Source organism: Rattus rattus, chromosome X (genome assembly GCF_011064425.1).
Source record: "Rattus rattus isolate New Zealand chromosome X, Rrattus_CSIRO_v1, whole genome shotgun sequence".
Classification (NCBI taxonomy): Eukaryota; Metazoa; Chordata; class Mammalia; order Rodentia; family Muridae; genus Rattus; species Rattus rattus.
In genome coordinates, this window is record NC_046172.1 from 52,966,236 (window position 1) to 53,110,414 (window position 144,179).

Genomic DNA, 144,179 nt, shown 5'->3' on the forward strand with positions numbered 1-144,179 from the left:
ATATTCAGTGCACTTTCTTTTAACTTTAACATGTATTGCATACACTCTGAGTCTTTTCTAACATCTTAAATATAATTTTTAATTAATCATACTCTGAAAATTGATAGACCTAATTAATCTCCTGCTACGCGTCAGCACTGCATGGGACAGAAGGAACAACAAGAGAAATCTATGTCATTAAAGAACCACTTCAAGCTGTGCTAAACATTTTTGCTCTTGTTTTCAATTCTGGAATTCTTTGTATGCTTATTTTTGGCAAATACAATTACAAATGTTTGTAATGTCTACTGCTTCCTTTATCAAATTTATCAAAAGTTTCTTACCTATTAGTAAGATTATGTGTCAGTTACAGGACATATCATGGAACTTATCTCATAGCTTTTACTTTCCTCTTAAGAATCAAGATAATTAGGTGAAACTGAACAAAGAAGGAGGGGGATAAAGAATGTAAGAGACTGAGAGATTTATTTTATGGTTAGACAGTGTCCAGTATTTGCCTGAATAAAGTTATAGACCTTCATTACAGATGACTTGGGGACTGTAGAGGGTATTAAAGTTTAAAGTGTATATACTTGTACTCATGACAACTTAGGTAAGGTAGCAAGTTATTCCCTTTTCAGTTTACTGAATGGGATTTGCTCTAATTGCAATCATTAGCTCACAGACAAAAAGAATTTTCCAACAAGCCTTAAAATATTTGTTCTATGACTGTAACTTAGAAATGGCCCAAACTGAAAAGTAGTGTCCTAAATTAGTACTTCTCCCCTGGAACTTCTTTTTGATGAAAATGAATTACTTAGTAACTTTCAGCTATAAAATAAATTTTTGTGTTTAGAATAATGAAGAAACAAATATATCACTAAATAGAAGGCAAAGATCTATTTACCTATCTATCTATTTAAGACATTATAGGTTCTTGTTGGTCACAGTTTTTTTTTTCTTTTTTTTCCCTTTATTTGATAAAACACTTTCAAACACAGGATGACTTCTTCCTTCCTTGTCATTGTGGTTAAATTTCACTAGAGAGCATAGTTTCATTTACTTAGATTTAACAGTTTGTTGAAACCAACGAAGTTAAAGCAATGTATTGAAATGCAATTGAACGCCAAAAGAAATAGTTCTTTACAGTGCAATGCCTACCAATGGCTATTATGATTCAGAGTGTGTTTTGGTTTTTTTTGTTAGTTTAGGGATTTGTATGATGTAGACAAAGAATAAAATTATCCTGCAATAATATTTTGTTATTATTGTTATTACAGTAATGAAATATTCTTTTACTAAAACCTTTTTTTTGTTGATTTTGGTGGAAGCCTACAAACTAGCAGAAAGTAGTTACTGTTTAAAAAAATCAACATTATGAATAATGATAGTAGAAAAATATCAGTAATAATTTCTTTTGTTCTTATTTTAGATATAACCACTAAGTTGCCTTCATATACTATCTCAATATTGCTATCTATATCATCTTCAAGTTAAATAATGGATAATTTTAGTTTAAAAAATTTGTAATACATATAATATAACATAATATATGGGATAATCTTATTATTATTTGTTAATATATTATTTTTATAATACATGTCAATTTATAAAATTATAAATTGTCATTATATCAATATATTAACAACATATGATAAATTATTTAGTATATATTTTATATATTTATCCATATTATATTTATGATTTACATATTTTATATAATATAAAAGACACAAAAGAGTATTTACATTATGAATTACAAAACAAATGGTATCTCAAAAACTACAAAGCTTCTGTAAGGCAAAGGACACTGTTGTTAGGACAAAATGGCAACCAACAGATTGGGAAAAGAAAGATCTTTACGAATCCTACAACTGATAGAGGGATTATATCCAAAATATATAAAGAACTCACCGAGTTAGACTCCAGGGAGACAAATAACCCTATTGAAAAATTGGGATCAGAGCTAAACAAAGAATTCACAGCTGAGGAATGTCAAATGGATGAGAAGCACCTAAAGAAATGTTCAACATCTTTAGTTATAAGGGAAATGCAAATCAAAACAACCCTGAGATTCCACCTCACACCAGTCAGAATGGCCAAGATCAAAAACTCAGGTGGCAGCAGATGATGGCCAGGATATGGAGAAAGAGGAACACTCCTCCTTTGTTGGTGGGATTGCAGACTGGTACAACCATTCTGGAAATCAGTCTGGAGGTTCCTCAGAAAATTGGACATTGAACTGCCTGAGGATCCAGCTCTACCTCTCTTGGGCATATACCCAAAAGATGCCCCAACATATAAAAAAGACACATGCTCCACTATGTTCATAGCAGCCTTATTTATAATAGCCAGAAGCTGGAAAGAACCCAGATGTCCTTCAACAGAGTAATGGATACAGAAATTGTGGTACATCTGCACAATGGAATACTACTCAGCTATCAAAAACAATGTCTTTATGAAAATCATAGGCAAATGGATGGAACTGGAAAATATCATCCTGAGTGAGGTAACCCAATCACAGAAAAACACGCATGATAGGCACTCATTGATCAGTGGATATTAGTCAAAATGCTCAAATTACCCTAGATGTAAAGAACATTTGAAACTCAAGAAGGATGACCAAAATGCGGATGCTTCACTCCTTCTTTAAAAGGGGAACAAGAATACCCTTGGGAGGGGATAGGGTGGCAAAGTTTAGAACAGAGACTGAAGGAACGCCCATTCAGAGCCTGCCCCACAGGTGGCCCATACATATACAGCCACCAAACTAGATAAGATGGATGAAGCAAAGAAGTGCAGGCTGATGGGAACCAGATGTAGATCTCTCCTGAGAGACACAGCCAGAATACATTAAAATACATAGGCGAATGAACTGAACTGAGAACGGGACCCCTTTTGAAGGAATCAGAGAAAGGACTGAACGAGCTGAAGGGGCTTGAGACCCCATATGAATAACAACGCCAACCAACCAGAGCTTCCAGGGACTAAGCCACTACCCAAAGACTATACATGGACTGACCCTGGGCTCCAACCACATAGGCAGCAATGAATAGCCTAGTAAGAGCACCAGTGGAAGTAGAAGCCCTTGGTCCTGCCAAGGCTGGACCCCCAGTGAACCGGAATCTCGAGGGGAGAGCGATAAAGGGAGGAGGATATGGAGGGGCATACCCATGTAGAAGGGGAGGGCGAAGGGCTAGGGGGATGTTGGCTTGGAAACCAGGACAGGCAATAACATTTGAAATGTAAATAAGAAATACCCAATTTAATAAAAATGGAAAAAAAGAGGAAAAAAAGGAAAGAAAAAATTTGTAATACATATAATATAATATAATATAAGGAATATCTTAATATTTGTTAGTATAATATTTTTATAATACATGTCAATTTATAACTTTATAAATGGTCATTATATTAATGTATTAAAACATGATAAATTATTTGGTATATATTTTATATATTTATATTTATGATTTACATATTTTATATAATATCAAACCATTCAATGAAAAGATGCAAAAGAATATTTACATTATGAATTACGGTATAAAATTCATATTTGTAACACATGAACTCTTCTTTTTAAATTAATTATAATTAGGAGGCTCCAGAGATGTCTCAGAGGCGAAGAGCACTGACTGCTCTTCCAGAGGTCCTGAGTTCAATTTCCAACAACCATTTGGTGGCTCACAACCATCTGTCATGGGATCTGATGCCCTCTTCTGGTGTGTCTGAAGACAACTATAGTGTACTCGTATACATAAAATAATTCTAAAAAATAAAAAGAATTGTTTAAAAAGAAAGTTATAATTTAAAAACGTAATTGAATCCTAGTCTCTGCACATTAACTATGCATTTTCACTGCCTCTCAGTTTGAGAGGAACTTATAAGGTATTTTTTTATTTTCTTTTTTTATTGCATAATTTTATATTTACATTTCAAATGTTATCCCCTTTCCTGGTTTCCCGTTCATAAACATCCTATTACATCACCCTCCCCTCCTTCTATGAGGGTGTTCCCTCTACCCTTCCCACCTCCCCACCCTGGCATTCACCTACACTAGGAGATCCAGCCTTGGGAAGACCAAAGGCTTCTCCTCCTATTGGTGCCAAACAAGGCCATCCTCTGCTACAAATTCAGCGGGAACCATGGGTATGTCCATGTGTACACTTTGGATGGTGGTTTAATCCCTGGGAGCTCTGGTTGGTTGACATTGTTGTTCTTATGGGGTTGTAAGCCCCTTCAGCTCCCTCAATCCTTTCCCTACCTCCTCCATTGGGGACCTCATTCTCAGTTCAATGGTTTGTTGCTAGCATTCGCCTCCGTATTTGTCATTGTCTGGCAGAGCCTCTCAGGAAACCACTATATAAAGCTCCTGTCAGCATGCACTTTTTGGCATCAGCAATATTGTCTGGGCTTGATGAAGATATATATGTGTGTGTGTGTGTGTGTGTGTGTGTGTGTGTGTGTGTGTGTGTGTGTGTGTGTGTGTGTGTGTGTGTGTTGGATTCCAGGGTGGGGCAGGTTTGAATGGTGGAGCAGTCTCTGCTCCAAACTTTGTCTTCATATCTCCTACTATGAATATTTCTGTTCCCCTTTTAAGAAGGACTGAAGCATCCTCACATTGTCCTTCTTCTTGAGCTTCATGTGTTCTGTGAATTGTATCTTGGGTAATTTGAGCCTTTGGACAAATATCTGCATTTTTGTGATTTGGTTACCTCATTCAAGATGATATTTTCAAGTCCCATCCGTTTGCCTATAAATTTCATGAAGTCATTGCTTTTAATAGCTGAGTACTAGTCCATTGTGTAAGTAGACAAGATTTTTAGTATTTATTCCTCTATTGAATGTCATCTGAGTTTTTGGAGCTCCTGGCTATTGTAAATAAGGCTGCTAGAACATAGATTCCTTGTTATATGTAGGAACACCTTTTGGGTATATGCTCAGGATTAGTATAAATGGGTCTTCAGGTAGTACTGTATCCGATTTTCTGAGGAACCTTCAGACTAATTTCCAGAGAGGTTGTACCAGTTTGTTATCCCACCAAAAATGAAGGAGTGTTCCTCTTTTTCCACATCCTTCTCCAGCATCTGTTGTCACCTGAGTTTTTGATTTTAGCCGTTCTGACTGGTGTGAGCTGGAATCTTAGGGATGTTTTGATTTGCATTTCCTTGATGATTAAAGATGTTGAGCATTTCTTTAGGTACTTCTCAGCCATTTGTTATTCCTCAGCTGAGAACTCTTTCTTTAGCTCTGTACCCCATTTTAATAGAGTTATTTGATTCTCTGGACTCTCTTCTTGAGTTCTTTGTGTATATTTTATATTAGCCCTCTATCAGATGTAGCATTGGTAAAGATCTTTTCCCCATATGCTGGTTACTGTTTTGTCCTAATAAGAGTGTCTTTTGCCTTACAGAAGCTTTGCAATGTTATGAGGTCCCATTTGGTCTTAGAGCATAAGTCAATGGTAATTTGTTCAGGAAAATTTCCCCAGTGCCCATGTGATCGAGACTCTTCCCCATTTTTTCTTCTATTAGTTTGAGTGTATCTGGTTTTATGTGGAGGTCCTTGATTCACTTGTACTTGGGCCTTGTGCAGGGCTGTAAGAATGGTTCGATTTGCATTCTTCTACATGCTGACTCCAGGTGAATCAGCACTATTTGTTGAAAATGCTATCTTTTTTTTTTTCACTTGATGGTTTTAGCTCCTTTGTCAAAGATTAAGTGACCATAGATTTGTGAGTTTGTTCCTGGGTCTTCAATTCTATTCCAGTGATCTACCTGTCTGTCTCTGTACCAATACCATACAGTTTTCATCACTATTGCTCTCTAATACAGCTGATGTCAGGAATGGTGACTTTCCCAGAAGTTATTTTATTGTTGAGGATCGTTTTGATATCCTGTTTTATTTTTTGTTTTTTTTTTTTGTTATTCCAAATGAATTTGCAATTTGCTCTTTCTAATTTTATGAAGAAATGAGTTGGAATTTTGATGGTAATTACATTGAATATGTAGATAGTTTTTGGAAAAATGGATTTCTTCTATATTAATCCTGCCAATCCATGAGCATGGGAGGTCTTTCCATCTTCTGAGCTCTTCTTCAATTTCTTTCTGCAGAGACTTCAAGTTCTTATCATGCAGATCTTTCACTTGCTTGGTTAGAATCCCACCAAGGTATTTTTTGTTATTTATTACTATTTTGAAGAGTGTCATTCCCCTAATTACTTTCTCAGCCTGTTTATCCTTTGAGAAGAGGAAGGCTACAGATTTGTTTGAGTTAATTTTATACCCAGCCACTTTGCTGAGGTTGTTTATTAGGTTAAGTAGTTCTCTGGTGGAACTATTGGGGTCACTTAAGTATACTACCATATCATCTGCCAATAGTGATATTTTGACTTTTTCCTTTCCAATGTATATCTCTTTGAACTCCTTTTGTTGTCCGATTGCTCTGGCTAGAACTTCAAGAACTATATTGAATAAGTAGGGAGAGAGTGGGCAGCCTTGTCTAGTCCCTGATTTTAGTGGGATTGCTTCAAGTTTCTCTCCATTTAGTTTAATGTTAGCTACCTGTTTGCTGTATATTGCTTTCATTATGTTTAAGTGTGGACCTTGAATTCCTGATCTTTCCAGGACTTTTACCATGAAGGTGTCTTGAATTTTTTTCCAATGTTTTCCCAGCATCTGATGAGATAGTCATTTGCTACGTTTTTTTTTTCTTTGAGTTTGTTTAAATAGTGAATTGTGTTTATGGATTTCCATATATTAAACCATCCCTGCATCTCTGGGATAAAGTCTACGTGATCATGATGGATGATTGTTTTGATGTGTTCTTGGATTCGGTTTGTAAGAATTTTATTGAGTGTTTTTGTGTTGATATTCATATGGGAAATTGGAGTGAAGTTCTCTGTCTTTGTTGGGTCTTTGTGTGGTTTAACTTCAAGAGTAATTTTGGCTTCATAGAAGTAATTTGTGTAGTGCTCTATCTGTTTCTATTTTGTGAAATAGTTTGGACAGTATTGGTATTAGGACAGTATTAGGTCCTCTATGAAAGACTGATAGAATTCTCCACTAATCCCATCTGTTCCTGGGCTTTATTTTTGTTTGGGAGACTTTAATAACTGCTTCTATTTCTTTAGGAGTTATGGGCCTGTTTAAATGGTTTTTCTGATTCTGATTTAACTTTGGTACCTAGTATCTGTCTAGAAAATTGTTCATTTTATCCAGATTTTCCAGTTTTGTTGAATGTAAGCTTTTGTAGTAGCATATGATGATCTTTTTAATTTCCTCAGTTTCTGTTGTTATGTCTCACTTTTCATTTCTGATTTTATTAATTTGGATATTCCCTCTTTGCCCTCTGTTAGTCTGGCTAAGTGGTGTTTACCTATATTGTTGATTTTTCTTAAAGAGCCAGCTCCTGGTTTTGTTGATTCTTTGTATAGTTCTTTTTGTTTCTACTTGGTTGATTTCATCCCTGAGATTCATTATATCCTTCCATCTCCTCCTCTTGGGTGTATTTGCTCCTTAATAGTACAGCATTATACAAAAAGACTTGCCTTTGTGATTATTTGCAATAGAAAACTTCATTGATAGGTAAAATACATCTAAACTCTGTGAAGACAGAATTAGGGACAGGTATACAGTCTATGTAAAATTCCTTTCCTTAATAATTTCCTCTGATTATATCAAATGTTACTGAACCAAATTTAGAACCTGGTTATCAATAAAATATTGCAATGAAACCTATTTTGTAACCTAACCTTTGTTTTCATTTTTCCACGTTAAGTGAGACTTTGCCCAATTTTATTCTTTTGTATATTTTTTTCTGAATTTCTATCCCTGAGGTTATTCTATGATGTTGAGTTTTATATTCAATTAAAAGTATTTGGTATAGAGTCATAAAATCATTGATGTTGATTTAAATTAAATGATGGGAACTAATATCAGTTAAGATTATTTCATGTGTCAATGTCTTACTTTAGTTGACCACTCTATAAATTGCCTAGGAAACCATGATACAATTGTACTCTAGTTTTATCTGATATTTGAAAATAATGTACAGTGTCATGAAGATCATATACAGAATTCTATAATAAATCCACCAGATAGGATAACCCACAACATCCACAATAATTATCCTGTTACCAAAGGAATACATGTTCTGTTTACCTCTCCATGTAGCATCATCCACTCCAAATGTGACTCCAGCAACTGCCACCTATGGACTATCATTTGAACCTTTACAACATTACATAGATTTCCGAGTTACGCAACAAGAACCTGCTAACTCTAAAGAATGCTTATTCTGTACAGAGTAACTGCATCCAAGCATAGTTAAGCTATGGGCCATTTCTTATACTCTATTTGCATATCATCAGCAAATCATTCATGAACTCCAAATACCATTCAGTCATTTCAAAACCTGAGGACAAGAACAAACAGAGATCTGAATAGCTCTGAAGGATGGCAGGGGAAAAAAGCAGATATCCATACAAAAGACACTATAATCTGAGTTGTCTGTGTTCCATCAGAAAGGCACAAACAGTATAAACAATCAATACAATCCCCAAATCAATTCCCATGCTAATGTTCCCTGAGAAAAACAGCTTGAATGATTCACAAAGCAATGATGTCAAAATAGCAATTATAAATACATTAAAGTAATGCAACTAAGATAATAAATACCATAATTAAGACCATGAAAACAAGTTGGATTAAATAAGGAAGCAATTCAAGAAATGAAAAGAAAACAAAGAAAAGTAATTTCTTGAATTTTCCATTATTTATTTTTACTACATTTATGTGCTATTTGACACTATTATATATGTATAAAATGCATTCTGATTATTTCTAATTTTGGAAAATTTTTTCTATCACTCCTATTCCTAATTGTTTTTTACCACATTCATGTTTTTGTTTTATTTTGTGCTCCATTTCCTGCCTGGAGTTTCTGATCTCACTTCTTTGATGACAGATTGTAATCTGTCAGGTGAAACAAACCTTATTGTCCCCAAGTTTTTTTTTTTTTTTTTTTTGGTCAGTGTTTTAATCACAGTAGAAATCCTAAGAACACATCCACTGGCCTGTGGCCAATTCCAGAAGCCATACCCTCAAAGAAAACTTGATTTTCACTGCCGGAGAAGGTTCAGCCTTCCATCCCTTCTCTGTTACTCTTGGGGGCTTATGAACCACTTCTCATTCAAATGACTTGAACTTGTACAGTTGTATGCAGGTCAAATACAGCTTTTGTGAGTCCATGAGTGCAGTTGTCACATTATGTCCAAAAGATACCTTTTCCTGTTCTGTCCTGGATCTTACAATGTTTCTGAACCAACTCTATTAGGATTCCTGAACCTTAGGAAGGTGCTATGATATAGTTGTCCCATTTTTTTGTTCAAGGACTCCACTAATACTTATTCTCTACATTGTGACAAGTTGTGGGATTCTGCACTAAACACATCCACAACAGAAAAAAGTTTCTCTGATGAAGTCTGATTAATTTATTTATTTATGGGTATAGAGAAATAATTTAGAAATAAGTTTTATCCTATGTTTATTTAACAAGGTACGAATAGTTGGTTCTCCTCTGGTTCTTATGAGCTTGAAACCACAGGCTCTGGCCCAGATTTGCATTACATGATATATGTTTCCTCATGTGGAACAAGTGTTCAGTTTAATCAGGAAACAGGTGACTACCCCTTTCACATCTGTGTCACTATTGCAGCCATGCTCCTTAATGCCACACTAGTCTTGATTGTAATTTAAAGGTTTCACAGTTGAGTATGACTGTTGATGACTTTTCCCTCAGTAGCTGTATAGTACCTTTCCATCGTATGAGAGCTAGTAATCAGGGAAAAGTTTTCTAATAAGAACTAAGTTGATTTCTTGTTGTGTGATCAACAGTGTGCTATGTTTTAATCAATTGTATCTTGGGATCAAGTACTGATGGGTTAAAAACTTAAATAACACCAGCTTATTTGTTTTGGAGGTTTTTTAGGACACTGGACCAGAAATTTGCAGAGAAATATCCCAAACTTGGCATTGGACTTTTTATTTGGTGACTTTATATTATTTGGTAATTTACATGGATTACCATAATTTCTCTACTAAGGTAATTCCAATTAAATGATCTTGTATGAATATACATGCATATATACATATATATGTGTGTCCTTTCATCTTATATAATAGTACAATTATATATAGCTTTTCCCTTGTACACTATTAGAGTGCAAATTGATGAAGCGCCTATATAAATCAATGTAGCAGTTACTTAGAACATTTTACAAAGTATATTTTATTCCTGGATATACATTTAATGGAATTTCCTTTTTCTTTTTTCTATCTATCTATCTATCTATCTATCTATCTATCTATCTATCTATCTATCTATCTATCTATCTATCTATTATCTATGCATCTATTTATCTATCTTTTAATTTACTTAATGCCTCAATAACAGCCCCCTGCCACTTCTCTTCCCAGTCCCACCATGATAAATCCTTCTATCCATTGCCACCTCTACTTCTACTCAAAGGAGCACCTGACCTTGAGTACAACCCTACCCTGGGGCATCTAGTCCCAGAAGGTTTAAGCACATCCTCTCCCACTGAGGCCCTAACAGACAGTCTAAGTAGAGGAAAGGGTATCCAATGGAAGGGAACAGAGACAGAGACAGTCCTTATTCTACCTGTTAAGGGAAAAACATGAATACCAAGTGTCACATATGCTACAGATGTGTAGGAGGTCTAGGTCCAGCTCCTGAATATTCCCTGGTTGGTGACCCAGACTCTGTGAGTCCCCATGGTCCCAGGGTAGTTGACTCCTGTGATGTTCTTGACCCCTCAGGCTTACTCATTTATATCTCCAACTCTTCCTCAAGATCCCCAGGCTCTGGCTCTGCCTGCCTGATGTTTGACTGTAGATCTCTGCATCTGCTTCCATTTGCTGCTGAATAAAGCCTTTCAGCAGACAGTTATAGTAGATTTCTGTCTGCAAGCATAGCAGAGTATTATTAATAGTGTTGGGTTGGCTCGCTCACATGGGGTGGGTCTCAAGTTTGACTAGTCACTGGTTAGTTGTTCCCTCAGTCTTGGCTCCAACTTTATCCCTGCAAAATCTTGTAGGTAAGACAAATTTTGGGTTGATGGTTTTTGTAGGTGGGCTGAGGAACCCCACCCTCCTCCCTTCTCCAGGACTCCATATCCCCCTCTTGTAGGAATCTCAGCTTGGGTCAACCCCAAACACTCAACATATCCTCTCTTATATCAGGCCTCAACCCCCCACCCCTGATTTCCATTCTCACTCCCATGCCTCTCCCCCCTTCTCCCCATACCTGGCTCCATCTCTATTCCTTCTTCCTTCCTTACTACCCAGTTCCTTCTTTTCATCTACCCCATATGATTGATAAGTTTTTCCCTCTGAGTAAGATTCTCACATCTTCCCTTGAGACCTCGTTATTACCCAGTTTCTTTGGGTCTGCTGATTGTAGCATGGCTCTCCTGCATTTGGACATTATTTTCTACTATGGGCATACATGTTAATCCATGTTCAGCGGCTCTATTTTAAATAACTAGGCCTGAAACCAGACTAATTATTGATCAATTAATGTTCACCAATGGATAGTGTCAATTTAGTATTTATATAAAACAGAATTTTATACAGCTTTAAAGAAAAATAGAACATGTTGGTAAATGGATCAAGTGGGAAAATTTTATAGTGAGTTGGGTAAGCCAGAACCAAAAAAACTTTCATGTTCTCATCAATGTGTGGATTTTTAAAAATTGATTATCTTATTTATTTACATTTTAAATGTTGCCCCCCTTCCTGGTCGACCTTCCACAAACACCCTATCCCATCCCCCTCCTCTTTGCCTCTAAGAGGTTACTCCCCCGTCTACCCATTCCCATCTCTCCCCTCTAGCATCCTTCTTTGCTAGTGTAGCAATCCTCCACAGGACCAAGCTCCTGCCCTCCCATTGATACCAGATAATGCCATCCTCTGATACATATGTAGCTGGAGCCATGGACCCACCCATGCTCACTCTTTGGTTGGTAGTTTAGTCCCTGGGAGCTCTGAAGAGTCCAGTTAGTTGATATTGTTGTTCTTCCTATAGGGCTGCAATTCCCTTCAGCACCTTCTAACTCTTCCATTGGGGTTCCCAGGCTCATTCTCATGGTTGGCTATGAGTATCTGCATTTGTCTTAGTTAGGTGCTGGCAGATGCCCTCAGAGGACAGCCCTGACTGAGCTTCTGTCTGACTCTTTAGAGGTATATAGCTAATTAGGGGTACATGTAGAATCTAAGAACCTAGAAATTACCATTGTTTTTGCAGAATGAGGTGAAAGATCTTAAGGGCAGGATATGGAAGAGGGCAGATGATATGAAAGGAAAAGAATAATGGAGAAAGGGATGGGAAGGTAGGACAGAGGAAGGTATTAGGGGAGGGAAAATTAACACAAGCATATTTCTTTTGACATAATAACTTCAATTTGATTCATTTATTCACAAATTAAAGGACATTAGTATGAATAAGAACTATTATATCATAGTTTCCACAATTATTTATCACTTGGTATACTAAAACTGTTTCTGTTTCTGTGAATTAACTCATGAACGTGGTTCAGTTTATAAAAATATATGTGATAGTGGGGAAATAACTACTGACAAGTTTCCCAAGAAGATGAACTAATCACTCCTGATATTTCATAATGGACTAAAATAATGATATCTGATATTAGCAAAACTTATTTGGGAAGAAATTTCAGCATTTGAAAATTTAACTTTAGCTTACTCCAATACAAGAACATATTTAGTATAAAAACATGAGTTTCAGAATTATGCAAACCTGGGAAGCTGCAGCTCTCTTTCCTTATTAATATGAGTTTAGAAAAAATAATCACTAATTTTACATTAGGTTGAACTCTAGACCTCAGTTTTTCACTAAATTTTCAGCATAATGATAAAATTTGCCAAAAACATATTGCCAGAGGGCATTGTTAAGATCGTGTTAAAAATGCTTATGAAATACTTAGTATATAGTGTCTTCTGGCACGGAGTTAAAATTAATTAAATGTTGTTGAGGTCTTGATTCATGATATTCTCTCAGATTGATTCTAGCAAGGATTACTAATAACGATCTTTTAATTACTTCAGTATACATTTGATGGACAGTTACTTAACATTACTGAAATAATTCATGTCCCTGAATTTTGTAGTTAAGAAGATGAGTAGTGGTGAGTTTAAGATCACCCTCTTAAGGGTGCTTGTTAAATATCTGCATATTTTCAAAATACTTGAATATATTTCAATTTATTTTTGAATTATATAGTAGAATTTCATTTTTAACTTGATATTTCATCTTCAAGCTTAGTTGATACAAATAAGGTTATTAAGATAACTAAATTCTCAATTAAATGGCACATTAATTTCTATGTTCAAAATTTTAAACGATGTTTAATATGTTTGGCCCAAGTGAAAATATTTGGAAAGCTCATAAATCTCTGTGAAAAGCAGCTTAAGCTTATTTTGGAAAACATTGTAGACATTTTCATTTAATAAAATTAAGCAGAAACATTAGCATACAGGGGCAACTTCTCCAAATTGACGAATAGCATGAATAGATGAGAATGCTGAGAATGAATAGAAAGCATGACATTTTATATGGTCTCTGAGCCTATCTGTAGACAGTCTCCAATAGGTGAGAAATTCTCACTAGGGAACTATTGCAAATAATAAGTGATAGATCAGTTAAGGTAATGATGAATTACATAGATTTTGAAAGGCTTTACCAATGTGTCCTTCTTTCTTTATTTAAAGGTTTATTTATTTTATGCATACACTGTAGCTGTCTTCATGCACACCAAAAGAGGGTGTCAGATCCTATTACAGATGCTTTTGAGCCACGATGTGGTTGCTGGGAATTGAACTCAGGACCTCTGGAAAAGCAGTCAGTGACCAAAAAAAAGAAAAAAAAGAAAAAAAAAAGAAAGGGCCCTGTTTATTATTTTTAACTACACATATATTTTCCTATAAATCATATCAGAGAAAGTGCTTGCATTGAAAGTTTCATGTGGGTTACATAGTTTTCTTCTTAAATGTTTTGTATGTTAAGATTTGGTAAGATGTATAGCAAGAAAAGGGAAAAGCATTATTGCATCATCCAACACAGTGTGTCAATCGAATATTAGGAAGTTTCAGCAGTATTTCTGCAGAAGTAAACTTAGTTTATCTGACTACTAAGTTTTCTTAGCTTATTTATTTTGTAATTTATTTGTTTTAATTGAAATAATATTATTTTTAATGCTTTGCACATTTTATGTGTCCTAGCTAATTTTCTTTGTAATTTATTTAAGTTGAAAAAGTATTATATTTAATGCTCTGGATTTTTGTTTATCAGTTACTTAATTAGCTTTTGAGACATAATCTATCACTAGAAACTGGGGTCTTTCAATTTAATGAGGTTTGAAGCAAATCTAAGGAATGAACCTGTTTCCAATTTCCCAGCCCTGGGATTACAGTTGTGTACTACCACATTTGGATTCTTTTTAGGGCATCCAGCACAGGTCCTCATACTTCAGACAAGCACTCTGGAATCATCTGTAATTAATTGAAAACTATAATCTCTTTTACAACACATCAGGTAAAACAAACAATAAAATATCCTCAGTCTCATAAGTAAAATGCTTTTGTGTCTTTAGTATAGTCTCATTTTATACAAGTAGAATAGCTTATTTATGAGATATGGAACACAAAACACATCTGATTACTTACATGAACAGGAATATTATATCTACTTAAAATTGATAACTTAAAACAGAGATGAAATCTCTATATTATGTTTCCTCAAACACACTGTATTACTGATACACATATTTATATTTTTATATTGTGCATCCTTAAAGAGCCTTGGTGGTTATTGTTATTTTTAACACTCTCATTTGAACTTTTATATTAAGGTTAAGATTGAATTAATTACCACCATTACAATTCATTAATGCATGTACTTTAGCAGTATGATTTGTATTCTCATGTGCTTTTGTGCTTCTGTTTGAAGTTTATTCAGCTGCACTTCAAGGTCAAGCAGGCTGTTTGCTATGCTCTCTAGTAGGGTGTGGCTGTTATTTAGCCTTTTGATTAACCTTCACTATTGGCTAGGCTCCCTGCTTGGGTGTGGTCTCTCCAGTGGATTTCAGCATCCTTGGCAGGAGACTAATTGCTTCCATAGTCAGCAAGTAAAGTTAAAGAAACTCCACATTTGAGTGAAGTTATTGATGGGAATTCTGCTAACAGAACTAGTACTATGCGTACAAAGTCACCATGAAGTTCTGTGCACCAATCTGTGTGATGCACCCTTTGATTTCCTTGCTTTCCCCAGTAGTATAGCTGTATCATAACCAGCCCATCCTGTTTCCAAAATGGAACATAATAAAAGTGAGCCCAGCACCTCCTGTTCCAAAATGGAATGTAATTAAATACTGGGTCTCTTGCTTCATACCTTGAATTATTGCCAATGAATACTCAACTTTGTGTTTTTTGCTCAGAAAGCAACTGTGTTCAATGACACATTTTTCCACCTGATGCTTTACTGGTGCAGGTAAGAGTCAGGAGAAACGAGTGCCATTTCTACTCGTAATATTTATCATTCTGTTTCTATGTTCTCCCATAGTTCTCTGGGCTGACCTTCTGTTCTGGAATTCAAATAACGGCCTTCATCTTTATAAATAATAGTTGCATTTGTATTTTAGTCAAAGAACCATAACAGGGCCTCCTATTCAAGTCTTGCTTCAAGATTTTTTTCTGCATTTCCTAATCCATTCCACAAACTTTGTAATTAAGCATCTTTTCTCTGAATCTTTAAATATGCAACAATTTATCTCTTATGTCCTTTCTTCATTCCTTAATATTAATATGACCTATCCATATAATTTACTTCTAAAAACTCCCTCTAACTCCTCTATATTATTTTAATAGTTTCTTAATACAATCCCCCAAAGAAACATTACTCCTTATTTCAATATTAATTTCAAATAATTCATATTCTTTACCCTTATAGTTCAATTGGGTTTCCTAAGTCATTTGGTGATTATGATATCTGATTTGAGAAGGGAAGTCATCTAATTCTGTTGGGATATGTGAAATGTGTCTGTGAAATTCCCTAAGAGAATATTAAATAGAAATGTTTTGAATGATGTAGATTTCAGAAAATATTCATGAAATTAATTATCTCTTAACAATAAGGGAGAGTAATAAAAATAGAGCTCTCTATAGAGATCTATTATTAAATGGAATGATGATTGCATTATTGAATCAATTCTAATGAGGTGACCTAGAATGATTAAAGGCCAAATTTTGCATCATTTTTAGGTTATCTCGCAACCATTAAAATGTGATAGAATTTTTTCAAAATGTCTTTATTAGCATATGTTAAGTTTAACAATTGAAATGATAGCTTTCACTTATGACATTTTTGCACAAGTATGTAATACACTCTGAGAGCACATAATGTTTTTCTAGGTTCAACTTACTCCATCTAAATTTATCGTCTCAGTTTTCATTCACTTTCCTGAAAATTATGTAATTTCACTATCCCTGTATGCACTGATGTTTTATTCTACCAATAATTGTAAAGCCTGCTAAATGACAATTGCTTACAGTAATGAACCATGTTTGTGTACATTTTTGGCATGCTTTAAGCATAGGGAAAGCATGATTGTTTGATATAAATAAGTTTAAAGATCAATCAATTCCAGCTTCCTTAGCTACTATGTGTATCAGCCTTTACTTTCTCTTGGGAAGGTAAAAGGCATATAGACAAGTAATTCCTAAACTAAGTGAAATAGTAAAAATTATGTATTTAGACAGCATGACTATGCTGAATGGAACCTTTACGTTTTTGAATATTTTACATTTTATCAAAGGACATCTTTAAAAAGGTCATAAAAAGCTCTGGATTTCTCCTAATGATAATGAAGATAATATTCTTACAGGATCCAAAAACTTACTGAAACCCACATATGTGTGTTACAGTGATAAAGAAAGCCTAATGTCAGAAGAGAGATTAGTAAATATGGTGCAAATGAACATGAGACAAGTCCTGAAAGACAAAGCTTGAGTTGTTTAGAGTAGAAACGGTATGTTTTAAAATAAGAGAAAGCAGCATATGTACATATGAAATAAATGGTGTATAGTTCACTAATATTCTTGGAATTGAGAATCCTAAATAGGAAATTTCAGTTGATATAAGTGAATAACTATACCACATTTTAGGCTTCCCAATGCACAAAGAAGTGAAAGAAGCAAAATAATCTTAATTGTCGTTAATTTAGTGCCTGCTTACACACTTGGATCATCAATTTTACTTGTAGTCTCTCCTCTTTCACTGGTCACTTTAAAAATTCAGCAAGTTTAATAAACCTAAGAGACTCATGAAGATCAATCTTAATCCAATGTTGTTTCCATTTGTTTTTATGGAACCTGTTTCTTGTTCCATGTTTTCAACTTAATTTGAGACCAGCCTTTTAAGTGGAGAAACTGAAACACAATATGCCATAACATACTTTGCGGCCACATATGAACAATAATAGAGCCAGCTTTTACAGGAATGGCTTATTATGAAACACAGCAAATTGTCCACAGCTTTTACTCATGTCAACATTCATCTCTTAATTTACTGTTTTGAGTTGATCGTCAATAGTCACAGTTTAGTGTGTGTGCAAATGGACTATTACCTATCTGGAAAATGACAACTTTTACATATGAAAATTCACTATAATATTTGTAATAAGTTATAATAACATCTATTACATTTCATCAAATAATTATGGTGTAGCAGGGTGTTAATTTCTCTTTTAATGGAGGAGAGAGGTAAGGGAAAACATAGAGCCTCAGTCTTAAAAAGCCTTAAGGTAGCATCAACATTGTGTCACACTACTTCTTTGTCTACTATAAACCATATAATTTCAACGGGCTACTGGATGCCAATAGTTTATCAGGAAGACAACCCCAAAGTCCACATATTTCTTAGCCAAACACTCTCTTCCACCAGTGGTAAGATACAATGCATAGTGAAACACATTAATGTAGAGCAGAATTGTCCTAATTTGAATAATTAATCCCTTATTCCTTGTACACATTAAAAGTTGTATTGATACTACATTAGAAATAAACCATACTTGTTTTCTTTCCTTTCGTATTTCTAACTCTACTCATTCGTGTATACCTGAGCCATCTATTGTCACAATTGTTATAACATCTTTTATTCTGCCATCTTTAACATGTAAACATGTTTTCAATATTTAAGGCCCAATTCAAACTAATTTGTTTATATTTTGCATTCTTAATTTGGTAACACTACAAATTTGTTTGAGTTTTTTTTTCTTATACAGATAAAAAGAAATTCAGTAGGCTTCTGGTCTATTTCATGACTAGACGTATCATGACTGATTAGGTAGTACCGAAGGTCCATATGAGCCATGCTGCCATAAAAATCATTTTGCTTGTGCAGCTCATTCTGGATCAAGTCATTATGGACATTATGTTTCCTACACTGCCCATTAAAAAAAACTTCAATAACCTTGCCATTAAAAAAACTTCAATTACCTTGCCATTGGTGATTCATTGCTTCACCTGACTCCTGCTACTTCAGGGTTGAAATAAACTCATAATATTTCATTCAACCAACTGAGCAGCATCTATCTTGATTTACAAGACATTGTGAGTCATCTGAAGTGGCTGGTGGGAACCCAACTTTGGTCCTGTGCCAGAGCAGTACTTGCTAGTAACTGCTGAGCCATCTCTCCATCCCCATCTTTGAAAAAAAGTCTCGTTTCTTCTGTAGTGCTTGTGACTAAATTCAGTGTTTTCTGTATCCTAGGCAATTGTTCTATCAGATTCACATTTGTGACCCTTCTGTTTTTACATCACATTGAGTTTTCTTCTGATTTTCTGTCTTGAAATTTTTTCTACTTCTCTTATTTCTTTTTGTTCATAGTCCATTCTGTTTTCTTAATTACATTTTAGTTTTTCTGCATTCACTTTTTTCCATTTAAGCCCACATACACATGGAAGCTGAACAATGCTCTACTTAGTGATAACTTGGTCAAGGAAGAAATAAAGAAACTAAAGACTTTAGAATTTAATAAAAATGAAGGTAATACATACCAGAACTTATGGGACACAATGAAAGCAGTGCTAAAAAAAGAACTCATAGCTGTCAGTGCCTCCAAATAGAAACTGGAGAGAACATACACTGGCAGTTTCACAGCTCACCTAAAAGCTCTAGAACAAAAAGAAGCAAACACACCCAAGATGAGTAGACCTCAGGAATAAAACAAATTCAGGGCAGCAATCAACCAAGTAGAAATAGAAAAAGAACAATACAAAGAATCCATTTGTTCCTTTTGTAGCTTGTTAGTAATTATTTACATAGTTATTTCATTAATTAATTATCACATTCCAGATTTTCTTCCCATTCCAACCACCCTCAAACTTTTCCATGATCCATAACTTCTCCCTGCCCCCTGTCTCCATGAGAATGTCCCCACCCCACCCACCCCAACAGACCTCTAAATTCTTGGGGCCTCCAGTCTCCTGAGGATTAGATGTATTTTCTGTGACTGACCCCAGACCCCAATAGTACTCTGTTGTATTAGTATTGAGGACCTCAGCCCAGCTGCTGTATGTCGTCTGGTTGGTGATCCAGTGTCTAAGAAATCTTCAGGGTCCAGGTTATTTGATACTGGGTTACTTGCCAGGTTACTTGCCCTCCTCCTCAGCTTCCTCCCACGTTTCCCTAATTCAGCCAAATGGGCCAGGACCTTCTGTTCATTGGTTGGGTTCAAATATCTGCATCTGATTCTTTCAGCTGCTTGTTGGGTCTTTCGGAGGGCAGTCATGATAGGTCCCTTTTTGTGAGTGCTCCATAGCCTCAGTAATGGTTTCAGGCCTTGGGGATCCCACTTTGGACCTGTCACTGGACCTTCTTTTTCTCAGGCTCGTCTTCATTTCCATCCCTGCAGTTCTTTCAGACAGAAACAATTATGAGTTTTGACTGTGGGACAGCAACACCATCCCTCACTTGATGCCCTTCCTTTTTGCTGGAGGGAGGCTCTACAAGTTTTCTCTCCCCAATGTAGGGCATTTCATCTAGGGTACCCCTCTTTTGAGTCCTGAGAGTCTCTCACTTCTCAGGTCTCTAGTACATTCGTGAGGGTCCTCCCAACCCATTACCTCCCGCAGTCACCTGTTTCTATTCTTTCTGCTTGTCTTCAGGGCTTCAGTCCTATTCCATCACCCAATACCAGATCATGTTCCTCTCCCCACCCCAGTCCCCTTTTCCTTCCAGGATCCTCCCTCTCTTCCCCCTTTGTGGTTGCTTTCTTCTCCCTCCCAAGTGGGACTGAGGCATCCTAACTTGGGTTCTTCAGTTTGTTGACCTTTTTGCGTTCTGTGGACTGCATCTTGGGTATTCTGTACTTTTATTGGTTAATATCTACTTACTAGTGAGTACATACCATGCATTTCCTTTTGGCTTTGAGTTACCTCATCCAGGATGCTATTTTCTCGTGCCATCGATTTGCCTGCAAATCTCAGGATGTCCTCGACTTAATAGCTGAGTAGTATTCCACGTACATGAACCACATTTTTATATCCATTCTGTCATTGGGTCATCTGGGTTGTTTCAGGTTTTATCACAAATAAGGCCACTATGAATCTAGGGGAACACATGCCCTTGTATAGTAGGGCATCTTTTGGCATATTCCCAAAGTGGTATATCTGGCCTTTTAGGTTCTATTTCCAATTTTGAGGAACTCCAAATTGATTTCAGAGGGCAACCAGTTTCCAATCCAACCAGCAATGGAGGAGTGTTCCTCTTTTTCCGCATCCTTGCCAACATGTGTTGTCACCTAAGGTTTTAATCTTTGCTATTCTGATTGGTATAAGGAGAAATCTCAGGTTTGTTTTGATTTGTACTTCTCTGATAACTAAGGACTTTGAACATTTCTTTAGGTGCTTTTAAGCCGCTAGAGATTGCTCCGTTGTGAATTCTTGTTTAAGTTCTATGTCACAATTTTTGATTGTTGTTTATTTTTTTTTTTTTTTTGGTTAGCTTCTTGAGTTCTTTTTATATATTTTTGATATTAGTCCTCTCAGATGGGCTTATGAAGATTTTTCTCCAATCTGTAGGCTAATTTGGCTTTATAGAATTCCATCCAGTTTCATGAGGTCCAATTTATCAATTCTTTCTTTTTATTGATATTTTTATTTACATTTCAAACATTAACCCTGCTCCCAGTTTCTCATATTCATAAACTTATCCTATCTTATTCCCCGCTTCTTTCTAAGTGAGAGTGTTTCCCCACCTAACCACCCACCCCTTTTCCCTGCCTTACAATTAACATTCCATATACTGGGAGTCAGCTTGGCAGGACCAAGGCCTCCTCCCAGCTGTTTAATACTAATCTCTACAGATATGCAGCTGATGTCATGGGTCTGTCCGCTGTGTAGTCTTTGCATAGTGGTTTAGTCCCTGTTAGCTGTAATAGGTTGGTATTGTTGTTCTTATGGGACTGCAAGCCTCTTCAGCTCCTTCAACCCTTTCTCTAACTCCTCCAACTGGGATCCCATTCTCAGTTCAATGGTTTGCTGCTAACATTTGCCTCTGTATTTGTCATGCTTTGGCAGAGACTCTCAGGAGACAGCTATATCAGGCTCCTGCCAGCATGCACTTCTTGGCATCAGCAATATTGTCTGGGTTTGGTGGGGTCCATTTCCAGGTGGGGCAGGCTCTGAATGGCAATTCCTTCAGTCTCTGCTCCAAGTTTGGACCATTTATCAGTTCTTGATCTTAGAGCAGGAGCCATTTGATTTCTGTTTAGGAAATTTCCCCCTGTGCCAATGTGTTCAAGTCTCTTTCCCAATTTCTCTTCTATTAGATTGAGTGTATCTGTTTGTTTGTTGAGGTCCTTGATCCACTTAGACTTGAGCTTTGTGCAAGGTGACAAATATGGATCTACTTTCCTTTGTCTACACACAGACCTGCACTGTTTATTGAAGATGCTTTCTTTTTTCCACTGTATATTTTTGGTTTCTTTGTCAAAGTTTTATTTCTGGGTATTCACTTCTATTTCATTGATCAACCTGTCTCTGTACCAATACGATGCAGTTTTTAATCACTATTTCTCTGCAGTAAAGCTTGAGGCCAGGGATGGTGATTCTCCCAGCACTTCTGTTATTGTTAAGAATGTTTTCGCAATTCTGGGTTTTTTGCCTTTCTAGATGAATTTGAGAATTTCTTTTTCCATGTCTTTGAAGAATTGTGTTAAGATACTGATGGGAATAAATTATCATTTCAAATTCGTCATAAAATATTTTAATAGAACTGATTATGAATCCTATACCTCCCAAATGTTTAGAATAAAGATGTTCATATAGTATTGATTCTATCATCTCAGGCAATAGGAAAAAGCTCTGCAAATATTGGTTTATTACTAGAAATGGGGTAGCTTACAGATTGATTTACATGGTGCAATTGACTATCAAAGCATGTGAAAAAACACTCTGAAAATTTATATCAGAATCACAGACCAGTGCCTCACATTGTTAGACATTGGCTTACTCAACTAATTAGATGATAAAATTTTTGTTTCAAAAATTAGAATCCAGAGAGTTAAAGTGCTGTAAATGAATCTTTTATACCTGAATATGAACCATTCTAAATACTGCCCATTTCTGCTGGTGATTATTCTACCTTGTCTTTGAGTATAAGTAGTATTCTAATTTTGATGGTGATTATCTATCAAAAGAGTCATACAAGTTCTAAAGTGATTCATTTTACTAGAAATTTAGTAGAGTTCTCAGACGATTTCGTCCCATTCTACTTAATACAAACTAGTAAATTTGTGCAGCAATTTACTGAATTCAGTGTAACTGGCAGATGTATTGTAAAAGAGATACAAGCTCTTCCAGTCCTTTCTCTGATTCCTTCAACGGGGGTCCTGTTCTCAGTTCAGTGGTTTGCTGCTGGCATTTGCCTATGTATTTGCTGTATTCTGACTGTGTCTCTCAGGAGATATCTACATCTGGTTCCTGTCGGCCTGCACTTCTTTGCTTCATCCATCTTATCTAGTTTGGTGGCTGTATATGTATGGGCCACATGTGGGGCAGCCTCTGAATGGGTGTTCCTTCTGCCTCTGTTCTAAACTTTGCCTCCCTATTCCCTTCCAAGGGTATTCTTGTTCCAGTTAATGAAGATAAAGAGAGAGAGAGAAAGAGAGAGAGAGAGAGAGAGAGAGAGAGAGAGAGAGAGAGAGAGAGAGAGAGAGAGAGAGAGGCCTTAAATTGGTTGGTTATATTTTGTGTTTTTCTCAGATTAAAAGAAAAAAGAATGTTGCTTCAGTAGCAAGGCTGTGGGTTTCCCTTTATTTTATAGATTCTCACATAGTTATAATAAATAAAATGTGACTTTTCATTGTGACTCAAATTCCAATTTTGATATCTCGCAAAACTCTAGTAGGTATGATATCTAATCCAGGATATAGACAGGACATAGAAGAGTTTTGGTAGCATGAAGCAATACTGTGATATCTTTATATAAGACAATCTACACTCATTTTTTGCTATATAATTTGTAAGTAAGCAAATGTTCTCCTTTTTATAACTTTATGCTTTAAATAATAGAAGTACAATCACAATGAATATAATAGGAACAGAATAATTTTGGATATAGCCTTTTTGTAGTAGGCACAATTTATTTGAGATTCAAACAGATTGTTGTATGCATAGAAAGTTCATTATTTTTAAAGATACTACATAATACAGCACTATAAAAATATACCATAGATTCTTTAACCGTTCAGTTTTTGAAATATATATGGATAGTTTTCATCTTTTGCTATCAAGGTAATAAATCTGCCACAAGTATTGTATATATTATTGCATGAAAATAAATTTTTATTACTTGAGAATCAATGCACCCAACAGTAAAAATTGTCTGATAGTATAGCAACCATTCATTTAATTTTATAAATTACTATCAAAGTGTGTTTCAGAAAGGTTAGACTATTATACAGGATTTCTTTCCAACATATATTTAAGGCATTCTCACCAAAACTTGATATTGTAACAATTTCATTTTTGCCATAAAATACAAATTGTCGTAGTTCATTTTCTTTTCCCAAAACGAAATGTATCAACAAAATGTATAAATTTAAGAAGAATGAAAGTTTATTTTGGTATACAATTCTAAAGGCAGAGACATGAAAGAAAGTATAAAATAGTACACTATGGCAGTGTGGGAGAAATTGAGGAAAAGTTCACACTTTGCTTGACAACTAACTCTTTGAAGAAATAATCATCCTTAAAACTAATCCAGATTTTTAAATAATCCATTTTATTTAAAAATTATTTTATTTTATCTACATTCCAATCATTGCCCCCATACCCCCAGCCATAGTTCTTCATCCTATTCTTCCTCCTCCTTGTTTCTGAGAGTGTGCTTCCCCCCAGACCTCCCTCATTTCTGAGGCGTCAAACCTCTCAAGGATTAAGCATATCATCATCTCCCACTGAGACCAGACCAGGCAGATCTCTGCTATATATGTCTCAGAGGCTTCAGACAAGCCAGTGTATGTTCCTGGGAGGCTCTGGGAGTTTCCTGGCATCTGGTGATGTTGAAACTGCTGATCTTTTTATAGTATGAGTGTATCTTTTTATCATACTCACTTTCAGCTTCTTTAATCCTTCCCTTAATTCAACTATAGGGGTCACAGATTTCAGTCCAATGGATGGGTATAAGTATCTGCTTCTGTCTCAGTCAGTTGCTAGTAGGGCTTCTGAGGGAACAGTCACTCCAGTCTCCCGTCTGTTAGCACTTCATTGCACAGTAGTGTCAGGCCTTGGTGTCCGACCATGAGATAAATCTCATCAGGTAAGTCATTTGACCGCTTCCTTCCTTTTAGTGTCTTCCGCATGTCCCTGCAATTTCTTTTAGACAGGAACGATCCTAGGTCAGAAATTTCCTGACTGTGAGTTAGTAACCCCTGTCCCTCCTCCCGAGGCCCTATCTATCTACTGGAGGTGGACTCCTCAAGTTCTCTTTCCCCAATGTTGGAAATTTTGGCTAAGGTCACCCCCAATGAGTCCTGAGAGTGTCTTACCTCCCAGGTCTCTGGTACTTTCTAGAGAATCTCCCCACTTCCTACTCACTGAGGCTGCTTATTTCCATTCATTCCCTTGGCCCTTTGGGATTCACTCCTGTCCCTTCCCCCAACTATGTAACCCTGTCCCCCTCTTTCTCCTCCCCCTCTCTTCCAATGCATCCTGTGATTGTTCCACCCCAACCCCCACCCCAGTCTAAGTGGGATTAAAGCCTCCTCACTTAGGCATTTCTGCTTGTTGCACTTTTTATGGTCTGTAGGTTTTATCCTGGGTATTTTGTACTTTTTTGGCTAATATCCACTTAAGAGTGAGAACATACCATGTCTTTTGGGGTCTGAGTTACCTCAGGATGAATATTTTCTAGTTACATCCATTTGCCTGCAAAATTTATTATGTCTTTATTTTTAATAGCTTGATATTATTTTATTTTGTAAATGAACCACAATTTCTGTTGAAGGATATCTAGGATTTTTCCAGCTTCTGGCTATTACAAATAAGGCTGCTATGAGCATAGTGGAGCATGTGTCTTTGTTATATGTTGGGGCATCTTTTGTGTATATGACCAAGAAAGGTATAGCTGGGTCCTCAGGTAGTTCAATGTCCAATTTTCTGAGGAACCTCCAGACTGAATTCCAGAATGGCTGTACCAGTCTGCAATCCCACCAACAATGGAGGAGTGTTCCTCTTTCTCCACATTCTCACCAACATATGCTGTCACCTGAGTTTTTAAATCTTAGCCATTCTGACTGGTGTGAGGTGGAATATCAGGGTCATTTTGATTTGCATTTCCCTAATCAGTAAGGACTTTCAACATTTCTGCAAGTGTTTTGCAGGCATTCAAGATTCTTCTGTTGTGAATTCTTTGTTTAGTTGTATACCCCATTTTTAATTGAGTTATTTGGGTTTTTGGAGGTTAACTTCTTGAATTCTTTATATATTTTAGATATTAGACCTCTGTCTGATGTAGGATTCATGATGATTTTTTCCAGTATGCATATTTCTGATTTGTCCTGCTGAGGCTTTCTTTTGTCATGCAGAAAATTTTCCATTTCTTGAGGCCTCATTTATCAATTTTTGATCTTAGATCCTGAGTTATTGGTATTCTGTTCAGGAAATTTTTCCCTTTGCTAATGTATTCAAGGCCATTTCTCACTTTCTCTTTTATTAGATTCAATTTATCTGGTTTTATGCTGAGATTCTTGATCTACTTGGGTGTGAGCTTTATGCAAGGTGATAAATATTGATCAATTAGCATTCTTCTACTTTCAGACCATCAGTTAGACCAGTACTACTTGTTGAAGATGTTTTCTCTCTTTCTGCTCTATGGTTTTGACTTCTTTATGAAAGATCAAGTATCCATAGGTGTATGGGTTTACTTCTGGTCTTCAGTTTTAGTCCACTGATTGACCCATCTATCTTTGTACCAATATCATGCAGTTTTTATCACTATAGCTCTCTAGTACATCTTGAGGTCCAGGATCGTGATCCCCTCAGAATTTCTTTTATTGTTGAGAAGTGTTTTGGCTATTTGTTTTTTTGTTTTTCCATGTAAAGTTGAGAATCTTGGTTAGTGGGCGTACTATCTCATCCTTTTTCTCATCCCACTACATTCTTATTCAATCCGTTAATCTCACAGTATTCCTAACCTTGTTTCTTTTCAACTATTCTATATTTTTACTTCCTTATATTGTTTTTGCATACTATAGTGTTATAGCTTTATTTATGTATTTTGGTTATATTCTATTTAGTAATATTCATAGAATTATTGCTAGGATATATATCATTCCTATAAATGCATGTTTTACATATATGTATGAAGAATTAACTACATATATTCTAAATGTAATCTGTTTATGTCTTAAAATATATACCCCCAAATATATACATATGTATTTTATCTATTTTTCACAAAAGTAAATATGTATTTATATTAGATTGTCCTGCTTAATACATGCAATAAGACATATTTTGCCTACTATATCATTATATTTCTCTTTCAGATTCCTATCCTCCCTTCCCTACCATAGTCACTGGTAAACAATTCCTTCCACAGTATTTTTTTTTGGCTATCCTATAAATCTTCCCAAATCCACCCACTCAAATATCTGTTCTTTTTTTTTCCTTTTTAAAAACCAAGACCAACTTATCATATCTACATATTTTTGGATATGTGAACTTCTACTTGAGCATGGTCATACTGCTAGCAGAATTAACTTAAAAAAGACAAACATTCCCTCTCCGACAAGCTGTCAATTGCCAATAGTTTCGTGTCAAGGTGTAGGACTTTTAATTTCTACCTCCTATCTTCATGCTGTGAGTTCATATGTGTAAGTTTCTTGCTGTGCCCTGAAAACACTATTTCCTTATGTTCATCAGATGTTTCCCACTTCCTATGCCAATCTTTATGCTTCATCCTCTGTAATGATTGCTGAACCTTGTAAAATGAGGTGTGATATAGATTTCCAATATACTCTGAAGTCTCTTTTTTCTGCACATTGATGAGTTTTGTGTCACATTATTAATCTCCAGATTCTTCAAGAAAAGGCTTCTCTTTTGAGGGATGGGTAATGCATTAATCTATGAGTGTAGTGATAAGTCAATAGGACTTTGCTTATTAGCAGATAAACAGTTGCATATTTGCACTTGGGGCCTAATAACTTGCCCACCCACAGGTACATGTTTCAGCAGTGGTACTAGTTATGGCTAGAGTGGAATTTACATTCAATCAGAAAGTGAGTAGTTACTTCTGTGAGACTCCTTCCACTATTACACAAGCGGGCAGGTCTTTCCAGACCAGTTGTTGTTGTTGTCTATAGGGCTTAAAGCTGGATAAGACTACAGGATTTTTTTTCCTACTGGCAGACTGCACAGTCCATTTCTGCACTATGAGAACCAGTCAGTAAAGATTAAGCTTGCATATCTGTTCCAACTGATTTCTCCATGCTCTAAACTAAAATAAGTGGTTTCTTCAACAATAGGGAGGGTCTTATCAATTTTTAAAGGATAACCAATACTTAATCTTACTTGTCAACTTGGCTATATCTGGAATCAACTAAAAGCCAAACATTTGAGAACATCTGTGAAGGCTTTTCTTGACTGGATCACTTGAGGTGAAAAGATTTTACCTTAAATCTCAGCCATAGCTTTGGATAGCAGTCTGTATAAAAAGACAAGTAAAAAGGAAGCTGTTTAACCTTTGTTTGCTTTTCCTCACTCTTGCTGGGAAGGTCAACTATCCTGTTGCTGAGGCGTGGCTTCACTGGCATTAGAACTTACTTCAAGATTCCAGCATAGACAGAAGACCAGTGACCTTTCCATCAGAAGGCAACAATTATTGATTAACAAGACAAAAGCCTATAATTAATTTTTCAAACTTTATTTTTATGATGGTTTTTAAATGCTTTAACCTTCTTTTAGACTACCACCCACCAGACGTAGTGGGAAAGAAAGGATACTGGGAATGGGGGAAGAGGATTGGACTTGTTTAGAAAGGTTCTTTGGACTAATCCCCTCCTGTGTTAGGAAATCAGCAGTTCAGTTTGCAGGTCAGCAGCAGCAGCTCAATCCACTTGCAAACATTTTGTGGATAAACCAGCAGTCCAGTTTGGGATAGCAACCACAAATCAGCAGTGATGACACTACATAGAAGAGAGAGCCAGACCTCAACCTTCTTGTAAGTTGGCAAGAGGGATCAGGAAGAAAACCAGGAAAAGTTCTTGGTTATACTTCTCTCAGGGAAGTGAAGATCAGAGAAGTGAAACCCACAAGTGTTGCACATCTAGCTCTATAGGCACGCCAAGCTCAGCCCTGTCACTGTCTGTGGAGTCCTATTTATACACTCCAGATACCACATGTCCTCCACGGGTCTTGCGTCATCGCGTGCATCTGTCACAGCTGACAGCACTCTGTCAGTCAGTCAGAGTCCACAGAAGGTGCAAGAAACTGCAGCATGCCTCGAGAAGTTTTTTGGTGCATTTCTCTCTATGGAGTCCTGAAAAATGTAACTCAACTATACACTGTAAAGCAAACCAATAAATGCATGCTGTTAGCAAAGAATCCTTCATCGCATGTCTTTTCGTGTGAGTGCTTTAGCAGAACATCCTCACTCCTGTGTCTGCTTCAATGAAATATTCCTTCAGGAGTCTGCCTTAGCCTACACATCTATGCCCACTTTAGTGAAATGTTCCTTTGGGTGCTTGCCCCAGCAAAACACCATCCAACTGACTTTCCAAAGAACCCTTAAGCCTCTAAACCATGCTATTTTGACAGATTGGGGGTTTTATTTGGTAATTTCTTTCTGTTACATTGTAAGTTCATTGAAATGCTTTTAATAAGTGTATTTATGCATTTTAGGAAGCTTGTACAGGAATAGGTTTCCATCTGACTTTTTCCCAGTCTTCACTGTTATATAGTCCTTCAAGTTTTCCTTCCGTTCTGCTCTCCTCTCCTCCTCCACCCCATTTAACCCATCCTGTTCTATTATTTCAAATTTAGTTTTAAATCTTTAAAATGAACACTTTCAAATTGAACTTCTGTACATTTATCTTCACCTCACAGATACATATGAAAATGCATCATGTTCATTTATTTGTGGGTGAAACCCCTACCTGACCACTGAGTATTATGCAACATTGATATTATGAAGGCACACCAAAAGTATATTACTATACTGTAACTAAGAATAATTTCCTGTTGTACTACTTTATTTTTAATCAATAATTTATTTTATGATGCTATGAAATAATACTTAATGCTTTTTACATTTTTGTTGTTAATATTAGTGATAGTTTTTCATTTTAAGTCTTCAGGTTTTCCATGCTGATGACTAACTTCTATGTACATGCTTCTCTTTAAATTGAATCTTTTCAGAGGTAACTCTACAGACAATGATAACTAATCAAAATGCAGTGTTTTGGAGCTCAGTCCCATTGGATACATCTATAAAGCAATATTATATCTAAGGCTCAGGAAACACTGTGAAAGAGATGACAGAAAGAGTAAGAGAATCAGAAACGTTGCTGTGAGATTGTGTCTCCTAAGAATATCAGAAGCTCTACCCATAAATCCTTACCAACATGACAGCTCAAACATGAACTAAACAAAGATGGCACCAAGGGACGTTCCACAGTTTAGAGACTAGACTGGTTATATTTAGAAATATATATGTATATACATATATGCGTACAATAACAATTAATGAAAAAAGAGGCTATGACTTGGAAGGAGCATAGTGAGGGGTATACGAGAGGATTTGGAGGGAGAAAAGAAAAGGGAGAAATGTTATGATTATATTATAGTCTCAAAAAACTACATATACAAATTGAATATTATATATATTTTAATTTAATTATAAATAGTGCAGATTCCTGATATACATATAATGCATACATATCATACATGTGATTAATATATTAATGTATACATATTGTATATATATTATATACTTATATTTGCACACAGATACACACCACATACACACATAAAAATGAGAGAAAAACAGGCAAAGAGAGATATAGTCAGAATTAGAGAGAAAACTTTTGTTAGAGTAATGTAATTACATTAATCAAACTTACTTAAATGCTTGGGAAAAATATATTTTTAATGTAAAACTTAAAACATTGATAAATATTTTGTAAAACAGGGAGATCAAGGCATTGACTCATATTTCTGATGTTAACAGTACTTTTTTCTATGACAGCATTAAAGGCAGCACACTTTTAAATACTTTCTTGTTATATTGTTTTGATCATGCTAAACTAGCAGCTATGCACATGTACTCCCAAGAGATAAATGGCAATATTAAGTTATTCCTTTGAAGGGTGTTTTATTTACCTTTCAAAAAAAAGACCTGCAGTTTCTAACCATGATTCTAATAATAGCAGTGTGTCTACCTATTCCATTACATATTAATTTATTTAGGACTGAGAAGTAAGGACTTTAATATATTTTGTCACGGCAGTTATTAGACAGAAAGATGCATCCAGATACATTATAGTAGCTATAAAATGGCATTTTTACCTGCTTATATCTAGATATCAACACTTTACAGTTTAATCACCCTTCTTCAAAACACTTTATACATTAGAAAAACTCTACATTCTTTGCTTTCATTTATTAAAAATATTTGCATAAGATAATTTTTAATCATTTTTCTTAAATATAAAATTGATAAGGAAACTAAGAATATTATCACTTCAATTATTTCCCTTTAGGTAACTGTGGTTATTTCATTGCATGTCATTATTCCAGAAATATTGCTATGTGCAACTGTAGTAAAAAAAACTTAGGATGTTATTTTCAAATGTAATTTTACTCAAAATATCCCAAATATACAGTTAGTCTTCAATGGAGCGCATCATTTCTGCAGGACCAAGTGTGCCCTAATCATATTTCAAAGAAATAAAACTGTGAATTTAGCTCTTGGGTTATTATTAGCATCAATATAAGTATGTTCACTCAGCCTTGATATTCATTGGCATTTCCAATTACCTGGAATGCTTACAGTAAAAACTGACATTTGTGTACATATTCATGTATTGTCACAATTCATATCTCCTGCTGAAAATGATAGTTATATAATACTCATGTGAATTTCTTTGAATTTGATAGGTAATTAGTATTAAGGGTGACTCATGAAAATATGCCTACCTGTTACACTTTACATAAAACAATATGATTTATAAGCAAATATAACATAGAAATTTTGTAACCATAAGCTCAGTGCTCTTTTCCATATAGTTTAAAATAATGTCAGAATCATGGAATTTGAACTATATCATACATAATCTATACTTTTCTACATTTTATTTTCATTCAATCCCAATTATTGAGTATCCCTGCTTTTCACTGAATGGGAGGGTATGAAGTTAGATGGGTTGAAAATGAGTAAATTGGGTGGTAAGACTGTGAGTATGCTGGGAGGAGTTGATGGAGAGCAAACATAATCAAGATATGTTGTATGAAAATTTTAACTTAAAAACAGCATTTTTTAACCTCTGAGTTTCAATAACTAATTTTCCCTTCTTCCCCATTCTGACAGCCATTTCTCTATAAGTTGGTACATAATTTATTTTTTCTTTTAATTATATATGTATATATATATATAAAGTTTTAAAAGGTGATTTGTATTTATTTATTTATTTATGTATTTATATAGTTTATATCCTAATATTAGCTCCCCCTCTACTCTCTGTTTACCCCCACACAGCTCCTTCCACCATTCCACACTCCTCTTCTCCTTTGAGAAGGAGGCAGCCACCTTTGGGCACCATGTAGCATCAAGTTACTGTAGGATACAGGCAGGTAACAGAGTCAGAGACAACACCTGCTCTAGTGTTGGAGGGCCCACGTGAAGACCAAGCTGCACATCTGCAACATAAGCCTATATATGTAAATGGGGGAGAACAAATCAAGCCCATGCTTGCTCTTTGGTTGGTGGTTCAGTCTCTAGGAGCTCCCAAAGTTCTAGGTGAGTTGACTTTGTTGGTCTTCCTGTGGAATATCTATCCTCTTTGGGTCCCTCTATTCTTCCCCCAACTCTTTCACAAGACTAGGCCTACATTATAAAATGAACAAATCAGACTAATAGCACAATTTGACTTCAGATATTTATAATTTCTTTATAATAAGAACTTTAAAATTATTCCTCAAATATTTTGCAATATTCAATCAGTCATTATTAATTATGTAATTATAGTCATCATATTGTGCACTTCTAATATCTGACTGAAACTTTGTACTCTTGATTAGTGTTTCCCTTTTCTCAGTTGAACCTCTTTGCTGGCCTTGATAATCCACCTATATTCTCCTTATGTGAGTTCAATTCCCTTTTGATTCCATGAGCTAATACTGTTTTATTCTGTGCTTTGCTTATTCCCTTAACATTATGTTCTCTAGATTCAGTCATGTTGTCATAAATGGCTTAATTTCTTTCTTCAAAGTTCAAGAAGCATTCTATTGGTTAGTTACGTGAAATTTTTAGCGCAGATGAACAGTTAAAACATTTCCATGTTTTTACTACTGTGAATAATGTTTCAATAAACATAGTAGTACATGTCTTTTCAATATACCAATATTAATTCTAAATTGCATATACTCAATAGTAAGAGTGTTTGTTTACATGATATATTTTTTTTACTTTTTTTTAGAAGCTACCATTCTGTTGTCTAAACTGATTGAGCTGACTTATCACTCTACCAAATATATAAAGTTTCCTTACCTGACCATTCTCCTTGATACTTGTTTTATTTATTTAATATACGTTAAGTTAAAATATAATCTCATTAATATACTTTAAGTTAAAATATAATCTTATTTTTCACCCTTACCCTTATTCCTTAACCCATGCCCCCCTATGTCTTTTCCCTGCCCACATCCACACCTCCCTCTCAAATTGCTAACATTTTTTTCTGTGATTATTACTATTTTGTTCTATATAAATATTAAGGGGTCATATCTGTGGGATAGACTAATTTCTCATTCTCAGCAGTCATTAGTGGCCTATAGTTCTTTGTCTAGAGCGTGGGACTCCATGAGATTTTTTTGAACTGCATTAGTATGTTTATTGATATTGACATTATTTGGATATTGATTAAGCAGCACTTTCTAGAGGACAGTCTCATAGCTGACTTTCTGGTCTTTGGGCACTTAAAATCTTTATGCCCCATTCTTCTATAATGCTCCCTGAGTCTTAGGTGCAGAGCCTTTTTAACAGTGCATAGATATAATGTATATAATTAGATTTTTAAAATAAATTCCTACAGTAATTAATTTTCTGCAGTTGTATACTTTATCTGCTATAGAATATCTCAGGAATGTATACTTCTGTGATATATACCTGGATTTTCTGTGATATCATCTTGAAATTAAATTTTACTAAATTATTGTGAATTTTTATTTAGAGTAGCAAGCTATAGCACCTTTGGCAACTTACTTCTAGGTAGAAAGAATATTATGCTTAATACCAGCATAGTAGCAGGAACACATGCAAGAAAGGAGAAAAAAAATCGCATAATGAGGCAGGACATCAGAGAGTCAGTTCTGACCTTTGTGTTTTTCTGCCCGGTAAACTGTTGAATACTATGAAAACTATGTTAATTATTTCTAATAATAGGTTTTCTAAGGAATTGACTGCCATAGTTCCCATAGCTTCAATGTCCTACCATCACTCCCCATGGCTACATAACAGAAGAACCTTCCAGTACATGAACCTGGGGGGAGAACCTATATTCAAACCTTAGTATTCCTATGGAGCTAAACTGAGTGGATTTAATATCTGTTATTCTTAATCATATGTCATATGCACATCCCTTAAAGCTCTTAATTTATTCTATTTGGTGTAAACAATTTGCTTTGTCTTGGTTATATATATATATATATATGTCATGTGAAAAAACTATATATATATATATATATATATCCTGAATCTTAGATTTTTTTTGGAATCTTATGTATTTAAATAATAAGAAATAATTACAAATTTAGTTGTTTGGGTACATTGACCTTATAAAAAGAATTATTTTGATGTTTTATTTAGTTATTTAAAGTTCGCGTGATGGCTACTGGCCACAAAACTGTCAGACAGGTGATTATATGTGTGAACATTGGGAAAAATAATCTATAAGAAAATAGATTAGAAATTTGAAGGTGAGAAAAATTGCCCATAGCTCCAAACTGAGCTCTATGTCTTATCAGTGTGTATTTAATAACTTTTGAATATAGTGCACACCTTCTGAATTGGTCAGGGCTCTCTAGAGAATATAACTAATAAGGCGCATAGTGGGAGAGAAGAGAGAGTGATTATTACAAAAGCAAGGTAAAAAAGGGAAAGATGCAATTCGTTTTATACATAACTGGAGATAAACCCCAAACTTAGAAGAGTTAATTCCCTTCTTTAAATTCTTTTTAAAGCCATTTTACATTGGTGTTTGTCGGTACTTAGATATCTAGTTTCTTCTTTATATTACATGTGAAGAAATTGAGATGCAAAGAAGTGACTTCTTCAGAGTCACACAGTTCATTAACTACAAAACAGAAACAAAAGCTTATGAATTCAACATTGATTTTAAGGCTGTGCTAAACTAAGTTTTCCTTTATTAATAAGAGTGTAAGACACAAGATCTAGGCATATTTCAAAAATAAAGTGCATAATAATTTTGTCATTGTACTATTGATATATGCTGGTTTGAGTTAGAAATATTTGCCTTGGCATGCAATTGTCATTCTGAGCCAGATGTCAAAGTATTTTGGATACTACTAGCCCACTAGTGATGTGGTGATTTTGTGTTATTTTAAAACATGTCCTGTTCTATCCTTTTATAAAGACTTCTAAACAAAGAAATAAGCCTGTGAAAGTACAGGGGTGTATATACTGGCAGAGGTGAGGTGTATATACTGGCAAGAGGCCAGAATGATCGAAGGATGTGCTCATTTTCAAGCCATCCTCAATGACAGAAAACATTTCTTTCAATATTACTTAGAAAAGAACTGTTTTAAGTTAGTTACTATCTGGACAGTACTTAGTGGGATGTGTGTGTGAGTAGTGACGGCTAATCAGCATGATTTTATGATTTTTATAACTTCCATTTTCAAGTGGAATGTTTATATAGAGGCGTTCACATTTTCAGAAGAGCTTTGCATATAATAACTTCAGCTCTCCATAAGGGAACTGAGGATATGATGCTTTTCCTTAATGAGTTACATTCAAATTTTCCATAAGAAGAATCTCAAAATAGATCATAATGAATTCACCATGACAAATTCTCCAGGGATAAATTGGCACAGTTTTAGAAGTGGGCTATAGAGGAGTCAGTATGACAGTGGGCGGAGTGGGGGAGAAGGGTGTGTAGAAGTGACTTTATACAGTTTGCTTTTACTCACATGCCTGAGTTTAAGTGACAGCTATGCATTTTGGCACCAAAGAAGCAGGGTTAGATGTTTACTAGTTCAGGAGTGAGGGTTGTGAGTTTGCATATCTAGCAGCTGGAGTGTGTTTGTGGTAGCTGCTTTCCTGTGCTAAGCTGATTTACTTGTTTAAGGTCTGACCTCATCATCCTGTCAGTATGGGTTCCCACCTACGCTGTTAGCGGCAGCTTTCTGGCTTCAGCTAAGCTGGAAGTATTCACAGGCAGAGGGGGAGGGGAGAGAAAGCAAGAAAAACTGCTCGCTCTCTCAGCACTTGTGCTTTTGTTAGTTCTACACAAGAGGCAGAGAGAAACAAGAGATAACAAAGGCTCCATTTCCTTTCTGTTAGAGAAGGCTTTTGTCTTTTCTCGGGCAACAATGTCAGTGTCCGGCAAGAAAGAGTTTGATGTGAAACAGATCCTGAGGCTGCGCTGGAGATGGTTTAGTCATCCTTCTCAAGGATCCCCTAACACTGGAAGCTGCCTTCAGCAGGAAGGATATGAGCATAGAGGGACCCCGGTGCAGGGCAGGTTGAAGAACCACTCACGGGACAGAAACGGACTGAAGAAAAGCAATAGTCCTGTCCACCACGATATACTGACGCCAGTGCCAGGACCAGCCCCTACCCATCAAAGAGTCCTTCAGAATTGGCACCAACAAAACGTGATAGTACATCTTCAAGCAAATGAAGACACTCCTAAAGCCGTTCCAGAAGGAAATTTGCTCAAAGAAGCTTGTGAGAAGCGCGCACGAGATTTGGAGATGATGGGTGATGACAATATAGAAGATTCTAGAGCACGGTAGGAGTTTTTGGTTATGTAAGTGAAAGCTTTAACCTAGATTAACTTAGTCTATAAAACTCTCATTTCATGCTAAATAGGAAGTATCACAATAATGTGAATTTGTGTGCAGCCAATCAGGGTCTTGAAGAAACATTCGCTTCTAAGTCTATGAAAGAACATTGTAATCACACATATGTTTTGCTAATTAAAAGGGAACTATTTTTCCTAATAGGGTTACTTTTTATTATGTTCCCTATCCATTCAGGATTCTTTTGATTTTAAGAAACAGGTTTTTTTTTAATAACTAGTCTCTGTAGATATCTTCAACAGTTTAGATATTCCAACAGAGATGTTTGTTTTGACAAGTGCATTAAATCAGAACTCTTTTTTTTATTTTGTTAACAAGATTAACTTTGACAAAAATAAATACAAGTTCTGACGTTGAACATATCCTTGGCTTACTGCTTAGGACATAGTAATAGTTTTGAAATTCTTTGGGTTTCGGTTTTTGTTTTTCGTGAGAATATATAAAATTCCTTGTCATTTGAGAGCCATTTCACAGCTAGTTTGCAAACAAAAGTGTTTATTGGGCAAGTAATAAGAGTTTGCTCACATCAGTGGATTAGTAAAATAAAAATGCCAAGTATTTTAAGGAAATAAAATTGAGCTAAGAAAGCAAAATGTGTATTTGGGACAGAATTTTTAAGACGTGATTTTATTCTAAACTGCATTTGTCAGTAATCTTTGAGTGGAAGAATTGTTTATTCTGTTCTTTAGTATTGTTAAATACAAGAAAACCTAGTACAGTCATCATTTTTTGTATTGCCAGTAGAAATTTTATATCAGTAATTTGTTTAAGTCAGAATGAATATTTGAACTGAAATTAAAGCTTAAAAGTGCTGTATAAAAAGATCTATTTTGATGTATTGAAAATCATAATAATCTATCATGAAATTATACTAACTTTGGAAAACTAGATGCTTGACAATGTGTTCCTATTAAGGGCTGGGGTATTTTCTTCATCATGTAAAATTGTTTAGTATACATAGAAAATGCTATTTGTTTCCATGAGTCCAAAACAGAATATTCAAAGAAAATGTAGTATATTATTAACAGTATGATAGAGACAACCACATATGCAAAACAACAGCTTTAGAGGATCTTGGTCTTTTTGAAATGTAAATATATCAAAAAATTGTGAAATGACTTTAAGAAGAATATTAGATCAGCTACAATATAGCTCTTATAAGATTTCAAGTGTTTCTTTGTGAACGTGTGTGTTTTTTCTTTACCTAGAGAAATTATACAACTATTAAGTTTGAAAACTCAATTTAGTATAACTAAAAGATATTCAGAATATAAGGGAGTCAGATTTCTCAATTTGAAGAATTTTCCTGTATACTTTCCTCATTCTACTTTTTAATGGGCAATTTGAAGGCTAATGCAAATATTTAACTATAAAAACCTACTCTCATTTCCTAAGAAAATCCTTTTAGTATCTGGGACTAAAACTAAATAGAATAGAAAAGAGTAAAGTAAGTTTGGTGCTAGAAGAAAATGATGGCAAATGTCCAGTCTAAGGTATCACCCGATGACTTTACTTATGATTTTGACATTCCTTATATTACAAAGAATTTTTTTGATAATTAAGATTTCATTGAAAAGTTAATACTTTCTTAAAATAAACACAGGAAATATTTATAAGTGTGCCAAAACTATGAATGCAGAAGGGGAGGACTAAATTGGGGGAACTTACTAATTAAAATATTGTCTTATTATCCTCTTATTACCTATTATAAATTTCCATGTTTTGTTCGAAGAGAGTTCAAGGAGTAGGTTTGGAATTTCTGGCTACTTTAATTCTCTCTTCTGCAGCAAGATTGTAGAACTGAAGGAAAAGATTGTGCTAAATTGGCACCAGAGCACCACATCCTTGATACAATTCCTTTGACTAAAATGAAATAAAAGAAAAGAAAATCAGCAATCTGTATGGAGAAACCATGATAGCACTATGGGTGACCTCTGAAAACTCAGCAGAGAAAGCTAAGACATTCCACTTTCTGTATATATAATTCAGCAAAGAAGGCCAAGATATTCCACTTTCTGTATATATTAAAAAAGTTGAATCCATAATAGACTAATTTATAAGTATTCAATATAAAAATAAGCCAAATTTATTCCTCAAAGATATTAAAGTCAGTGTGGTAAAATTTTATTAACATTTTATATAATTTAAAATTCCAAATATATACTTCTAAGCTTCGATCATAAGTATGTAGTATACTTAAGAACAGAAGTCACATATCTGAGCACTACGAAGCTGCATATATCAATACTATCATCAGAGTTCTGAATTCTTCTGTCATTCATTTTCTATGATAGTCATCTGACAACTCTGCATCTTTGCTTTTGTGTAGCTACCATGTTTAAGATTTTTCTTCTTTGTTTCAAGCATATACTTCCAGTGATAAATATTTCAATATTATATTATGAAAATGGTAATATTTAGCTACATGATAAATATGATAAATAATGCATGCTATTTACCTATAACCATAGCTGATTGCTCCTATATAAACAATTGTATTAGTGTTTAGATGAAAATCGTGGTATTAAAAAGAGTCTTCACTATAACAAACATTAGTTCTTACATGAAATGAACGTGACATGTTTCCAATGCCAGCATATACCTTAAGCTGCCAGTTAAAGAGCTATTTAGTTTAAAGACATGAAAAAGGAATGAGGATCATGCTGCTGTTCTGTCTATTGGACAGGTGTGGAATAACTGACAGCTACACATACATTAATCTGCATAACTTCCTAGTTTGAGTGTTTGAAATGCTATTCAAAATTCTGCTTCACTGATCACTTTTTATTGGTCAAATAAAATTTGCTTTGAAAACTGTGGCTGTCATCATACATATCAATATAGAACAGGAAAGGAGAACTGTATTAATGACAGAATTTGTCAATAAGTATATCCACAGATATTGAGTATTCAGGAACTAGACTAAGTGTTAGGAATAGAATGAAATCTAAAGGAATAATATATTTTGATATTTATGCATATTATGAACCCATATATAAAATTTAAGTAACTATAAGTGGTATTAAAGAAAATTAAAGGGGATAGAGTGGAAAAAGGGTTAGCGATACATTCAAATAGGGATAGGGTTTCCGAAGCAATTGCAACTGAACAGATATTCAAGTGCAATGAAAGAATCCAAGCTTCTGAGTCACAAATGTGAGGCAAGTGCCAGGTCACTGCCCCTGTTTCACAGAAGAGTCCTGAACAGCCATATATCATTTTTCTGTGCAGATCAGTGCTACATGTTGGGTGCTACGTGTTTCCACATAACCAAATGAATGAAATACAAAAATCCTCAGATTAAATGAATACTAAAAATTGCCCATTGTCCTGTCTTTTTTTTGGTGATTTTATGATCACATCTATGTCTCCAGGACACAGAGGTAACCTTCCATTCATCCTGTAACCATGGTGGTATTGTGCTCTCTAGGCAACTCGATACTCAGCTCCTACAGTATGTGCAGTTGTTCTTTTCTGGCAAAAAAAAAATCATATAAAGACAAATTCTAAGTGGTCTTTCATTCTCTTTCCAAACCACTGTGTAATATGGAATACACTTGGAAAATACTTAAGCATAAGAAAAAGCATAAATTGAAAATGATGAAGTTTATTCTAATATGCTTTCTGATACAATAATGAACCACCTGTGTAGTATATGTAGGCAGGCTCCAAGGAAGCAAAATTACAATTTCAATGACCCTGTGACTGAAGTGTACTAAGTACCTTAAAATACAAGTGCATCTCCTAGTACAGTGCTCAACATAAGCAGTGAGAGAAGAGAGGTTTGAAATAGAATACAATAATATATAATAAAATAATAGTATTGTAAAAATAGACTTAAAACGTCATTGCTATCTTTATTTCTTGGCATAAAACATGTTTTAAGAAACTAGTTTTAGATGTACAAGTGATTGTTACATCAAAAGGTGTAAATACATGACTTTTAATATCTCATGAGTCTAAAACTCCTTTAAAATAAATGTAAACTGGGTATGATGATGTGTGTATAAAACATCACCAATTCAGCACTGATGGTGACAGTTAAGGCACACAAAATACCGTTTAATTATATGTGGAAAAAATAAATTTACTTTCCATTTGTTACAAATCTATTTTAACTTATAAATTACACAAACATCTCACATGCATTAAAAAGCAAATGTCAATTTAAAAACTTGAGGATTATTTGGGCACAAATGAATAAACTAGTAATGTCCTTAAAAGTGAATAATTAAAAATTGATTACCATTCCTCATTTTACAGTGCATATTTTCACTGTTTATTTCACATGTCTGGCTCAGCACATAAAAACATAGGACGAATAATTGATCAGTCTCATTTTCTCCAACAAAAGGATTTCTAACTTCCATAATAAAAATGTTGTACACTTGCATATGTATCTTTATACAAACAGAATACAAAAATGTTCATTGTTTCTTGTGTAATATGCATGGAACATGCTTTAAAAACACACAAAATGCATAGATATTTTGATTTAAAAATCCAAATGCTAAAATCTATTTTGCACAGCCACAAATGCCTCACTATTTGGTTCCCATCCTTTCATTACACAAACTTACTCTGAGGAGTTCTAAGGATTAATAATAAATAGTATATGGATAATTTAGGGTTAAAAACCTCATGGATTTAGACAATGTTTCAGTTAGGAATGAAAATTCTTAAAGGGATCACGACCCTAAAAATTTAGAGTTATTTTGCTGCAAATGAAAAAAAAAAGTATTACCAATACTCTCAAGTTATCAGATAGTCCATAGTGAAGTACAGTTGTTTATAGCAAAGGGAAAGTTTAGCCACTGGTATTGAACTGGCATACCCGAAAGACACCGTATTTCAACATTCACTATATTCTAGTCATACACACACATACACACACACACACACACACACACACACACACAAACACACACACAGGCATATGAACACACACAGGCATATGAACACACACAGGCATATGAACACACACACAGGTATATGAACACACACACACACACACATACACACACACACACACAGAGAAAAAGAGAGGGGGGCAGAGCTTTACATTTTTCTCTGGTTCTCATGCTTTCAAACGAAAGATTTCATTGTACAGTTCTTCTTCACATGGACAGCTAATATTTCTGCATGAAATATTTGACCAGGTGTGTGTTGTTACCTATCTTTTTGCAATGCAAAAGATAGTATGGTTTATTAAGGAGCAAGGTATGTATTATTAACTTAACACTGCATTATTCAATAGAAACTGATTTCAAATGGAAGAATTAGGAATAAACTACAATATTTTATTTGCAGAAGAATTGAGATTAAATTTTGACTGTAACTTCAAGCAAATTATATAATAGCATATGAATTCTTAAAGTGTTTCAGTGAATACAGATCATTTTAACACATAATTTAAATGTAATGTAGTAATTCAAAACATTTTAGAAATGTAATCCTTTGCTCAAATTTTAAATTCTTTGTACCCATAGTCTCTTTTTGTACCAAAAACTACTGTGGACCTAATGGTAAATAGTTATTTGAAATTAACATTATTAGATCACACAATTATTAAAAGTGAGTATTTGCTGTTGCTTAATTTGTATTATTCCACAACAATTAAGATGACAATGTTCATGCCAACCAACCAGAGCTTCCAGGGACTAAGCCACTACCCAAAGATTATACATGGACTGACCCTGGGCTCCAACCTCATAGGTAGCAATGAATATCCTAGTAAGAGCACCAGTGGAAGGGGAAGCCCTTGGTCCTGCCAAAACTGAATCCCCAGTGAACGTGATTGTTGGGGAGAGGAACACCCATAGAGAAGGGGAGGGGGAGGGTTAGGGGGATGTTGTCCAGGAAACAGGGAAAGGGAATAACAATTGAAATAAAAATAAGAAATATCCAAGTTAATAAAGATGGAGGGGAAAAAAGATGACAATGTTCTCAATTCAATTCACCTTCTTTAATAAATATGTCCTATTTATGCCAATAAGATAATATTCTAAACACAATCAGGGTAAAATTAACTGAAGTTCTAATAACAACATGGATTAGTCTTTTCCAGATGAAATTACTCCTGATTACATTTAATGTGTACTGATTGCAGGGGTATATAACTTATAATATCGCAGTTTCCCATCAGAGAAAATCACATTTTAATCACTGAGTATATCATGGACAGTAGTGATTTAGTGAATAATATCAATATTTTCAAGTATAAATATTGCCTATCATTTTAAAATTCATTTGCATTGCTGTCTACTACTTTGATTTTTTGGAAGAAAATATTGATACATATAAAACAATAATCAATTTATAAAATCTTTTGATTCTGATGATAAATGGATATTATAACCATTGATTATAATTTATTTATGGTTATTTTATTCACTTTAGATAATTTCGCTAAAGAGCATGTCAAATATTTAGGCATAGTGGAAGGGAGAAAATTTTCAAATTCTATTTTTAAAAACTACATAAAAAAGTAAACTGGAAGTGAGAAAAATCTAAATCAATTTATTTTTAGTCATTTATCATTAACACTGAAAAAGGAATTGTTGACATTTTAAACAAAAAGCATTATATAAGTGTATGTTTTGAAAACAGTATAAACTAAGTGTTTTCAAAATCAATAAATAGGTACAATACTTTATATAGCATTGTAATTTACATTAGAAGAGAGAAATGCCAATGGCCATGTTTGTGCAACATCCAGAAATGAATCTTTGACAGTCTAGTAACACTCATTTTATTAGCCTGCTCTTGTTGCTTATAGTTACTTACCCATTGTTTATTTTCAAATGTTATTATAAGAAATGTGCCTCTGACCCTTTTCTGTACCTATTTCTATTGGCTCCTAGTAAGTCTAATTTAGCCTTCTATATAACATCCTAAAAGGAATAATCATTAAAAAGTAATTTAAAATACCATCTCCAAAATAAACCAACTTTTCATTTATCATTTTTAAAATTTGAAAAATTCTAATACCTATAAGAATATAGATTAATTGTCCAGAATATCAAAGAGTAACATTCCAGGATTTGAAAACACTGAGAAACTTGGTTTATTTTTTCCCCTATTGCTGTATGCTATGATTTTAAATTATATTCTTCTTAATGAATAAGATTACTTTGTTCTTGTTAATAAAATGTTAAAAGAAACTTTTTAAAAAAAGTCTTCTAGCTCACTTAAGGAAACTATCCATATACTTGTAATCCATCTGTGGCTGATGTTGAAGCAATAGTATAAAAAATGAGAAATACCATAAGACAATAGATGGGTCTATTTCCTATTATAAAGTCTAGCTATATTGTAAAATTGCAAATCTCTAGGGTAATAATTAGCTATCTTACCTCCAAAGCACTTCCTGTTTCAAGTTTATTAGACCATTAGTATATAACCAGCGAAGTTTTAACGAGAATAAGCAAATAATGCTCAAAGTAGCAGGCCTGCCTGGTATGTTAGAAGTCACCTCCTTGAAAGTAAGATATGCCTTAGATGTTAAAGCGTTAGTAGTTAAAGCATTTTTATTTTTATATCTTAGTTGTATTACCAAAAATAAACATAGTCCAAAACTTAGGAGTGCTGAAATTTGAATAAATATAAAGTTAGTTTAATAGAAGTAACATTTATTTTATCTGGCAAAACATGTAAGACTTCAAATTTGACTCTGGGGTAAAAGTAGCACAAAAAGCACCAAGAATGCAAAGCTAAAATTAAAAGCTCAACATGCATATAAAGAATAATGCACCCTTAATAAATCTCTAAGGCTATAAAGACTGCCACAAAGCAGCCTGAGAAACAGAAGATGCTACAACCAGCCTCTCCCTGGAGAGATTCTCAGACTTATAGTAACAATTTCTCATCATGTTTCCACAGGAAAGTGTTTGATAGTCTACAGCATTATTTACGCCTTGTGTTATTTCAATATTTAATGGAATTTATTAAGTTTTTACTATGGAATAGCAAATATTTTAAAGATCATGCCCTTAACAAGTTTACAGTGCAGTCACAGAAATGGTAAGAAGACAAGGGGGGGAAAAATACTTCTCATAAAAGTTCTTAAAAAATTACAACAGTGGTGGGGACTTGTGTTAATGCTAGTATTTAGTTAGGACAACAAGATGGAAATTAGTCCTAAAATTCAAAATACAAAACAGAGGAAATATTTTCAAGAATAGAAACAAATTCTACAAAGTGAATTTTTTTTTATTTTTTTATTTGGTTTCCATTTCCAGGATCAAAAAATTACCAATAATGTACTATTATCAGTAGGATTCCACTCAACTCTCTGATGAGCAGATTGGGCAATTTCTAATATAATTCTGTATATCTGCAAATTTATTCTGCCACTCATGTTCTGTCACAGCACTAAAAAAATTTCCTTTTTCCCCAGGTCCCACAACAAATTTTCATAGATGTTATATATCTGAGGATAAGCAATAGTAGTGCACCAGATTTTGATCATTTTACTTCCATTGAGTTTTCCATAATAATCACACTTTAAATGATTGTGATGTTTCTGAGTTCGAAAGGCTTCTAAAAAGCTATACAGATATACAAAGGGAAACCCAAGTAGAACACTGCCACAGCTAATGCATAGAAAAATAGAACTGTAAGTAAAATTTCCTAATTGCAGTATGATCACCATATCTCTTTCTCAGTTTTGTGTCTGATTCCTTCATTTTGAAAGGATTATGAGTCTACAGTTAACATTATAGTTATAATTAGAAAGTACCAAGTTTAAGCTGCACAGAGAATTTTGTCGAGTTAAGTATTTGAAGTAACTGTGCCATTTTAAACTGTAACACTATCGCTTTCAAAGATTCTTTGGTACTTCACAAACTTTTTTTTTAAAATAGATATATAGTTAAATAACAACACCTTTATTACTTGTCTAAAATATATAATAAAGGGAGTCAATTTGCTAACTAGGTATTTGTCTCTATAGTTTTGTCTATGACAAAGAGGTTTCAAGACTCATGAGGATTTAAAACAGAAAAGAAAGGAGCTAAATTGTTCTTGGCTACTGCCTGTTAGTAATATGAATTAGGGAAAATAAATGAGGTACTATTTCGTGTTTTCTGATATTTTGTTTGTTTGGGTGGTAGCCAGCAGGATTTGATTTGAGACAGGCTTTTTTTCATACAATGTTTACTGATCATGTTTCCCCTCCCCTTGCTCCTCCCAGTTCCTCTCTGTCTCCCCTCCCATCTAGTCCACCTTTCTGTCTCCATTAGATATGACATATCTGAGGAATAATAATAAGTGCGACAAAATAAAGCAAGTGAAATTACAAAACTAAGCAAGAACAATTGTGAAAGAATTGGAAAATGAAGTGCATACAGATGTAACACACACACTTATGCACACATACAGGAATTCCTTTTAAAAAGAAAGCCATAATATATACATAAAACATAATATATAGTATATAATATATCACGTTTTACACACACACACACACACATATATATATATATATATATATATATATATATATATATATATACACACACACACATACACACACATATGCACATATGCACAAAGGACCAGCAATGTAAAATAAAATTTTAAAATTCCTCAACAATATGAGACAAGGAACCTCCAAAAATTGGGTTGACTTCATTTTTCTTGGCCATCTACTGATAGGCATGTTGCCTATCCTTAAAAGTGGTTTGCTTTACCATTGAGACTCCTTTGTTTTATTTTACTGCATTTTATTATTATTCCTTAGACACATGTTGGTTATCTTATGGGAGACAAAAAAGGCATGGATCTGGATGGGAGAAGAGATGTCGAGGAACTAGGAGGAGTAAGGGGGGGGCCATAATCGGAATATATTTTATAAAAACTATTTGCAAGTTGCTATCAGTTGTAAATAGCTTCTGGATTAGGAGTGGGTCCACATGTCCACTTCTTTCAGCCCTGTGACCCTGTTGATGTAGACGCATGCAGGTACTGGGCATGAGTCATAGACTCTGAGTTCATGGTCATATCAGCTCTATTTGTTTCTAGAGGTCTAGATTCTTGACATCCTGTATCCCCTCTAAGCTCTTTTTTCTCTTCATTTTCTTTCATAGGTTCTTGGGTCAGACGGTGATTGAAACTTGATGGAGAACTCCTTTTAGAACTAGTATTCCAAAATCTCCTCTCTATGCATGTTTTTATTTTGCTGTAGATATCTCTGTTTGTCTCCTCTACTACTGGAGGAAACTTCTCTGATGATGGCTGAACCGGGAACAAATTTATAAATATAGAACAATGCCATACAGAGTCATTTTATTGTTATATTCCTTTAGGAGACCAGTAGCATTTGGATTTTTCCTGGGTTCTTGGCATTTCTAGTCTCATATTGATGCTTACCCAAAAAGTACTGGGTAGGGGTTCTATCTAGCCCATGGTTGAGCCTTAACTCAAATCATATATTAGTTGTTAATCCTACATGCCCAAGTGTATATTTCAGATAAAGGGTATAGCTGACTGGAGAGATGGCTCAGCTATTAGTGTATAGACTCACATCTTGAATTTATTTTAATGTTGTTTTTAAAGAAAACTTTTATTCTGTGACAATTTGAAAGCTGTAGTGGATTGTAAAATGTCCTCATTTCCCACTACCATATATTATATGACATGATGAGTTTCACCATCACCCAATCTATATTCTATTTTCTTCCTCTAGTTTAGCCTCAAGGTTTTACTCCAAGAAAACAAGGTAAGGAGATAGTATAGACCCCATATTTCATCAATATTGTTTTCAAATTTCTTTTATTTCTGGACAATGCTACAAAACACTTTAATTTTTCCTTATAGTCAAGAAAATAAGCCATTTACATACACAATAAAGGAAACCACATGAGATGTTTAATATAATTTTCATTTTAAGGAATAGTTATGGTTTTTAATATGTTAATCAAAGTGCTCTTTTACATAATATATTTTTAGTCATTTTCTGCCCTTTCTCAAATTCTTTCTGATTCCCTCCTACTCTTCCTATATCTCCATTTCATTCTTTCTTTTCTTAATTACAAGTAACTATAAAAACAAACACTCAGTGATACAAAAATATGAATCAAACAGAATACTCATAAGCCAAAAATTGAGTCTATTTTTTGCTTGTTAGCCAACTTATTCCTGGTATGTGGCCTACCTTAGATGTGATTGGTACAAGTGACACCTCCTTGTTAAACAAACAAACAAACAAACAAACAAACACATTTTCCCCTTTCCAGCAGGTATCAATTGCAAGTAGCTTTTTGATCAGTGCTGGGAATTTGTGGCTATGTCTTTTCATTGCTAAGCTTTTGTGTGACTTGAATATGTGTAGGCCTTCCACTTGATTCCACAATCTCTAGTTCACATGCACACTAGTCCTGTTGTTTTTGGAAGACACTATTTCCTTATTCCATTTAGGACTGACTGTTCCAACTAACTGTTTCATTCACAATATCCAGTTGTGGATCTATCTATTAACTACCATCTATTACAAAAAGAAGCTTCTCTGAAGTGATTTGTGAAGCACCCACTCTGCAGTATGATGGACCATAAGGGTTTTTACTATTAAATATAATAATGTTGTAGGATTTCACCTAAATCATGATCCTATCTAGTCTATGGATTCTTATTCTCATTAACGATCTTTTATTTTGTTTTTTTTTTTTTTTTTTTTTTTTTTTTTTTTTTTTTTTTTTTTTTTTTTTTTTTTTTTTTTTTTTTTTTTTTTTTTTTTTTTTTTTTTTTTTTTTTTTTTTTTTTTTTTTTTTTTTTTTTTTTTTTTTTTTTTTTTTTTTTTTTTTTTTTTTTTTTTTTTTTTTTTTTTTTTTTTTTTTTTTTTTTTTTTTTTTTTTTTTTTTTTTTTTCCATAAAATGAATGTCTTTTAAATCTAATCTATCGGTGGTTGTTATTCCCATTTGCATTTTGGGTCGTGTGCAACAATGATTCTGTGGTTGTTTAGGTAATTTGCCAGGGGATTGTGGATGAGTTATTGATGATTACCTCTATCTGGTAATTGTATTGAAATTGTCCTCTAACACCATAAACTCAAATCGATAGGAGTAAGCTTCTAGTTGGGCACAGCTAAATATTTCCATGTTGGATGACACTGTCTTCAGTAACAAGGACATAACACTCCACGCTATAGAGGGTAATCAGTAGTATTGACAATAGTCTATAATGTTTGAGTAGTGTATGGAACCTCTAGTAAACAACTCAACATCATATAACCCATTGCTGGCATGGAGTGTTCTACTTGGTAGCATGAGATGACTAATAAATGAAGCATTGTATCTCCTATTATATGGTGCCTCCATTTAAGTGCGTTCATATAATAATATATTTTAGGAAATCTTTCTAAAGTAGTTGCTTTTAAATGACTTTCAAAGGGCCACAAATTGCCTTTCCCTGTATTTTCTCTTATCCTACTCTCCTAGCCTACTCTTCATTTAATTGCCTCATTCTACTTTTCCCATAACCTCTTTGTAGTGGGTGTATTCTATTTCCCCTTTCTTGACAGTGCTCCTCCTGCTGCTGGACTATTAATAATTCATAACTTCTGTAGTTATTATAGTTGAACTATATACTAAAGCTTTTAAAAAACCCTAAGACATTTTCTCTTGGGTATATATTACCTCCATCAAGGATGGTTGTATTTTAGTCCATCCATTTACCTAGAATTTTACTCTTCATCTTTTCTTAACATATGAATAATAATCCAGCGTATAAATAATAATCCAGTATGTATAAGTATACCCTATTCTCACTATCTGTTTACTAGTTGATGGACACCTAGGTAGTTTACAGTTTTCTATTTAACTGGGCTATAAACAAACATGAATGATCACATTTTACAATATGATGTGAATCCTTTGGTATAGGCAAGATTATAATGACATTAGGGTGATAGTTATATTAATTTGAAAGAATATACCTCAAAATAGAAATGTAACTTTACTTTGCAATTTTCATAGGTAATAATAAATGTTAAAGCAATCAAGAATATTAATTATATTCTGTTACTTGTGTTCTGTAGAAGTGATAAAAAGGAATTCTCATATGTGGTAATGGTAAAGAATACTAAAATCATTTGTCTTTGAATTATTTACGTACTTTATATCAGCTTTTCAAAAATTCTCAGCATTATTTATTTCCTACTACATTCCACAAGAAAAATAAAAAAGAAGCGTAATGCTTATAAATTGAAATACGTTTCACTCTTTTCTTGGGGAGTTTGTTTATGTCTTCCTGTGCTACTCTGTTTATGGCCTTTGGAACTTACATGTGATGAGCCTGGCCTGGGAACCCCTGAGAATCTGCCACCTCTGCATTTGTACTGAGATTAAAGGCATGTGCCATATGCCCAACTCGTTTCTTTTTGAATAATTGAATAATATAAATATACATATATATAAATTATATGCAATTTTAACAAAGAAAGTCTTGTTTTAATGCCTCTAATATATACAGAAAATAAATTTATATCTTCTGCTAAAACATCGCCATTTACTAATTTCTTCATAATTTTTGTGTTCTATAAACCTTAAGTACAAATTCACATTTTATGGATTCCAGCATAATATAAAATGACTATTATCTTTTACATCATACCCTATTTCTATGATTCTATTATTGTATATACAAATTCGTTCATATAAAAATTGTTCTTTGTGGCATTATGTTAATCAGATGCTGATACTTGACAGAACCTTCATGTCTGCCATTATAGATGAAATAAACTTTCTTACTAAGAAATTTATTATTCAGTCCTCTCTTGGCCTATTTCCATCAATCAATTGACATTTCATTGCTATTTATTACTTTTCTTCCTGTGATGTAGTTAGAAGGCATGGGACAAAAAACTGCAAGTTAAATTTTGTAGATATGTGGAGAGAAAAAATTGGTATATATTCAATGTTTAATTTTCTACTTTTGCCAGACAATATTAAAATAATTCTTAAAATCTGACTGTGAGTATACTCTAACATATGATCATGTAATTTTTATTTACTGCTTTACGTTGAGTGCCTAACAGATGTTAGGCATAGAGAACTGCACAAGTTCGTATTATACCATGGTCAGGTCTGAGAAGTAGAGACTCTAGATTGAACATGGTTTGATTTTCCTCTAAATACATACGATCAATGTACCATTTTTGCATTTTTAATTATATCATCATCACATATATCCAAAGCACCGAGTATATCTCAATTATGGCGTCACTTTGCCAGTATCTCTAGTCATTGTAGCAGTGAAATATTCTTCTGCACCAAAAATTTACTTGCTTATCCTTAAATAGACACACATCCATTGATACCCTTTCCACCCCCATGGCATTTGTTCTTCCAGTGCTATAAACTTTTATATAAATTACTATTGTACTCATGCAAAATCATATAAAGGTCTACTGTAATAATAAACGGATATCAAATAACAGCTGGCATCATATAAATTTTGGATAGGGAGGGGGATCATATTGTAATTCTCTTGAGATTCTGAGATAATTGTCGTTATTCATTTCATAGCAGAACTTTTTACTTACCCAAGTCGGTCTTTATAACTACCTGCTTGATCATGGAGGCGAGTTTGGCTCACAGAGGACACAGAATAGAAATTATGTAAATAAAATCAGAATGAGAGGATGAACATCACTTCTATTAATTTTCAGTGAATAAAGGAGAATGTTTTCATTGAATAAAGGTTAACCTTTTAAAGTATAGATACACTGTAATATAGATACTTCTAGTGAATTAACAGACTTTTCTTATAACTGAAAATTGTCTGACTTAAAACCAGTAAGCTGAGATTCCATATGTGCAGCTTACCTAATAACAAGGGATGAACATAAATTTCCATAGTGATCTGTAACTGAAAAACTAGGAATGTTAAGGTCAGTTTCTTAAATCAACATCTCTAAATTTCAAGGAAACATCACCAAAATCAGTACTGTGTTGATTTATAAATATGTTACCTTGCTGCTGTGCAAATGCAAGCCACGTTTCCTCCCATCTTTAGATTTTTCACTTTGCTGCTGTCTCAAAGTGAAGAGATTAACTGGTAATTGTTATGGATAACAAAGTGTGACATTGTAGTTCATTGTTTCTTTTCTCTGACATCATCTTTGTTTTCCTGGGCTATGTCAGTTTGTAGTCAATTTCTTTTACAAGATTAACAGAATGAAAAAAAAACACTTTGATCAGATTTCTAATATGCTAAATGAAAATAAGTGGTTGACATATGAAATGGAATTTATTTTTAATTAAGAAAACTCACATCCCAAAATATTTAGTACATGTAACATAAAAGCTATTGGCCTCCAAATAAAATTTGTTTCTTGCACAATCTGTACAGGAAAGCATGATTGAGTGCTGTTGCAAAGTATCTAATTCCAAGTGCCATTTCTAATATTTAATGATTTTATGAACTCCAGTGAACTGTTTAATCTCTGTGAACCTCAATTTCTCTCATCTATGAAATGAAGAGTAGCTCCAAATATTCCATATGACTGTGTGGGATATTTGCCAAGAAAATAATTGAGAAATTTTTGAAACATTTCCTTACCCATAAATGTTCAGTAAATGTAAGCATTATTAAGCTACATTTCTGAATAACTTTAGCATGTCTCATTTATATTTTGTGAAAATAAAAATAATTAAGCAAACATAGATAGCATTGCTTTGAGGTGAGAAAAATGCCTTCCTAAATAGTCATTTCTGATTCACTCAGTTGTTTTATAGAGTGATAATCCATTGCTATTTTTATAATCCCTTCATTTCTTATTTAGAAATATTTCCATATTACAGTCTATTATAAATTAATTTCTGAAATAATTATGTTTAAAAGTTAACATGTTCTAGTAATCCGTACAGTGAATATAAGAGATTCAACAGTTGATTGTGTTACTTACACTAACTTTTACCTTGTTGGAGATGATAAGTGGGATCCAGTGTCTACTTCTGTCACCCTGGCTTTCTAACCTCTAGCTACCATGTATAAATCTTATCTCTGCTGGCAGGTTGCTGTCCATATCACCATGCCTGCTAATTAGCTCTAATTACCTGCAACAATTGTCAGCTGTTATTATATGTAAATGCAGACAACTGGTAGGAGAAATGACTCCTGTCATGCTTTTCTTTGTTGAACCAGACACTGGAAGGCATGTCCAGGGCATTTTGATTGTAGGCCTAGAACTCCTGATTCTTGATACATTTACTGGTGCCCCTACCCATAGCTCCTCTACCCTTAGCAGCTCATCACAGGCAAGAAAAATGCTTTGACTAACTGTGCCAGTGGCTACTACACTATTGGAAAGAGAATATTGACTTTGTCTTGAACCAAATTCTCAAGCTGGGTAGCATATGCACAGGTCTTCAGGGATTCTTTGTTTTCCACAAAACTGACCATAGGATCAGACCCCTGCTAATGGAGTGGTTCTGTATTTATTACAGAGAACTGAGCTTCTCTATTTACCTAGCCCCTAGGGTTCTACCGCCATTGTTGAGCCCTACAATTTCCATACTCACCAACCCACCCCACCCTATAAGTCTGATTATATCTTCATGCCTAGAAACAAATGAGGACATCCTATATGACACCTGTTTAGGAACATCAATAGTAGGTCTCAACCTACACTTGCCCTTTCACTAATCTTAGCATATTTTCCCAGGCCGGGTGTGTTTCTCATCTACTTTCCTCAGATTTGATGGGGCCCTGAAAATTTATCTGACAGAATTTCAGATGAACCTGACACCCTACCCTCGAATATACTTCCTTCTGGCTACATATGCCCCTACCATCTAAGCTGAGAAAGCCTATCATAAGCAGGTTTTTGTAGCTGGGATCATCAGTGGTGGTTATAAGCTGGCCAACCAGGTGGAGGAATGTGACTCTCCCCATAGTAAGTATATGATTTATTCCCTATTGTGCCATGGTGATATAGTTCTCAAAGATATCGATGTTGCCACTGCCACCATGAAGACCTAGCACAGAATTCAGTTTTGTAGACTGGTATCCCTCTGGCCTCGAAGTTAGTATTAATCCCCCAATGTGGTACATTGTAGAGACCTGGACAGTGTACATAGATTTGTGTGCATGCTGAGCAATACCACAGTAATGACTGAGCCGGGCTTACCTAGAACCACCAAGTTTGACCTGATGTTATGCTAAATGTGCCACACTGGCATATATGCAAGGCAGAGGGAAAAAGAGGTTCTCTGAGGCATAGAACATGGATGCTAAAAAGAAGGTTATGCAGAGGTTAACGCGTTCTCTTGAAAGGAGAATACAAAGAAGGTCAGACGAAAGAACTACCATCAACATGAGCTGACAAGCTTTAATGCTTCATTGGGTTATTGTCATTTCTGTGTTGGTAATAATAACCATAAAATAACCTCTTTGAGTTTTTTTTTGCATCATATTCAAAGTGAAAGCTTTAAAAAAAAATATTAGAGCTATTACTCACTTATCATTATTTTGCTTACATTATATTAAATCAAATTATCAATTGATTATCATTAATTATCAATATCATTAATAATAAATGATATTTTAGGCTTTTCTAGGTGTTCTAAATGAAAATTCTGAAATTGAATTTAGTGAATGTATTAGAATATAGGTAAATATACCTTTTCTATAGAAACACAGGCAATAAATATTAAAATAAAATATTGGTGATGTTGGCTAGGAAACCAGGAAATGGAATAACAATCGAAATCTAAATAAGAAATACCCAAGTTAATAAAGATAGGAAAAAAACAAAAACAAAAAAATAAAAAAAATAAAATGAAAAAAATTAATTACCTGCTCTATTACCTTATATACCAATGGGTTTCAATAAAACCATATGAATGGATATTGAATTTTGAATTTTCACAGTCCAATATAAAATTCTAAAGTAGAATCTTAGTTCTTAGTCATGAAAATTTATAGCTGGTTTTATTTAACCCACAAGCTGTAATTTGTCCACCACTATTCTATAAGCATGCTGGGAGACATACAATTCATATTGCATAGAAGAAAAAAAAAACAAGAAAGTGCTTTCAGGCTGTAAGATTTATTTGAGTTCCTTAGAGCTTTGGACTTTCTCACTATTCTCAGTAGATGATTCTAGCTTACTCTTTTAGAAGTGTTTTGATTTCACACTGTGTTTAGATTCATTATTTTATATCAGGATGCTCTCAACACTGTTAAGGAAACTGAAATAAAGCTTACTGCATGTTGTTTGACACTGATACAAAACAACACAAAAGCATATAGAAAGTATTTCCACACATAATCTTTAGCTTCAATGATATTTAAAGAATGTATAATGAATGTATGGTATCTTAAAAACATGCTATTTGCTTACATACTAGGGAAGAATGAAAATTATATGCCAACAACTATAATGATATAGGAAGATCTAAATAACAGTGTATCCCATAAGTCACAAATAACATGTGTTTAACTAAATTAGAAAAACATAGTTGTAGGAACTAAACTTTTAATTCCAGTTTGTTATCTACTGATGCAAGTGTGTGAACACATGTGCATGTGTATGTGTAAATACATACTTCTGATTTGAAATATATACTTTAGGTGCCTACAATTTCATGAATGACTAGATCTTCTATGTATATAAAAATGTGTTTATACTGAAATAAAATTACAATACTTTGGAACATTGCCAATCAGCATTTGTTTTTTGAGTTCTATCACAGTATTGTTTCATTCTGCCTTTAAGACTTCTCATAGCATTAACTTAGGTATTCAGAGTATAGCCTAAGGAGTACTAGAACAAACATTTAACAGGTCAAATACTTCGCTCTCATACACCCAGCTGATTTTCTGAATTTATTTTTGGAGATTACTTCCTCTCTCTCAAGGCCATCATTGTCTTTTGTTTAGCTGTAAATAGCCATGGCCTTTCTGTTACTACTTTCAGTTGGAAAACATTCATGTTTAGATGACCAATGCACTTTTCCATATGTTATTGGTTCATTGTTTTACTGTGGCAAGAAAACTTTGTTTGGTCTAATCTCTTTAAGATATTTGAATGTACAATACAGTATTAACTATAGAATGTTACTGTGTAGCATATCTCTTGAATTTATTCACCATTCATAACTGAAACATTACACCATCCTATAGCAATTCCACTTTGCCATAAACCATAGCTTCTTAGCAATTTCTATTCCACTCCACCTTTCTATGAGTTTGACTCTTGAGGACATACCATATAAGTCAAGAATGTGATATTTTTTCCTGCAATGCTACATAATTCCATCTATTAAAAATTCTTCAAATTTATTCATATTTCACATCACAGGATTCCTTTTATCCCTAGTACTGAATAATAAATTAATTGTAACAGTATACCATGATTTATCCTTTAAATCATCTATGATAATTTAGATGTTTCCTTATTTGTGAATAATGTGGCAATTATTAGGTGGTTAAAAATTGGGGTCAAAATCACAGGGTCCAGAACCTTCCAGGAGACCAACCTCTGGGCATGCCAATGTAGAGTTATTTAGATATTTAATTGTCTAGCCTTCCCACGTAGTCCAACTATTGATGACCATATGCCAGAGTGTGGGGCCATCAGTGCAGCACATAAAACCTACCAGCAACTGCATCCTCAAAATAAACTGACTCAAGATCTCTGAGAAGTCATCAACTGTCAAAAGCTTCTCATCTAGGGGGAGGACAGCTGAGCACCTCCCTCAGTCCATACTGGCATATTGGATGATGTGATCACATACCAGCTACAGCTACTATGAGTTCATGTGTGTATCAGCTATGTCATGTCCTTCCAGCCAAATTAAAACCTAGCATGCAGATTTAACACCAAGCCTGAAGGAGGGTTACACTCTTCAGTGGACTTGTGTCTTAGGCCAAACAAAAATAAGAAAGTGAGCTTAGCATTGACATTACTCATTCTCTTTGTTCCTGGCATTATAAATTAAATGTATGAGCTCTGCCACCCAGCATTCTCCTCCTCCTGACACAGTGACATTTACCCCCAGGATAGACCGTAACAGAAAGTATAATCTGAAATAAACTGTTTCTTTGGTTGATTTTTTGTTGAGTATTTTGGCATCACAACAAAAAGGTAAAAAAAACAAAACAAAACAAACCAAGCTTCTAAACTCTTTTCATTTTTTCAATCCCTAATACACACACACACACACACACACACACACACACACACACACACACACACACAATAATAATATATATATATATATATATATATATATATATATATATATATAAAACAAATTCATATTTCAAAAAGGTTCAGTAATTGTTCATAGTAGTTTGGATTAGCTGGATGTTTTAAACATTTTTGCATCTTCATTGAAGAAATATTTATTCAAGTCACCCAAACACTGTAGTATTTCAGCCAGATGAAATATTCTGCCTTAATTTCATTGTTTTCACAAGTTTAAATCTCTTTATTCATTAATCCATTTCTTTGTATTCTGCCTTAACTAAAGAGAGTTGAGTTTAGTTGAAATTTGCAAGCTGGACTACAGACTATATAGGTAAATTCAATTATTGCTCAATGTAGATATTTAGCAAAGGTCATGCAAGATTTATTTTTTAAATATTTGATTTAAATTTATGCGTGGATATAGTTTTGGATTAATTTTTTTTTTGGTTCTTTTTTCGGAGCTGGGGATCGAACCCAGGGCCTTGCGCTTCCTAGGCAAGCGCTCTAACCACTGAGCTAAATCCCCAACCCCAAATTTTCTTACTCTAATCTGCACTCCATTTCTTATCCTATCAACTCCCTCTCCACTTCATATTTACTCCTTTGCTTAGTACCCAAAAGATCTAATGATTTCATTCATTGATTCCTATATGGACATGAATTTGTAACCAGCCATTATAGACCCTCATGGCTCAATCTCTATAGAAAGCTGATTTTTTTTCTCCACAAACAGTCAGCAATTGCAAAATGATCTCAGATAAGGGTGGGACCTTGATTCCCTTCCTCCATTTATACTGTGATTTTGACAACAAAATGAAACTTCTCTGATGAGTGTTGAAAGTACCCCAAATCTGTGAGCATAAAGTTAACATCATCAGAGACAGTTTATTTTATGTCCATTATATAGAATAATAGTTCTAGACTCTCCACCAAGGACTATGACTCAGACAGCAATGGAGACTTGGACTAGTTAATATCACCAGACCTATTCCAGCTCATGAAGCTGGATTTAAATCCAACCAGAAAGTGGTTGGTTGAATAATCATATTGTTTTTGTGATAGTGTTGCACCAGTGGGCGTATTTCACTAGGTCAGCTCTTAGCATAGATTGCACAATTTACAGTTTGTTAAGACTACAGATTACTCTTCTCCCCTTGGGAGCATGCACATAACCTTCTAGTTCTGTGAAAGCTTTTGAGTAGAAATGGTGCTTACAGATCAGTATTAACTTGATTTCCTCATGCCCTATGATTCAGACATGTGGTGTGTTCTGCAATATGGCCTTATCATCAAATTATGGACAGAATTCAGGAGCAATGGAATAGTCTGTTGTATCTGGGGTTATGTCTATAGAAAATCATTGATCAACAACTTGAAAAGATTTAAACTATATCCATTAAAGGTTTTTGTTTTGTTTATAACTTGTGGTGTCTTAGAGAGGGATTGCCCAACATAATAGCATAGCTCCTTTTATTTTTTGATATGAAAGTTTTATTAACTTTTTGAGATTTCATAAATATGAACAGCATATTTTTCTCATATCACAACCTATTTTAGGTTTTACAATGTATACCAAATTTTGACCACTTTTTCTTATTATTTCCAGTAAAGTGAGCAATAATTTATAGCTCACAGTCTTATTACTATACAGAGATTATTTTTACTTTTTTTCTTTTTTTTGAAAAATTTTGCTGGATATTTTTAGATATTTAAATTTTATGCTATCCCTTCCAGGTTTCCCTCTGGAAATGCTATCCCATGCCTCTGTGAGGGTTCTCCCACACCCTCCACCCACACACCTGCCTCCTCCCCCCTGGCATTCCCCACATTGAGGCATCGAACTTCCACAGGATCAAGACCTCTTCTCCCATTGATGCAGAACAAGGCAGTCCTCTGCTACTAGATATATGGCTGGTCATGGGTCCCTCCATGTGTGAGCTATGGTTGACGGTTTAATCCCTGAGAGCCCTGGGGGGGGGTCTGGTAGGTTGATATTGTTGTTCTTCCTATAGGGTTGCAATTCTCTTCAGCTTCTTCAGTCTGTTTTCTAGCTCAGTACAATGGTTGGCTGTGAGCATCCCTCTGTATTTTTCTGAGCTCTGCAGAGCCTCTAAGCGGACAGTTATATCAGGGTCCTGACACCAAGCACTTCTTGGCATGTACAATAGTGTCTGGGTTTAGTGTTATATGTGGGAGGGATTGCAAGGTGGGGTAGTCTCTGGATGCCTTTCCTTCAGTCTCTGTTCCACATTATGTATTTAGAGCAATTCTGGGTTAAACATTTGGAGATAAATACATGGCCATGTCCTCAAACTAGGGCCCTTGCCTAACCTCTGTATATGGTCTCTACAGGTCCTCCCTACCCTTTATCAGGCATTTAAGATAATCTCACTCCTCTTTGGGTCCTGGGAGCTTCTTTCTTTCCAGTCTTCTGTGAATAGCTGGTAGCTACCTCCAGTTTCCCATTCACTATTACTAAACAACTTTGTTCAAATTCTTGACTCTCTATATATCATCCCCATCTCCTCCCATACCTGAACCTGACCGCTTTCCCCCCTTCTTCTTTCTTCCTTCCAGTCCCTCTGACGCCTCATCTGAATATTTTGTTCCTCTTTTTTTTTTTTTTTTTCTTTTTTTCGGAGTTGGGGACCGAACTCAGGCCTTCTGCTTGCTGGGCAAGCGCTCCACTGACAAATCCCCAACCCTTTGTTCCTCTTCTAAGGAAAATGAAGCATCTATAATTTGGTCTTCCTTCTTTCTGAGCTTCATGTGGTATCTGTATTATATCTTGGGTATTCCGAGATTTGGGGGCTAATATCCACTTATCAGTGAGTGCATACCATGTATGTTCTTTTGTGAATGGGTTATATCACCCAAGATGGTATTTTTTAGTTCCATCCATTTGCCTAAGAATTGTATGTAGTCATTGTTTTTAATAGCTGATTAGTACTTCATTGTGTAGAAATGTACCATATTTCTGGTATCAATTCACTCTGTTGAAGTACATCTAGTTCCTTACCAGCTCCGGCTATTATAAATAAGGCTGCTATGAACATAGTGTAACATATGTCCTTGTTATATGTTGGACAATCATTTGGGTATATGCCCAAGAGTAATATAGCTGGGTTCTCAGATAGTACTATGTCCAATGTTCTGAGGAACCTCCAGACTGATTTCCATAGTGGTTGTACCAGTTTGCAATCCCACCAAAAATGAATGGAGGAGTGTTCCTCTTTCTCCACATCCTTGCCAGCATCTCCTGTTACCTGAGTTTTTGATCTTAGCAATTCTGACTGGTGTGAGGTGGAATCTCAGGGTTGTTTTGATTTGCATTTCCCTGATGAGTAAGGATGTTGAACATTTCTATAGGTGCTTCTCAGCCATATGATATTCCTCAGCTGTGAATTCTTTGTTTAGTTCTGTACCCCATTTTAATAGGGTTATTTGGCTTTCTAGAGTCTAACTTCATGAGTTCTTTGTATATTTTGGATATTAGCCCTCTATCAGTTGTAGGATTGGTAAAGATCTTTTCCCAATCTGTTGGTTGCTGCTTTGTCCTAATGACAGTGTCCTTTGCCTTACAGAAGCTTTGCAGCTTTATGAGATCCCATTTGTCCATTCTTGATCTTAGAGCATAAGCCATTGGTGTTCTGTTCAGGAAGTGTTCCCCAGTGCCCATGTGTTCGAGGCTCTTCCCCACTTTTCTTCTATTAGTTTGAGGGTACCTGGTTTGATGTGGAGGTCCTTGATCCACTTGGAGTTAGGCTTTTGACAGAGCGATAAGAATCAATTTGATAGCCTTGGTTTCTTTGGCTTAGGTTCTTGAGCTTATATTCATGTGTTTGCTTCTTGTCATCTGGTTATCTTTGTTTTTAGTTGGTCTTGCTGCCTCTTATTAGAGCCTGTCCCCCCTGTGATCCTGTCAGCCTGTGTTTTTAGTGAGTTAGCACTTAGATACTTGTTCTCTCTGGGCAGGGTTTGGGTATGAAAAGTTGTGGCTCAGCCTTAGCTCCAGGGCACAGATGGAGAATGGAAGGATCATGTTCCTGACTGCTCTGAGCTTCCTCTGCCCTGTGGTCTCCTGGTAGGTCTCTCTTTGTCAAGTGATTGGAGCAAAAGTGGTGGTTTCACCTGTGAACTTAGGTGTGTCAGCACTCCTGAGAGACCAGCTCTCTCTGGGTGGGATTTGGGCAGGTAGCTTCTTTTAATCTCCATAATTAGTCATATTTTAGGAACCTTCTATAATAGTTCCTCTAATTTAATACACATTGGAAAATATCCACTAGAATTGATAAAGCTGTTTTTTCATTTAATCTGGATAATTGTTAAGAATTACATTTTACTTTCACGAAAGTATAAATGTCACACTCATTAGCTTTAGATTTCATGGTTTATAATTATGTGCCAATTATATCTCTTCAGGATACATGGATATCTGCAATAGTTAAATTGTTTTAGAGTAAAATAATATTCTGAGATCATTTTAATTTTGGATATTTTATGATGACATTTATATTTAAAGATATATTATTTAAAAACTTTCCCTTTTATATATTGATATTTGATTTACCATATATTTTATTCACAAGTATATTTACTATTAAAGCAGGACATTTACTATTTCTATCATTCCTTTATACAACTTTTAATTATGAAAGTACATTAAATTTAAACTACTTTGTTAATTATTTCTTGTCACAAACTTAGGGTTTCAATAGCTGTGAAGAAACATGAAAATGTCAACTATTGGAAGGGAAACATTTAATTAAGTTCAGAGGTTAAGTCTATTATCATCATGGCAGAAAGCATGGATGCACAGAGTTAGACATGGTGCTAGGTAGTTAGCCAAAAGTTCTAGATTTGGACTGGCAGGCAGCAGGAAGTGATATAGTGGGCCCGACTTGAACTTCTGAAACCTCAAACCCCCAGTATAACTCACTTCCCTCCAGCAAGGCTACACCTATTGCAAGAAGGCTACAGTCTTAATTTTTTTAAACGCTGTTACTCTCTTTGAGCAGATGGGAACCATTTCCATTCAAACCACTAATGTCAAAAAGAACATTTCATATCAACTTTTACTTTTAATTTTTCATCCAGCTAACTTGCATTTTCTGGAAAGTTTAAGCATGCATGTAATGGATTCTGGTTATAATAACTCTTACCCTTCCTCACCCTCTTTTCTTGCTCTCACCCCTAGTATCTTCCTGTCCTCAGAACAAGCCCCTTTCCTTTATTCATCCATTGGGTTGGTTCTATCCATTGAAGCCTGATGAGAACAACTAAATACTAGGGCTAGATAAGCTTACTATTTGGTACACAACTGAGAATATTGATTATTCTTTCCCCATAAGTTCATTAATTGCCAAATTTGCAGAGAAGGAGAGTGCTTCCCGAGCCCCCCATTGATGCAGGATTGCTGGTGAACAGACCCAGTCTCAAAGCAGGCTCAGTTCAGACAAAGAACCTTCTGTGTGATCACATTTGTAATGGTGATGTCATGCTCTGATGGCATCTTACATCTCTTCTACCTACCTTCCAGCTCTTACATTCTTCCTATTCTCTTCTGAAATGCTCTGTGAGCATCAAATGAGGTGGTATAAATGTCCTCTTTAGGGCTGAGCACTAAGCCTTCAGTATTGCACTTGCTGTTAATTCTGTACTGTTTTAATAGTCAATAATTAAATGGCTTCATCTAACTGCACACATCATTTGGTCCCTTGTCAGATTGATATGCAGTGTCCAAAATATTGAATGAACACCAGGATTGTATGATACATTGCATTTACAATTTTTTGGTATTTTTTCAGTATTATCACTTTAATATTTAATTAATTTTACACTCCAGATTTTATTCCTCTCCAGGTCCACCTCCTCCCCTGACAATTCCATGGATGTCCCCACCCCATCCACTGCATCAGACGTCTGGTTTCCTGGGGCTTCTATTCTCTTGAGGGTTAGGTGTATCTTCTCTGACTGAACCCAGACCTGGGAGTCCTCTGCTGTATATATGTTAGAGGCCTCATCTCAGCTGGTGTGTTTCCTGGTTGGTGATCCAATGTGTGAGAGGTCCAGGTTAATTGAGACTGCTGGTCTACCTACAGGGTCACCTTCTCCTCAGCTTCCTTCAGCTTTTCCCTAATCCAACCAGAGGGGTCAGCAGCTTCTGTCCATTGGTTGGGTGTATACATCTGCATCCCAGCTCTTTCAGCTTTGCTTGTTGGTCTTTTGGAGGGGTGGTCATGAGGTCCCTTTTATTTTGGTGCCCATAGCCTCAGTCATGGTTTCCTGATTCTTGAATCCACTTTGAGCCTTCTTTTTCCTCAGGCTTTTTTTCATTTCCATCCCTGCATTTCTTTCAGGCAGGAATAATTATGGGTGAGAGCTTTGACTGTGGGATAGCAACCCCAATCCCTCACTTGATGCCCTGTCTTCCTACTGAAGGTGGGTTCAATAAGTTCTCTCTCCCCACTTTAGGGCATTTCATCTAAGGACTGCCCCCACTTTGAATCCTGAGAGTCTTTCACTTCCCAGGTCTCTGGTACATTTTAGAGGGTCCTGCCAACCTCCTTCCTCCCGAGGTCCCCTGTTTCCATTTTTTCTGCTGGTGCTCAGGGCTTCAATTCTTTTCCCACACCCAATACCAGAATGTTCCCCTCTCCTCCCACCCCATTTCCTTTCCCTCCCCTGTCCCTCTGTCCTCTCCCCCATTTGTGGTTGCTTTCTTCTCCCTCCCAAGGAGGACAGAGGTATCCTCACTTGGGCCCTTCAGCTTGCTGACCTTTTGAGATTCTGGATTGCAATCAGATTCTGCATTTTTCATAATGATTCACTGGTTTAGTGGATGTCTTGGGTCCTGATTCCAGATGTCCATATGCAAACCTGAGGATGTCCGTAAAGATATTTCAGTTTCAGTAAAATAGATATTCTTCATCTGAGAACTGGATGTGTCACTACATCATTTTCAACCCTTTCTCCCCCAAACTTAAACTGAGTCTTTACCGGTTGACTTTTTGTTTTATACAACCTAAACGATATTCATCATCGAACACTGAACTTTACCATCATAAATCCATCTCAAGAACCATCTAGTTCATTGAAATTTTCAACACTTACCTATGAAGGAATCCAAAAGATTATCATCATTCATCTTCCCAATTTCAACTTGGTCTATTATTTCATCCATGATTTTTAATTGATTATACTGTTTTAAAATAAAACGGAAGCATCAGATTAATAAGGATAAAACAAAAATCTAGTCATAAATATATGGAACCAAGAAGAAGAAGAATGAGAATCCATTCCACAATACCCAGGAGTCCTTATTAGAAATGAAAACCAATGATATGAACTCAAGAATCATGTAATCCTCATGCACGTGCTTTTAGGAGTCTATGTTTCATTTCCATTGATTATAGATTGTCTTCTTTGGTATCATCTATTGTCTTTCACATCTCAAAAGATTTGAAATATAATTATCAGAGAATCAACTGTTGCTTTCTTAAAGAAAGTACTTTTTGAAATGATCCAAATTATTTAAGAATGAATGTCGAAACCACTTGAAAAAGTCATACCAAAACACACTTGGTTTTTAAAGTGACTTTAATTATAAAATAAACCATTTAGAACTTGGTTTGTAAGGATCTACAAATTAGCTTGATTAATGGACTTTCTCCAGTGGAGAAGATCAATTTTTGTCAATCTGAACTGATTTGTATTTTGAATTTGTTTTCAATATTTAGATCATCAGCAATTAATGGTAAATGAAAATTATTTGATGAATTTATAATTACTATTATTTTCATGATTTCATTGACACACCATGGAAACCCTTTGAAAACCACACTGAACCATTTAAACTTAAAATGAATCTTCTCGGATAAACTGAAATTAAACCTGAAGAATTTGATAGGAAAACCATCCCTGAATCCCAGGCTTTGTCATGACGTTTCTCCTGTATTCATAAGTCCCCAAAATATTTATATCAAGATATTTGACCTCTATTTAATCATGTCTGATCCTGAGCGGAATTGGTTCTTTCATATCCAAACATTGAAAATCTTTATTATTTCAAGAATATGAGATATAACTAAAATCCATTATATCTTATTTCATTAAAGTACACATAATACAAAATGATTTATCCAAAAATAGAACGCATCTTTTTCCTATGAGAAATCAGACTTATATTTGCAACCATCCTATTTCGTAATTATTCTTTTGAAACCCCTAGTATTATTGATTTTATCAGATCATGAAGAATCGTCAAGATCCTGTCCCATATTTAACTTCTAATGGTTTTAAACATATCCACTGAGAAATTTAAAGAAGTCTCAAAAATACCCAATAAGATCAAAACAGGATTGAATTAATGGATTCAAGAAGAATACAAATGTTATTTCTACTAGTTCTATGAAATAGGTATTCATTCTCAGCTTATGACTAACTCTATCCTAGATCCCAAACACCTCATTTATTGAAATATTGTCTCTATCTTGACTTCTCAGTCTTTAAATGTTCAAAGATGAAATCATCAACATCATCATGTATAGAAACCAGAAAACAGAATCCTAATTTTAATATTAGAGATATCAAGAAAATATATAAAATCTATTGATAATAAAAATATTTGGTTCTTATAATTGAAATATATATCATAAAGAATAACATAATACTATGAACTTTCATTATAAATCAAAGAACTGTTTTTTCAGCATTTATCATAACAGTCTGAAGGAAGATTGTTGGTCATAATCCTATTTGTGTTTATCTTCAAATTTGAATGAATGAACTCACAGAATTTTCAGCATTATATTCAAACTTTCGGTTATTCAATGATTTAAGTAATTGTAGCCCCAATGAATAAAATACCCTGACTCGGTCTTGGCCTTTAAATGAATTGAGTCTTTGTGGTTCTCAAACTTGTGTTTTTATCAAGTAGGAAAGATGAATTCATGATGCCTAAATGTCTGAGAGTATTTTACAGGAGACTGTCTTTGCAGCCTTACGGATTTTGTTTAATTTTTATTGCTAATTCTTTTCACAGATGGTATCCAAATCACTTTACCATATTTCTCTCATACTCCACTCTTTCCAGATGATGTTCCTCCTTCTTCTCTTCAGAAAGAAATGAAAGATAAAAGTTCTCCTATTCAGCCAAAAATCCAATAGTAAGAGATAACCAATTCTACTGTGGAAAAGTCCCTACAAACACACTGTTTAATAAATATTTAAGGAGGAGCCAAGAATCAAAATACCTTAGTTTTCCATTCCCTTCACCGTCTGTGAACCACACATATGAGCCCTACTTATTTGATTCAGTAGACCATTTTCTGCTGATGCCACCTATCCTCTCTGATGTCCACACTCTTCCCTCCTCTTCCATGGGTTTCTATAATCTCCAAGGAGTAGAACCCACTAGAGATCTCTGAATTAGACAATCTCCCTTCATAATGTCTGGCTGTGAATCAATGAACACACTCCCATCTGCTGTAGGAGGAAGCCTCACTGAAGATGTGTATACAAGGCACCAATCAATGAGTATAGCAGAATATTGTTAGGAATCATTTCTTGATTTTTTTCTGGGGTGGGGAGGTCCTGTTTGATTCTTCTCTGGTTCTCTGAACTATCCAGTCTCTGGTTCCTGGCCATCAAGCAAGTGTGGCATGGCATGTGGTCCCTCTAGTTGCATACAGGTCTCAAGTTAAACCAAATATTGTTGAGAGAAATCATTTTTAGCATAGCTGAGGTCCCCTAATTGATTATCCAATAAAAAGTATTAGGTCCTGAAATCATACAATACAACTAACAATGAATGGACTGAGTAGGTTGTATTGATATATTTAGGGTATCAAATGTATATATGACCAATATATCAAATGTATATATATATGTATATAAGAATTAATGAAGAAGAGCCCATGATTTCAAGAGCAGTTTAATAGTGGGTTTTATTAAAGGTTTTAGCAAAGAAAGGAAGGGGGAGAAATATTTTAAATAAAATTTTAATAGAACTGCCAGTAATTTTTCGTGTTTAAGAAAATTTGATTGCAAGAAACACTACATATTATAGGGAATAAAATGTGATATTTTAATAAATATAATGATTATGTAAAAATAAATTGGGACTGCTTAATATACAATTTCAGTACAATTGATGGGCAATATATTTCATATTATAAAGTATAAATGCATAAGTACTTGATTTTATTCATAAACTATAGTTTAACCATTGACTATCTCAGAACGGAAAATAGCAAAATAAAAATAAAAAAAAAATTAAATTCTAAAAAAAAGGGCTTCTGTCGTGAGTGGCAAACACAGGGCAACTCGATTGCTCTGCGCGCGGAATCGACATCAAGAGATTTCGGAAGCATAATTTTTGGTATTTGGGCAGCTGGTGATCATTGGTCCCGGCGCCTGCGCACTTGTGAAAATAAGGGTTTTTTTCTAATAGTTAAAAAAAAATAAATTCTTAGATAATAAAACATATACACTTAAGGTGGCTCCAACAGGATGTACTATTTACTTTATCTAGAATACTTCTTGTTTGAAGAGTGGGTGAAAATCTTTGGCTATTTCATGTTGTATAATGACATCTGAAGATTTGGAAACATACTGCAAGAAACACAAAACATGTTCCCTTTGTTCTTCTGAGAGTAGATTAAAACACTCAGTATAGTCTATTTTTCATGTTCAAACCTTTGCCTGCAAGTTCCATGATTTCATTTTTTATAGTTGAATAAGATCCCATAGTGTACATATGTACACTTTTATTATTCATTCCTCAGCTGAAGAACCTGTAGGCTATTAATATTTCCTAGGTATTGTGAGTAGAGCTGCCATGAAGAGTGCTGAGCAAGTATCTGGTAGGTATGCTATCAATTTCTTGGGAATGTTCCGTGGAGTTGTATAGCTGGGGAATGTGGTACATTTAGTGCATTTAAGTGCCAGGATTTTGTTCTGTTCTGTTTTGTTTTGTTTGGGTTGGACCTTTGTTCTTGTCCCCCCTTACTTCCATCCCTTCTTTTCTTCCTTTTTTCACAATTTTTTTACTAATTTCCAGAAGAGCTACAACATTGACTTTCTCATTAACAGTGAATGAGCGTTTCTTTTGGTTTCTTGACATTTCATCAGCATTCTTTTCAGTTGTTTGGTAAACTGTGCCATTCTGATGAGGTGAGAAGAAATCTCCAAAGTTCTTTCATTTGAGCTTCCCTAAGAGCTGAGGATGATGAGTACATTAGAAATTTCACAGCCCCCGTTATGTCTTTTAATGAGAACTCGGTGTTTACATTTCTATGGATCACTATATTTATTGTCTTACGTGTACTGAATCAAACATGCATTGCAAGGTTAAAACCAACTTGACCATGGTACATGATATTCTTGATATATGCTTGTATTCAGTTTTCTAATATTCTACTGAGGATTTTGTTTGTAAGTCCATCAGACATACTGATTTGTGTTTATGTGTTTGTGTGTGTGTGTGTGTGTGTGTGTGTGTGTGGTGTGTTTGTGCTCCTATATGTATGTTTCTAACATAGCTTTGATATTAGAAAAACACTGGTTTATTATAAGGAGTTTGGGAGATATTCTCTCTCTGTGTCTCTGTCTCTGTCTCTGTCTCTGTGTCTCTGTGTCTCTGTGTCTGTCTGTCTGTCTGTCTGTCTCTCTCTCTCTTTCTCTCTCTCTCTCTCTGTGTGTGTGTGTGTGTGTGTGTGTGTGTTTGTGTGTGTGTTTTCATGTGTTGCTCCCCTTCCTGCTCTCTTTTCTTTTTTTTTTTTATTTTTTTTATTTTTTATTTTTATTAACTTGAGTATTTCTTACGTACATTTCCTGAGTGTTATTCCCTTTCCGGTTTCCGGGCAAACATCCCTTCCCTCCCCCCTTCCTTATGGGTGTTCCTCCACCCTCCCCCATTGCAGCCTCCCCCGACAGTCTAGTTCACTGGGGTTCAGTCTAGCAGGACCCAGGGCTTCCCTTCCACTGGTGCTCTTACTAGGATATTCATTTTACCTCACGCAGGTCAGAGTCCAGGGTCAGTCCATGTATAGTCTTTAGGTAGTGGCTTAGTCCCTGGAAGCTCTGGTTGCTTGGCATTGTACTGTTCATAAGGGGTCTCGAGCTCCTTCAAGCTCTATCAGTTCTTTCTCTGATTCCTTCAACGGGGGTCCCGTTCTCAGTTCAGTGGTTTGCTGCTGGCATTCGCCTCTGTATTTGCTGTATTCTGGCTGTGTCTCTCAGGATCGATCTACATCCGGCTCCTGTCGGTCTGCCCTTCTTTGCTTCATCCATCTTGTCTAATTGGGTGGCTCTATATGTATGGGCCACATGTGGGGCAGGCTCTGAATGGGTGTTCCTTCAGTCTCTGTTTTAATCTTTGCCTCTCTCTTCCCTGCCAAGGGTATTCTTGTTCCCCTTTTAAAGAAGGAGTGAAGCCTTCACATTTTGATCATCCGTCTTGAGTTTCATTTGTTCTAGGCAACTAGGGTAATTCAAGCATTTGGGCTAATAGCCACTTATCAGTGAGTGCATACCATGTATGTCTTTCTGTGATTGGGTTAGCTCACTCAGGATGATATTTTCCAGGTCCAACCATTTGCCTACGAATTTCATAAAGTCATTGTTTTTGATAGCTGAGTAATATTCCATTGTGTAGATGTACCACATTTTCTGTATCCATTCCTCTGTTGAAGGGCATCTGGGTTCTTTCCAGCTTCTGGCTATTATAAATAAGGCTGCGATGAACATATTGGAGCACGTGTCTTTTTTTATATGTTGGGGCATCTTTTGGGTATATGCCCAAGAGAGGTATAGCTGATCCTCAGGCAGTTCAATGTCCAATTTCTGAGAAACTCCAGACTGATTTCCAGAATGGTTGTACCAGTCTGCAACCCCACCAACAATGGAGGAGTGTTCCTCTTTCTCCGCATCCTCGCCAGCATTTGCTGTCACCTGAGTTTTTGATCTTAGCCATTCTCACTGGTGTGAGGTGAAATCTCAGGGTTGTTTTGATTTGCATTTCCCTGATGACTAAAGATGTTGAACATTTCTTTAGGTGTTTCTCAGCCATTCGGCATTCCTCAGCTGTGAATTCTTTGTTTAGCTCTGAACCCCATTTTTTAATAGGGTTATTTGTCTCCCTGCGGTCTAACTTTTTGAGTTCTTTGTATATTTTGGATATAAGGCCTCTATCTGTTGTAGGATTGGTAAAGATCTTTTCCCAATCTGTTGGTTGCTGTTTTGTCCTGACCACAGTGTCCTTTGCCTTACAGAAGCTTTGTAGTTTTATGAGATCCCATTTGTCGATTCTTGATCTTAGAGCATAAGCCATTGGTGTTTTGTTCAGGAAATTTTTTCCAGTGCCCATGTGTTCCAGATGCTTCCCTAGTTTTTCTTCTATTAGTTTGCTGCTCTCTTTTCTTTTTTTTCCTCTTTTTAAAAAAAATTTAATTCACAGGACCAAGGACATCACATCCCACTGATGCCCAACAAGGCCCTCCTTCCTCTAATATATATCCAGTTGGAAACATGGGTCTCTCCATGTGTACTCTTTGGTTGGTGGCTTAGTCCCTGGGAGCTCTAGGACATCCGGTTGGTTGATATTGTTGTTCTTCCTATGGAGTTGCAAACCCCCTCAGTTACCTCAGTCCTTTCTCTAACTCCTCCTTTGGGAACCCTGTTCTCAGTCCAGTGGTTGGATGTGAGCAAAGGACTCTGTACTGGTCAGTCTCTGGTAAAGCCTCTCAGAAGACAACTATATTAGGATTCTGTCAGCATACACCTCTTGACATCCCCAATAGTGACTGGGTTTGGAGACTGCACGTGGAATGGATCCCCATGTGTGACAGTCTCTGGATGGCCTTTCCTTCAGTCTCTGCTCCACACTTTGACTCTTTTGTCTCCTCCTTATTCCCTCCTGTAAGTATTTTGTTCTCTTTTCTAAAATGTACTGAAGCATCCATAGTTTGTCATGCTTTTTCTTGAGCTTCATATGGTCTTTAAATTGTATTTTTGGTATTCCGAGCTTTGGAGGTACTTATCAGTGAGTACCTGTCATGTATGTTCTTTTGTAATTGGGTTACCTCAATCAGGATGATATTTTCTATTTTCATTCATTTTCCTAAGAATTACATGAAGGCATTATTTAAATAACTGAGTAGTACTCCAATGTATAAATGTACCTCATTTTCTGTATCCATTACTCTGTTAAAGGACATATGGGTTCTTTCCAGCTTCTGGCTATTATAAATAAGACTGCTATGACCATAGTAGAGCATGTTTCCTTGTTAGAGGTTGTGGCATCTTTCAGGTGTATGCCCAGGAGTGGTACAGCTGGGTCCTCTGTTAATGCCATGTCCAATTTTCTGAGGAACAGCCAGACTGATTTCAAGAATGTTGTACCACCTTGCAATCCCACCAAAAATTGAAGAGTGTTCCTCTTTCTCTCCATCTTTCCTAACATCTTTTGTAACCTGAGATTTTGATCTTAGCCATTCTGTCAGGTATGAGGTGGAATCTCAGGTTTGTTTTGATTAACATTTTCCAGATGACTAAAGACATTGAACATTTCTTTTTTTATTGGATATTTTCTTTATTTACATTTCAAATGTTACCTCCTTTCCAGATTCCCCCTCTGGATAACCCCCATCCCATTCTCCCACCACTTGCTTCCTGACAGAGCTCCCCCAGTAGGTGCTTCTTGGCCATGCGATATTTCTCAGTTGAGAATTCTTTCTTTAGGTCTATACCACATTTGTATAGGGTCATTTAATTCTCTGGAGTCTAACTTTTTAAGTCCTTTGTATAGTTTGCATTTTAGCCCTTTATAGGATTTAAGATTGGTAAAGATGTTTTCCCAATCTGTTTGATGCTCATTTGTACTATTGAAAGTGTCCATTAACTTACAGAAGCTTTGCAATCTTACAAGGTCCCATTTGGCGTTTCTTGATTTTAGAGAATAAGCCCGTGGTGTTCTGATCAGGAAATTTTCCCCAGAGCCCATGTGCAGGGTTCTCCCCAATTTCTCTTCTCTTAGTTTCAATGTATCTGGTTTTATGTGGAGGTCCTTGATCCACTTGGCCTTGAAATTTGTACAATGCAATAAGAATGGTTCAATTTGCATTCTTTTTTTTTTTATTAACTTGAGTATTTCTTATATACATTTCGAGTGTTATTTCCTTTCCCGGTTTCCGGGCAAACATCCCCTCCCCCCTCCCCTTCCTTATGGGTGTTCCCCTCCCCACCCTCCCCCCATTGCCGCCCTCCCCCAACAGTCTAGTTCACTGGGGGTTCAGTCTTAGCAGGACCCAGGGCTTCCTTCCACTGGTGCTCTTACTAGGATATTCATTGTTACCCTACGAGGTCAGAGTCCAGGGTCAGTCCATGTATAGTCTTTTTAGGTAGTGGCTTAGTCCCTGGAAGCTCTGGTTGCTTGGCATTGTTGTACATATGGGGTCTCAAGCCCTTCAAGCTCTTCCAGTTCATTCTCTGATTCCTTCAACGGGGGTCCGTTCTCAGTTCAGTGGTTTGCTGCTGGCATTCGCCCTGTATTTGCTGTATTCTGGCTGTGTCTCTCAGAGCGATCTACATCCGGCTCCTGTCGGTCTGCACTTCTTTGCTTCATCCATCTTGTCTAATTGGGTGGCTCTATATGTATGGGCCACATGTGGGGCAGGCTCTGAATGGGTGTTCCTTCAGTCTCTGTTTTAATCTTTGCCTCTCTCTTCCCTGCCAAGGTATTCTTGTTCCCTTTTAAAGAAGGAGTGAAGCATTCACATTTTGATCATCCGTCTTGAGTTTCATTTGTTCTAGGCAACTAGGGTAATTCAAGCATTTGGGCTAATAGCCACTTATCAGTGAGTGCATACCATGTATGTCTTTCTGTGATTGGGTTAGCTCACTCAGGATGATATTTTCCAGGTCCAACCATTTGCCTACGAATTTCATAAAGTCGTTGTTTTTGATAGCTGAGTAATATTCCATTGTGTAGATGTACACATTTTCTGTATCCATTCCTCTGTTGAAGGGCATCTGGGTTCTTTCCAGCTTCTGGCTATTATAAATAAGGCTGCGATGAACATAGTGGAGCACGTGTCTTTTTTATATGTTGGGGCATCTTTTGGGTATATGCCCAAGAGAGGTATAGCTGGATCCTCAGGCAGTTCAATGTCTAATTTTCTGAGGAACCTCCAGACTGATTTCCAGAATGGTTGTACCAGTCTGCAACCCCACCAACAATGGAGGAGTGTTCCTCTTTCTCCGCATCCTCGCCAGCATTTGCTGTCACCTGAGTTTTTGATCTTAGCCATTCTCACTGGTGTGAGGTGAAATCTCAGGGTTGTTTTGATTTGCATTTCCCTGATGACTAAAGATGTTGAACATTTCTTTAGGTGTTTCTCAGCCATTCGGCATTCCTCAGCTGTGAATTATTTGTTTAGCTCTGAACCCCATTTTTTAATAGGGTTATTTGTTTCCTTGCGGTCTAAATTCTTGAGTTCTTTGTATATTTTGGATATAAGGCCTCTATCTGTTGTAGGATTGGTAAAGATCTTTTCCAAATCTGTTGGTTGCCGTTTTGTCCTAACCACAGTGTCCTTTGCCTTACAGAAGCTTTGCAGTTTTATGAGATCCCATTTGTCGATTCTTGATCTTAGAGCATAAGCCATTGGTGTTTTGTTCAGGAAATTTTTTCCAGTGCCCATGTGTTCCAGATGCTTCCCTAGTTTTTCTTCTATTAGTTTGAGTGTGTCTGGTTTGATGTGGAGGTCCTTGATCCACTTGGACTTAAGCTTTGTACAGGGTGATAAGCATGGATCGATCTGCATTCTTCTACATGTTGACCTCCAGTTGAACCAGCACCATTTGCTGAAAATGCTATCTTTTTTCCATTGGATGGTTTTGGCTCCTTTGTCAAAAATCAAGTGACCATAGGTGTGTGGGTTCATTTCTGGGTCTTCAATCTGTTCCATTGGTCTATCTGTCTGTCTCTGTACAAATACCATGCAGTTTTTATCACTATTGCTCTGTAATACTGATTGAGTTCAGGGATAGCGATTCCCCCTGAAGTCCTTTTATTGTTGAGGATAGCTTTAGCTATCCTGGGTTTTTTGTTATTCCAGATGAATTTACAAATTGTTCTGTCTAACTCTTTGAAGAATTGGATTGGTATTTTGATGGGGATTGCATTGAATCTGTAGATCGCTTTTGGTAAAAGGGCCATTTTTACTATATTAATCCTGCCAATCCATGAGCATGGGAGATCTTTCCATCTTCTAAGGTCTTCTTCAATTTCTTTCTTCAGTGTCTTGAAGTTCTTATTGTACAGATCTTTTACTTGCTTGGTTAAAGTCACACCGAGGTACTGTATATTATTTGGGTCTATTATGAATGGTGTCGCTTCCCTAATTTCTTTCTCGGCTTGTTTCTCTTTTGTATAGAGGAAGGCAACTGATTTATTTGAGTTAATTTTATACCCAGCCACTTTGCTGAAGTTGTTTATCAGCTTTAGTAGTTCTCTGGTGGAACTTTTGGGATCACGTAAATATACTATCATATCATCTGCAAATAGTGATATTTTGACTTCTTCTTTTTCCGATCTGTATCCCCTTGACCTCCTTTTGTTGTCTGATTGTCTGACTAGAACTTCAAGAACTATATTGAATAAGTAGGAGAGAGTGGGCAGACTTGTTCAGTCCCTGATGTTAGTGGGATTGCTTCAATTTTTCTCTCCATTTAGTTTAATGTTAGCAACTGGTTTGCTGTATATGGCTTTTACTATGTTTAGGTATGGGCCTTGAATTCCTATTCTTTCCAGGACTTTTATCATGAAGGGGTGTTGAATTTTGTCAAATGCTTTCTCAGCATCTAATGAAATGATCATGTGGTTTTGTTCTTTCAGTTTGTTTATATAATGGATCACGTTGATGGTTTTCCGTATATTAAACCATCCCTGCATGCCTGGGATGAAGCCTACTTGATCATGGTGGATGATTGTTTTGATGTGCTCTTGGATTCTGTTTGCCAGGATTTTATTGAGTATTTTTGCGTCGATATTCATAAGGGAAATTGGTCTGAAGTTCTCTTTCTTTGTTGTGTCTTTGTTTGGTTTAGGTATAAGAGTAATTGTGGCTTCGTAGAAGGTATTCGGTAGTGATCCATCTGTTTCAATTTTGTGGAATAGTTTGGATAATATTGGTATGAGGTCTTCTATGAAGGTTTGATAGAATTCTGCACTAAACCCGTCTGGACCTGGGCTCTTTTTGGTTGGGAGACCTTTAATGACTGCTTCTATTTCCTTAGGAGTTATGGGGTTGTTTAACTGATTTATCTGTTCCTGATTTAACTTCGGTACCTGGTATCTGTCTAGGAAATTGTCCATTTCCTGAAGATTTTCAAGTTTTGTTGAATATAGGTTTTTATAGTAAGATCTGATGATTTTTTGAATTTCCTCTGAATCTGTAGTTATGTCTCCCTTTTCATTTCTGATTTTGTTAATTTGGACGCACTCTCTGTGTCCTCTCGTTAGTCTGGCTAAGGGTTTATCTATCTTGTTGATTTTCTCAAAGAACCAACTTTTGGTTCTGTTGATTCTTTCTATCGTCCTTTTTGTTACTATTGGCTGATTTCAGCTCTGTGTTTGATTATTTCCTGCCTTCTCCTCCTCCTGGGTGTATTTGCTTTTTTCTTCTAGAGCTTTTAGGTGTGCTGTCAAGCTGCTGACATATGCTCTTTCCTGTTTCTTTCTGCAGGCACTCAGCGCTTATGAGTTTTCCTCTTAGCACAGCTTTCATTGTGTCCCATAAGTTTGGGTATGTTGTACCTTCATTTTCATTAAATTCTAAAAAGTTTTTTAATTTCTTTCTTTTATTTCTTCCTTGACCAGGTTATCATTGAGTAGATCATTGTTCAATTTCCACGTATATGTGGGCATTCTTTCCTTATTGTTATTGAAGACCAGTTTTAGGCCGTGGTGGTCTGATAGCACGCATGGGATTATTTCTATCTTTCTGTACCTGTTGAGGCCTGTTTTTTGACCAATTATATGGTCAATTTTGGAGAAAGTACCATGAGGAGCTGAGAAGAAGGTATATCCTTTTGCTTTAGGATTGAATGTTCTATAAATATCTGTTAAGTCCATTTGGTTCATGACTTCTCTTAGTCTGTCTACGTCTCTGTTTAATTTCTGTTTTCATGATCTGTCCATTGATGAGAGTGGGGTGTTGGAATCTCTTACTAATATTTTGTGAGGTGCAATGTGTGCTTTGAGCTTTAGTAATGTTTCTTTTATATATGTAGGTGCCCTTGTATTTGGGGCATAGATATTTAGGATTGAGAGTTCATCTTGGTGGATTTTTTCCTTGATGAATAGGAAGTGTCCTTCCTTTTTTTTGATGACTTTTAGTTGAAAATTGATTTTATTCTGATATTAGAATGGCTACTCCAGCTTGCTTCTTCTGACCATTTGCTTGGAAAGTTGTTTTCCAGCCTTTCACTCTGAGGTAGTGTCTGTCTTTTGTCTCTGAGGTGTGTTTCCTGTAGGCAGCAGAATGCAGGGTCCTCGTTGCGTATCCAGTTTGTTAATCTATGTCTTTTTATTGAGGAGTTGAGGCCATTGATGTTGAGAGATATTAAGGAATAGTGATTATTGCTTACTGTTATATTCATATTTGGATGTGAGGTTATGTTTGTGTGCTTTCATTCTCTTTGTTTTGTTGCCAAGACGATTAGTTTCTTGCTTCTTCTAGGGTATAGCTTGCCTCCTTATGTTGGGCTTTACCATTTATTATCCTTTGTAGTGCTGGATTTGTAGAAAGATATTGTGTATATTTGGTTTTGTCATGGAATATCTTGGTTTCTCCATCTATGTTAATTGAGAGTTTTGCAGGATACACTAACCTGGGCTGGCATTTGTGATCTCTTAGGGTCTGTATGACATCTGTCCAGGATCTTCTGGCCTTCATAGTTTCTGGTGAGAAGTCTGGTGTGATTCTGATAGGTCTGCCTTTATATGTTACTTGACCTTTTTCCCTTACTGCTTTTAATATTCTTTCTTTATTTTGTGCGTTTGGTGTTTTGACTATTATTTGACGGGAGGTGTTTCTTTTCTGGTCCAATCTTTTTGGAGTTCTGTAGGCTTCTTGTATGTTTATGGGCATCTCTTTCTTTAGGTTAGGGAAGTTTTCTTCTATGATTTTGTTGAAGATATTTACTGGTCCTTTGAGCTGGGAGTCTTCACTCTCTTCTATACCTATCATCCTTAGGATTGATCTTCTCATGGAGTCCTGGATTTCCTGTATGTTTTGGACCAGTAGCTTTTTCAGCTTTACATTATCTTTGACAGTTGAGTCAATGATTTCTATGGAATCTTCTGCTCCTGAGATTCTCTCTTCCATCTCTTGTATTCTGTTGGTGGAGCTTGTATCTACAGCTCCTTGTCTCTTCTTTTGGTTTTCTATATCCAGGGTTGTTTCCATGTGTTCTTTCTTGATTGCTTCTATTTCCATTTTTAATTCCTTCAACTGTTTGATTGTGTTTTCCTGGAATTCTTTCAGGGATTTTTGTGACTCCTCTCTTTGGGCTTCTACTTGTTTATTTATGATTTCCTGATATTCTTTCATGGATTTTTGTGTCTCCTCTCTATGGGCTTCACTTGTTTATTTATGTTTTCCTGGAATTCTTTTCAGGCATTTTTACATTCCTCTCTGTAGGCTTCTACTTGTTATTAATGTTTTCCTGTGTTTCTAAGGAGTTCTTCACGCCTTTTCTTGAAGTCCTCCAGCATCAGGATCAAATATGATTTTGAAACTAGATCTTGCTTTTCTGTGTGTTTGGACATTCCATGTTTGTTTGGGTGGGAGAATTGGGCTCCAATGATGCCATGTAGTCTTGGTTTTTGTTGCTTGGGTTCCTGCACTTGCCTGGCCATCAGATTTTCTCTAGTGTTACTTTGTTCTGCTATTTCTGACAGTGGCTAGACTGTCCTATAAGTCTGTGTGTCTGGAGTGCTGTAGACCTGTTTTACTGTTTTCTTTCAGCCAGTTATGGGGACAGAGTGTTCTGCTTTTGGGCGTGTAGTTTTTCCTCTCTACAGGTCTTCAGCTGTTCCTGTGGGCCTGTGTCTTGAGTTCACCAGGCAGGTCACTTGCAGCAGACAAGTTGGTCTTACCTGTGGTCCCAAGGCTCAAGTTTGCTCACGGGGTGCTGCCCACGGGCTCTCTGCAGCGGCAGCAACCAGGAAGATCTGCGCCGCCCCTTCCGGGAGCTTCAGTGCACCAGGGTTCCATATGGCCTTTGGTGTTTTCCTCTGGTGTCCGAAATGTGTGTGCGTAGAGCAGTCTCTTTTGGTTTCCGAGGCTTGTCTGCCTCTCTGAAGGTTTACCTCTCCCTCCCACGGGATTTGGGTGCAGAGAACTCTTTATCCGGTCTGTTTCCTTCAGGTTCCGGCGGTGTCTCAATTTTCATTCTTGTACATGCTGAATTTCAGATGTTCAGAACTGAAAGTTCATCTTGATAGATTTTTCCTTTGATGAGTATAAAGTGTCTTTTTTGTTGCTTTTAACAGAAAAGGGCACTAAATTATATCAAAGCATCACATCATTGATTGGCATGTCCTTTAATTTTCATTATTTTAATGGGTTTACATATTGACTAACTTTTGAATACAGAATCAATGTTCACAGGATGAGGTCTATTTGGTCAATCCACATATTCTTTTTTATATAATGATAGCAGCTTTATGGAATTGTATTAAATAGTATTTCTCATTTGTATTCAGGAAATAAGTACTTTTATTTTTGTGTTATTTGTTCTGTATTTATATTACTTCACTTTTCAAGTAACATAAAGTATAAGTTTGGTGACTTTTTTATTCTTAATCTTTTTTACAGTCTGGTCTTAATCCTCCTCCCAGTCTATCCTCTGAGTGTTCCACATCCCATACCTAATCTCCCAGTCTCCAAGAGAATATTCTCACCCCCAGCTCACCAGACCTCCCTACTCCCTAGGGTCTCAAGTCTCTTGAGGGTTAAGTGTATCTTCTCTGACTCAGTCCAGACTCTGCAGCCCTCTCTTGCATATGTGTGGGGGGCCTCACATCAGCTGGTTTATTCTGCCTGGTTTGTGATGCACTATCTCTGAGATTTCAGAGGTGCAAGTTGAGACTGCTTGTTTTCCTAGAGAGTTTACCTCCTCCTCAGCTTCTTACAGCTTTCCCCTAATTTCTAATTCAGTAGCTCCTGTCCATTAGTTGGGTGCAAATATCTGCATCTGACTCAGATGATTTTTGGGCCTCTTGGAGGGTAGTGCTGCGGGTCACCTGTCTGTAAGCATACCATAGCATCAGTACTAATCTCAGGCCTTGGGGCCTCCTCATGAGCTGGATCACAATTAATGACAGTAAACTCAATGAGTTGCCTACTTGAGTCCCAGGCAAGTGTGGCCACTGGGGGCCTCTGGTAAAAAGTGTTTCTAGTAAGAAGCAGCTGATGCATACAATGGAGGTGGACTAAAATGGAGGGTTGAAAATGACTGCAGGAGAGTCATTCTTGCTCCTCTCTAAGATAGATAAACACTCCCCATGGAGTAGACAAACAGTGAGAAGAGAGCTACCTGCAAGCAGAATGACACGGGACTATGTAAGAAGGATATTGTAAATCACCTACCTGAGTCCTAGCATAGAATGTCCAGTGGGGTTGCCCTGGTAGAAAGTGCTTTTGGATTCCTGCTGCAGGATCACAGGAATGGGAGTGGGGTAGAAGGGAAGCTGAGAATGTCCCCAGAAAGGAACAAAGCAGATTCTGCAAAAAGAGACAGTGGAGTTCCCAGGAAAGAAAGAATTATTATTATTTTCATTCCAAATTTGTAAGATAAAATTAATACTTGGAAAAATAAAATTATTTGTTTAGCATAGCTTATCTAATATATTGCTATACTTTTATTGACCCCTTAAGTTCCCCTCCCAATGTTTAAAACTGCAGTTAGAAGATCATGAAGGAAAGAGAGTCTAACGTTATAGTTTCCATTATCATAACTGTACAGGCTTAAAAAAATTATGAGCTCCAGGAAATAATTAAATCAGTTTAGGAAAATGGGCTTGCCTTGTTCATGGTAGCAGTTGGCTTGCTTGTTTGCTTCATTATATTTTCTCAAATAATAATGACACATACATTAGATTTTTTCATGTTATAACTATATTGTACTGTATTTAAGATGTTATACTTTCATATACACATCTCTCCAAGCACTAATTTCTTATTTTTTTTCCCGGAGCTAGGGACTGAACCCAGGGCCTTGCACTTGCTAGGCAAGCACTCTACCACTGAGCTAAATCCCCAACCCCTAAGCACTAATTTCTTAAACTCACTGAACATAGACTTCTGTCCAGTGACACAATGGCTTAGATTGTGGTACTTATATGAAGTATTATGAACTTACGTGGGGTTTCTCACTGTATGACTTTTTAAGTTTTAAAAATCTATATGACAGAAATAAAATGTATTTCACATGACTATATTCTGAGCAAAAATCTGAATTGGTATTTAAGAAAATATTTTTAATCAAATTAATGCAAAGACAACTCAGTATAAAATGTCTGCCCATAATATTCCAAATATCCACTCCTTTCCATTGAGAATGTTCCACTGTTTTATTAGCAACAATTAGACACAGAATGGTTGATTGACAAGTTAATGTAAATTAAATACGGGAGAGGAAATATTAAAATATGGTAAGTTGCCTGTAAAAATCTTAAACCAAAACTAATGAAAGTAGAAAGGGAGCTGATTGAGAAGTAAGTAACAGGATATGGGGAAGCGACTAAGTGAAGCCAGTCAGACTTAGAAAAGATATTAATATAAAAACAAATCAATTCATTGGGTGATTATTTTCAAAAACTGATATAGGACATTCACATAAAACAGAATAATATTTGTTAATTTTAATTTTATGGTTTTTAATTGAAATACACATACATGACTTTCTCCTCCCTTTTTAGTCTCCAATCCTTCCCATCTCCCCTCTTTTAAATTGTTTACATTTCCCACATTCTCTCTCAGGTTCATAACCTTTTATTGATTATTATTCTTATATTAATATTTATGTGTCTCTTTTACATAATTATATGTAACTATAAACTGTTGAGTCAATTTTATTAGTGGCATGTACGTGATTTTCAAGGCTTATACTATTGCTTTAGGCAACCAATAAGGGGCCTATCCATGGAGGAAGCTAATTCTCCTTATTCCACATAGTCATTAGTTGCCTATAGTTTTTTCCCCTATGGCTGAAACTCTGCTTAAAATTTCCCTTCCATGCTAACACATTCATTGATAACATTTGTTCTGGTTTAGTTTTTGCAGCCATTCCTGTGAGAGATAGTTTCATAGCAGACTTGATGCTAAACTGGCAAAAGGTATGATATACATAGGAGATTCCAAAAAATCCCACAAGAAAACATGTAGAAAAAATTAACAATTTCACCACAGTGTTATAATACAAAATGAACATAAAATATCAGCCTTTCTGTACAACACACACACACATACACACACACACACACACACACACACACACACACACACACCAGCGAGAAAAGTTTATGGACATACTCTCATTTACAGTAGCATTAACAAAACACAATAAATATCAGAAAATCTTCCAAGGAGATTAAAAAAAAACTTCTACAATGAAACTTCATGTCTCTGGAGAAAGAGATTGAGAAAGAGCAGAAAATGGAAATATACTTCATGTTCATGGATCAGTATAATTAATATTGTATAATGCAATCTTAATTAAAATACCCATTTAGGCCAAAGAAATAAAAGAGAATATCTAGACATGAGTTTCTTGCAAATACATTTGATATTTGACACAAAGGGAGAAAACATACAACAGAGAGATGATAACATCTTCATCAAATGGTACTAAGGAAATGGTATGTTCACACGTAGAAAAATTAAATTAGAACTTACCTATTACCCTGTTCACAAATTATATTCACATTGGTCAAAAGTATCAATTTGAAAATCAAAATGCTAAAAATGATAGAAAAAAGCATAAGTAGTCCCATAAAATTTCTGAATTAATTAATAAATTGAGGCCAACAATTGATAACTGAGACATCATAAAATCAAAATTAAACACTTCTGTATAGTTCAGAAAACAAGTGAAGAACAAACAAAATGTGAGAGATTATTCGCCAACTATATATCTGAAGGAGAATTAATATTAGAATACATAAAGAATTGAAAAAAATGTCAAGGAAACAAATGACCCAATTAAAAAATACACAATGGATACTACTCAGCTATCAAAAACAATGACTTCATGAAATTCATAGGCAAATGGATGGAACTAGAAAATATCATCCTGAGTGAGGTAACCCAGTCACGAAAAAAATCACACATGGTATGCACTCAATGATATGTGGATATTAACCTCAAAGCTTGAATTACCCAAGATCTAATCCATAGACCACATGAAGCTTAAGAAGAAGAATGACCACAGTATCATTCTTGAGCTTAAAAGAGGGAACAAAAATATTCATAGGAGGAGATATGGAGGCAAAGTTTGGAGCAGAGACTGAAGAAATGGCCATTCAGAGACTCCCCACCTGGGAATCCAGCCCATATACTTACAGCCAATGAACATTGACAATATTGCTGATACCAAGAAGTGATTGCTGACAAAAGCCTGACATAGCTGTCTCCCTGAGAGGCTCATCCACAGCATGACAAATACAGAGGCGAATAGAGAACAGGGTCTCCATTGGAGGAGTTAGAGAAAGGATTGAAGGAGCTGAAAGAGTTTGCAACCCCATATGAATGACAATGCCAACAAACCAGAACTCAGGGACTAAACCATTACCCAAAGAGTACACATGTACAGACCCATAGCTCCAGCTGCATATGTAGGAGAGGATGGCCTTGTTGAGCACCAATGGGAGAAGAACCCTTGGTCGTGCCAAGGCTGGACCCCCAATGTAGGGGAATGTTAGGGTGGGGATGTAGGAAGAGGTGAGTAGTTGGTAGGAAGAACACACTCATAGAAGAAGGGGAAAGGATAGGGGAGGTAGCAGGTTTATGGACAGGAAACCAGGAAGAGGAATAATATTTGAAATGTAAACAAAAATTATCCAATAAAAAATGGTCTAGTGTCCCCGTTGAAGGAATCACAGAAAGGACTGAAAGAGCTTGAAGGGGCTCGAGACCCCATATGAACAACAATGCCAAGCAACCAGAGCTTCCAGGGACTAAGCCACTACCCAAAGACTATACATGGACTGACCCTGGGCTCCAACTGCGTAGGTATCAATGAATAGCCTAGTAAGAGCACCAGTGGAAGGGGAAGCCCTTGGTCCTGCCAAGACTGAACCCCCAGTGAACGTGATTGTTTGGGGGAGGGCGGTAATGGGGGGAGGATGGGGAGGGGAACACCCATACAGATGGGGGGCAAGGGGTTAGGGGGATGTTGGCCCGAAATCGGGAAAGGAATAACAATTGAAATGTAAATAAGAAATACCCGTTAATAAAGATGGAGAAAAAAAATGGTCTAGTGATCTAAAGAAAGTTCTCCATAGAGTAGACTTTATGGCTTGTTTATTTTCATTTGGGTGTTTTAAGTTTAATTTAACTATTTTTACTGAAAACAGATTTTTTTCTAATTCTTTCATATAATACATCCCAACCACATTTCCTCCAGCCCCTATTGCCTCCAAGTGCTGACCACTCTCAGAGCTAGACTTGCCCTTGAACTGAGGTGACCTCTTGTGCCCTGGATGAAACTCATTCATGCCCCTTTCTCTCTTTGTGTGCATACTGAAATGTGCTCGTTGTCTACTGTGGGCTCTCATGATGTTTGTACTCCATAGTTCCTTTATACTACTAGTTATTGAATGCTCTTCATTTATTTGTATGCTGAGCTTCAGCAGCAGAGTCTAGTATGTCCAGACATGGCTATTTTTGAGTCCACATGACCTTTATTAGAGTCATAAGTAGGTTGAGAATATGATAAGGGGTGCTGATTCTGTAGAGAGGAAATAGAAAAAGTTGTGAATGGTCCCCTTAAGGTAGAGTGGCTGAGTAGGTAATGTGAAGTGAGTGGCTGAGTAGGTAATGTGAAGTGACTCTGTCCACAGATAAACACATAGCCTTTTAGACTCTACAGCAATGCCTTAGTTCTTGTTGCCTATTCCCACAGAGTGCTGGAAATATCAAGTTTCATTTTGGCATTTGTCTATATCTGAGGTCTGTATGAAGAATATTTTAACTTATATATTTTAATGAGTTTATCCAACTAGCAAACTTCAAGGCCTGTGTGATTATGTAGGCATTTTAATTTTATCATTGGTGAATATTTAAAATCATCTTTCATTGATATAAATTTCATGACGCTTAAAATCAATTTATGTCTAATTATAGTGAATATATGTCCAAATACTAAATAATGAAGGATGGATATTCATGATGGAAATATATATAGTTGTTTTCCAATACTGTTATATTATAAAAGCAGTTATATTACATTGAGACTATAGTCCTCAAGATTGTAAGGGTCAGAGGTTGTGGATTACCCCAAGGAAACAGTTTCTTCCGGATACAAAACAATTGATTCATATATTAAATCAAATGGATTATGACAATATGTATAAAACTTACATAACTTCAAACCAGACAAAAATCCCAGTACTGAGAGGGGGAAATGAAGATAAACTGTTACTGTTGATGAAACAGTTATTTGAAATTGAAACCTGTTGGGAAAGGAAAATTAGGCTTCTCCAATGAAGTGTTACACCAGGGCAAGCTCCATTGGGTTCAGGAGTACTTTATTATTATTATTATTATTATTATTATTATTATTATTATTAATACAGACTCAATGTTTTTTCTGTGTTAATTTTTCGGTTTTGTTTTTGATGCTGTTTTCCTCTTATGGGTTTTCTTATTTTGTTTGTCTTTTTGTTTTTCTCTTCTCTTACTTTTGAGAGAAAGAGAAAGAGAAGATCTTGAACTTGGGGGTTAGTGAAGCAGGGGATAGATTTGGGAGGAGTTAGAGGAGCGGGAAGAATATGATCAAATTATATTGTACAAAAACTTTAATTTTTTCGAAAAGTATTTCTGGTTTAAGGACCTAGCACATATGATTGAAAGTATTATTTTGAACTCAATATAGAAACACTAAAGAAATAGCACAAAATGGGGTGATATTTGTTGATTTACTTTATACATGTAAATATTAGATTGATGCATATATAGTTACAGTATTGTCCTGAATAAAAATACTATGACTTTCCATTTGAATGGAAGTTAAAAAATTGAGACGGTAATAATAGTGAAATATTTATTATTAGAATGCAAATTTTAATGTAATTTACATAATATTTTATATAGAAGTGTTAACTAAGTTTTCACTAGATTGATACATATAAATTAGGAGAAAGTTGAAATGTGCAAAAAATGATAAAATTAATTATATTCTCATTTTCACTTAACTTTCAGACAATATGCTGAGGAGACTGAACAAATGAATGTCATTTCTGAGGATCACTACCGTTCTCGAAACCATGCGGATTATACGCTCTGTAAAATGGAAAGCTATTTAAAAGAGAAAAAACTGTGTGATGTGCTACTTATTGCTGGACCGCTTAAAATCCCAGCTCACAGGTAAATACCCTTACGTGTCCACAGGGTATAAGTATAAATGAGGAAGAATTGATTAAAAATTGGGCCATGGAGGAATAATTTTGTATTTTGAAATATTCAAACGTTAATATTTTCAGCCTACTTAATTTCCCTTTCTAACATAAGTGCAATCTAATAAATTGTGATAATTTTGTTCGTTTTAAAACAGGGGCTTTACTATGTAACCCAGTCTGGCCTGGAACTTGTTATATATACCAGGCTCACCTGGAGCTCACAGAATTACCTGGATCTGCCTCCCATGCCCTGGCATTAAAGGCATTTGCAAATTGCCTGGCAATTTTAAACATTTATGGAGAGTATACTGATACGTTTTTAAAACATATTGAAAGCTCTGCATGAAGCCTTCACAGGACCTAGGGCTTCCCTCACACTGATGGCAGACAAGGCCATCCTCTGCTACATATGCAGCTGGAGCCATGGGTCTCCCCTATGTGTATACTTTGGTTGGTGATTTAGTCTCTGGGAGATCTTGGGTGGGGGCGGTTGGCTGATTGATATTATTGTTCTTCCTATGGGGTTACAAACCCCTTCAGCTTCTTTAGTGCTTCCATTAACCCCTCCGTCCGGGTCCCTATGCTCAGTCTGATGGTTTGCTCTGAGTATCCACGTCTGTATTGGTAAGGCTGTCTCAGAGCTTCTCAAGAGACATCCATATCAGGCTCTTGTCAGCAAGAACTTTTAGGCATTGGCAAGTGTTTGAGTTTTGTGGCTGAATATGGGATGGATGCCCAGGTGGGGCAGTCTGTGGATGGCCTTTCCTTCAGTTCCTGATGGCCCAGCATAGGGGAATGCTAGGGCACTGGGGCCGGAGTGTGTGAGTGGGTGGTTGGGGGAGCACCCTCGTGAAAGCAGGGGAAAGCCGGGTGTAATGGAGGGAAGAGTTGAGAGGGGAAACCAGAAGGGGATAACATTTGAAATGTAAATAAAAAATAACCAATAAAAGTGTTTAAAAAGCTCTGGTGATTATTTGTGATCCTTTTGACTAACAGTATTGATTCAACCTTTCTATTTCTAGATTGGTTCTCAGTGCTGTGTCTGATTATTTTGCTGCAATGTTTACTAATGATGTGCTTGAAGCCAGACAAGAAGAGGTCAAAATAGAAGGAGTGGATCCAAATGCACTTAATTCTTTAGTGCAGTATGCTTATACAGGTGAACTCTCAATTTGTATTAACTAATATTAACTCTACATTATATAGCGTGTGTTTCAATGTGTATTAACTAAGATTAATGCTACATGAATGGAAAATATACAATATAGCAGCTAAATCACTTTGTAGAAGTAGTAAAAGAAAAAAGACAAAATGAGATACTAATCATTATAATACAAATTTAAAGAGTATGCTGTTGATTATTACTACCATGATAGGATAGAGCTATTTTAACATAAAATTAAAAGAATGCACTTTCTATGTATTAGCAGTGTTATTATTTTTTTTATTATTTTTAACAATGTGTAATTTTTTGGAGAGGCCATGTATCTGAGTGTAAGTAACCCCAAAGGCCAAAAGAGATTATTGGGCACTGGAGCTGGAGTTACAGCAAATTGTGAACTCTTTGATATGGATAAATCATCAAAATATTAGAACAGCTATAAAAACAAACGTAGCATCTATCTGACTACAATTAAGTAAAACTAGATATCAACAAAAGAATTACAGTAACTGTATGAACACATGGACATTTCATATCATAAATTATTGAAAGATTAATGTATCATTACAGATAATAAGGTTGAAAATTAGCATACCCCTACATTCAAAGGAAAGTGAAAATATAGCATATGAGAAACCATAAAATAGAGCAGTACAAAGAACAACGTTTCACTAAACATGTTTAAATTAAAAAGTTAAAGAGATCTTAAATAAGCAATTTAATGTATATTACTGATATCACAATTCAATTTCAATATTAGTCACCAGAAAACAATAATTAATATCAAGAAAGACTTTAATTAAACAAATAAGATTAAAATTCTTCAAAGACTCAATAAAGTAATGAGTTGGGTGTTTAAAAACTAAACAAGTTCAATAAAACTAGAGGGGAAAGGGGAACCATTACAATAGAAACCAGTCAAAATCAGAGAATCATTAGATTATATTTGAAAACATATATTTTAGTAAATTGGACAATCTAAAGGAAATAGGTACATTTATAAACACACAAGAGTTACCAAAATTGCTCCAAGACAACGTGAAGAAAAGCAAAACCTTAAGCAATCTCAAAAAAGTATTGACATTGATAAAGTAAAAGCACCAAAAATTACAAATTAAATAGCCCAAACCCTAATGCACTGACTGTTGAATTTTACCAGATATTTAAAGAAATACTAATAACCAAACTTTTGTATTATTCTGCAAAATATTAAGAGAATAATCCTATTGATCTCATTTTATAAAGAGTGTTATGCAAATAAATAATGAAAATGAATACACACACACAAAATAAAAATCATAGGCTGAACATTATGATGAACATGAATGCACAAAGTCTCAATAAAACTTCAAATTCAACAACATATGAAAGTGTCAATTGCTATGATAAAGTTGACACAAGAGAAGTAAGAACTGATATATTAGCATTACTTTTAATTATAAAGAATAAAAAATATGAATGTTTATAACATGTTGAAGAATATAGTAGATGATTTAGATATGTACTATCGGCTGTTAATAGACAATGAAGCATGAAGGATTCACTGATAGATGCCCCAGTAGGAGTAAATTTTTAAGTATCATAGTAGTTGATGGAAACCTACTGCAAAATACTGTTTTTCATATGGTTCTACAGGTTTAAGAATTTAGGGAAGTTGGCAATTCAAAAATATAGGATATGTTTATAACTCTTGTTTTGTGATATACAAGCAGTTATCTCCTTTTAATTATTAATTAAAGAAATAACCCAAGGAACTGTGGATGTACTGCATACATCTACTATATTATAGTTTGAAATTAGTCGAGCCAATACCAATGCATATTACTCTTTTATTTACAGCCATAGAAACCTCATCAGAGTCTTAGAATGAAAAAAAAACACTTTTAACAATACTATATGTAAATCATTTGAAACAATGTTCATAGTTTCTGTGACTTGGCTAAAATGACAAAACATAAGGATATATTTTATTTATGATTGTTTATAATAAGGTATCAATAATGCTTGTTGAAACATAATGGATAGAGCATTATAAGCATGTGATTTAAACTCCTTGCAATAACTTCCTAAGTGCCAAATGCCAAAACATCAATGCAAATGGATGAGCAGCTTTCATTTGTGAACTCTTTGTAATATTTCCTTTATTTTGAGACAGTGTCAGAGGTAATTCTGAGCATAATACTTGGGCTAAGGTAACTTTATCATATGCACAAACATAAAGGGATAAAAATATGTGCATCTGTCTTGTTTATCAAGATATTTGCTCCTACAAAAATGGTCATGACCATTCTGTCTTTAGAAAAAAATATGACATTACAGTTCTTAGCTAATAATGTAAGGTTTCCCAGCTTCATTTATATATGAATAATATTTTAAAATTGTATAAATTCAAGGCTGTGTTCTTATATATGTATTTATAAAATGATTAATATAAAATTGAAATAATGCTTTAAGCCAATAAGAAAATACTCAGTAACCATTCCTAACGATGACTATTGATTTATTACAGCCATTTTGTTCCATCCTCACTGATGACTTTTTCCTCCTTATGTGTATGTACACAAAAACGCCTTTGTATTTCTCAGTCTTGAACCATATTCCTAGCAAATTTACTGATCATTAAAAGGCATAGATGCCATATAAAAAGCAACGAAAATGTCATGTAACATATCGGTGCTCTATTTCATGTGATATGTAATCATTCTTTACTAATTCCAACCATTTAGGTGTGCTGCAACTGAGAGAAGACACCATTGAAAATTTGCTGTCTGCAGCTTGTCTCTTACAGCTGACTCAGGTCATTGATGTGTGCTGTAATTTCCTCATAAAGCAGCTTCATCCTTCAAATTGCCTAGGAATTCGCTCATTCGGAGATGCCCAGGGCTGTATCGAGCTTCAGAATGTGGCACATAAATACACCATGGTAAAATCATTTATTTAAAATTAATTTATTGTAATAATATATACTTTCTCTCATAAAACTGAAAGCCTATATAAACTTACTTAGTTTTCAGATAAGTTGTACATAATACATATTAGAAAAACTTTAGTTGAATAATAATCACATTTTTCATTTCAGAACTAAAAATGTCTTATTAAGTCTTTAAACTTCACAAAATTAAAATATTTGCTTATTATTAAATTGAACATTTCTGATTAGAACCACAATACTGAAAACATTACCTCTCTGACTTCTTACAGAATTATCAATTTATTTTGTAATATTGTACAAATTAGGAATTCTGTTAAAATTAAACATTACTCAGTTTGAATAAGTGCCAGGATTGTGGATACAGGTCAGACTGTAGAGTGCTTGCTTAGATGTGCAACACCCTCCATTCAATTTATTGATCTTTCATAAACTGCTCATGGTGGCATATATTAGCATTTTAGCCTGTATTCTAGAGGCAGGAGGATCAGGAGTTCTTTGCCATCCTCTACCCAGAAAGAACAGTCCTAGACCAGCCCAGGATACTTTAGATTCTGTCTCAAAAAAGAAAATAGATGAAAGATGAAAAAAGCAACAGATCATCAAGATTAGTAACACAAATGATTTTATTGAATTGGTTTTATGTCTTAGAAAAAACTCGTAGTCTGGTTAAAAACAATTTTCGGTTTATTGATTGAACTTTCTAAATCTCTCTTAATTCTGTCAAGTTATAATTGATCAAGTTGAATATGTCAGTAGATTGTAATTATTTAGAATTTGTACAGAATAAAACCATGTTTATTTAATTAGACAACACTTGGATGAAATATAGACTAGAGAAAGTCAAGGAAAAATGAGCATTGGGCATAAAGTACAAATCTTTACTGTGGTTACTAATGCTTCTTTAATACAAAGAAAATGAACTACTTAAACTCTAAAGCAGTAGATTACAAGAGAGATAGATCTCTTTAAAACTTTATCCAAAATTAAAGACTTTGAACAAATGAAATCGCTCCAGTCATTTGAAACTTTTAAAAGACCCAATTGTATATTATAGAACAATAAATAACCAATTGTAGAATTATTCGATACAAATAACACTTTTTGGGACTTCTTTTCCCCTAAATTTTAGCACATAGAACTTGAGATCTCTAAATGTTTTTTCGTGTAAATTTTCTTCATTTATTCCCCTCGTTCATCAGCTCATTGCCCAGAATTTGAAGTTTCAAATACTATCTTGAAACAATAAAATGTGTGGAGAATCACATTATCACAGATATACATTTTACAATGTGTTATTTAGCCATGCTATTTATATTTCTGTGTCCTAAATACAGTTGCCATATAATCTAAAAGAACAGCAGCTATGTAGGTCAAAGGTTAATCCTACCATAAAAGCCAAACACGAAAACTTCCTGTTAAATTGCTTAAATTCTTGAACTAAGTATTAACAGTTTCCTGTCTGGTATCTTACTCTTGCAGACAAAATACACTGTGATAAACAACTTGAATTATTTTTGTTGCTCAAAATGAACTCGTCTTCCTTTTTGCATTGTGCTATTCAAACTGTGTGTCAAAGCAGGATGTCCATAAAAACGCAATAGTGCTTTGTCCCTTAACACTCATTCCAGTAATATTAGCATCTATTCTGAATACAATAAAATTAGGAAAAAGTGCTTCTTACAGTGTTTTTACAATTCTGTATCAATTGGATTAGAATGAAAATAATTACTTTCTATAAATATTGGTAGACAGGGTAGGTATTCAATTATGATAGATAAGCAATATTATGGAAATATCTACTACATTCTATGAAATTATAGCTTTTGCTGGACCTCAGAGCCAGAGTTAATAGCACACTTTGAAGACACTTAAGACTTAAGACTGCTGTCCTAAGTGTATTCAAACTGTTCATTTAGCCTGATTTTAATAGAATAATGTGACCACCAACTTTATTTCCTTTGTATTTTTCATGTAATCAAATTTCACAACCTAAGATAATGCATATTATATTGTTGCAGGCTTCTGATTCAGACTACTCTTTCACATTATTTACTGAGAGCAGCAAAAAGCAGAATCTGAAAATAACTTCCTACAACCCAATGTAGTTGAAAGTAAACCTGTGAATATTGTTTGATACACAATGCCATTTGTTGCTTCCATCAACTGGGACCAGTTGGATCCAGTGACTTTTTATCTTATAAAATGTTGCTAAAGATTTCTGTAAATTATCCCATCCCTTTACCATGTGATGCTTTCTATGAAGTTCAATAAATAAAAAGCAAAGTTGCTTGTCATTGGCAAACGGAGAGTTTCATAAAGACAAATACAAAGGGACAGACACATACATATTCAGGCACAGATTCAGACTCATACAACAGAAATAAGGCAGACCACAGAGGGAGCATGAAATAGAGAATTCAAATCTATTCTTATTCTTGGATAAATGAGTCCAAGGGGAACTTCAAAGGGAATTTTTTTTCATTAATGCCACACCAATGCATTACTGGTGACCCAAAGTTAAACACTAATGCATTATAATACACAGAAAACACAGTTGGGTTGGTAGAATAAGGAAATCAGTTTTACCTACACTGATTTGTGTGGTTTTCATGCACAATCTCCCTCAGATAAATACATGAAATTGACAAATAAAAGTCTCTATCTCTGTCATATAAATACTCAGAATATAATAAACAGTACTTTTAGTGTATAAAAGTTATGAGAAATTAAATAAGTACCTTTAATGATTAACCAAAAATATAAAAGAAAATTTGTGGCCAATTACATAATGAAAAGTACATTGGGTTCAAAATAATTTCAAAATAAAACTATTTAAGATGATTACTCTCTACTGTATTAAGTACCACATTAGCATGCACCAATCTTTTACCACAATATATACACTTTTATTTACACTAATGTATATTACTCGTCAGTTTTCAATATTCTTATGAGGCAACAACTCTAAAGTAATAACAATGACAATTACTTATTATTACTTTAATTTTCAATAGAGGCATTTTAAGTAAACTTCCCTATGATGCATTTTGGTATTGATTAGGTATTACATGCTGAAATTCAACATCTCAGTTTTCCCATTTAATTTAAGGAATACAGTTTCATACTTAACATACAACAACAGTGACAGTTAATGATACTTTCAAATTTTCTGTCCTCTTTCATTTATTTCTTAACATTTCTGAAACTACTTTATCACTTAGAAAAGACAGTTGCACAATTGAGCAAAATGTAGTAAGATGATTTGAGATTATATTTACTGTAATCTGAACTACAATCATGATTAATATTTGAGTTCAGAAACTCCAGCCCATTGTATAGGAGATCAACAATGCGTACTGCATGTTTCTCATTAGAGTAAGTCTGTCCCCTAATAAAATAATGATTACTTAACATTTGCATAATTATTAATGTGTGAAGCAGCATTCCAATGGTTTGCTATTAATGGGAGGAATGTCAGCTACAATGGTCTGTAACATTAAGAATAACAGTTATGTCTCAAGTGATTAACTTCATCACAAAAGGGTTCATTGTCTAAATAGGCACAGTAGTTTGGAAATTTGTGGTCTCAGCATTTCATTATGGAATTATCAACCTTGGTTTTTCATTTAGCGGAAAATTTGTTACTTACTCTCCTTTCATTAATAACAAACTAGGAGTTAGAAGTGAGTTTATATTTGATTTATACAAAACTCCCAATTATTTAGAATCTGTCTTAAGATGTTTCCAGAAAAATGTAACTGCTTAATTCTGTTTGAAGACTACAATAGCTTATAGTACTTAAAGCTTGGGTAGTCAACTGTAAAAAATATTTAAAATAACTTGTTTTCAAAAATATGTGTTTTAGAACTAGAAATTATGGTGATGTTTTGATGAAAAATTGAGACATGGTTGCTTATACTTTAATAGCAGATGAAATATATGGCAATTATAAATGGAACTTGACATAAGATACGTTAAAATATGTGTTCTGATTTTTGTGGAAGTTAACAAAATATAATACTTTTGTATTCTTATGTTATTAAGCAGCTTCTCAACTACTATATCAAAAGATGTTGTTTCTTTTTAGGAACACTTCATTGATGTCGTAAAGAACCAAGAATTCCTGCTGCTTCCAGCTAATGAAATATCAAAGCTTCTGTGTAGTGATGACATTAATGTGCCTGATGAAGAAACAATTTTCCATGCTCTTATGCAGTGGGTAGGTCATGATGCTCAAGCTAGGCAACAAGATCTGGCGAAGCTGCTTTCTTATATCAGACTGCCATTACTGTCGCCTCAGGTATGGAACTTTATCAAGATAATGTAAATTAGATTTCTAAATTACTTGTAGGCAGCAAACCCATCATTATTTCTCATTTTTTCAAAGGACATATAATAATGGTGTATACAGAATTCACTTCATAGAAAACCAGTCTTCAATTAAGGGTATTAATAATGGAGAAAAAGAAATGCAGCTTAATAGACTAACCTACAGATGATCCCCAACATTGTAATATCCATTAGTTTCAGTTTCCTCCCTTGCCAAATTGCATTATAACAGGTGTAGAAAATGACTAGGGCTCCTTTTCTGTTTCCACTCACCTTCTAAGCAAAGTGGTAATAATCAACATTGCAGCTTTGTGTAAGGGGCTTTAGGAGGAGTCAGATCCTGAATAATACCTAGGAACATGGGCAATTATCTCCTGTAATTGAAAGCAAGCTCCTGTCCTTTCAGGTGCACTCATTATAATGCAATTCTCATTGTGAATACTGAACTAAAGGATTATCGCAAAGATCATTCTAAAAATAAATGTCCTTAAGGAGGATTCAAGATTGACTCATTTTTTGTTCAATTGCAACATTTGCATTAACCACATTTTCTCTCTGTTGGGAACTGATCAGTAACAAATATAATATGAATAATACAGAAGAATATAATGCTAATATGGACTTTATATTTATTGAATCTGGATAAGATACTCAAAATAATTACTTCGGATAAAAGGTCTTGTAAGATTAATGAAAAATTAATACATTTATAACAATTTAACCCAATTAAATATTAATATTTAAAAATGCTAATATATTCAAAAATTCTCTTTAATTTTCATCTCTTACCTACTTATACGTATATCTACATAAACATTATTGTAAAGCCAAACAATAGGCCAAAATTTCGTTTCTAAAGTGGCTATTTCTCCAGTTCTAATAGAGTAGAAAATGCTTGCCTGACATTATTATTTTTAAATGTGCATACAAAATCAAAGCTCTTCTTATGACATTTCTTGTGCATCTACTGTAGTTTGTTGATAGTTTACTGATACCTCCCAGGTGCTCCTTCTGTCTTTTTTTATTCCCAACAAATATACATGACATGAAAGTAGATGAGAAACACACACATACAGGTAGATACACACATATAACTAAATACTATATACTGTATATAAGTGGGAACAGTGATATATGTCTTTACGACTAGCTTCTTTGGCTGAGAATGATCTCAACTTCCCTCCCTTATTTTGTAAATGGTATTATCTGGTCTGTTTTTATGTCTTGGTATTATCTAGCCTGTCTTTATCTCTTAGTGAAACAACATTTTCTTGTATCCAGTCATCTGTTGATGGGCATCCAGGTTTATTCCATATGGAGGATTTTGTGAATAGTATTGCAATAATCATGGGTAAGCAGGTAACTGTCTACATAGAATGCTGAGATAGATTTCTTTTAACATATTCCTAGCATGGTGTAGCTCAGTTATGTAGTAGTTTTTATTCTAGATTTTTGAAGAAAATTCCCGCCAATTTCCTTTTACCAGTTAACTTTTGCAACAGCAGTGTAGAGGAGTTTCTTTCCACATCTCTCAAAAATGTTATTTATTGAAGATTTTAAATTTTTAATTTTAAACTTCTAAAATAATTTTCTTACCGGTATATATTGATGATGTCCATTTGAACGAGAGTGAGATGGAATGCAGTGTGGTCTTATTTTGTGTTCTTTGATGGCTAAGAATATTGAAACTTTTTTCATACATTGGTTGGCTATTTATGGTTTTTAGTTTGAGAATTTTCTGTTCTGTTCAATTATTTCATTGGAAAAATTATGTTTTCGATATTTAAAGTTCTGCGGTTTTGTGGATGCTAGATATTGTTAAATGTATAGTTGGCAAAGAATTATCTTGTATTCTGTAGATGTCTGTTGCACTAGTTTTCTGTGAAGGTTTTTTATTTATCTTATGTAATCTTAAATTAATGTTGCTATTTATTGAGTCTTTGGACTTAGTTTTTCAGATTTCTCTCTGTTTCTCAGTTTTAGCTGTTCTGTTTATGTTCTTGATCCATTTAGAATTGATTGGTGTAGGGTAAGATGTAGAAATTTAGACTGGCTCATATGTATACTGATATCTGATTTCCCTCCCTTTGTGTGCTGAAGAGAAAAATCTTTGCTACTTAGAGGTTTATCAAAAATTATGTTGCAGGGTAGTAGTTTTTCCTCAGTACTCTAAGCCATTTCATTGGAATAGAGATTTTCTCTCTCTCTCTCTCTCTCTCTCTCTCTCTCTCTCTCTCTCTCTCTCTCTCTCTCTCTCTCTCATATATTTGCATTCACTTTTGTGCAATAATCATGCTTATTTAATTAAATCACTCTGTACTACTGTTTGAAATTGAATATTATGATGCCTTAGCATTCTTCTTGCTAAGACTGTGTTGGCTATTTGTGGTATTTTGTGTTCGTTTCCATATGAGCTTTTGGATTCTTCACTCTTGCTGTAATTGACCAAAGTTACTGTCCTTTTGTTAGTCACAGCATTGAATCTGTACCTTGCTTTCATTAATGTAGCCTTCCCTTCTTCAGTCCTCTTTAGAGTTTTCTTGGTAGAACACTTTGGTCACCTTAAATAGGTTTATTCCGGGTTAGTTTACTTTTTCAACTATCTAGAATGGAACTATTTCTAGTTTTCCTCAACACAAATGAATCAGTATACATAAAGTTTACTAATCTTGATATATCAATTTTGTATATTGCTACTTTTCTAACAATGTTTAGCACATCTAAGAGTTTTATAGTTAAGTCCTTTATTGCGTATATATCACAACATAAGCATATATAATGGGAATTCTTTTTTCTACATGAATCATATTTTTGTCTTATTGATTTAGCTAATAATTCAAACAGCTCATGACTAGGAATGGAAACATGTCCATTCTTGTCCTCCTGTTTTTGAAGTCAATGCTTTTCAGTTTTCAGCATTTAATAACTGCCTTAGTAATGTGTTTCTTTCACAGTTTTCTACCTGTTCCATTGATCTACATGTGTGTATGTGCATTCACAACTTTTTGTGATAGTGTCATGCTTATTTTGTAATACTATATAAACTTTAATATCATAATTTAAGCAAACTATGAATTTTTCTTTTACATTCTTTATTATATTGAGGTATGTTCGTTCTACTAACAGATTTTCATGGCTTCTTATCCTAAGTGATGGTGGAGTTCACTGAAACCTTTTTTATCTATTAAAACCATTTTGTGGATTCTATATCTATGTCTATTAATTTAAGATTTTACATTTGTTGTCTGACATTTGGTGTACCTTTCTCACGTTCTTAAAATGAACCCCATTTGCTCATATCATATAATTGATTTAACATACTATTCAAATATTTTTGCAAATATTTTATTGAGACATTTAGTGTCTATGTTCACTCAGTAAGTTGATTTAAAATTTTCTGGCATTACATTGGCTTGTTTGTATCCTTAGATGGTTTTAGGTTTAGGATAATACTAGCTTCTTTTAGTATGGTTTCTATAGAATTCTATCTCCTTTGCTTTTATTGAATGATCTGTGAACTATTTATGTTGTTTCTTCTTTTAAAACTTGTTAGAATTCAGCAGTAAATCTGTCTAGAATTGTCCTTTTCATTGTTGGAATAATTTGATAAGGCTTGACTCTTGTAGCTTACAATTACTATACTACTATGAACACATTTTATATTGCCTGAATTTAATTTTAGCTTAAGAATTTATCCCACACCATAGATTTTTCAGAAGTGTTTGAATATGCACTTTGAAAAATTCTTTAAACATTTTCTGGATTTAACCTTTAATTGTAATGTTTCTTTCCTCATCCATAATCTTTGTAAATTTGACACTTCTCTTTGATTATTAAATTGATTCTTATAATGTTCATTTAGTGTCCATTCCATTATATGCAGCAATAATTTTTGTTATCTGTTTATGCCTCTTGGCTTTGAGTTTGGTTTGTTAGTAATATTTTATGGTGTTGAAGTGTATTGTAAAGATGTGTGTTTTTCGAGGACAGCATTAATATCCTTTAAGAACTGATTGTGGCATCAAATAGCTTCTAATAAGCTTTTCCTATAAATTAAACCAAGAAATTCTACATGTTCTTTAATAATCTATTCATATGTAATAACGTAATACCAATTGCCTTCTTGAGCCTATTGTATATTCAAAAGACAAGACAATTGTAATGCCTAAAATATAAATATTCAAATATACAAATAATGATGCTTTCAAGATTCTAAATAAAGAACAGAAAGCCAAAATTCAGAATTTGTGGAAATTTTATGTTTGTGTGAATATGAGAATCTTGAAATGTATTAGATTCTCTATTCGAATGCTATATAAGATTCCCTCAGAGCAGCAGCATGATATTGTCTATAAACTTTTTAAAATCTAAGTCCCTACTCAGATCATCCAAATCACTGTCTTTCATCAGCATCACTAATATATGTCATAACCTGTGGATCAGAGAGGTTTAGGTATGCAAAACCTGAGATGCACTACTTTATCCAAAGCTCTTAAACATACAGTTATTTATATAGATTTTATATTTTCCAGCAGGTGTCAGTTTAAACTTCTCTGTATTAGAATGATACAACTCTTATTCTCTCAACTCTAATAATGCTTTATGCTTAAAATATTTTTTTTGTGAAAACGCCTTGATGCTGTTAATGATAGTCAATGACATGGACACATAGACTTTCTTTTTTTTTTTTTTTTTTTTTTTTTTTTTTATTATTATTATTAACTTGAGTATTACATAGACTTTCTAAAACAAGTTAATATGTTCTAAACACTATAGAAACAAAATACATGAAGGTGATAAATCTATTTAACATTTTTAAGAGAAAAGTTGTGTAGCTTAGTCTTCAAATCTATTTCAAATACTATGTTAAAGAAATAACTACAGTTTTGTCAGGCAAATCAAAATAGTGATTCACCAGAGATTACAAGTTGAGCAAAAGTAGAACTGAAATTAAACAGAAAAAGAAAATATCAGAGAAATCTTATCAGAGGAAACGAATAATTTCACTCCAGCAAACTTGCTTGTTATTTCTTTGGATATTTTATGAAAGCATGGATTCAGAACTCCAGAAAAAAATTAATAGAACATACTATAGGTCATTATGAAATATGTTCAAGGGTTTTCTCCAGTTTATCTTGGTAGCAATATTTTACATCTAATTCATCACTGTTATGTAGGGTCCTTTATTGTATCAGGGAATGATAGGGCATATCAAACACTTTTCCTGGTCTTGAGTAGTTTCATATGTACATTAACTCACTTTTAAAAGCATATACTTTCAAAATAATGCTCTTATATAATGCTAAATATACAGTATTCCTACAGGAGATAATATCTTAACAGAGCATGTTTCCAAGACATTTCTGATAGTTCAAATATAAACAAAAATAACGAGCTTACTACATTAGCCATGAGCAATGAAATGGAGATACCTAGTTTTGTGTGTCTATAGCTAGTCTATTTGATTACTTTTGTCAAATCTTTTTGTCAGTTTCTTTTTGTTTTCAAAAGTAGTGCTTCATGTAATAAAAATAAATCCTGTTCTTTCTGATGTTGGCCACCTGATGTATGTGTCACACATTATTGTTTTCCAGTTGCTTGCAGATCTGGAAAACAGTTCAATGTTTAGTGGTGATCTGGAATGTCAGAAGCTACTAATGGAAGCTATGAAGTATCATCTCTTGCCTGAGAGAAGATCCATGTTGCAAAGCCCTCGTACAAAGCCTAGAAAATCAACTGTGGGGGCACTTTATGCTGTAGGAGGTATGGATGCTGCTAAAGGTAAAAGCAACACGTTAATTAGTTGGGAAAATGTCTCCATTTGAAAAAGAAGAGCTATTTCTAACAGCCTCCACGCTATAAGGATGCTATTAAATCCATGTTATGTAAGTGTATCTGAAGGTGTTCTTCATAATTAGGGTAATTTGTGTGATTTTGTGATCTCATTTTCCTTCTTATATCTTAGATGATAATCCTTTAATTAGGACTGATCTAACTGCTAATAGCAATTTTACTTTATGAGGTATGTTTAGTCTAGGTTTGATTGTTCAGTTTTCCCTATTAAATCTTTTCAGGAAATTTTATTTATATTTATTTATTTATTTATTTAAATTGAAAGAGCTATGTGCATGCAAACATAATTTTGACACAAATGGCATAGTGAGTTCTAGATACTGCTCTCAACTCTCTGATGCATACTGAAAGACTAATTTCAACAATATTGAATGAAGTGCTGAAAACAAGATTGTCACTTTAAATTTGCAATAAAAGCTTGATTTTTACATAAGTAAGAATTCCATGAAATGCAAGGAGCAGTTTCTGAAGCCATTATCCGTGTCGTCCTTGAGCATGTTTTATCTATAGCTTTGCTTATTTGCATGTGGTTTTTCATTCTTGCCATGTATTTTGCTACTGTAATGAAGCAAAGATAATTTTTTATGATTTTATTTTATATGCAAGGATGTTTTCTTTTCATGAATGTCTACGAACCATATGCATGCTTAGTATTCATGAGTACAGTCTCAGGGAGACTGGAAGAGTCATCGGAGTTCATGAAACTAAAGTTACAGATGGTTTTAAGCCACCATGAGGGTGCTAGAAATAAACATGGGTCGCACAGAAGAGCAGCCAGAGCTCTTGCCAACTTAAAGCATCTCTGCAACTGAAAGCAAAAATTTTCTAACTGAAATTTGATTGTATAGAATGTAGATCATGCTTAGAGACAATCATACTGATAAACCAAAAGCAGAAATTATATTTGATGCATTGACAAAATTAACTACAAATTGGAGGTTTATCCATATAAAATCCATTATTTTGGATGGAAATTGGAATAGAAAACAGGAAATGCAACACTTTTTTCACTTAATGAATTTTTTATTACTAGAAAAGTTTGAGTCTTGGAAATCTAAAATGATAGATATTAATAAAACTAGAGATGGAAGACTAACATGATGGACAAAAATTTGAAAATGGCAATAAGCATATAGAGGAGCAACTTTGATTTTTATTAGTGTGCAATAATCTTAGAATACTATAGTTTCATTAGGACTTTTTTGTGTTTGCTATATTTTATTGGATATTTCATTTATTTATATTTCAAATGTTATCGCCTTTCCTGGTTTCCCTTATTTTTTTGAGATTACCTTTTCTTTTTTATTATATATTTTATTGGATATTTTATGTGTTTACATTTCAATTATTATCATCTTTCCCCCTCTCCCATTCCCCTTCCCTTCTCAGCTTGCTTCTATGGATATGTGCCAACTCCTACCCACCCACTCCCAACTCAACACTCTGGCATGCATCTACACTGGGGAAAAGAGCCTTCACACGACCAAGGGCTTCTCCTCCTATTAATGCCAGACAATGCCATCTTCTGCTACATAGGCAACTGAAGTCATGGGTCCATCCATGTGTACTCTTTGGTTGGTGCTTAAGTCCCTGGGAGCTTGGGGGTGGGGGGTCAGGTTGGTTGATATTGTTGTTCTTCCTCTGGGGTTGCAAATCCCTTCTGCTCCTTCAATCCTTGCTCTAACTCCAACAGTGGTGTCTCTGTACTCATGTTAGCTGCAAGCATTCTCATCTGTATCAATAAAGCTCTGGCAGAGCCTCTCAGGAGACACCCATATCTGACTCCTTTAAGCAAGCACTTCTTGGCATAAGCAATAGTGACTGAGTTTGGTGGCTACATATGTGATGGATCTCAAGGTGTGGTGGTCTTTGGATGACCCTTTCTTCAGTCCCTCCTCCACTCTTTGCCCCTGCACTTCCTCCTGTGAGTGTTTTGTTCCCCCTTAGAAGAAGGACGGTGACCCGTCCAGCAGGTCCAGTTTTTCAGGGTTCCGAAGGGGCGTTACCCTTGAGCCAATGGGGGGTGAGAGAAGAAGGAGACCAAGCAAGATTCTATTGTCAAGGTCTCGTTTATTGGGATGAACAATACAGCTTTTAAGGCTTTCGGGTAGGGGGAGATGAGGGTAAAGGCAGTGATAGCTGGAGGCAAAGAGGTCAGGTAGTAGACGATGAGGTCAGGCAGTGGAGACACTGGGTGTTGACTCAGGAGATAACTGATTTTTGCTTAGGCTGAAGCATCCCATGAATGTTATCTTCCCATGCCGTAAATTCATGGGAGAGGATTTTGTCCCACAGTCTCGACAGTTATCTTAGAGGAGTATGTGTGGCCAAGAGTCACGTAGCCACTTTGAGCTATACAGTCACAAAACGGCCAGGCCCAAATCCAATACGGCTCCCTACAGGACAGAAGCATCCACATTTTCGACTTCCTTCATCTTGAGCTTCCTATGCTTGTGAATTGTTTCTTGGGTCTTAGCTGTTGGGCTAATATCCACATATCAATGAGTACATAACATGTGTGTTCTTTTGTGACTGGGTTACCTCATTAAAGATGATATTTTCTAGTAAATTCATTTCCCTAAGAATTTCATGTAGTCATTGTTTTTAATAGCTGAGTAGTAATCCATTGTGTAAATGTACCATATTTTCGGTATCCATTCATCTGTTGATGGACATCTGTGATATTTCCAACTTTTGTCTATTATAAATAAGGCTGCTATGAACATAGTGAACCATGTGTCCTTGTTATATGTTGGAGTCTTTTGCATATGTGCCCAGGAGTGGTTTAGCTGGGTCACCAGGTAATACTATGTCCAATTTTCTGAGGAACCACCAGAATTGTTGCAAAAGCTAGCAATCCCACCAACAATGGAGGAGTGTTCCTTTTTCTCCACATTCTTGCTGTAAGCTGACTATCTTATTTTAGCCATTATGACTGGTGTGAGGTAGAAACTCAGGGTTTCTTTTTTTGTTTGTTTGTTTGGTTGGTTGGTTGGGGCTTTTTTTTTTTTTTTTTTTTTGTTGTTTTTTTTTTTGTTTTGGGTTACCCAGATGACTAAGCATTTGAAGATTTGTTTAGGTGCTTCGAGGTCATTTGATAGTCCTCAGTTGAGAATTCTTTCTTTAGCTATGTACCCCATTTTTTAAAGGATTATTTGAATCTCTGGAGTTTAACTTCTTGAGTTCTATATATATTAAAGATTTGCCCTCTATCCGATGTACAATTGGTAAAGATCTTTTCTCAATCTGTTCATTGCCATATTGGCCTAATGACAGGGTCTTTTGCCTTACAGAAACTTTGCAGTTTCATGAGGTCCCATTTGTCTATTCTTGATCTTAGAGTGTAAGCCATTGGTGTTCTGTTCAGCAAAATTTCCCCTGGGTCTATGTGTTCAAGGCTCTTTCCCAATGTCTCTGTTAGTTTCAGTATATTTGGTTTGATGTGGAGGTCCTTGATCCACTTGGACTTAAGCTTTGTACAGGGTGATAAGAATGTGTCGATTTGCATTCTTCTACATGCTGACCTCCAGTTGAACCAGCACCATTTGTTGAAAATACTGTTTGTTTTCCATTGGATAGGTTTAGGTCCTTCTTCAAAGATCAAGTGACCATAGGTGTGTGGGTTCATTTCTGGTCTTCAATTCTATTCCACTAATCTACCTGTTTATTTCTGCACCAATACCATGCAGTTTTTGTGAAGATTGCTCTGTTAAACATCTTGAGGTCAGGGATGGTGATTTCCCCAGAAGTTCTTTTATGGTTGAGAGTAGTTTTCACTATCCTGTTTTTTTTCTTATTCCAAATGAATTTGCAAATTGCTCTTTCCAACTCTATGAAGAATTGAGGTGGTATTATGGTGGTGATTGCATTGAGTCTGTAGATTGCTTTTGGCAAGATGGCCATTTTTACTGTATTAATCCTGCCAATCTATGAGCGTGAGAGATCTTTCCTTCTTCTAAGGTCTTTAATTTCTTTCTTCAGAGTCTTGAAGTTCTTGTCTTCCAGATCTTTCACTTGCTTGGTTACTGTCACACTGAGGTATTTTATGTTATTTGAGACTATGCAAAGGGTGTCATTTCCCTAATTTCTTTCTCAGCCTGTTTACCCATTGAGTAGAGGAAGGCTACTGTTTTGTTTGAGTTAATTTTATATCCAGCCACTTTGCTGAAGTTGTGTATCAGGCTTTGGAGTTCTCTGGTGGAATATTTGGGGTCACTAAAGTATACTAACATGTCATGATCAAATAGTTTCCAATTTGTATCCTCGTGATCTCTTTTTGTTGTCTGATTGCTCTGGCTAGGAATTTGAGTACTATATTGAATAAGTAGGGAGACAGTGAGCAGCCTTGTCTAGTCCCTGATTTTATTGTAATTGCTTCAATTTTCTCTCCATTTAGTTTGATTTTGGCTACTGGTTTGCTGTATATCGCTTTTATATGTTTAAGGTTGGGCCTTGAATTACTGATCTTTCCAAGTTTTTTTTTTTTTTTTATTACAAATGAGTGTTAAATTGTGTCAAATACTTTCTGAGCATCTGATGAGATAATCACGTGTTTTTTTATTTTTTGAGTTTGTTTATATAGTGGATTGTTAACAGATTTCCATATATTGAAACATCCCTGTTCACCTGGGACAATGCTTACTTGGTTATGGTGAATCATCATTTTAATATATTCTTCGATTCAGTTTGCAAGAATTTTATTGAGTATTTTTGCATTGATATTCATAAAGGAAATTAGTCTGTAGTTATATTCCTTTGTTGGGTCTTTATGTGGTTTAGATGTAAGTGTAATTTTGGCTTCATAGAATGAATTGGCTATTGGTTCTTCTGTTTCTAATTTCTGCAATAGTTTGAAGAGTGTTGGTATTAGGTGTTCTATGAAGGTCTGATAACATTCAGCATTAAACCTATCTAGTCCTGGAGACTTTTAATATCTGCTTCTATATCTTTAGGGTTTATGGAACTGTTTAGATGGTTTATGTGATCCTGATTTAGCATTGGTGCCTGGTATCTGTATAGAAAATTGTTCATTTCCTCCAGATTTTCCATATTTGTTGAGTTTAGGCTTTTGTAGCAGGATCTGATGATTTTTTCATTTCCTCAGTTTCTCTTGTTATTTCTCCCTTTTACTGATTTTGTTAATTTGGATACTGTCTCTGTGCCCTATGGTTAGTCTGTCTAAGAATTTATCAATCTTGTTGATTTTCTCAAAGAACCACCTCCTGGTTTCGTTAATTCTTTTTATAGATCTTTTTGTTTCTATTTGGTTGATTTCAGCCCTAAGTTTATTTCCTGCTTTCTACTCCTCCTGTGTCTATTTGCTTCTTTTTGTTATAGAGCTTTCACGCTTGCCGTCAAGCTGCTAGTGTATGCTCTTTCCTGTTTCTTTATGGAGGCACTCAGAACTTCGTGTTTTCCTCTTAGCACTGCTTTCTTTGTATCCCATAAGTTTTGGTATGTTGTGCCTTCATTTTTATTAAATTCTAAAGTCTTTAAATTCTTTCTTTATTTCTTCCTTTACCAAGTTATAATTGAGTAGTGTTGTTCAGCTTTCATGTATATGTGTGCTTTCTGTTGTTTTTGCTGTTACTGAAGCCCAGTCACATTCTGTTGAGATGTATGGGATTATTTCATTCTTCTTGTATCTGTTGAGGCTTGTTTTCTCATCGATTATATGGTCAATTTTAGACAAAGTACCTTGAGATGCTGAGAAAAAGGTTTAGTCTTTGGTTTAGAATGAAATATCCTTTAGATATCTGTTAAATCCATTTGGAACATAACTTCTCTTTGTTTCACCGTGTCTCTGTTTTGTTTCTCTTTTCCTGATCTGTGCATTGATAAGAGTGGGATATTGAAGTCTTCTACTATTATTGTGTGTGGTACAATGTGTGATTTGAGCTTTAGGAAAGTTTCTTTTATGAATTTGGGTGCCCTTGCATTTGGAGCATAGATGTTCATAATTGAGAGTTCATCTTGGTAGATTTCTCCTTTGATAAGTATGAACTGTCCTTCCTTATACTTTGATAACTTTTGGTTAAAATTTAATTTTATACAGTATAAGAATGGCTACTCCATGTTATTTCTTGTGTCCATTTGCTTGAAATAGTTTTTCCAGCCTTTATTTCTGAGGTAGTGTCTGTCTTGGTCACTGAAGTGCATTTCCTGGATGCAGCAAAATGCTTGGTCTTCTTTAGGTATCCAGTATGTTTGTCAGTGTCTTTTTATTGGGAAATCAAGTCCATTGATGTTAAAAGATATTAAGAAATCTTGATTGTTGTTTACTATTTTTTGTTTAGTTTTTAGAGGTGAACTTTTGTTTGTGTGGCTCTCTTCTTTTGGATTTGTTGAAAGGAGATTACGTCTTGCCTTTTCTAGTGTGTATATTCTCTCCTTGTTTTGCAGTTTTCCATCTATTATCCTTTGTATGGCTGGATTTGTGGAAAGATATTGTGTAAATTTGGTTTTGTCGTGCAATACCTTGGTTTCTCCACCTATGTCAATTGAGAGTTTTGCTGGATATAGTAGCCTGGGCTGGCATTTTTTTAATCTTAGGGTCTGTATGGCATCTACCCAGGATCTTCTAGCTTTCTTTCTTTCTTTCTTTTTTTTTTTAATTAACTTGAGTATTTCTTATTTACATTTTGAGTGTTATTCCCTTTCCCGGTTTCCGGGCAAACATCCCCCTCCCCCCTCCCCTTCCTTATGGGTGTTCCCCTACCCACCCTCCCCCCATTGCCGCCCTCCCCCCAACAATCTATTTCACTGGGGGTTCAGTCTTAGCAGGACCCAGGGCTTCCCCTTCCACTGGTGCTCTTACTAGGATATTCATTGCTACCTATGAGGTCAGAGTCCAGGGTCAGTCCATGTATAGTCTTTAGGTAGTGGCTTAGTCCCTGGAAGCTCTGGTTGCTTGGCATTGCTGTTCATAAGGGGTCTCGAGCTCCTTCAAGCTCTTCCAGTTCTTTCTCTGATTCCTTCAACGGGGGTCCCGTTCTCAGTTCAGTGGTTTGCTGCTGGCATTCGCCCCTGTATTTGCTGTATTCTGGCTGTGTCTCTCAGGAGCGATCTACATCCGGCTCCTGTCGGCCTGCACTTCTTTTGCTTCATCCATCTTGTCTAATTGGGTGGCTGTATATGGCGGGTAAACCTGAGCACATTAAACAAACATTCACCATTATCAAGTAGTCTTCATTCCAGGCATACAGAGATAATTTAATATACAGAAATACACCCGTGTAATCCACTATATAACCAGTCTCACAAAATGCAATTACCATTCTTTTTTGTGTGTGTTCTGATTTTTTGTTTGTTTGGTTGTTGGTTTGTTTTTTATTTCTTTTGCTAGGAATCAACTCAGACTTTTATCCAGGCTAGGCTAATTCGCCTTTGTTGAGCTATAATTCAGGATTTAATTTGTGATATCTATAGTGACACAATTTGCAATATAGAAACATTTTTAAGTGTTGAGGGCTTTGCTCATTTTACTTATTAATAGAATAGCATGTGTGAGTGCATGTGTCACAGGTTCGTGTGGAGACAATTTACAGACATCAGTTTTCTCCTTGCCATCAAACTTCAGGCATCAAACTTAACTGCCAGCAACTTTACCTACTGAGCCATTTCTCTGGTACAGTATAGAAACTTTTTATATGTATGTTGTATTTCCTTCTATTTTATCATTCTCAAGAATATGTTGTCGATTTTAAACTTAAGTGAAGTTTTAAACAGAAAAAGAAGAAACAAAAAAAAAGTTGTTATAAGTACATCTGGCTACATGCCTCATTCTAAAACTAAGCAAAATAGCAGAATTTTATGAGTGAACACTATTCTCAAATATCAGATTTAGAAGCAATTAAGCCTTTTATTTTGGGGGACTCTAAGTTCTTGATAGATAGTGACACCATAAAAATCTCTACGGGAAGTTGTATACTATTCAGAGAATACTAAGACCTATTATTTGTGAGTACGTTTTGAAAACACTTCATAAGTCTGACCATAATACTGCACAGAAGCCTCTATTAATTCAACTTTGGGAATTTTAAGATTAGATAATCTTGAAATGTTCTTGAACGAATTCTTGCTGAAAGTACAAGTTCCTTTTTCTGTATTGCCCCTATTCTAGAAGGTATAGCAGTAAAACTCTCCCTACTATTTGTGGTTTTTGTTTCTTGAAAAAACAGTATGAGCACATAAGAATAACAGTGAAACAGGAAAGAATTAGATGTAAAATATAAGTGAGCATAAAACATGTAAAGGATAGCATTTGCCTATATAAATTTTATATTAATAACAAATTTATCAGTACAATTTTTTCACATTATTATATGAGCCTTTCCTTTAATAAATTGTTTCAGTTACTTTAAAGATGCTTTTTGAAATTTTACCTATTAATGTCTAAGAATAAAGTATTTTGTTATTTAATTTTGGCTCTGTGTCATATGATAAAGACAGAACTACTTAATTAAATAGAGATCACACAAGTGTCTGAAGCTAAAGTTAATGACTAGAATGTATGATAAAAGAATTATAAGAAAGCTGTAATAAAGATGCAAGTCAAAGCATAAAATTTGAAAAGTTAAATTATCAGTGAAAGCGAGTAAAGGATCTGAGAAAGTCTATGTAGTTTAAGTTGCTTAACTACTAGTAAAAAATTTTATAATTGCAGTAAAGATGTTTAAAGAAAAACCCTTGCTTTCTGTAGTTAGCCTAATGCCCTGGAAAATTGATCTCACAGAAGGCAGAGAGGTAAATATTTCAGACATCCATTATAGTTGATTTTTGTGACAGCTAATTAATGGAGCCTTGTATAATTTCCTAACCTATTACTTTCCATTACTTTATTTTATTAATAATTAGCCCATTGAATTTTGGATTCTAATCTAATCTGACTATGATAAATTTCATTGGTTAAAACAAAAATGAAACAAACCAGAAGCAAAGAAAGATTTGTGAAAATTAGTATAATTAAACAGAAACATAAAAATATTCACAGAAAACTGGATGTGAAACTATATATCAATCTGTATTAATTTTGGTATCATTCAAATATAATTACTACAGAAAATCCAAAATAAATTAGCTATAGATACAATATATACTCTGTTAAAGTTTTATCTTTATATGACCCTAGACCACAGCCTTATAATTGTCAGTGACAATATTGAAAATATTAACTTCATTTTCGTTGTTACAACAAATTAATTTTCCCACAAATATGCCAGTATAGAACACAGGTATGTTTTGCTTATCCATGTGATTAATTTGATACAATTTGGATGAGATTTCCCAAAACATATATCCACAGGCTTCAGTAAACTGTAGAAGTGACTAATAATTCAACCAACTTTCAGTAAATAACAAAATGTATTGTCTATAGAAGTGAAAAATCCATTACAGTAATAGTACAAATTCCCTCTTTTACTGGTTATACTATATACTACTTAATTCAATTGACATTTCAGAAGTTTAAATTAAAACTTTTATCAATGAGGAAATTCCTCAGAATTTTATAACTTTAGTCATAATTATTCTTATAGTTACCATGGAATATTTTGAGAAACATGCTTGAGAGGGAGTTTAACTCCAGAATATTTACTCATCTACCTAAACTTTAATTCAAACATGCACACACGCACACACACACACACACACACACACACACACACACACACACACCTATATGTACACAATGAATAAATCCTTAAATTGTACAATGGCACAGAAATAAATAATAACTTATAATTTAAAATTTTAAAGATATATAAATATGCAATTACAGAATCCAACATATGGGATTTTTCATTATAAATATGTTGGAAACATGTTGGTACCACCAGTAATATAGCCACAAATTTATTTTATTTCATGTTGTATTTAATATTAGCACAACAATCATATTTTAATGGCATAAGTCACATAAGTAAAGCTATTTCTTCTCTATCTTCCAGTTCAACCCAGAAGTATTACTCTTTGCTTTATGTTTCAGTTACTACTCTCATCTGAGCTACCTTCCCTGATGCTTTGCTTCAAAATAAAACACATTATGTGAAATAAGCCAATTCACAATTTTAAGGAGGTTTTATTATTGCTAATTGTATCTTTAACAGGTACCACTACAATTGAGAAGTATGACCTCAGAACCAACAGTTGGATCCATATTGGCACTATGAGTGGTCGTAGACTTCAGTTTGGAGTTGCAGTTGTTGATAATAAACTTTATGTTGTGGGAGGAAGAGATGGCTTAAAAACTTTGAATACTGTGGAATGTTTCAATCCAGTTACTAAAACCTGGGTTGTGATGCCTCCTATGTCAACACATAGACATGGGCTAGGTAAGACATTTAATGCTATATAATTTCTGAAAAAAAAAGGTACAGGAAAGCTTTTAAAATTAGATCTAGGTACACTTAATGAAGAGTTATTCAAAGAGTCACATTGGCTTCAAAGTTCTGGGGAGGTTACAGACTTGAAATGTGTATGGACATCTTTAATTGTAACATAATATATTATAGTTCTATGTCTCTTCTGTCAATGTTTGAAAGGGTTCCATTTCAGGGAAGACAATAATTTTCAGAAGGGATAGTTTATAGAAAATATAAAGGGCAATAGAACACTTTGTTCAAGCTCAGTTCAGAAGGTAAAATTTTTGACCATGGGAAAGCATTTTAAATTTTAGTTAGAAAATAACTCATGCCATAACAAGCAAATTTGCACTCATTGAAAGACTTAAAGTAGATGTGTAGCATAAACATGTTTACAATCAGCACTTTTGTTGATCAGAACTCTAAAATATAGAGGTTTCTAAGCAGTTTAAGAATGAGTAAGGTTGTGTAGAACAGTAGAGAACTTTAATACTTCTGAGTATTTGTCAAGGTATATATTTTTATCCTATGTTCCAAATGTTAAAATAAAAGTCTTATGGCATTTGAAAAATAAAGTACTTGATTCTTTTTTTACACAACAGACATTTTAGGTTTATTTCTAAAATCATGTGTAGGCATATGCATCTCTGTATGGGTTTATGAACATGTAAATGGTACCTAGAAGATCAGAAGAGGATGTCAGATCTCTTGCAGCTGGAGTTACAGTCAGTTGTGAGCTCCCAGTCATGAGTGCTAGAATTGAACATATCTAGTCCTTGGCAATATCACCCCAACTTTTAACCACTGAGTTATTTATCTATGACCACAATAGACTTTAATAGACCTACTAAGTATCATTTCCAGGACTGAAATTGTCTCCTCATTTGTCTTAGTAAACTGTTTCTGCTAAATCATACACAATGTAGTTATTATATATTACATCAGTGTAATTCTTATACACATGCCTGTTCTGTAGAGAAATAAAGACAAGCTTTTTAAAATACAGTTTAACAGATGTGAATAATCGCATATGTGAGACAAGTATACAAAACTCAATAAGAGTCTAAATAAGATGAAAGTGAAAACAAAGCCCAATTCTCAGAGTCCTGAGAGGCAGGGAGAGATCATTCATAATTTTTATAAAAACTTCCAGCTAAAGCTCAAAAAATACATGTTAATTGAATTATCTCAAGGAAATCTTTTTAAGCTTGTATTCAAATAGGAATTGAGAAGAGATTTCATATTAAGCCTGAAAGTAGTGGTTTATCTTATGTTAAGTATCTGTCCTGTAAATGTTTGCATTAATAGTGTTGAAATAATGCCAGTAAAATGTTAGCTTCCACTTACTTCCTTTCCTGGTATTATACTCTACTAACTCTGTTGATTTTAGTGATAGAAGAATGATAGCTTTCCATGATATATATTGATCAGTGGAAGTTTTCATGATAATAAGACCAAATTTCCCCTCATACAAGTATCAAAGTATTCACACCTACAGACAACTACTTCAAATACAATACACAGAGGGGTATTTTTGGCAGTTGGTTGCTTGTAAAATGAAAATAATGTTATTGCTTGAGATATGCCTAGGTGACTCCTTATTTGATGTTATTCTTTAGGCGTAGCCACACTTGAAGGACCAATGTATGCTGTTGGAGGGCACGATGGCTGGAGCTATCTAAATACTGTAGAAAGATGGGATCCTGATGGACGTCAGTGGAATTATGTGGCCAGCATGTCAACCCCAAGAAGCACAGTTGGAGTTGTTGCATTGAACAATAAGTAAGATTAAACACAGAAGGTCTTTGCTCCCAGACTTTGTAGTAGAGAGTCTCCCTGTCATGGTCATCAATTAATAAACATTCTACATGGTCAGAGCATCCTTACTAGCAATTATAATAATCATTTGGTGGAAATAGTACTTCATTATGAGAAAAACAGTTGTCTAAAATAAATGCTTCATTAAATACTTTATAGATCTTCTCTCTTCAAAATTTTGGACAGAAATGTCAGCATTTTTTAACATGTTTTGCATATTAGCCCTATCTTAAAATAGTAGAATCTTCATTTTATTGATGTCCTTAGGAAAAGTGTATATACATAAATTTAAGGGACATTGTTGTAGGTAATCATTTCTAGTTACCCTAAATAAATGACATTTTTTCATTGCTATTTACTCTAAATTTATAAAATTATTTGTCTGCCTATTTTTATAAATAAGGTAAGTTTTTGTTCAGCAATCTATCTTCAGGGAGTTTAAAGTTCATAAGTATTCAACTTCATCTAGTTTGCCCCTGAAGATTTACTTTTTTCTGGTCTTAAAAGAACAAACTAATAAACTAAACCTAATGATGTCTCCATGTGTTGAATTTGTACCCCATAATTATGGTACATAATGTTTTTCTTTATTTTTTAATTTTTCCTATTGCTGAGATAATAATATAATTACATCATTTTTGCTTCCTCCAGACTGTCCCATACACCTTTCAGTTCTCTTTCTAATTTATGACTTTTTTTCATTCAATATTTTTACATTCATATATGCCTATAAATATACTACTAGACATGACATATTCAGCCTGTATAATGCTACTTATTTGTACGTTTTCAGGGACACAGAAACACTCAAGGGTAGTTTACAAGATAGAAATTTCATACAACAGGGTAGGCAGTGTCTAGAAGAGCTATGCAGCTCTGCACTCTGCACTCTTACTGCATAAAACTGGTACATGAACAAATAAATGAGCACAGTAACAAAAATCGACACAGGTATATTTTAGAACTAAACACCAGAAGAGGTAGGCAATATGTACAGCATATAGGAGATCCATAACAATAATACTTTTGGATTTCCCACAATCCTAAATGGATTGTCTGAGCAAACCTGATGATAACAAGTGATTCACTTCCCTAATCTCCTCTATACATTACACCAGGTTCAAATCATCAAGTTAAACTAATTTCATTTTGTTTTACTAGATTTCTACTGTTCAAAATTCAGTGTGAAAAGTTATAAGCATATAGTTTAATAAATATTCATCACCTTTATTATAACATGATAAATTTAAATTAAACATTATATTTCAAAATAATTAACAATTGTAAGTTACTAAGGAAAGGGTAAGTATTACATGTTCTTCCTGGGGACAATTCACTTTCTCTATTTTATTCTCTTTCCTTAATTGACTTACAGAAATATCTTTAGAAAAAATATTTTATACTAAACAATTTGTACATTAATGTATGAAGTCAAGTAACTGTAATGTTGTTGAAAGTGAGTGTTGTGGTTACCTGCAAAACTATTTGATACCTTCAGGCTTTTTTCAGATTCTTCCTTTCTGGACCTTTTAGTGTCATCTTAAATTTACTCTGGCATAAATGAAAGAGGGCTATTTGGAATAAGCTTGGCTGGATCAAGTATCCCAGATAACTACGCATTCATAAACTTAGGCTTTCTATTGCAAAGAGTGATGAGATAGAATATTCATTTTGAAGTGTGAGAAAATAAAAATGCCATCATTTTTATTTTGATGGATGGATTTTGAATGAATATGTGTACACACAAAGTTATGTATATATGTCTATATTTTTCTAGATTGTATGCTATTGGTGGGCGTGATGGAAGTTCCTGCCTCAAGTCGATGGAGTACTTTGACCCACATACTAACAAATGGAGTCTGTGTGCTCCAATGTCCAAAAGACGTGGAGGTGTAGGAGTAGCAACACATAATGGATACTTGTATGTTGTAGGGGGTCATGATGCCCCTGCTCCTAATCATTGCTCCAGGCTTTCTGACTGTGTGGAAAGGTACGTTTTGTGCATGCGTTTATTTGAATTATTTTTAATGAGACAAATTTGAAACTACCAAAATGTAATCTTCTTATATATTAACCTTTTAAGTGGATTTATTCTTTGTAACATTCTATACTTATACTTAGACAAAACATTTTGTAAATTTGAATAAAATTTATCACATAACTATGAAATATATTTCTCTTAGTTACATTATAAAGTCGCAGCACAAAAGAGATAGAATAAGAACATTTTATGAAAGCTATCAACCAACCCATTAGATTCAAATAAAATTAAGTTTGTTGTTTCTAAACTCAGCTCAATGCACAAAGTGATTTTTTTTAAAACTTTTTAAATATAGGTGGGATTTTTAAATAAAATTGATTTTCTAAAGAATTACCTTACTGCAATAAATATTTTCTTGCTCAAAGCTAAGTTTTTTGAGTGGAATACATTGCTTCAGATAAATAACATGATTTGTCGCTTAAAATAAATATTATCTGTCTGAATTCCTTTTCAAAGTAGACAGCATGTAAAGGCAAAAAACAAAAACAAAAAAAACAAAAACAAAACAAAACCACCACCACCACCACCACCACCACCACCAACAACAACAACAACAACAACAACAACAACAAACCAGTTAAAATTGTGTTATTACCGAGTCATAAATTTTCAGTTGCATCTCAGAAGACTCAGCTGATACAGGGATTAAAGAAATTCAGTGAACAGGTAAAATTTGTACTTCATAGATATAACTTTCTTTTAGAATTCCACAATAACACACACACACACACACACACACACACACACACACACACACACACAAATATCACATACATTTAAAACCATTGGAGCAAAAGAAGTGAAGGGTTTCTAGTTTTCTGGTGTGCTTCTCTGCTGCTGTGAGAAATCACTGACCAAAACTAAGTTAGTAGAAGAGGGGATTTATTTCAGTTTATATCTTTTTATCATCAAGGAAGCCAAGTCAGGAATTCAAACAAGAATTGTGATTTGGAACTCAAGCAGAGACTATGGAGGAACACTGCTTACTCGCTTGTTCCTCATGTCTTATTAAGTTTGCATTCTTATACAGCCTAGGTCCACCTGCCTTAGGATTACACTGTCTACACTGGGTTGCACAATGCCACATTAGGCATTGAGAAAATGCCCAGAAACCTTCCTACATGCCAAAACCTAATGGAGCCAATTGCTGAATTGAGGTCTTCACTTTCTCAGTAAATCCAGTTTGTTTCTAATTGACAAAAGTATACCAACACATTTTAAAAAAGCTGTATTTTTCTAACATTGTTAAAAAGAAATGGTTGATTTGTCTGTTATCTTGTAATTTTTAAACCATTATTTAGCTCAAAAGCATTTAACTTAAAAAGGTTTACAAAACTTTCCTATTATTTTTATAGTTTCCATGTTTTTTCCCATAATGTTAATTTAAAAATGTAAAAATTGACAACATTATATTGTGTATGCAATGAGCCAGTGATAACTTATCTTATATTTTCAAGGTCATTAGAAATTTGCATCCAAATTAATATGTATTTATGTGGACATGTCTACAGACTAACCGATAAAAAAGAGAGAAAAACAGTGAGAGAAGCAGCACTACTTTTTAAATTGAATATGGTGAAGTAGTCAATGTGCTATTTGACAACTACTACTATGTATCTTCAGATTATAAAACCATTAACAATTTCATTTTCCATCGTCTGGGTTTATAGCTAAGTGGAAGAGTGAACACACTTGTCAAACACTTTAAGAGCCCAGACTCAGTACTCAGGAAGGCCAATAATGAAGAAATAAAGCAAAATCATAACAACTCAACAATTTCTGCATTAAATAATAACCTGATAATCTTAACATTTTGAGATTTAATTATGCATGAATAGAAAATACGAGATTTTATGTAAATATGTAAGTAAGAACTCTGGGAGTTCTGGTTTACACTTTGTACATGTAAATACACTGATTTAACTCACTACAGACTTAATTCTATCAAAATTGCTTAGAAGACGCAGTATATAGAACATCAAATACAGATTTGTTTTGGTTCTAGGACTCAACATACTATAACAATTTAAGGTGATATAGTAAGAATATTCAATAGTATATAAAATACATAGAAGTAGATTTGATAATCTGATGGTATTAAATTTTAATGATTGATATCAAATTCACATACAAGTTAAAATGAGACGCCTTGGATATCTATTGAAAAATTTAAAGTTTAAAGGAGGTGATACTTGTATAAATAAATAAGTAAAAGTTGTTACATGAAAAAATAGTTTCAATGCGCTTTTACAAATAGGTTGTGATTAGAAAGCATTTTATGCGTAATTGTATGAATTTACTTAACTTTTCACATTTTTAGATTAAATGTTATGCATTTTTAGTGTACAGTTCAGAGCTTCAGAATTTTTTTTTCCTATAAAAGGTTTTAATGCCGAATTTGTATATCATATGAGAAAAGGAACAGAAAGAATGGCTTTCTTTACTTTACATAAGTGTTGTGCTCCCTCTTGTGACCAAATAGGGTTATGCCGTGCTCATGTTCTTTAATAAAAATTCTTTTGTCTTGAATAGCAAACCTATACTTGATAGTTACAATGTTTCAAATTCTGTGCTTTACACCATAGCCCATTTCTATTAATGCCTATTTTTTCATTGTAACATTACTGGATTTTTACCTCTTGATTGTCTTCCTAAATCTCTGTAGATATGATCCAAAAAGTGATTCATGGTCAACCGTGGCACCTTTGAGTGTTCCTCGAGATGCTGTTGCAGTATGCCCCCTTGGAGACAAACTCTACGTGGTTGGTGGATATGACGGTCATACCTATTTGAACACCGTTGAATCATACGATGCTCAGAAAGATGAATGGAAAGAGGTATTCTTGTAAAAATACCTCCAAATTAGTATATTTCAGAATTTAAGGAGAGATTTTAAAGCTTAATTTTGGAATTAATTTGGTATTATTAGTAGGTATTTCTCAGTAGATAAATACCGAATAGACCAAGATTCTGTTCTTGGCTCGATCTCTGTTTCAGTCTTCAATCTCTCAAAGCATGAATGAACACTAACAGAAAACAGCAGTATGACTATCTATACCAAATTCTTGTGATCCGTTATTTCATTCAGTCCTCACAAAATCTTTTAGTAATTATCATTAGTTGTGCCTTTTCAACTGAAAAAACAAATGTTGCACATATAAAACTGTTTCAAAAGCAACTAATTATCTCGCCATGATATATTTGCATTCTATGCTCTATAGTGATCTGGGTGGTAGTTTTCTTATTTTTAGATAAGGTAAAAGTTAAGCCAAAAGAGGGAGCAAATCTTTGAAGGCCAACATTCTGGGTTATGCTAAAGACAATTTTTCTTTTCTTATTTGTGTCTTAGGAAGTTCCTGTGAACATTGGAAGAGCTGGAGCATGTGTTGTTGTTGTGAAGCTACACTGAAATTATCATTTGCCAATGCAATGAAATGGATTTCAAGAATGAAGATTAAACATGTTCTTTTATGAAGTTCATAAGCAAACTAAATGTTGTTGTGTCGTTCTCATATATAGTTGAAACTGTTAACATTCGTAAGGCTGAAAACAAAAATTAAATGTGGATTACATGTTAGTGTTAAGTGTATGTGCTCAGATTATAGTCTAATGAGAAATCCAATATGCTATGATTTAGGCTCATTACTCTAAAATGTTAACATACCTAATGGATATTTCATAGTAGGACAATATTTGAAGGTGATGAACACATTAATAATTTTTCCGTAAGGATCCAAAGTAAAAAAAACATTCTGTTAAAGGTAATCTACTGTGTGTGGTATAACTCAATGGAAAAAAAGACAGAAGGTTTTAAAGCATAATGTCTGGTTTTCAAACAATAGCTGACTTTGCTAATAATACCTCACATTTGTCAAGAAGAAAGGTTTTTCTGTGTCAAAGATGAAAGTGAACATTCGCTGATGTAATTTGCTATACTAATCACACCATTTCAAACTTTTCACAAGCCTATTATTTTTAGTTTACTATCTGCCAAAATACATGTATAGATTTTCTATTTCATGATGTGGTGTATTGGTACATTCATTTGCAGTAAAATATCATAATGTCACATATACAATCTTTATTCTGAAACAGAGAGTCACTGAATATTGTATTGATACAAACTGTGACCTAAGATTCAGAATGTGAGGGCCTAATTTGTACAGAAATTAATTTTCTCCTCAAATATTTAGTGTGTTCTCTGGAAACACCTATTAAGTTTAGAAAGTTGATTTAAACAATTCTAAAGATTATAATTGAGAAGTGTTCCACAATGTTGACACTTGGATACACCAAAATGTTTAATACACACTGTCAATTCTATAATTTCTATTTACCTACCAATATCTGTGTTTCTTTTAATTTCATAATCATGTTTCTCCAGTAGGAGATGGTAAGGATAAATGTTCTACAAAACTACACTTTTGAAAAAAGAAAAGAATATTGAGTCATTTTAGCTTTTAACTATTATTTTAATTCATCCTACCTAATGATAAAACTAATATGGTAAAATATTGAAAACTAACATTTATGGAGTTAACTTTTCAAGTAAATGTTCCATTTTAGAATTTCTATAATGTCTTCTCTTAAATGAACTTTGTTGACTATCAAAAAAAAAATCCAGAGTGATGCTTATAATATGTGTTACTGCTACGTACTAAATTTTTTAAATTATATCATAAGTTGCACAAAGATGTTTGTACTTTGACCAGCTGAATTTAAATAAAATCTTTTCCCTCTGGCTATAGAGACTCTGATTTTAGAGTACGGTGAATACGTGCTGAATGATCCTTCTGATGATGCCGTGCCATAAAAGCTAAAATATTTAAATGCTATTACATAGCTCCCTCTTTTTTCTTATTTTGTCTGTAATTCTCAACAGACATCTCTAGATTTTTCCATGTCTAGAGGTGAGACAGGGTGACAGAGTGAAATTGAGAGTCTATAAAATACACATAAGACCTTGATGGAGTTTTTAGTGTTTGTTAGCATTATTAATTCCACATAATAATGAGCTGCCTTCTGACATTTATTTCATGAGCATAATATATTTTAATCATATTTGTGAAATGTTATACATTAGCTACCCTCTCTTTTTCCCTTTCATACTAATCTCCTTCCTCCTCATCTAGCTCCTCACTCCATGACTTTCATTAGTGCTATTCCCAATAGCATGCGTAAAGGGTTGACTAGATGCTTTAGGTTAACATTTTTTTAAGAAATTGGAAAAGGAGCGATATCTTGACCTTTAACGCATCATATCGTTTGAGGTACCATGTTAAATAAAGTTGTGAATAATTTGGTAATTTACAGTTTAAATACTCCATTGTTTACCATGGATTCACAGTGTTACAGTAATGATTACATCATACCCAAAATCTGTGTCTATACTAATGCCTTGTCAAACAAGTAGACATGAATACGATCTTTTTGCCCAGCTTGCTTTGCTTCCATTGATATGTTTATTGACTTATAGGTGAAATGCACATGGAACTCAAGGCTACCATTTCTCAGCAGCATTTGGAAATTATGCTTAAAAAGGAAAGAAAATTTGGCTTAGCCACTCTATCCTAGAATGAGTGCAAAATGAAGTTCAAAAATCTGAGTGCATGTGACCAATAGGGATAGAGAGCTACAGAGGTCCAAAACCCAAGAGTATAGCTTTGTTCCTCACAGTGAAACAGTTGTGAAATTGAGTGAAGACAATTTCTTCCTTACATCTATTAGTAGAGACTATTTATCAGTGGCTAACTTAAGCAGACTGAGGTGGGGAACTGTCTTAGCAACTATGGTTTCACTGGGAAGAAAGTCCATGGCAAGATAATTCTTCTAAAAGAATTTGATTTAATTGTTTGCTTGGTAGTTTTAGTTTGTAGGGTTCGTTCATTTTTTGCTATGAGAGGGAAGCAGACGAACATGGTGCTAGAGAAGTAGCATAGAGGTTTACATCACAATACACAGGATGAGAGGTCTGGTGTGGGCTTTTGCAACCTCATAGCCCACATCCAGTAACAGACCTCTTTCAAAGCACACATCTCCTGATCCTTCTCAAACAGTTCATCAACTGGGGATTAATCATGCAAATATTTGAGCCTATGGGACCATTCTCATTTAAACTACTACAGGAAATGATTTTTAGTTAACATATTCTTTTAACATGTGTATGGATTCATACATTTGAACACTTTACACTGAGTAGACAAAAATGTTCTTTTTGATATATATGATAATATAAATGATTTTACCTGATAATCGGAGACAGCCCCTCTACAATACAGATAAAGAAATAAAAAGTTCAGTGCCAGGAATGTGTGGGTTATCCTTTTGAGAGTTGTTTACCCGTGGGATGCTACAGACTTCTAGACATTAGAGACTGTTACCACTATTTTTGTTTACAACCGCTCCCCATGAAATTGACAATAAGACTATTGCTGATGGAATCACATATATGATTCATAAAATTCAGAGAAATCAAGCTGGTACTGACCTGGTACTTTCATATCTGTTTTCTAGCATTCAGATTTCTGAAAGGTGCTATCTATGCAGGCTACCAGAAGAGAAATGCAGTCAACAATTTTACCCTGCAAGATACCATAATGACAGGCCCAAATAGATATGCCCATTGGTAACATAGTGGCACAAATGTTATAGGGAATAACCAAAGACTTTCTGATTGGATTACTGCCCACTCCACAAGATGGATAGTATAGCTGACACCAATATTGACTCCAACAACCATTGACTAGACGAAGTATAAGCTCTAAGAGAGAATGTATTGTTATTATGCTAATAACTTCTGGCTCTAACCTCAAACTAGTTCATCGATCAGTCCTCTTAGAGAAGCTTCTTTTTGCAGAAGATGCTGATAAACAGTAAGATCTCAGACTCTTTCAGAGGTCCTGAATTCAAATCCCAGCAACCACATGGTGGCTCATAACCATCTGTAATGAGATCTGATGCCCTCTTCTTGTGTGTCTGAAGACAACTACGATGTATTTATAATAAATAAATAAATAAATAAATAAATAAATAAATAAGCAAATAAATAAATAAATCTCAAAAAGCAAAACATGCAAAAAATAAGAGACTGTGGAATGTTCAGTCCTAAATAGTATATTTATATCCTAACATATCTCCCCAAATCTTAAGACTCTTGGAGGAAAAGCAGATGGAATGGTATGTGAGAGGCAGAAGTAGTAGCTGACTCCAATAAAATGGTGTTTTTGGAATGATTAGGAGAGTTAACATATGGTCTCCCAGTGTTTGTGACAACATGCTTAAGAAATTCAAAACCCAAGTCAGACAAAAATCTCAGCATGGAGGGGAAAATTAAAGTTCCTAGCCAAAGAAAAATGGCCATTGATAACTCCTGGAAGGAGAGTTAATTTTCTTTTAAGATTATGACTCATGGTGGATTTACTGCCTTCTAAAGGGTAATTGCATACACAAGAAAATACATTTCACTTACTACCTTTAAGAGGGGGAAATAAAAACACTATGAGGTTGGGTGGGTAACAAGGTGGAAATGGATCTAGGAGGAATTATATGACCTATGATTAGTCACAAAACAAGAAGAATCTTCAAGAAAGTGAGAAAGAGATTTGTGGAGAGAAGGGGCTCTGACAAAAGTGGTAAGTGCTAAGAAAATGAAAGCAGGAGTGATGAATATGCACTGCACATATGCAAAACTGCCTCAAAGCAAGTTTAATTGCTAGGACATCTAAAAAGGCTTTAGTCAGAATGAATTAGCTTGAACTACACTGCAGGGTGTTGAAGGTCTGCTTTTCAGAGCAATAGTCTTGACTTTAAAATAGGCCTGAAATAAAATCATATGGGAATCTTTGAAAGCCATGCTTTCACAAATTTTGACAATTACTTTATCTTAGTTCTTCCCATTCTGCACTAGAAAATGAAGCTCAGAAAGTCTATCTGAACTCATATGACATTTCTAGCCAGCCCCGTGTACATTAACTTGTTTGAATGAGCAAATGTCAAGGTCAGTGAGAAAAAGATAATTCTCTTCCTATAATCACGGGATGATTCTTAGTTTCATTCACTGTAGTATTTCCAATGTATATCATAGTTTCTAGGATAGAATTGGCTTTCAAAAACAGCTATTCAACTTGGTGAATCCTTTTTTCTATTGCATCAAAGACCTTATGTTTTATGATGATAGGATGCAATTAATTGTACTGGAAAAATGGCACAATAAGTAGATCAAGTGTTGCATCCTATTATATACAGCAAAATGAAAAATAAAAAATGGATGAGAACAGTAAAACTTTTAGCATGAGGGAGGAGTGTTGTAAAATTGTGCCTTCTGGGTATTATATGACCATTTCAACAATGAACATAGAACAGTCCTGGTTTATTGCATGGGAAAAATACAAAGAGTTTATTAGGTAAATATAAGAAATCCATCAGAAGAAGGTAAGTTATTTACATGCATAAAATTATGAAAATAGCAAAAAGAATCTACTTTAGAAGACAAACAGAAATGACATATTGGCCAGATTTTAATAAGTCAGTGTCTCTGAATTTTTTTACCTGTTCCGGAGCCTGAATGTTTCAGGAATGTGACTGATAAATGTATTTCTATGAATGAGCTTATTGTGGATATCCAATTATACAGAGTCTGAGAGAATTAAAAATTCACCTTAATTTTACATTAAAAGCTATTGAAATTTTGATTGGAATTTAAACTGCTCAGGGGAGCCCAATATCTAATATGTTACCTAAAAGTTTCCCTCAGGTAATTAGAGATCATTTAAAGATATTTTACCATCTAAACAGTATCATAACACCCAAAGAAATAGAAGCAGTCATTAAAAGTCTCCCAACCATAAAAAGCACAGCACCGGGTGGCTTTAGTGCAGAATTCTGTCAGACTTTGAAAGAACAGTTAATCTTCAAACTACTCCACAAAATAGAAACAGACAGAGCACTACCCAATTCATTAATTTGAAGCAACATTTATACTTATACCAAAAACTCACAAAGACCCTATAAAGAAAGAAAACTTCAGACCAATTTCCCTCATGAATATTGATACAAAAATACTCAATAAACACATCAAAACGATCATTCACCATAATCAAGTAGGCTTCCTCTCAGGGATGCAAGGAGTTTCAATATGTGGAATTTCATCAAAGTAATCCACTATATAAACAAACTCAAAGGAAAAAAAAAACAACAACACATGATCATCTCATTAAATGCTGAGAAAGCATATGACAAAATTCAACACCCTTTCATAATAAAAGTGTTGGAAAGATCAGGAATTCCAGACCCTTACCTAAACATAGTAAATGCAATATACAGCAAACCAGTAGTTTGTTTATATAGTGGAGAACAAAATACTCATGGGAGGAAATACAGAGAAAAAGAGTGAAGTCGATCTGAAGAAAAGGTCATCCAGAGACTGCTCCACCTGGGGATCCATCCCATATACAGCCACAAGACTCAGTCACTATTGCTGATGCCAAGAAGTGCTTGCTTACAGGAATCAGATATGGGTATCTCCTGAGAGGCTCTGCCAGAGCTTTATTGATACAGATGAGGATGCCTGCAGCTAACGTGAGCACAGAGACACCACTGTTGGAGTTAGAGCAAGGATTGAAGGAGCAGAAGGGGTTTGCAACCCCATAGGAAGAACAACAACATCAACCAAACAGACCCCAGCAGAGCTCTCAGGGACTTAACCACCAACCAATGAGTACACATGGAGAGACTTGTGGCTCTATCTGCATATATAGCAGGAGACAGCATTGTCCAGTATCAATAGGAGAAAAAGTCCTATGTTCTGTGAAGGTTTATTTCTCCAGTGTAGGAGATTGTCAGGATGTTAAGGTGGGAGTGGGTGGGTGGGAGTGGGGGTGTCCAGAGCATTGAGGTGGGAGTGTGAAGTAGGGGGATGGGGAGGGGGTATGATAGAGGGGAAAGAGGGGATAATATTTCAAATGTAAGTACATAAAATATCCAAGCAAAATAAAATTTAAAAAATAATATAAAACCACCATCAGAAACAAGAAAAAAATGCAATAATGTGGGATGATCAACAGTTTCTTACATAGCTAAGTTCTAAAACATTAAAAGCAAAGGACTTGGTACTTGAGGAATAATGCCTTCACTTGGTAACAGAGTTAATCTTGGAATTAATGGACTCAGCCATACATTTTGAACACAAGGATTCTATTTTACCTCTATTATCTTCGCAATTAACTTTACATAATGATCACAGTCACCCTCAAAGACCCTCTCACAGAACCCTTCCTCCTTCTCCCTCCACTTTCTGATAGGGTTGATCCTGCTGGGTATACCCCAACCCTGGCACATCAAGTCTCTGTAGGGCTAGGCACATCTTTTACCACTGATTTCAAACAAGATACCTGGGTTAGGGGAACAGGATCAATAGACAGGCAACAGAATCAGGCTGCCGAGGACCAACCTCAGCTGGGAGAGGGGTTCTGAGAAAAGGGTCGTCTGGGAGCAGCAAAGCAAATGACTGGAAGTCAAATCATGGGTTCAAACTTGTAGCTTATTTCCTGCTCTCTAGATAGTTCTCTGTAGATAGCTCTTGGCTCTGTGGTCTGCTTGAGACAGCTTTGCAGACTGCTGTCTCTCTGTGTTCTGCTCTGCTCTAAACAGCTTTTTTCTTGCTGTTCTAACAAAAAAAGCAAACCTCTCTGGTTGAGACAGTCTGCTTTCTACTTGATACAGCTCTCTGTGGTTGAGCCATTGTTCTCTGCTAGTAAAAACTCTAAAAACTCTCTGGATAGTTTATGGGGTTTTGACCAAAGTCGGAAATAGTGGTGTAAAAATTGCTTGATCTTCTGAGCAAGTCACAAATCTTACTAGAAATTCATTCTAAAAGAGCGTGAAAATTTTTATAAGAGCTTTGTTTGCTCTCCATGTGTTTTTCTGACCAAAATCAGAAATCTTGTTAGAAAAAAATCTTGAAGAGCTGTGTTTGCTCTCCAGAGATCTCCAGAAATCTCAGCTCTTGCTAGAAAACAATTTGAATAATAATCCTGCTATCGCTTTCCTGCTAGTTCACGTTAGCACAACAAAATCCAGTTTTTATTTAAAATGAATTCAGTTATTTATACCGGTTCCCTCTTGACCATCCTATGAATCAGCAGTTTATGACCTTAGCTCCTTGACTCTTAGGAAGAGACAGAAGCACAAATAAGAACAAACAATAAAATACCTGGCTGGAACCTTTCCCAGGAATTACCATTCTAGCCATGCCTGGATCTAAATTTGCTCCATCCCAGACTAACCAGGAACTCAGAACTCTGTCTGCATTTGTATCTGCTTGTATTTGTATCTTTCTGACAACGTGGATCATGGTGTGACTGCTTTTGTTCTTTTAGAACTGTGAAGCTCCTAATACAACTCATATTACATCATTATATTTTTGCGTAGATGAGAAATTATATATTTTTGAACTCAATATTTTAGAGTTATTTTCCGCAGCTTTAAGGGTGTCTTAAATGTCAAGGCATTTACAATTTTGTTAAGATATTAGCCGCATGCACCTTCCCCTCCTGGACTCATGCTGTCTTTGATTATTATGGAGCCATTAATGTTAACAAGGAGGACATTCCTAGAAGGAAAGTAAAATATGTACATTATACAAACAAGACTTATGTTCACAGCAGTGATTGGCACTCATGGAGGCCCATGCCTTCTGGCCCTGTTCCAGGGGCAGGAACCATGTCATTCTGTCCTCATCAAGGTCTTGCCAGACTTGACATCAGAGATAGTCTGCTGTTATAGTTGTTGGGGGACACTCATAAAAACCAAGCTGCAGATCTGCTATATAAGAATGAGGTAACCCAATCACACACAAACACACACAAACAAACACACACCCACACACACACACACACACACACATACACACACACACAAAAAAAAACCACAGAAATATCACACAAGGTATGCACTCACTGATAATTGGATATTAGTCCAACAGCTCAGATTACCCAAGATACAATCCACAGACCTCATGAAGCTCAAGAAGAAAGATGACCAAAGTACAGATGCTTCAGTTCTTCTTAGAAGGGGGAACAAAAATATTCATAGGAGGAAATATAGAGACAAAGTTTGGAGCAGAGACTGAAGAAAAGGCCATCCAGAGACTGCCCCAACTGGAGACCCCGCCCATACAAATACAGCCACCAAACACAGACAATATTGCTGATACCAAGAAGTGTATGCTGACAGGAGCCTTATATAACTGTCTCCTGAGACGCTCTACTAGAGCATGACAAGTACAGAGGCAAATGGTAGCAGCAAACGATTGAACTGAGAATGGGATCCCCATTGGAGGAGTTAGAGAAAGGATCAAAAGACTTGAAGGGATTTGCAACACCATAAGAACAACAATACCAACCAATCAGTTTTCCCAGGGATTAAACCACCATCCAAAGAGTACACATGGATAGGCCCATGGCTCCAGCTGCATATGTAGCAGAGGATGACTTTGTTGGGCATCAATGGGGAGAAGGCCTTGGTCCTGTCAAGGCTCGACCCCCCCAGTGTGGGGAACATCAGGGAAGTGAGGCAGGAAGTGGTAGGTGGTTGGGTCAGGGAACACTCTCATAGAAGTGGGGCGAGTGGGAATAGGGGGTTTAGGAATGGGAAACTGGGAAAGGAGATAACATTTGAAATGTAAATAAAATAAACAAATAAAAAGAAAAAAAAGCACATGGGTTCTTAGTACCAGTGCACAATTAGATCATAAAATCTTAAGGATTTTTAAATAGATAAAGTATGTTTTCAAAAATGGAAACTTTAAATAATAATATAAAGATTCCCTAAAATGATGAACTAACAATGGGGTAGAGCTCATATGAAATCCAAGTATATTTCCGAGAATTTACCACTAAAGAATAATAGCTAGAAATATAAGAATGTCAATACAGCCAATAACATGGAACCATGACTAAAAGAGTGCTTAATCAAACATGATAGAGTTATTTCAGTCCTTGAGACCTATATGGTATAAGGACAGAAATGAGTCCTTAAAGGTGCCCTGTCTTCCCACATGGATACAAGAACATGAATATACCATAAATCAGTAAATCAATATAATTTTTAAATATTTTAATGAATAGAAGATCTGACAAAAATAATTTATTATTCTTGATAATCAGGAGTTACACTGATATTGAGACAACGATTCTAAAGTTTAGGTGAAATTACCACATAGCCACAAAATATTGAGGAACAAAGCTGGTCAATTGGCACAATAATTATATGACCATCAATATACCTACAAGAATTGACAGGTGACATTAGATAGACAATTCAATCAGTAGAATTTAATAAAGGGATGCATAAATATATTAAACCAATAAGTGACATTGAGTGAATTAAATGTAATTGATCAAAGTAAGTTTTTCAAGAAATAGTTATTCTCATAAAAATGAATTTAGAAAATACAAGTCTCTTTCTGAACATTAGTTCCAAATGGATTTAAAATCTAGAACTAACTCCCAAAGTTGTTACACTTAAAACACTTTTTGTTTCAATAAACATATCAAAATGATCACTCACCATGATCAAGTAGTCTCCATCCCTCGGGATGCAAGGACAGTTTAATATATAGAAATCCATCAAAGTAATCCACTATATAAACAAACACAAAGGGAAAAAAAACGCATGCTTTTCTCATTAGATGCTATGAAAGAATTGACAAAATTCAATACCACTTCCTGTTAAAAGTCTTGGAGAGATCAGGAATTGAAGGTCCATACCTGAACAGTGTAAAAGTAATAAAGCAGCAAACCAGTATCTAACAACGAAGTAAATGGATAGAAACTTGAAGCAATCCCACTAAAATCAGGGACTAGATAAGGCTGCCCACTCTCTCCCTACTTATTCAATATAGTACTCGAAGCCATAGCTAGAACAATCAGACAACAAAAGGTGGTCAAAGGCATACAAATTGTAAAGGAAGGAGTCAAAATATCACTATCTGCAGATGATATGATAATACACTTAAGTGATGATGAAAGTTCCACTGTAGAAATATTAAGCCTGATAAACAACTTCAGCAAAGTGGCTTGATATAAAATTTAACTCAAACAAATAAGTAGCCTTCCTCTACTCAAAGGATAAAGAAGCTGAGAGAGAAATGAGGGAAACAAAACACTTTATGATAGTCACAAATAATATAAATACCTTGGTGTGACTTAAACAAGCAAGTGAAAGATGTGTATGACAAGAACTTCAAGTTTCTGAAGTCAGAAAGTAAAGAAGATCTCAGAAGATGGAAAGATCTTCCATGAACATGGATTGGCAAGTATATTGTAAAAATGGCCATCTTGCCAAAAGCAATCTAGATGTTCAATGCAATCTGTATCAAAATTCCAACTCAATTCTTCATAGAGTTAGAAAGAGCAATTTGGAATAACAAAAAACCCAGGATAGCAATACTATCTTTAACAATAAAAGAAATTCATCAGGAATCAGTATCCTTAACCTCAAGCTGAATAACAGAGCAAATGTAAAAAAAAAAAAAAAACTGTATGGTGTTGGTACAGAGGCAGGTAGATTAATGGAATAGAATTGAAAACCCAGAAATGAACACACTCACCTATGGTCACTTGATCTTTGAGAAAGGAGCTAAAACTATTCAACAAATGGTGCTAGTTCAAAGGGTGATCAGCATGTAGAAGAATGCAAATTAATTCATTCTTATCACCTGTACAAAGCATAAGTCAAAGTGAATCAAGGACCTCCATGAAAACCAAATACACTCAAACTAATGAAAGAAAAAATGAGGAAGAGCCTTGAACACATGGGTACTGGGAAAAATTTCCTGGAATAAACACCAGTGGCTTATGCTCTAAGATCAAGTATAGACAAATGGGACCTCATAACATTGCAAAGCTTCAATATCACAAAAGACACAGTCATTAGGAAAAAACAGCAACCAACAGATTGGCAAAACATCTTTACCAATCCCACACATTATAGAAGGCTTATATCTAATATATACAAGAACTCAAGAAGGTAGACTCCAGAGAATCAAATAGCCTTACTAAAAATGGTGTGCAGAGCTTTTCAAAATATTCTCAGCTAAGGAATATGGAATGGCTTAGAAGTACCTAAAAATGTTCATTATCCTCAGTCTTCAGGGAAATGCATATCAAAACATCCCTGAGATTCTACCTCACACCAATGAGAATGGCTAAGATCAAAAACTCAGGTGACAGCAAATGCTGGCGAGGATGCGGAGAAAGAGGAACACTCCTCCATTGTTGGTGGGGTTGCAGACTGGTACAACCATTCTGGAAATCAGTCTGGAGGTTTCTCAGAAAATTGGACATTGAACTGCCTGAGGATCCAGCTATACCTCTTTGGGCATATACCCAAAAGATGCCCCAACATATAAAAAAAAGACACGTGGTTTCACTATGTTCATAGCAGCCTTATTTATAATAGCCAGAAGCTGGAAAGAACCCAGATGCCCTTCAACAGAGGAATGGATACAGAAAATGTGGTACATCTACACAATGGAATATTACTCAGCTATCAAAAACAATGACTTTATGAAATTCATAGGCAAATGGATGGAACTAGAAAAATATCATCCTGAGTGAGGTAACCCAGTCACCAAAAAAACACACATGATATGGGCTCGCTTGATAAGTGGATATTAGCCCAAAAGCTCAAATTACCCAACATACAATCCACAGACTACATGAAGCTCAAGTAGTTGGGAGAACAAAGAATGGATGCTTCAGTCCTTCTTAGACAGAACAAAATATTCACAGGAGGGGATAGGGAGACAAAGTTTGGAGCAGAGACGGAAGGAATGGCCATTCAGAGCCTGCTCCACTGCAAGGGGCCCATATACATACAGCCACCTGTATGCTGTGATGCTAAGAATTACATGCTGACAGGAGCCTGATATAGCTGTCTCATGAGAGCCTATGCCAGATTTTGACAAATACAGAGGTTGAGGCTCACAGCCACACATTGAACTAAGAGTGGGGTCCCCATTGGAGGAGTTAGAGAAAGGATTGAAGGAGCTGAATGGGTTTGCAACCTTATAAGAACAACAATACCAACCTACTAGAGCTCCCAGGGACTAAATCACCATCCAAATAGGACACATGGACAGACTCATGGCTCCAGCTGCATATGTAGCAGAAAGTAAGTAGAAGCATTTGGTCCTGCCAAGTCTGGACCCCCTACTGTAGGGGACTGTCAGTGTGGGCAGGCAGGAAGGGGTGGTTGGGTGGGTTGGGGAAAGAGGGTAACATTTGAAATGCAAATATAAAAATATATAGAAAAAACCTGTGAAATTCTCCCTAAATCCTAACAAAATGGAAAACAAAAAGAAACATGCTTTTAGATGTTTTATAATAACATTCAGTCTATTAAGTATAGCTCTGTCTTCATGGGATCACAATTGTTTTTGAAAGTCTTCTTTTTTATAATATCATTTCAAATAGAAAATAATATTCAACCATGTATTTATGTAAGAGACATATGTATTCTACCTATATATTTATATAGTGATTCTACAAAGTACAAGTCAATCTCCCCTGTAATCATTCCATTTAAACATTCATAGACAATAAATGATTTGTACATTTTATTCAAAATTCTGAAGTCTAACATTTAATCTAAACATTTAAATCAGATATGATTATAAATAAAGATATGCTTTATTTTACAAAAATAATTCTTTCCATTTATAAGGCTTTGTAACTAAGCACATTAATGTGAATATAAATTATATTGAATTTTTTTTGTGTGTCAGCTGTTGTATCTAAAATACTTTCTACCTGGAACATCTAGTGGCCATGTTAGGTGGAGACTCAGATAGGAAGTTTTCACTCTCCTTACTCTCTTCCATTACAATCTTCTTATTCTCTTCCTTATCCCATAATAGTCTGCTAGCAGGTACTACTCCTCCTACCCTATCTACATCCCTTGGGGACTACTGTCAGACCTTAGTGCTGAACCAGCTTTATTTTGTCTGTTGACCCTCGCAGTCTTTCCTTCTAGACCATTCCCATTCCTTTGTGTCATGTCCATATACCTAGAAACCTTTCTACCTGGGACTGCCAGTAGGCACACCCAGCTGGGACTCAGCAAGAAAAGTTTACCTTGTTGTTGTCTTTCCATTATGCCTCCCCTGTCTAGCAGAGGAGACCCCTTCCATTCTCTGAGTCCAATACTTGTGTGAGAATACAGCTTTTATCACTTTGACTCTCTCAGCCTTCCTTTCTAACCCACTCCTATTCATTTGTGTTATCCCTCAATACCTTGCATCACTTTCTACCTCAGACTGCAATGGTCACATCAGGCTCATACTCATATACATGGTTCATACTATACTTCCTTCCTTTCTTCCATTACAATATTTTGATTCCCACCCTCAGCCTTATAAAATGGGTTGCACATCCCCCTTGTCTCATCTCAACTCTATTCACTGGACTCTAACTCTTGGAATGGACACAGTATCTATCTATATTTTTCATCCCTGTCTCCCCACATCATTCTCAACTTACTGTAGCCTGCACTGAGAAGCCCCTTCTCACACCACACCTTTCAACTACACATGAACCCTGTCTCTAGATGTGGAGCAGATGACCTTAGCTCTTTCCAGTTGTCCCTCTTACTTACCCATTTTTCCTATCACATCTCTATTCATGTCTGCCACCCATCAGCCAGCAGAAGCAGTTTGTACCAAAGAACACACAACCACCACACTTTCATCAGATCTATAGTGGGCAACATAAATAAAGGAATGGAACATTCACACAACAAAGACAAAAGCAGATATCAACACTTATCACATCAGCCATCATCACTTCAGGTGACCAGATGCCAATGCAAAACTATAACAGCTAAGCCAATATGCCTTGATCAAAACCAAGTAAACCTACTACAGTGGTCTCTGAGAAATGTAATATAGCTGAAGCATGTGACAAAGACTTAAAATAACAATCATAAGTATGTTCAAAGACCTTAAAGAGGTTAGGAATAAATCCCTTAATGAAATCTGTGAAAATACCAGTTGAATGAAATCATGAAAACAATTCATGACATGAAAGTAGAATCCATTCACTAAATAGAAACACTAAAGAAAATTGAAACTGCTATAAATCCAGAAATAAAAAATTACGAAGTCAGGCAAAATCTTAGAGGTAATCTTCACCACCAGAGTATAAGACAAGGACGAGAGAACCACAGACACTGAGAAAAGGTAGATGAAATGTATACCTCAACAGGAAACCTTTAAATCAAAGAAAGAAAGAAAGGAAGGAAGGAAGAAAGGAAGGAAGGAAGGAAGGAAGAAAAAAGAAAGAAAGAAAGAAAGAAAGAAAGGAAGGAAGGAAGGAAGAAAAAAGAAAGAAAGAAAGAAAGAAAGAAAGAAAGAAAGAAAGGAGGAAGGAAGGAAGAGCCCAAGCATGTATATTCCAGACAACCTGGGACATGGCAAAAAGGCCAAATCTACAAATAATAAGAATGGAGGAAGAAGAAACCCATGCTAGTGACACAGAAAAATCTTTCAACAAAATTAATGAAGAAAAATCCCCTAATCTAAAGAAGGTAACAAAAAACAAGGTATAGGAGCATACAAAATATCAAATATATTGGACCAGAAAATAAAATTTCTGTGGCACACAATAATACAAAACAATAAGCACACAGAAAAAAGAAATTATAAGAAGCCACAGGAGAGACAGGAGGGAAAGGTCAAGTAATATGTAAAAGCAGAGCAGTTAGATAAGGTCAGATGATGGAAAGAAGTGCCATGGAATTCTGTATTCTGTACATGACATGGAATTTGCCCTCACAAGCTCACAGCTGCTTTGGTTATGTGAACAGGATTAGAAAAATTTAAGGAGTTAAAATTCTATCATGTATAGGGGAGGGCTACACAAGGTCTTAGCATTTGCTAAAGAACTATTGGTAATTAGTGGCTACAAGTACAGGCCGCTTATTTTTCTCATAAGACTACAGTCTATACAGATTTCATTGTATGTTGCTTTTGTTCCAGTCAGTGATCTCAGACTCATTTGCTTTGTGAACACTACATGCCCAGAGCCTCCATGCCTGGAGAGGGTAGAGAATGAGCACAGAGTAGAACTCTGGTGTGGCTTTAAAAACTGAGGGTCTCCTGATGTTCTAGCTCTCTAACAATACTGAAATGTTTATGATATCTTCTAAAAACTCTAAAAACTTGTTCTTTCCGGGGTAAAAAGCTGCTGGCTTAGGTGATTAACACCTTTAGCCTAACAGGGGAGGATTAAATAATGCGGCCTCTGTCCTATCTTAGCAGGAATTGCTCAGCTTTTTCAGCCTGCTAGTAGAAGACACAGGAAGAAAAAGTGACAATTTGTAAAGTGATTATAGTGTTTATTTCTTGTGTAAAAAATTATCTAAAAAGCTAAGAAAATGGGAGAAAACAGAAAGATCCCAAGCAGGAAAAGGGAAAATTTTTTCTCCCTCTTTTTGGAGAAATGAACTTCTATTGAATCAAGAGAAGAGAATAACACTCACAGAAGGAAAAACTTTTACATAAGCAAATGTGCATAAACTCACATAAATTTATATACAGTTTCACGCATACATATTTATACACTTCCATTCAAACCAGTTTGGTCCAGTTTGCATACATTGTCATAATTACATATTTACACAAACACACACACACACACACACACACACACACACACACACACACACACACACACACACACATCCGTGTTTACATACACATTTGGAGCAAAAGATCAATCACCAGAACAGAAAGAACTCATTAATTCTGGATAAAAAATGAGCTCCAGTCTTTATTTCATACAAAAAGAAAAAAGCTTCTGCCCTTTTAATGCTAAATCGATTAAACCCACGTTTGTAAGAAGAAAGCTTTGTTCCTTTAATTAGACAAAGCCTACCTTGTTATTAAGAAAAGACCAGTTCTGTCTCATGCGAAGGAGAAGTCTGCTTGTTCCTTCTACTCTCTCTTAAGTTCTGTTCAGACCTGACTAAAAAATGTTCTGTCTATAATCATCTCAGCTCTTCCTTTGTCCTCAGCCCTTAAACATTTTTCAGAATACATGATTACACGGTGAAAGTTCACCACAAATTTACAGAAATCAAAATCATAAATCGAATAAGAAGTTTACAACAGTGAATGTTTGCATTCATATCAATTAGGAGCAATTATGTGGCTAAAAATTCATCACTTTTCACAGCTTCACAGATTTACTGAAAGTTAAAAATCATAAATAAGTTATTAGGATAGTTTTGTATAGATAAACCAATATTTTTCATTCATTTTTATTAGATATATTTCTTTATTTACATTTCAAAATGTTTTCCTTTCCTGGTTTCCTGTCCATAAGCCCCCTATCCCCTACACTCCCCCATATGGCTGTTCCCCCATCCACCCCTCCCTTATGGTTCCCCCAGCATTCCCCTGCACTGGGGGTCCAACCTTGACAGGACCAAGGGCTACCCCTTCCACTGGTGCCCCAACAAGACTGTTCTCTGCTACATATGCAGTTGGAACTCTGGATTATTCCATGAGTAGTCTTTGGGTAGTGGTTTAGTCCCTTGGAGCTCTGGTTGGTTGGCATTGTTGTTCCTATGGGGTTGCAAGCCCCTTCAGCTCTTTCAATCCTTCCTCTAACTCTCCCAAAGCAGGTCCTGTTCTCAGTTCAGTGGTTTGCTGCTAGCATTCACCTCTGTATTTGACTGTCCTAGTACCTATCATCAATCACTAGTTTCCTTTTTATGACCTTTGATTAATTGTTTTACAAGCTCTTGAGATGTGCTCTGAATAGTAGAATGTCTTGTTATTATCTAGAAGCAAATAATTGGTGACCCATGGGAGAATGACAGAGTTCTCATTGCAGTTTTAATTTTCAGAAAAGGACCTAATAGCAGTCCCACTATAAAAGAGCTTAATAAATACTGATATAATTTTAACAATTCTTATAGGACCACCCTTAATTACTAAGAAGTCATCTATTTGTCTATATAGCATCATTATAATACAGTACACCTTTGCAGATCTGCAGAGATCTGCTCAAAAGGGTGGACTAATAACTAGTGATTCTCATATATGTTTAATAATAGCAGGAAAAGCATATTAATAGCAGGAACGTTTTCTTAAATGATTTTCTCCTGGGTCTTGCCTGTCAGAGCTTCATTGTAGATATAATCTAAAGCGAAGTCATTTCAGGAAGATCACCTGCTAGTTATTAGCTTATCCTATGATGGCTGCTGACAACTGTGTGGGCCCAATGGGATATAAAAACCAAATCAAAAGTAAATATGAAGAGGACATGAAGTTAGGAGAAGAATGCGTTTGGGATACTCTGAGGGAATTTGAAGGGGAGTTGTGGTAGTTTTAACATCGAAATATATTGTCCTGATATCTATGGACTCTCAAAAGAATTCCCACCCACAAAAACTTTCAACCCAAAATTTTGTCCCTGTCCTACAAGAAATGCAGGACAAAGATGGACAGAAAATGATGGATGTAATCAAACCAATAACTAGCCAAACTTGGAGACACACATCCCATAGGTAGGCAAACCAATCTGTGACAGTATTAATGATATCGATATGCTTGCAGACAGGATCTAACAAATTGTTCTCTGAGAGGCTCCACCCAGCAGCTGACTGAAACAGGTACTTAGACTCAGAGCCAAACAGAACTCAGCGAGTTTTGTTGGAAGAGTTGTGGAAGGATTAACTACCCTAGAGTGGATAGGAACTCCACAAAATGACCAACAGAGTCAACTAACCTGGATCCATGGGGCTCTCGGTCTGAACCACTAAGCAAATAACATACCCGGGGTGTACTTAGATCTCCCTGCACATACGCAGCAGACGTGCAGCTTGATCTTCATGTGGATACTGAACAACTGGAATAGAGACTATCTGAAAAGCTGTTGACTATCTGTGGAATATGTTGTTCTAGCTGGGCTGCCTTGTCTTGCTTCAGTGGGAGAGGATACAGCTAAATCTTCAGAGACTTGATGTGATAAGGTGGGGAGATACTCACGCTGGGCATCTAAGCTCTCAGAGGAGAAAGAGAAAGGGTAAGGACTGTGTGAGAGAGAGACCAGGAAGGGGAGGAGGGGAAACATCAGATAGGATTTAAAGTAACTAACTAACTAGATAAATAAATGCAAAAAATAAAATAATATCCCTTCAATTTAACTGTTATGTTTCAAAGTACCTAAAAATTATGACACAACAAAGATTAATTATGTGCGATATTTTCTGAGGGTCACAAATGCAGCAGCAGCTTAGGTGTTTGTTGTAGCTCAGAGTCTAGCTATGCTGTAGTCAAGTAACCTAGTATGAAAACCATTCTATTATTTAATAGGCCACGCAACCAAAGAACATTGACTTAATGGGTTATTTGAAGTAAATAAGCTTCTAAATGCAAATAAAACAAAGAACCCCCCAAAACAATAGACACTTCTTCTGTTCCCTCTTATTCATTCAGTTTTCAATAGCCATACATTTTATGGGTATTTACTTCTACTTCTTGATTTTGATTAAACTCTGAGTGAGAAGGATATGTCTCAGTAAATATGTCATGGTAATTTTCTTCAGAGTTGCTGTGGAAGAATCTAGATGTATTTATGACAACTTTAAAGCTTTATAGTCCATACTAAAAACTAAAGATAAAGGAACTTCACCTAGTGATTGCCACCAGAAAAGTCATCATAAAGTTTTAGTCTTAGAGGACATTTTTATAAGCTTGATATTTTTCTTTTGATACTGATTCCAAGCAACCACAAGATGCATTGTGGCTCTGTGGTTGAAGAAAGGTCTTACAGAGGTCAGGTGATTAATGGAGTTTAGGCTGAAGTCCAAACATAGTAGGTCTTTTGGGTCACATAATACAACCTGCAGTAATTTTCCTAATTCCAAAGTGTATCATTAGGATAAGTATACACAAAAGCTGGCAGAATTCCCATATTTGGTTCTCTGACATGTAGAGTGAGGGTTATTATGATTGGAAAGGTCAAATAGAAGTCATTGCAATTTCCTCTACCAACAAAATAGTTGATGAAATACAATGTGTCACCCCTGGAGGAAATGCAGAAATTAGTGCCACCATCAAAGACATAGATGAGTTCCCACAAAATCTCCATTTAACCACTCTCTCTCTGGCCATTACAAACCACCAGGAGCAATTTGCTTTCAGTGGACAAGGCTAGAAGTATATCTTTACAGTTACCTCAAGGGTGTATCAACTCTCTACCCCAGTATCATAATCTAGTTTAATGAGATTCTGATTGTCTTTCTCTTCCACAAAATACCACATTAGTCTATGATATTGTAGAAAACTCATTGGAATTGTTCGTAACACATATACATGTCAGAGGATAGAAAATAAATCCAACCAAAGTTCAAAGGCCTTTTATCTCAATAATATGTTAGGAGTCTAGTGGTGTGAGGCATACAGAGATAATGTTTCTGAACTGAAAGATAATTTCTAGCACCTGGCCCTTCCTACTACCAAAAAAGAAACTCAATGTTTATGGGTGAATATTGTTCCCTTTTGAATTCTGGAGGGAGCACATTTCTCACTTGGATATGTTACTATAGCCTATATATTAAGTGACTCCAAAGGTGCTAGCTTTGAATTGGGTCTGGAACGGAAGGATCTTCAACAGGTCTAGGCTGATCTGCCATATGATCCAGCAGCACCGATGGTACTTGAGGTATCAGGGGCTGATTGAGATACTGTTCTAAACCTTTGATACCCTCTATAGTAAGTCACACAAGAGACCTTTGAAATTTTGGAGCATCTCCCTTTGAGAGATAGCTCTTTACCTGCTACTTGGCCTTAGTGGAAACTGAATGGTTAATAATAAGCCACCAAATTACGATGTAAATTAATCTTACTACCATCATGTGCTGGGTACTATCTTACCCTAAAAGTCATAAATAGATTTTTGCACATTAGTAACCCATTATGAAATGGAAGTGGTATGTGTGTGTGTGTGTGTGTGTGTGTGTGTGTGTGTGTGTGTGTGTGTGATCAGTCCTGCAGGCACAAGGAAGTTATATGAAGGAGTTAACCAAGTTCCTTTGGTTTTTACTGGTGTTACAATGCTGACTGTTTGTAACATGTACCTCATGAAGTGTACTCTATGATTGGTTGACTGAAGAAGGGAAAAACAAAGTCTAGTTTATTGATGGTTCTGCACATTATAAAGGCACCACACAGAAGTAGATAGCTGCTGCATTTCAATAAATTTAACCACATATGAAGGAAAATCATCACAGTGGACAGATCATAAGACAGTGCAGTGCATATGGTCATTATGTTTAGAACATTCTATTTGGAAGGGTAAATGGGTCAGATATGAGACTTGTCACTGACTCATGGTCCATATGATTGAGGATTTGAAAAGAGAATGATTGGAAAATTACCAAGGAAGACAGCTTGGGAAGAAATATGTGGATAGATTTCTCCAAATGGGGGAAGGATGTGAAGATACTTGTGTCCCATACATATCCTTATCAAAGGGTGACTTTAAGAGAGAAGTTCAATAGTCAAGTAGATAGGATGACCCATTCTCTGGACAGACAGCCTCTTTCCTCTGACATACTTGTCATTTGCCCAATTGAGCCTTAAACAAAGTGATCCTGTTGATAGAGATGAATATTACACAGGGACTTCACAAAATGGACTTCCACTCATCAAATCTGACCAGGCTACAACTGCTCCTGAGTTCTAGATCTGCCAATAGTAGAGACCAATAATGAAAAACTATCAGCATTTCCCAGCTTAACCAGCCAGGTCTGATGGCAGGTTGACTACATTGGACTACTTCCTTCATGAAAATTTCAATTCTTTGATCTACTTTTTACCCTTCCTGGACATAATTATTCTCAAACTATCATCCATAACAATCAAGAAAGGCATACTCACTATCATGATACTCCATACAATATTGCTTCTGACTAAGGAACTCAGTTCACAGCCAGAAAACAGCATCAATAGGTTCAGAATCTGGAATCCACTGGTCCTTACCATGTATCCCACTATACTGAAGCTTCTAACTTTATAGACTAATAGAATGGCCTTTGAAGACACAGTTAAAGTATGAGTTTTGAACCAGTGTCTTGGCGGTGTTGGGCCAAATCCTCGAGAAGGTAGTATATAACTTTGAACATCCAATATATGATATGCATAGTCTTGCTCATAGACAGCATCCATGGTTCCAGGAATCAGGAGGTAGAAAACAGAATGGTTTTATGTCATCCCTAGTGATCACTAGGAAAGAATTGCTTAGTGTTCCCACAGCTTTAAGTTCTACTGGCCTAGAGTTTTGGTTCCACAGTATTGAAGCCTCCAGCCAGGAAACACAACAAACATTCCAGTGAATTGGAAGTTTAGACTAAGTCCTAGACACTTTGGTTTTTTGATGCCCTTAAGCAAACAAGCTAACAAAGGAATAACAGGGGTTAAGAAGGGTGATTGATCAAGATTATCAATAGAAAATTGGATTGCTTCTCCCCAGTGGAGGTAAAAAGATTACGCTTTCAATGCAGGTGATTCTTTAGGTCGTCCTTTGTTGTTACTGTGTTTTAGGAGTAAAGACAATGGGAAACTACATAAACCCAATCCAGACAGCATGTCAAAGGACACAAACCCTTTAGGAATAAAAGTGTGTTCCTCTAGGAACAGAACAAAGTCCTCCAGAGAAGCTTTAGAGAGTGGAGGAAACAGAATGGTTAGTAGATAAAGGTAGTTACAAATACCAGCAAAAGGGGATAACATTTGAAATGTAAATAAATAAAAATGTCCAATTTAAAATAAATAATAAGTAAATTAATTAATTTACTAATTAATTAAAGGAGCTAAGGCTATGTGACCAGTTACAGAAATGAGGATTGCAATTCATTGTTTCTGGTCATATTTTCTAATGAATAGGTATTTTCAGATATTTCTGTTTTCTTTCTTTGAATTCTGTATTATGTAATATCAGCTCAATTTAGACATCTCCAGTGGTTATCATATTTAAATTTTGATCTACTAAAAAATATCCCTCAGGGAGATTGCCACCTATTCTAAAACATGCATTGTGTTTGGTGTTGTACATAAGATAGTTGCATCATGTTAGAAATAATTATGACCTTATTATTGTTTTCATTTAAAATTAAGCATGATATAAAGACAAGATTATTTGTCTAATTGATAGCAGATGGAGTTGTAATGGATATTCTTGGCTATCAACTTGACTACATGTGGAATTAATTAAAAACCAAAGCATCTGGGCATGCCAGTGAGGGACTTTAAGTTAATTGGAACATTTGAGGCCAGAAGGCCCATCTTAAATTCAGTTCATCTGGGCCACATCTTCCAGTGGCTGACTGTATAAAGGACAAGGAAGAAAGAAGCTTTTGCTGTTTGCCTTCTTGCCATTTTACTTGCTGCCTAGTTCATTCCTTCACTGGCATTAGAACTTATATCTTCTGGATTCCAGCATATAAGAGATCCAGACTCATGAGACTAAATAACTACTGGATTCTTGAACTATCCATTTGATGATACGTAGAGGGGAAAAATGGTCTTGGGCACAGTTTAGCACTGGAGAATGAATCTAGGAAAGTCAAACTCGGGGCTTATCTCTTCGAAGGAATGAAATGCTTGCTGTTTTCCTGGAATTTGGGGGGAAATGTAGTTTACAACCTGGTGATCTTTTGCTGTTTGATCAGCCATATGGGCTCTGCCCATATCTCCCAGATTTTGTTTATAATTATACCAGATTCTTTCTCCCTCAAGTTTGAGCATTGCTTTTAGGCCATAAGAGCTATTCTCATGAATAATATCACTTGTGCTCTATAACAAACTAAGTGACTTCTACGTTGTTTTAGGGCCAGGTACCCACAGGCATTATGCTTATCTCAGTCACTTGCCCTAAACCCTAAATCTTTAGCATTATCTCTAATTAAATAATTACATACATTTCTAGAAGAATGCAGATCAATCCATGCTTATCACCCTGTACAAAGCTTAAGTCCAAGTGGATCAAGGACCTCCACACCAAACCAGATACACTCAAACTAACAGAAGAAAAACTAGGGCAGGCACCTGGAACAAATGGCACTGGAAAAAATTTCCTGAACAAAACACCAATGGCTTATGCTCTAAGATCAAGAATCAACAAATGGGATCTCATAAAACTGCAAAGCTTCTGTAAGGCAAAGGACACTGTGGTTAGGACAAACGGCAACCAACAGATTGGGAAAAGATCTTTACCAATCCTACAACAGATAGAGGGCTTATATCCAAATATACAAAGAACTCAAAGTTAGACCAAGAGGGAGACAAATAACCCTATTAAAAAATGGGGTTAGAGCTAAACAAAGAATTACAGCTGAGGAATGCCGAATGGCTGAGAAACACCTAAAGAAATGTTCAACATCTTTAGTCATAAGAGAAATGCAAATCAAAACAACCCTGAGATTTCAACTCACACCAGGGACAATGGCTAAGATCAAAAAGTCAGGTGACAGCAAATGCTGGTGAGGATGTGGAGAAAGAGGAACACTCCTCCATTGTTGGTGGGATTGAAGACTGGTACAACCATTCTGGAAATCAGTCTGGAGGTTCCTCAGAAAATTGGACATTGAACTACCTGAGGATCCAGCTATACCTCTCTTGGGCATATACCCACAAGATGCCCCAACATATAAAAAAGACAAGTGCTCCACTATGTTCATAGCAGCCTTATTTATAATAGCCAGAAGCTGGAAAGAACCCAGATGCCCTTCAACAGAGGGATGGATACAGAAAATGTGGTACATCTACACAATGGAATACTACTCAGCTATCAAAAACAATGACTTTATGAAGTTCATAGGCAAATGGTTGGAACTAGAAAATATCATCCTGAGTGAGGTAACCCAATCACAGAAAAACACACATGGTATGTACTCATTGATAAGTGGCTATTAGCCCAAATGCTTGAATTACCCTAGATGCATAGAACACATGAAACTCAAGGCGGGATGATCAAAATGTGAATGCTTACTTTCCTTCTTTAAAAGGGGACAAGAATACCTTGGACAGGGAATAGAGAGGCAAAGATTAAAACAGAGAAAAGGAACACCCATTCAGAGCCTGCCCCACATGTGGCCCCTTACATATACAGCCACCCAATTAGACAAGATGGATGAAGCAAAGAAGTGCAGGCTGACAGGAGCGGATGTAGATCTCTCCTGAGAGACACAGCCAGAATAAAGCAAATACAGAGGCGAATGCCAGCAGCAAACCACTGAACTGGAGAACAGGACCCCGTTGAAGGAATCAGAGAAAGAACTGGAAGAGCTTGAAGGGCTCGAGACCCCATATGAACAACAATGCCAACCAACCAGAGCTTCCAGGAATAAGCCACTACCAAAGACTATACATGGACTGACCCTGGACTCTGACCTCATAGGTAGCAATGAATATCCTAGTCAGATCACCAGTGGAAGCGGAAGCCCTTGGTCCTGCGAAGACTGAACTCCCAGTGAACGTGATTGTTGGGGAGGCGGCAATGGGGGTAGGATGGGAGGGAACACCCATAAAAGAAAGGAGGGGTTGGGGATTTAGCTCAGTGGCAGAGCGCTGCCTAGCAAGCACAAGGCCCTGAGTTGGTCCCCAGCTCTGAAAAAAAAAAAAAAAACAAAAAACAAAAAACGAAAAACCCAACAAATCAAAGAAAGGGAGGGGGAGGAGTTAGGGGGATGTTGGCCCGGAAACCTGGAAAGAGAATAACACTCGAAATGTAAATAAGAAATACTCAAGTTAATAAAAAAAATTAAAAACATTACATACATTTCTTGTGAAAGAAGCCAGATGTACTTTGTAAAGAATCTCAATATAAACATGTCTTAAAATTGATGTGCACTTATAACTGAGATAATTTTAACCAGATTTTAGTTTTCAAAATTGCACTGTGCTTAAATATGACTAAAGTTAAATGATTTGGGTCAGATTCTCGATGTCTTGGTCTAGCACTAGTTAGCAAAAGTGATCCCAGTTAAATTCACACCTTACTCTGATTGTTTTCCCCTGCCTGTTCAAAAGGCACAGGGATCCTCCCTCCCACAGAGACACCCACTGTTGGAATTATCTGACTTGTAAGTTACTATGAAAAAAATCTGCCGCATACAGGATGTATATATATATATATATATATATATATATATATATATATATATATGTATGTATATGTATATATATGTATATATATATATATATATATGTTTTTTCTAGGAAATCTAATACATAGTTGTAGCTCCTGGTATAACTTTTTTTTCATCTTTATTAACTTGAGTATTTCTTATTTACATTTCGATTGTTATTCCCCTTCCCAGTTTCAGGGCCAACATCCCCCAACCCCTCCCCCTCCCCTTCTCTATGGGTGTTCACCTCCCCATCCTCCCCCCATTACCACCCTCCTGCCAACAATCACGTTCACTGGGGGTTAAGTCTTGGCAGGACCAAGGGCTTCCCCTTCCACTGGTGCTCTTACTAGGCTATTCATCGCTACGTATGCAGTTGGAGTCCAGGGTTAGTCCATGTATAGTCTTTGGGTAGTGGCTTAGTCCCTGGAAGCTCTGGTTGGTTGGCATTGTTGTTCCTATGGGGTGGTGTGACTTTTAGTAAGATGAATATGCCTGGATAAAAAGAATTAGGTTTGATAATTCTGCCTCAGAGATCCTGTGGAAAACGTAGATAGATATACACAACTGTGAGGCTATATAGCATGTACTAGAAGCTGAAGATGAAGGTGTTACACCTGGTGAATACTATCAGAAATTTTATAGCATTTTGATGCCTTCAGGGTACAATTCTATACTCCTGTTATAATAATGTCTG

At 35.2% G+C, this 144,179-nt stretch overlaps 1 protein-coding gene and 1 non-coding gene across 3 annotated transcripts; both read left to right on the forward strand.

Moving 5' to 3' along the window:
* Positions 1-36,168: 36,168 nt before the first annotated feature.
* On the forward strand, positions 36,169-118,008 carry Klhl4 (kelch like family member 4). 2 transcript variants are annotated; one of them, XM_032890268.1, is made up of 11 exons: positions 36,169-36,835; positions 85,594-85,758; positions 86,813-86,949; positions 89,679-89,875; positions 93,972-94,184; positions 99,808-99,994; positions 110,173-110,397; positions 112,047-112,209; positions 114,023-114,235; positions 116,952-117,123; positions 117,636-118,008. In XM_032890268.1, exons 1-11 carry the CDS (start codon positions 36,414-36,416, stop codon positions 117,693-117,695), a joined length of 2,154 nt encoding a protein of 717 aa, XP_032746159.1. In that variant the 5' UTR covers positions 36,169-36,413; the 3' UTR covers positions 117,696-118,008. The 2 variants fall into 2 exon arrangements, with proteins under 2 accessions (XP_032746159.1, XP_032746160.1); XM_032890269.1 differs by having other exon boundaries at positions 99,808-99,976.
* Positions 67,388-67,520, forward strand: LOC116889487. The gene has a single exon (XR_004386438.1). It is a non-coding gene; the product is annotated as a U11 spliceosomal RNA (small nuclear RNA).
* Positions 118,009-144,179: the final 26,171 nt, after the last annotated feature.

Bases quoted from the DNA above. Each gene is read 5' to 3' on its own strand.
- Klhl4 (XM_032890268.1), top strand. From the start codon at position 36,414: ATGTCAGTGTCCGGCAAGAAAGAGTTTGATGTGAAACAGATCCTGAGG. The intron at 36,836-85,593 runs GTAGGAGTTTTT...CTTAACTTTCAG, and splicing joins ATAGAAGATTCTAGAGCACG to ACAATATGCTGAGGAGACTG. The intron at 110,398-112,046 runs GTAAGACATTTA...GTTATTCTTTAG, and splicing joins AACACATAGACATGGGCTAG to GCGTAGCCACACTTGAAGGA.